This window comes from Erinaceus europaeus, chromosome 12 (genome assembly GCF_950295315.1).
Source record: "Erinaceus europaeus chromosome 12, mEriEur2.1, whole genome shotgun sequence".
Taxonomy (NCBI): Eukaryota; Metazoa; Chordata; class Mammalia; order Eulipotyphla; family Erinaceidae; genus Erinaceus; species Erinaceus europaeus.
Genome location: NC_080173.1, coordinates 48,430,039 through 48,573,911, shown reverse-complemented (window position 1 = coordinate 48,573,911; position 143,873 = coordinate 48,430,039). Strand labels below are relative to the sequence as shown.

Here is a 143,873-nt window from a genome sequence, read left to right as displayed (position 1 = left end):
TATATTTTCATCTCAATTCTTCTCTACCTGGTCCTTGCCTCCTAGTTTTGCTTGTTCCACAGCTGACCCTCTATGAAGAAGAAAAATTTCACCACCAGAAGACCAGACGTGCTGTGTTTCTTCCCCTGGACATCACATCCACTGACTGCTTCCCTTAGACTTGCTGGTGGCACTCTAGGACACTCTATATATTCCTCCCATGAATTTTCTGACAAATTAAAACAGGTTATAGACTCCACCACAAATAGTCTTGAGTCACTACAGAGCCCCTTATGGGACCCTTATTAGTCTTTTGTTAATGATTACCTTAAGACCCTTTATTTTTAATAAGATTACTGATTTTATAAAATGGCAGATTGACTCCTTGCCATCAAAACCTTTGCAAATACATTATCACAGACTTGATTTGGCTGATAGAGGTCTGGCTGAACCTGAGGATGACAGACCTCCTTTTCGGGTGGCATAAAACTCAGAACTATGTATTGAGGCATCCAACCTTGGCAGGGCAAGGACACCAGTAAGGGGTGCAAGGCAAAGCACTGCAGGGGGAGGACCCTATCGTCCACCTCTGAGTCCCCCGTGAAGCAAACCTGATTTGCATGGAGGTTGGTGTCAGCAACAAAAATTGTTTCCCTAGAAACTATGGCTCTCCCTCCCCTCCCCAAAAAGACACCGAGAGCCTTATAAGATGCGGGAAGATTGGTTTTGCACTCATCCCGAGGGAGGAATCGGGTCAATACTTCCCTCCCTCTAGTTATGCCCACCAAACCTGCTGTTAAGGTCTCTGCTCCTCACCCCCATTGCCTGCCTCAAGTTAAATTATAACGAAAGGATGAGATGCCAGGAACCATTTCTCTGCTTGATAGATGATAAGCTGTGAAACAATGGAAGCCCTCTAGACAAGTTTTATTTCCCCCCTGGGCAGGCCATTTCCCCTCAGGTAAACCATTTATCAGTAATCAAGTGAGACAACACATAGTTGTGGTAACAAACATGGTTTCGGCCATTGTTTGTTGCAAGGAGCATTCCACTTTGAAGTTTGCTCCCCCTCCTCCCCTCCAGCATTCCCCCTCCTTCCCCAAAGCCTTATAATGCCTGTGAACACAATAAAATTTTGCAGCTTGATCAGAAACTTGTCTTGCTGTCGTTCTTTCGTGTCTCTTGGCCCTGTCATTCCAGGTCTTTTAGGTTCCTAGCCCCTGTTCACCTCCCTGCTGGTCGGGGCACTACTCACCCTAGAAATGTACTGCATTCTGACTGTGGAATCAACTACTTTATTATTTTTAACCTTTCTCTAAATAAAGTTCTAACATCTTCTGGCATGCTTGTTAATTCTTCCTTGGAGCAATGCAAAGAACTCAAGCGAGCTGGAACAATTACATGCTAGGAAGTGTTTAAATTTTGAAAACAGAATGTACATTTCCTGTTCTCCTAAATGATCTTTAAAATATCATCTATTTGGGATGGGTGGTGGCGCAGTCAGTAGAACACACACATTACTATGAGCATAGGTCTAATTTCAAATCCCCAGTTTCTACTGGCAGAGGGAAAATGTCAGGAACAGTGAACCAGTGCAGCTGCTATCTTTGTTGCTCTCTCCCTCTTTATCTTGCCCTTCCTTCTCAATTTCTCTCTGTCTCTCTCCAATGAAAGTAAATAAAATATTAGGGAGTTGGGCGATAGTGTAGTGGGTTAAGTGCATATGGCGCAAAGCCATGGACTGGAGGAAGGATCCCGGTTCAAGCCCCCGGATCCTCACCTGTGCCGGTCCCTGTTCAGGCGCCAGATGCCTGGCTAGAGCTTCATGGGTGGAAGAGAGATGACCAGGGACTCATGGCTGAGCTCAGACACAGTTCAATCTTTATTGATGAGCAGGGACGCAGTGTAATCAACCTAATCTCCATTCATTAGAAAATCCTGTCCTTTATATCTCCTGAGGCAGAAGTGTCAGAAAGAGGAAGTATGTAGGATAGGGGGTGGAGAGAAGGAAAAAGCGAGTGAACCAGTGAGGATTAAGTGGTGGAAAACAGGGTGTGACTAGGAGAGGGGTTGGAGTGAAAAGAGAGTGAGAACCAGTGGGATTAAACCAGTGCCCTGAAGGCAGGACGGATCTCAGGTAAAACAATGATTATGTAAATAGACCACAGCACTAAGCAATGCAAGCCAACCTAACATGATGATCAAAACAGAAGATCTTAGAAGCAGAATTAGAATCATACCAACACACCTGCAGGGGAGTTGCTTCACAGGTGGTGAAGCAGGTCTGCAGGTGTCTTTCTCTCCCCTCTCTGTCTTCCTCTCCTCTCTCCAATTCTCTCTGTCCTATCTAACAATGGCAACATCAATAATAACTACAACAACAAGGTCAACAAAAGGGAAAATAAATAAATAAAAATATTTTTTTAAATAAATAAATAAAATATTTTGGAAAAAAAAGTCAAATTAAAAAATCATCTAGGGGCCAGGCAGTGGTAGACCCAGCTAAGCACACACATGACAGTGCACAAGGACCTTGGTACCTTGGTTCAAGCCCTGGTCTCCACTTGCAGAGGGAAAGCTTCACAAATGGTAAAGCAGGGCTACAGATGTCTCTCTGTCTCTTTCCCTTTCTATCACACCACCCCTTCTCAGTTTTTCTCTGTCTCACTCAAATAAATAAATACATATAAGAATAAAATTATCTAGTCATAACAGACAAAGATGAGGCTATGGAAAACTGAGGGGGAAAGGGTAGAAGGAGGTTCAGGCAAACACAAAGGAATGCATATCCCTTCTTCAGTACCCAGAACATCCGTCTTTTTAGAGCAAGCACTATACTCCCCCAGTTCCAGATTTTCAGTCTGAAAAATGACAAGAGTCTTTGTGTCTGGTACTTGTCACAAGTCAGGATTATTATGTGATACATACAAATGCAAAATACTAGAAAGATGGAGATCACTAATTGAGAAGAGAATATATCCTAGTTGGAAAATACAGAAAAGCTCTAACTGATGAGGGAACTGGTAGAATTTGTTTCTGAAACTAACTAACTAAATAAATAAATACCTCTTCTTCCTGGCATAGGTATTCACCAGCTATAGGCCTGGGATGACTTAATCAGGTTGTGTTTTGAGATCTTGTAACTTTGAGTTGTTTTATTTCTTTGGGTAGTTCAGAGAGAAAGAAGAACTTAACACCAGATCCATAGTTTATTCCCAGTCCTCTGCTTTCCTGAGGCTAAACTAAACAAATCTGGTAAGTGAAAATTCTTTTTATTTTTCTTTATTGGGGGGACTAATGGCTTACAGTTGACAGTAAAGTACAGTAGTTTGCATATGTGTAACGTTTCTAAGTTTTTCACCCCAAGTCACCTTCTTCCATAATCTTCCATGGCCTAAACACTCCCCTTGCCTCCAGGGTCTTTTACTTTAGTGCAACACACCAAACCCAGTCTAAGTTCTGCACTGTGTTTTCCCTTCTATACTTATTTTTCAACTTCTGTCTGTGAGTGAAATCACCCCATATTCATCCTTCTCTTTCTGGCTTATCTTACCTAACATGATTCCTTCAAGCTCCATTCAAGATGAAGTGAAGAAGGTGAATTAACCATTTTCAATAGCTGAATAATATTCCATTTTTTATATATACACTTGGATATCTTCCAGGGTTTGGCTATTAAAATTGTGCTTATGAACATAGTTAAATGCAAATCTTTTTGGATAGGCTGTTTGGTTCCTTAGGATATATCCCCAGAAGAGGAATTGCAGGATGATAAGGTAGGTCCACTTCTATCCTTCTGAGAGTTTTCTAGACTATTCTCCACAGGGGTTGGACCAATTTACATTCCCACCAGCAGTTTAGGAGGATTCCTTTGTCCCTACAACCTCTGTAGTATTTGTTGTTGCTACTTTTGCAGATATATGACATTCTCACAGGAACAAAATTGTATCTTACTATTGTGATTCTTTTTTGGTTTTTTTTTGTCACCTTTTTGTAATGGACAATTTGACAGTGTTTTACAAAATCATAAGATTTCAGGGGTATAACTTCATGCCCAAATACATATCTCCACATCCACCACCAATGCTCTATGTCTCCCATTCTCCCTCACTCTGATAACTACATAGTTCTCACAAAAGCAGAGACAGTTTGGTTAATTTTTTTATTTGCTAACTGTAATTATCTGTATTCCATATATGAATAAAATCATCTAATAGGGGTCATTCACTTCATTACTGGTTTTACTTAATATAATCACCCCAGTCCCATAGCATTCTTATTTATGAACTGGTAGGGCAACTTATTAGAGCCATTTCACTCTGAGAAAGCTTCTGCTTGTAGCTGAATTTTTCTCTTTATAATATTTATTAGAAATTAGAGTACAGGTCCTGTAAAAGGATGACAGAGGACCTAATAGGGGTTGTATTGTTATGTGGAAAACTGAGAAATGTTATTCATGTATAAACTATTGTGTTTACTGTCAACTGTAAAACATTAATCTCCCAGTAAAGAATTTTTAAAAAAAGAAAGGAAAAGAAGTGTGTTCCTGCAGTTGTATATAGATTAAAGACTGCTCCATGTCCCTTTTTATTCTCAATTACATGATATGTAATAAACATCACACCCTATTTATCTGATCTATATAGAGGTGTTCAAATGTGTGACAAGGAATATAAAGTAATGCTGTGGGTTACTTACCATGTGCCAGGCACTTCACATGTATGAAGTTATGCAATTTTTCCAACATCCACATTGATTATATTAATGTTCCATTTTATAGAGGAAGAATTCTGAGAGCCAAAAAGGTTAAGTTACAAGGATTCTGAAGTCCTTGCTTTAAATAAATTGTATGACTTTTAGAATTCTTGCAATAAAGAGAACCCTCTTCAAATTTAGCTTGGCTTCACAAATAGAAACTAAGTACCAACTGATACTACCATTGCTCTCAGTACTAGGAGCCAGAAGAAATAAACTGTGTTCTCTTCATTGGAGGCAGAATAATAAGTGATCTCAGTACAATGCCTATGGAGAGGAAAGAGGGCACAGTGCTAGCAGCACATCTTAGAGACATCTGAACTATCAATAGCTTCTGCATGTTTTCTTGCCTGTATATTTATATGGCAGAAAAATTACAGCAGAACTAACAGAGTTGGGGCCAGGTGGTGGCACACCTGGTTGAGTCCATGTGTTACAATGCAAAAGGACCCGGGTTCAAGCCCCTGGTCCCCACCTGGAGGGGGAAAGCTTCATGAGTGGTGAAACAGCGCTGCAGGTGTCTCCCTGTCTTTCTTCCTCTCTACCTTGCCCCTTCCTTCTCAATTCCTGGCTGTCTCTATTCAATAAATAAAACAATTAAAGAAAATTTTAAAAAATGAAAAAAAGAACTAAAGAGAAAGGTGAGCTGAATTTGGAAATGACACAAAAGTTAAGTATTGGTGAAGGTGGGGAAAACGATAGTCCAGATATATGAAAGAATGCAAGTGAAAACAAAGGTACATAAGACTTTATGCATGTGCCAGTTACTATGAGAAGCTCAGTGTACTAATAATGAAAGTAAGTGGGGAATTTACAGACATGCACTTGGAGATAGAGGCAAAGGACCTTCTATGAATACATTTCCTACCATCTCAGCAGTCTAAGGACCAGCCTGATGACCTCTAGTGCCTTCTAAGACTCCTGTTTTCTAATCCCTATTCTCTTCTCTCTTACCTCCACTTTTTCTTCATTTCACTCTTTTTATTTTATTAGTGATTTAATAATGATTAACAAGGTTGTAAGATAATGGGTACAATTCCACACAGTTCCCACTACTAGAGTGTTACATCCCCTCCATTGGAAGTTTCCCTATTTTTTTATCCCTCTCTGGGAGTACAGAACAAAATTCTTTTTTTTTTTTTTTTTGCCTCCAGAGTTATTGTTGTGGCTTGATGCAGGTACTATGAGTCCACTGTTCCTGGTGACCATTTCTTTCCATTTTGTTGCATAGGACAGAGAGAAAAATAGAGAGGTTGGGGAGAGATAAAGATAGCCACTTGCAGACCTGTTTCACTTATCATGAAGTGTTCCCCCTGCAGGTGGGGAGTCAGGGACTCAAACCCAGATTCTTGTGCTGTTTCTTGTGCTCAGTACTATGTGTGCTTACCTGGTTGCACCACCACCTGGCCCCTGGACCAAAATTCGTTATAGGATGCAGAAGGTGGAAGGTCTGGCTTCTGTAATTATTTCTCTATTGAACATGACATTGGCAGATCAGTCCATACCCCAGACTGTTTCTTTCCCATGTCAGGTAGGGCTGTTGAGAGGTAAGGTTCCAGGACATATTGGTGAGGTCCTGTACCAGGGGAGGTCAGGATGGTGTCATGTTAGTGTCTGAAACCTAGTGGTTGAAAGGCCTTAAAATATAAAGCAAATTATTCAACAAAAAGGAACTCAAAAGTAGGAATATTCATTGCCGTACCTCCCTTCATATTTTCTTTAGTTTCTTATCTCTTTATACTTCCTAGCTTCTTTTTGTTGTTGTCTTTGCCATTTTATATCACCTGTGACAAAGTTGTATTTTCTTTTATGTAGAGATCATTCCTCTCCAAAAGAAACTTGTTTGACTATAGTCTAGTAGATGCTGTTTCAGTATTACTGCTACAACTCCCTTCTTTCTTAACTTTGGTGTCTGTGGTCTGGGAGGTGGCACAGTGGATAAAGTACTGGATTCTCAACCAGGAGGTCCTGAGTTCAATCCCTGGCAGCACATGTACCAGAGTGATATCTGGTTCTTTTTCTCTCTCCGCCTGTCTTTCTCAAGAATAAATAAGTAAATTCTTAAAAAAAAAGAACTTTGGTGTCTTAATTATTACTTGCTATGGGAAAGATTAATATTTTCAGAAAGAAATACAGACTTCTACATATTATCTGGCACCCATCGTGCCTGGGAGGTTTTCACGTCTAAGCCAGATAGGATTTCAAATATAAAAAAAAATTTTTTCTAAGATGGTAGTTCCAAAATCCTAGTGCTTGGGAATTACCAAGAAGTGATCATGAAAAATGAACAACTCAGAGAGAGAAGAGGAAAAAGGGAAGGGCATTTGGAAATAGGAATTGGTGTGGGTGTGACTTAGAAAGACAAGGCAGGATCATAGAAAAAAGATGGATGTGTGTGTGTGTGTGTGTGTGTGTGTGTGTGTGTGTGTGTGTAGTTATAAAAATAATAGTCAACCCACATTTGCAACCTAGGGAAAACTAATGTAGGTTTAAGTAGAGGGAATGAAGATACAGAACTCTGGTGATGGAATGGTGAAGAATTATACCCCTGTTATCTTATAATTTTGTAAATCTATATCAAATCACTACTAAAATTTTAAAAAAATGGAAATAGTCCTAGGTCTCCAACTCAAGAATTGAGGAGGTTTGAACTGTCACATAAGTTTACAGTAGATACACCTGGAGATTTTAAAGCAGGGAACTAAGAGCTTCACTCTGAAAAACACTCTTATAGGAAACGTGGTAAGAAGATAAAGGCTTTGTTGGTCAGCTTTCTGCCAGTGGCCATGCTATCCTCTGGGTTTGACATATTCTACTCCCACTTCTACTGTTCTTTACTTACACTGTGTTGCTTAACAATAAATTAGATTGTAAACTAAGTGACCACAGCTCTGGTCTTTCCATCACTCATGCAGTATTTAACGATCTGAGGTCTTATGAAAGAGCTGCTTAAAGAATGAAACAATGAATAACATTTCTGAAATAAAGGTTAGCTTAGGTCAATTTTTGCTTCCTTTGAGAAGATTCTAAATCCTGTTCATCTGTGTTTCATAACAAATATACACCAATGAATGAATCAGGTAACAAAGAAGGTCCCAGAGATAATTATTTATTGAAAACAAGAGAGCAACACATTATAAAATATGCTAGGGATGTTTTTAGCAGTTGTTGGATTTTGGAATGAATTGGTAAAGTCTGCTCTGAGAATTTTCAGAATGATTGGTGACTTCTGGTGAGGTAGGTACCTAGGAATCTGGCTGAGAATAGACAATACCTGAAAATAGACATCTGTTTGTGGGTTAGACTGTATCCAGAAGGTAGAATGCAAAAATGACATTGTCATCTTTTGAAAAGGATTATTTTTTCATCCTGACTGACATGCAGACTAGGTACTGGAGCTCCAGGAAGTTGCCCTGTGGGTCTGGGGGCTCTCAGCAGCTGCAGCAGGGGGTGGTCCTGCAGGTGGTCCTGCAAGGGGCAGGCTGGCAGCAGGGGGGGCGGCAGCAGGGGGCCTGCACAGAGATGGGCTGGCAGCAGGTGGAGGCCCAGCAGCAGGGCCTGCAGACCACAGCAGTGCAGGAGGTGGGGCAGCAGCTGATGGGGCGACAGCAGCCCTGCTGCAGGCAGCAGGGGTCACAGCAGATGGGGCGGTGGCAGGGCTCACAGATGGGGCGCGTGCAGTGGGGCACGCAGGTCACTGGCCTGCACACTGTGGTCTGGCAGGACACTGGGCGGCAGCAGCAGGGGTCTCGGCAGCAGCAGGGCTGGCAGCAGGAGGAGCCACAGGAGGAGCCGGTCATGGTGGTGTCTGGGGCTGGACTGGGTTGTGTTGTTCAGAGGAGTTTGGGTGTTTTCAGGAGTGAATGGCTCTTCTCCTTTGGGGGCCCTTTATATACCCTGCCCAGATGCTCCCAGAGTCATATGATCATTTCTTTGTTAATCATGGGGCCCATTAAGTATGAATTTTACCTTGACTAATAGACTTTTTAGTGAGAGCTTTGCATCACACATATCCATGCACATACTCCAGATAGTCCTTCTTTCTTGATTTGTTTAATTTTGTCATATTATACATAGGATTTGATTATAATGGGCTCACTTTTGAAATATTACTAGCTCACAACAGGGAAAGAATGTGTTTCCTAACTGGAATGGTATCTAATCATTCTGCCCTTTGGCCTTGAACTTAGCATTTTAATTCTGGTCTTCAAAGACTCTCATAATTACCACCCATGTTGCTTTGTTGACTCTTGTGCACGTGACAGCAATAAGTTAATAGCAGAGCTCTGGTACAGACCCACAATCATCTACTTCCAGATGTTTCCATCTACCAGTCAGGGAAAGGGAACTTTGTGGTTTTCCAAGTGAGGAGAGCTCACATGGAAGGCGGAGTCTCTGCTACCCTAGTTAGTCATCCTTCCCCCAAAGGCTCTGGGTGCCTTGTCTAGATTCTTGGTGACCCCTCATTCACTGGAAGTACCTTTCTCTGTCTTTTATGTCAAACACATTCTTTGACTGTGAAGTTCTCAGCAAGAACCCTTTCTATTTTCTGTATTTATAATGTATTAGGGGTTAATACTGTACATAAAAAGTCTAAGAAGAGACTTCAGAGGACTCGTAAGTCTAGCCTCTTTTTTTTTTCTCCAGTAGTGGAATGTGGGTTCACTACAAAAAGTGTTCACAGATAAGGTCTGGGGTTCAGTGTTCCTCATACCTCATCAATCATTTTCTGTGCATTTTATGATCATCAGAGTCAATAGACTAGATCCTTCAGAGCAGAGAAAGAATGTATCAGTTTTTTAAAGTCATTGCTATTAGTGATTTCACAGTGGCATACTACTAAAATGTTAGAAGTAAATTTTCACACTTAAACTATGTACATCTGCAGCCAAAGTTTGCGTAGATTCAGACCCCTCTCTATGGTAACCACCACAGTTTTCACAAATTCTAAAATTGTCTCTAATCATAAAGTCAGAAATATTATTTAAAGTGATACTAAAAGAGATTTAGGGACACATTTGTCCCCAGAACAGATAATCCAGAATGGCCTTGAGAATTTTGTATGGGGCAGGCCTGTGTACCAACACAAAGGTTTCTGTCTGAGGGTCAATTAAGGTCAGCTTTCTGGGGACCTGCTTGTCCCCCTGTGTCAGTCTCAAAGAATAGTCTGCTTCCCCTTAGTAGCACATTGTGGTACCATGAGATTATTTTTTATCTAATTCCTTTTGTTACTATTTATTTGTACTTTTACCCTATACATCGTCTTCTATGATGAGTTGCAAAAATGGATACATGCTCTTACCTTGGACTTGAAAACCAAGTAAGAATCTGTCAATCAACCCTAAATACTATGAACACTGAATGAAGAATGAGGGTGTCACCTTGAAAAACACCCCCTCAAATAATTTTGTGGCATTGTTTATCTTAATTCCTTGAACTTTAAAGATAAGGATTTTTGTTGCTGCTTTTAAAGGGAAATTAATTCATTTTGGCTTTGAGAATGACATGGGCTGTCAAATTCATTTTCTTTGTTTCCTCATGCCATGGTCCTCTCTTTGCCCTTTTAATAATATTAGTTGGTTTTCAGTGCATAAACTAATTCTCTCAGATAATGTGGTTAAAATTACATGAATATTTTCAGGGCAAAGTCATATTATAGTGGGTATAGAAGTAATATTTTACAATTTATTTATTAATATATTTTTTTAATTTATGAATAGCATTTAGTAGATATTTACACCAAAAGTGTTTTTGTGTTAATGTCTTTTATTCTATATTTATAAATAATTTTATTTTCTATCCTAATTAGACTCTGTCTGGAAACAAGTTTCATCTAAGAGCACTTAATATTATTTCCCTATGGGTATATCATGTACGTCTTTGGTTAGTGCTGAATGTCAGCTGTTATTTTAATTTTCCTATTGTGTAAGAATATTCAGATACTATGTACTGAGTACTAGATTTGTCCCTAGGACTGTAATATGCATTTGACCTTTCCCATTAGCTCCATCATCATATTAACATGTGTGTCGACCAGGTGCACCACCACCTAGTCACTACTATAGTAGTAATTAATGGGATTAAGCATTATCGTTTCCACTTTATAGAGGGGGGGACTTCAAGATTTTAGAGGTTAATACATTCTCTTAAGATCACACAGAATCTTAAATAACAAAATATGGATTCAGTTCAAGTATGTCCAACCCTTAAAATCTTTGAACAAATAAACCTACAAAATCAAAAGGAATTCTCCTTTAATTTAATATAAATAGCTTAATTTTTATACTATTCACAGGAGTTTGATTTTTATCTCAGACCTATTTATTAACCTGTGCTTTTCATTTTTTATAATAAAGAGGGAAAGAGGGAGGGAAGGAAAGAGACCGCATCACCAAAGCTTCCTTCATTTAGATTGGGGCCAGGCTTGAACCTGGATCATGAGCATAACAAAGCAGCACACTAGCCAAGTGAGCTATTTCACTGGCCCACTCTACCTTTCAGAAAGTGTATTTTTACTTTTCTTTCTTTCTTTCTTTCATTCTTCCTTCCTTTCTTTTTTTTTTTCCTCCAGGGTACTATGAATTCACTTCTTCTGAAGGCCATTTTTTTTTTCTTTTCTGTTTTATTGGATAGGATAGAGAGAAATTGAGAGAGAAGGGGAATATAGAGACGGGGAGAGAAAGATAGACACCTGCATACCTGCTTCACCACTTGTGAAATGACCCCTCTGCAGGAGGGGAGTCAGGGTTTGGAACTGGAATCCTTGTGCTGGCCATTGCACTTCATACTTCGTGCGCTTAACTATCCAACCTCCCCGAAAGTTTATTTAAATAAAAATAACTCCTTTGGTAGTGGGAATGGTGTTAATATACACTTCTATTAAATTATATTTTCATAAATCACTATTTAATTAATATGAGAGGGGAAAAACTGATTGACTGTCACAAATTTTTTGATGCACAGACCATAGCTATGAGTATACGTTCCTTCAATCTAAGTACAAAAGACTTCAAATTGGTAATCAGATTTAATTTGAGCCCATTTAACAATGGTCTCAAATTGCTAATACATTTCTAATAATGACTTGTTCTTTGAAATATTAATCTCCTAAAAGTTTAGACCAGGAAGAACAGAAGTAACTGGTGGCGTTACTTTATAAGATACAGCTATATGTGAATAGTATTAAAGGACATAAATTATGGTGAAGTCTTGTATGATACAGCAAATATTAACAATGGGATTTTCAAAGTTAACCCAATTGCCAAATAATTTGATTATAGCAATAGCTATCTATTGTTTTCTTAAACCTTAAGAGAGCAGGAACCTTCCTCATTCTCTATAAAGCCCATATTTCTTCCAGTCCTGGAACCTCTGGGGTGTGGCTCACTTTCCTGCATGCTTCTCTCAAGTTCACACCAACTGATACTGCATCTGCTGATCCCAACCTAATCAGTACAACCATTACCATTTTGCATGTCTCACTTTGGAATGTGTCCAGAGACATCAGGTGTGGAATGTCAACACTTCAGCTTCATTATTCTGGTGAGGTCTTTCCTAGCTCATAGGATTTCTTAGTTCCATTGCAGGTGGTGTACTTCTTAACAAAGCCTCAAAACCTATATACAGATCAGGGCGCACGAGATAGGGCACATGTACATGTGTCTATAAGTTAGGTAAAATATATACCTTGGGGGTCGGGCAGTGGCTCAGTGGGTTAAGTGCATGTGGCACAAAGCGCAAGGCCCGGCGTAAGGATCCCGGTTCAAGCCCCTGGCTCCCCACCTGCAGGGGAGTCGCTTCACAGGCGGTGAAGAAGGTCTGCGGGTGTCTATCTTTCTCTCCCCCTCTCTGTCTTCCCCTCCTCTCTCCATTTCTCTCTGTCCTATCCAACAGCTAACAACATCAACAATGGCAATAATAATAACCACAACAAGGCTACAACAACAAGGGCAACAAAAAGGGGGAAAAATGGCCTCCAGGAGGGGTGGATTCATGGTGCAGGCATCGAGCCCAGCAATAACCCTGGAGGGGAATATATATATATATACCTTAACACAAAAGTGCACAATAGTTTTCAGTGAGTCAATAAATGCAGCAAGCAAGTAGAAAGACCTAAAAAGACACCATAAAGCACCTAATCAAATAGTTTCTACTTAGACCTAGATAATCTCTTCACCTATTTCCTATTACACTTCTCTCAGTCACATCAAAGCTAACCTTGTGAGTCAAAATAAGGACTACAAACACTGAACAAGGGCAAGAGAATAGCATACTTTAATGATGACTCTTTAGTCACTACCAAACCACCCCATCACCTGGGGCCCTAGTCAGAGAGTCCTGGGATTCCCACACAGACATGATGGGCCTAGACCTCTAACAGATCCCTCTTGCCATTGTCACTGGTGATCTCCATCAGGAACAACATAACGGACCCCTTTGTGGGTCCCTATAGGACTTTGACTTCAATATGGATCAACAATGGTAGGGACGGTTCCATTCTCCGAAAGGGGGGTAGGCAACATACTGTACCTACCCCCCCAAGAAAGATGGGTCCTGAAACTAATGTAGCTGGAATGTTCCTAGAAGTGACCACAGAATGCGAGCTCAGATCTATAGGGATGCAGAGGCTACATAGGCTCCTGTGCTGAATATGGGCCCCAGATCAAATCATTGGTGTTTACAGTTGATAATATTTTTATGCTTTTCTCATATTTGGCAGCTACTCTCTTTCCTGATACAGATTATTAGTCCTTTTTACAACTATGACACCATGTCCCCAGACAATAACTTGGGTCCACCTGCATATCAGATGTCAGGCTCAGGCAAAAATTAGTAAAGTCATGGGCCCTTTGGAATATACCTAAAATAGACATACTAGCTTTTTCCAAAACGGATACCCCAAATCTTCATCTGCAATATTCCAGTCTTTATGTTCATGATTAGTCAACAACTTGCTCTTCTTTCTATTTTAACTCTTTTTCAGCAACCAAGTTCCAGATGCTACCATGATGCCAACTGGACTTCCCTGGGCAGACGACTCTACCAATGTGTCCTGGAGCCCCACTTCCCCAGAGCTCTGCCCCACTAGGGAAAGAGAGAGAGAGGCTGGGAGTATGGATCAACTTGTCAATGCCCATGTTCAGTGGGGAAACAATTACAGAATCCAGACCTTCTTTCTGCACTCCATAATGACCCTGGGCCCATACTCTCAGAGGAGATAAAGAATAGGGAAGCTATCAGGGGAGGGGAGGGGATATGGAGATCTGGTGGTGTGAATTGTGTGGAATTGTACCTCTCTTATCCTATGGTCTTGTCAGTGTTTCATTTTATAAATAAAAATTAAAAAATAAATAAAATGAAAACAACTGCAGCGTAAACACTTGAACATTAGATTTTTTTCCCTTTTAGAAAACTATCTGCTTATCTTTAAATTATTGTTGATGTATTGAGCTAGGTTTTTATTGCCAGTAATTGTTGCAACTCTGACAACCACAAACAACTCTCCTAACATACAATAGCAGGGTTTTTTTTTTTTTTTTTTTTTTTTTGAGTGTGTGTGTGTCTTTAGGTAAGACGGGATTTGAGCTACTTAAAACTAGTCATGTCTTTAGGCTGTGGATGGGTTTTTGGAAATTCCTTCTGGATGACAGTTGTCAGATTAAGCAAATAGAAATATACTTAATCAGAAACTGAACCTACTTTGTAGTAAATCCTGAAGTAGTTTGAGTGACTTTACCATATACTTTTTTTCCATCATTGACATGTACTCTGAAATTTGATTTTACATTTTTCTACAAAATAGGGTCAGCAGAGGGGCTGAGAAATAGCAATAGCTCAACATATTATAATGCACCATTTGTATGAAATCTAGAGGCCTCAGCTTTAGGCCCCAGTTTCACTCTCAACCATAGCTGATCAAGGGTCTGATCGATCTTGTTCTCTCATAAAAATAAAAAAATAAAGGAGAGAATATGCTGAAGAATGATTTAATTTAATTAAGAATAAAGGTTAAAGTTAAATCCACTCTAATGTGAGGTGATTAGGTCACACATTTGTGAACATAGAAAACTGTATTTGAAATTGCACATATTTTCAAAGTGATTCCAACATGAACTATTCTTTCTTTATCTTCATGTGAAATATAATTGTCAAATTACTAAGTAAATTGATATGAAAATAATAGAGAATGATACCAGTGAGTTCTTTGTTTTTTCCTTTATTGAAGGGATTAATAGTTTATAGTCAACAGTAAAATAAAATAGTTGTTACATGTGTAACATTTCTCAGTTTTCCACATAACAACTAGTGAATTCTTATATGCATAAAAGTTTACCAGAAAACAGAGAAAAACAAAACATAAGAAATTGACTATAGCTGAAGGGACAACTGAGTGATCCTCAGCAGAAATGTCAACTCAGTACTACTCAGTGATTGTAAAAATACCTAGAGAAAGGTCATGTAGAGCACCTTGGTGATAAGGAAGAGAGATAAATTCAGAGGACTGAAACAATCTCTGAGCCTGTGGATGAGAAACTATAGTTGGTACAAGTATGAAAAGGAGGAGATAGCAAGAAAGAGAGTTCAGAGTGAACCAGAATGTGCTCCCAGACTCAATGGGATGGTGGTGAGTTCATTGGAATAAGAGGGCCAGTACATTGGATGATATTTACCAGAGTCCTAAGGAAGAATACAGAAAGGTTCTATATCTGTAAGGACTGAAGTAAAATGGCATGGTGGTCACAGGGCAGAGAGCTTAGCAGCAAGGGATGGCACAGCACATGGGACGGGGGCAGGTGGAAATGACACAGGTGGGGCGGTAGCAAGTGGAGTGGCAGGAGACCTGGCCACACACTGGGCGCAGGCAGCAGCAGGGCCGGCAGCAGGGCCGGCAGCAAGGCTGGCAGCAGCTGGAGCCACAGCAGCTGAAGCCACAGCCAGAGGGACGACAGCAGCTAGAGATGCAGCAGGAGGGGCGGCAGCAGGGCTGGCAGCAGCTGGAGCCACAGCCAGAGGGACGACAGCAGCTAGAGATGCAGCAAGAGGGGCGGCAGCAAGGCTGGCAGCAGGGCCGGCAGCAGGGCTGGCAGCAGCTGGAGCCACAGCAAGAGGGATGACAGCAGCTAGAGATGCAGCAGGAGGGGCGGCAGCAGGTGGGCTGGCAGCACACTGACTGACAGCAGTGAGGTCTGCAGCAGCTGGACACACAGCAGCTGGGGCGGCAACAGGTGGTTTTGCAGCAGGTGGTCTGGCAGCAGCTGGGCTGGCAGCAACCTTGCTCAGAGCAGACAGAGCCACAACAGGAGTTGACCATGGTGTCAGAGGGTAGGAGTGCTGGTTGGATTTCTAAGAGAGTGAGATTATGGAGAATGGGAGCCTTCTGTTCACATTCCCCTTTTATACTTTGCTGAAGGACTGCTATCATGATGTCATTATTACCTTGTTGTTGTTTATCCCATTGGAAAACCTAATGATTTAATTACATAATTGTGTGTTTCTAGTTAGAAACTCAAAAAATGAACAGAGTAACACATTTCCTTTTCCTTGTACAGTACTGTGTTTATAGGTGAAAAGATTTCTACCTTAGATGGTTTTGGGTTTTGCAATATTTTTTGAAAGCATTTGTCACATGACTGACATTTTGTTGTTGAATGTGATATCTCTTCCTGTCTATACATGGTTCACTGGATATCATGGTAAATAGCTCTTCTATTGTAAGAGATAAAGGGAATTTGTGCTGTTCAGGTGCAGTATTGGGGAGGAAATAGAAAGACTTGTTTGGGAGAGAGTGCCCCAGATGTAATACAGATCACTGCATACTTGCATGGACTTCTTGGGTGATTAGAGAGATGTCTCAAGCTGAAACACACAGTAGTAGCTCACATATTTTAAAATGCAGAAACATGATGTATCTTCCAAGATAGGCAAAAACAGTGGGGAGTTTTGATTAACGTTTTAGTTCTCAGACTTTCACAATGGCCATCTCATGACAGAAATATTTGTTAAATATAAATGTTAATCAAAATCATCAGGAGCCCATATCCAAGATGCTGTTGAGTGCTATGGGGACTTCACTTATGTAAATCTCCACCTTCTCCCTGTAGGTTTAGAAAACCTGAGTAGCAAGCTGACTGGTAACAATAAAACATTTTTAACTAAAAATTCAAATCAAAAGCTACAGTATGTGGTTAAGTTCTAGATATTCTTAGTAAAAGATGAAAAGATGCTACCATCCTTCATTTTACCAGTGTTCATTATGTACCAGGTATAGTTAATAATATATATATATATATAAGAATTTTTGAAAAAAGTTTTAATTTTATTTAATAGAGATAGAGAGAAATTGAGTGGGGAAAGGAACACACACACACACAGAGGGAGGGAGAGAGAGAGAGAGAGAGAAAGAGGGAGAGACAGAGAGACAGAGAGGCCTGAACACTGCTTCACCATTTGTCAAGCTTCCCCCCTGGAGGTAGGAACTTAAACCTGGCTCTTCTGTATGGTAATAGGTGAACTCAACAAGATACACCACCACATGGCCTCCTAGATATATTTATTTTAACTCTCATTTTTAAGATCCAACTGAAATGCTCCCCCTTCAAAGATAGCACTCCCATGAAGAAGTACTCCTTCATATGGAATTTCCCTGCGTTGTTCTCCTAATTAAGCACACTGCTATACCACAGTTATTTACTTCTGCTACTTCCTCAGTATCATGTAGGCACCTTGAAGTTATAAGCTATGGTATTTATTTCTACTACCATGGTACTCAGCACGGAACTGGGGCAGAGGACACTAGTGTTAAACATTTGGTGAATGGAAGATGTTTTGAAGATATAAGGTCCTATAATCATCATTTTAACTGATAGAGAAGAGGGAGAAACAGTCCAAACAAATAAATCATAGTTATATTTGAGGAGAACCTAAAATTTTTATGTATCAGTGACAAACATGTGACCTAATAAAATATGTGTGAAAATTAAGATTCAAATTGTGAAATGAGAATTAAATAGCTTATATATAACCATGGATACTGTGTTTAATGCACAGTTGACAGAGAAAAATAGGGAAAAGATAAGCACCAAACAGTAATTATGGTTCTCTTTATCCTTGTGGCTGCACAATTTTGCTCTTGTTCCTAGAAATACCCACCATTATCAATTGGGTGTCAATCAGCCAAAATATGTTTGCTGAATATTTGTCTTTGCCTAAAATGCACTGAAGAATAAATTTTAACACAAAGATTCAGAGTGCAAATATTTTAATTAGGAAGCCCAGGATGTGTAAATGAGGAAGTAGAAGAATGAAAGGAAAAGAAAGAAAAATCCAGAAAGTTTGTGTCAGTCTTGGAGTTGCCATGTGGGTGGCTGTGGCAGTAGCATGAGGTCACAGAAAGTTCACTACCATGACTGCATGCCTAGAAAGTTCCAGAGACTCAACTGATGCATTTTAATTTTTTTCTTATTTTATCATTTTATAAAGGGGGTTAATGGTTTACAGTATAGTTGCTGACACATGGTACACTTTCTAATCTCTGCATGATAGTTGTCTGAAAAAAACTCTTACCCCCAACTTATATCATTTTCTACCACTATGCACCAAGAACTCAAATATCCTACCCAGGACCTACCTTACCCTCCTTCTCCAGAGACATTTGTTTTCTTAGAGTGGTATCAGATCAAAGGAACACTTACACAGATTGATAGATTTCATTTTTCCTCCAACTTTAGTAGCACTTTTTCAGTCTCAGTGTAGTTCAACTGGCTTTACTGATCAACCATATATGGGGGGGAGGAAGAATGGTATATGACTTTGTACAAGAATAAAAAAATCTAATCTAGGAATGCCTATTAACTTTATCACTCCTGTTTTATTATTGTTTCACCTGCCTGATAGGAAAGACAACTCTTTCCAAAGGAGAATGAAACATCCGTAGAAACTTGGCCCATCATAATAAAATAGAGTCACCATACATTATGTGAAGGAAGGAGTCATTGTATATGAGTCTAAGTAGAACAGAAATAGACTTTGCTAAACTATTCCCTAATAATTTTTATTGGAGAATAAAGTGAAAAGTGTAACTATAAAAGATAATACACTGGGAGGAAAATGTATTTTTTATCAGAACACAGGAGGTATGCCTATGAATTTGTTTGTCTTGAATTGAACTTCAGATAGTCCTGAGCAACCTGCCAGGCTGCCTACTGAAACAACCAGACAGCCACCCCATTAAACTCAACCTGTTACCATTGCAACAGAGAACTGCAAAACTAGGTACTATGGGAACTCAGGGAAGTCTCATCAGACTAACATTTACCCCAGCTGTGAGAGTATATATGTCTCTGGCTTTCTGCATATACTCCTACTGTTTGAAGTGACTGGCTGATTTTTGTTTTTATTTATTTATTTTTTTTGTTTGTTTGGTGGGCTTTTTGTTTGCTTTGTATTGTTTTCCTTCTCCTCCTACTCTTCCCTCGTCTTCTCCTTGTAGTTGTTCCAGTTGTCTATTTCTTTCTTCAATTCAAACACAAGGGACTGTACCTCTCATCTTCCAAAGGTAGTGGTGTCACACTAGCTCCAGCCAAACAACCAGGTGTCTGGCTTCAGCAGTTCAGGAAGCAACAGACCAGAGACCACCCCATGCCATACCTGAATAGCAATACCCAGGACAGAAATTTCAAAAGACATCAAATGCAATGGTCAAATAAAAAAGAATCACTGCAGCAATGAATCAGGAAAGAAGCATTAAAAAAAAATCCAAACAAACCAGAAGCAAATAAGAATGAGGAAAACATATGAATATTAACTAATGTGATAATCATTGAAATGAAGAAGGCTTTTAAAGGAAATATTATTAGAAATGAGGAAACAACAAATGAGACTCAAATGATCTATCTCAAGATAATTAGAGAGATGAAAGCTTAAATAGATGAGTTAAGAGCCCAACTAGATAATACAGTAGTTGAATATAGTAACACAATAGCTGAGGGAGATGAGGTAACTGAGAGCAGAATAACTGAGGTAAAAAACAGAATTTGCAGGATTGAGGATGAATTAGAGAAAACTAAGAAAAAAGTAAGAAAACAATAAAAGAGATTAAGAGACACTGAAAACAGCAACAAAGACATATGGGATGACCTCAACAGAAATTGTACATACATTACTAGCTTGCCAGAGGAGGGAAGAGAGAAAAGGGAAGAAAGCATACTAGAGGTGATAATAGAACAAAAGAATTAACCCAGATATACAGACAACAAGACACACTGTAGTTAAAATGTCAAGGGGTAAGGATAAAGAAAGGGTTCTGAAGGCTGCAAGAGTAAAACAGAGTCACATACAGAATAACACATTTCTCTGTGTAAACTCTAAAAGCAAAAAGAGAATGGAAAGATATTTATCAAGCACTCAATGAAAAAGGCTTTCAGCCAAGAATACTTTATCCTGATAAATTGTCATTTAGATTACATGGAAGCTAAAAATCTTCTCAGACAAGCAACAGTTGAAACAATCAACTATCAATAATTAATTTCTGTCTGTCTCTCTGCAATAAATATAATAAAAATAGACAATTAAGGGAGTCCAGCGGTAGCGCAGCAGGTTAAGCACAGGTGGTGCAAAGCACAAGGACCGGTAAGGATCCCAGTTTGAGCCCCTGGCTCACCTGCAGGGGTGTTGCTTCACAAGTGGTGAAGCAGGTCCACAAGTGTCTGTATTTCTCTCTGTCTTCTCCTCCTCTCTCCATTTCTCTCTGTCCTATCCAACAATGATGACATCAATAACAACAACAATAATAACTACAAGAATAAAAAACAAGGGCAACAAAAGGGAATAAATAAATAAATTATTATAAAAAAAGAAATAAAATCTGTCATTATAATCCCAATAAAGACAAAATTATAGACAAAAAATAGATAATTAAACAAAGAGATAAATAGACTAAATCTTCCGGACATTTTCAGAGTTTTCAACCCAAGAAACAATAATATACCTTCTTTTTAAATGCACATAGGACATATTTTGCCTATACACAATTTATTTTTAATAAATAATTAAAATAATTATTTTTAATAAGATAACAGAGGTACAATAACACACAGTTCCCACCACCAGTGTTCCACGTCCCATCCCCTCCATTGGAAACGTCTCTATTCTTTATCCCTGTGGGAGTATGGACCAAAATTCTGTATGAGGTGAAGAAGGTGAAAGGTCTGACTTCTGTAATTGCCTTTCTGCTGGACATAAACATTGGAAGGTTGATCCATATCCCCAGCTTGTTTCTATCTTTCCCTAGTGGGATATGGCTTTGGAGAGGTGAGACTTTGGAGCACATTGGTGGGGTCATCAGCCCAGAGAAGTCAGGATGGAATCATATTAGCATCTGCAACTTGGTGGCTGAAAGGCAGTAAGATATAAAGCAGGACAAATCACTTAATATATAGGAACTGAAAGGTAGGAATAGAGCAAATGAAATTAGGGGTCTTTGGGTGGGAAGAAGCTAGGAAGTCTATTCTAGTATGTTCCAAGGGGCCCGTGACTTTAGTAATTTTTACCTGAGCTTGAGAGCTAACATGCAGGTGGACTAAAAGTATTGTCTGGAAGATGGTGTCAGAGTTGAGAATAAGGCTAGAAAGTGGGATTAAGGCAGAAAATAGCTCCCAAACATGAAGAAACTATATAAATTCCATGAACTTTTAACCCCATGAATCTTACCTAGGGTCCATATCTATTCATATTTAGCACAGGAGAATGTGTAACTCCTGAGACCCTGTCAGTCTGAGCTCACAGTCCATGGTCACAGCTAGGAATGTTCAGGGCCAATCTTCCTTGAGTGACAGAGTAAGCTGACGCAACCTCCCTTCAGAGAGTGGGGCAGTACCTACTATTACTGCTCTATAATGAGGGCAAGTTCCTGAAGAGGCCCACAAGAAGGCTTATGATGATGATCCTGATGGAAGTAACCAGTGATAGTGGAGAGAAGAATGTATTAGAGGTGTAGACCCATTGTATGTATATGGGAATCCAAAGATTCTCTGATTAGAGCCTAAGATGATTGGGTGCCCTGGTATTGACCAAAAAGGCCATAATTAAACTGTGCTGGTCTCTTGCCCTTTTCCAGCTTCTGTAGTCATATAGGACATTCTTAAGGATATCAACCATATATTAGGCCACAAAGACAGTGTCAACAAATTCGTTAGCATTAAAATCATCCCAAGCGTCTTCTCAGACCACAGTGGAATTAAACTAAAACTTAACAACAAACAGAAAATCAGCAAGAGTCCCAAAATATGGAAACTCAACAGCACACTACTTAACAACTACTGATTAAAAGAGGAAATTAATTGGTCCAACCTCTGTGGAGAACAGTCTGTAGAACTCTCAGAAGGCTAGAAATGGACCTACCCTATGATCCTGCAGTTCCTCTCCTGGGGATATATCCTAAGGAACCCAACACGCCCATCCAAAAAGATCTGTGTACACATATGTTCTTAGCAGTATAATTTGTAATAGCCAAAACCTGGAAGCAACCCAGGTGTCCAACAACAGATGAGTGACTGAGCAAGTTGTGGAATATATACACAATGGAATACTACTCAGCTATAAAAAATGGTGACTTCACTGTTTTCAGCTGATCTTGGATGGACCTTGAAAAATTCATGTTAAGTGATATAAGTCAGAAACAGAGGATGAATATAGGATGATCTTACTCTCAGGCAGAATTTGAAAAACAAGATCAGAAAAGAAAACACAAGTAGAACCTGAACTGGAATTGGTGTAATGCACCAAAGTGAAAGACTCTGGGGTGGGTGGGTTGGGAGAATACAGATCCAAGAAGGATGACAGAGGACCTAGTGGGGGTTGTATTTTTATATGGAAAACTGGGAAATGTTATGCATGACAAACTACTGTATTTACTGTCGAATATAAAACATTAATTCCCCAATAAAGAAATTTTTTAAAAAAGGAAAATTAAGTGACAGTCATGAAGAAAGGTACTGTCTCATTCATAAGTTCTTAGCCTTATGCAGATTGCTTTAGGATAAATTAATACATACTGGACCCATTTCCTTCCAAAAAAAAAAGAAAAAGAGGAAATTAAGGAAGAAATTAAAATGTACCTAGAATCAAATGACAATGCAGACATGAACTATCAAATTATTTGGAACACAGCTAAAGCAGTACTAAGAGGGATGTTCATAGCCATACAGGGACATATTAATAAACAAGCAAACAACAACAAAAAAAGTCAAATAAACAATTTGACTACACACCTTAAGGACTTAGAGAAAGAAGAACAAAAGAATTCTAAAGCAACAGAAGGACTGAAATAACTAAAATTAGGACAGAAATAAATAACATAAAAAATAAGAGAATCATACAAAAGCTATAAATAAAATTAAAAAAAAAACTAAATAACATGGACCTAAATGTTGGTTCTTCACAAAGCAAAATTAGCAAACTCTTGTCCAGACTCACTAAAAAAAAAAAAGGAAGAAGATTGAAATAATAGGATTGTTAATGAAAGAGGAGATATCAGAGCACACAACACAGAAATACAATGTATCTTGCCACCAAACTAAAGAATCTGGAAGTAATGTAAGTTTCTAGAAACATATAACCTTCCAAAATTGAACCAAGAAGAACTAGAAAATATGATCAGGACAACCACAGCCAAAGAAATTGAAACAATTATAAATAAGCTTCCCAATAATAAAAGTTCAGGACCAGATAGCTATACACATGAATTATACAAAACCTTCAAGGAGGAGTAAATACCTATACTTTTAAGCTTTTCCAAAATATTGAAGACATAGGAATACTTCCTTCCACTTTCTGTGAAGCTAACATCACCCTGATACAAAAACAGACAGGGACACAATTAAATAGAGAAAACTATAGGCCAATATATCTGCTTAACATAGATTTTAAAATATTGGACAAGATTCTTGCCATCCAGATGGAGGAGTGTACTTAAAAGATTAGACATCATGACAAAGTGGTATTTATCTCAGGCATACAAGGTTGATTCAGTACACATAAATCAATAATAAATGTGACCCACCACATCAATAAAAGAAAAACTAATAAATTCATAGAAAACTGGAGTATACACAATAGAATACTACTCAGCTATTAAAAATGGTGAATTCACCTTCTTCATGTTATCTTAGATAGAGTTTGAAAGAATCCTATTAAGTAAGGTAAGCCAGAAAGAGGGTAAGTAATGGATGATCTCACTCAGACAGAAGCTGAGAAAAAAGAACAGAAGGGAAAACAGAAAGTAGAAGTTGGTTTGGGCTTGGGGTGTTGCACCAAAGTAAAGGGCTCACATGGGTGAGGGGGTATTCAGGTCTTGTTTCACCATGGTGGGTGAGGACCTAAGCTAGGGGTTAGAGCTTCTTGTGGAAAATTGAGGAATTTTATACATGTACCAACAACTGTTTTTACTATTGTGTGTAAATTAATTCTCCCCCCATAAAATTATTTAAAAAATATCATAAATTGTGTCTAGCTATTTCAAAACTTTCCTACTATTGTACTCATGGATGTCTTGTGCCTTCTGTTGCACTAATTACCCTAAATACTTGAAAATAAGTAGTTGACTTGCCTAACACAAAAGAAAAAGAAAAGAAAAATAATTTCTATAGAAAATTAGGCTGTAACAATGTTATCTGTCTTTTTAAAATTCTTTTTATTTTTTTTAAATTTATTGGGGGATTAATGTTTTACATTTGACAGTAAATACAATAGTTGGTACATGCATGACATTTCTATATAACAATACAACCCCCATTAGGCCCTCTGTCATCCTTTTTGGACCTGTGTTCTCCCCACCATCTACCCCAGAGTCTTTTACTTTGGTGAAATGCACCAATTCCAGTTCAGGTTCTACTTGTGTTTTCTCTTCTGATCTTGTTTTTCAACTTCTGCCTGAGAGTGAGATCATCCCATACTCATCCTTCTGTTTCTGACTTATTTCACTTAACATGATTTCTTCAAGGTCCATCCAAGATTGGTTGAAAACAGTGAAATCACCATTTTTTTTTTTTTATAGCTGAGCAGTATTCCATTGTGTATATATACCACAACTTGCTCAGTCACTCATCTCTTGTTGGACACCTGGGTTGCTTCCAGGTTTTGGCTATTACACATTGTGCTGCCAAGAACATATGTGTACACAGATCTTTTTGGATGGGCGTGTTGGGTTCCTTAGGATATATCCCCAGGAGAGGAACTGCAGGATCATAGGGTAGGTCCATTTCTAGCCTTCTGAGAGTTCTCCAGACTGCTTTCTACAGAGGTTGCACCAATTTACATTCCCAAAAGCAGTGTAGGAGGGTTCCTTTGACCCCACAACCTCTCCAGCATTTGTTGCTGCTACTTTTTCTTTTTAAAATTTCTTTATTGGGGAATTATTGGCTTTTATTAGAGTTTGACTAAATTGTGTTACCTCTCTAATACTTATAAATGAAATATAATTACCCAGTACTTAAATATAAAACCTTTAGGTATAGCATTAATTTTTTAAAACTGTCAGCAGAAGCTTATTTGGTAAGAGTAAATAACATTAGAGAATAAATCTTTGCAAAGGAATATCAGTAAGACATCATAGGACATGTGTATGTGCAGGGCTGAAACTCGTGACTTCACAAGTATTGGACAATCTGGAAACATAAAAAAATGGAATCTCTGAATACAACAGAATGATTGTTAAATATTTAATTTATTAAAATATTATGATTGAGGTCATTTGGAAAAGAGCGAGTTTGGACTTGAGTTACAATGTGGACACTATTAAATCAGATGGGATTTTTCTTTTATAACTTGAGAAAGCCCCTCTCTTAATATCAATTCTTTTGAGTATGCTCCATTGTGGAGAGGAGGCAAGGACAAAGTTGTGTTCTCAAAAATGGAGATTCAGCAGCATGGGATGGCACAACACATGGGACGGGGGCAGGTGGAAATGACACAGGTGGGGCGGTAGCAAGTGGAGTGGCAGGAGACCTGGCCACACACTGGGCGCAGGCAGCAGCAGGGCCGGCAGCAGGGCCGGCAGCAAGGCTGGCAGCAGCTGGAGCCACAGCAGCTGGAGCCACAGCCAGAGGGACGACAGCAGCTAGAGATGCAGCAGGAGGGGCGGCAGCAGGGCTGGCAGCAGCTGGAGCCACAGCCAGAGGGACGACAGCAGCTAGAGATGCAACAAGAGGGGCGGCAGCAAGGCTGGCAGCAGGGCTGGCAGCAGGGCTGGCAGCAGCTGGAGCCACAGCAAGAGGGATGACAGCAGCTAGAGATGCAGCAGGAGGGGCGGCAGCAAGGCTGGCAGCACACTGACTGACAGCACTGGGGTCTGCAGCAGCTGGACACACAGCAGCTGGGGCGGCAGCAGGTGGTTCTGCAGCAGGTGGTTTGGCAGCAGCTGGGCTGGCAGCAGCTGGGCTGGCAGCAGCTGGGCTGGCAGCAACCCTGCTCAGAGCAGACAGAGCCACAACAGGAGTTGACCATGGTGTCAGAGGGTGGAGATTCTGGATGAGTTTCTAGAAAATAAGAGTTCAGTGTATGCTATGTCCTTGTGCTCTGTTGCTTTTATACTCTCCTAAGAACCAACTATGGTCATGTGTAGGACCTTTGTTGTTTATCCAATGGAATATCAGTTATTTTTTTTTTTGTAAATTAGGTAATCTTATTGCTATTTATAGAATAGCCACCATTTCCTCTTCCTATTGTATTATGAGCTCTCCAATATGTTTAGAGCCTTGTGAATCAGTTCCCAGTCATTAGGAAATTGATTTCTCCAAAAATATTCAAGGAAGTTATGAAGACTAATTCCATATTATTTCTAATGCTGTTCAGTTTGTACAAATATGCTTTTTCCCTTAGCAACTTAGAATAATCTCTTATACCTTAGTGTTCAGTCAATAAAGTAACTTATATTTATCTTTGTCAGCTATCACATTCAAAATGAATACTGCCCCCTTTTGATTTAGGATATGTCCCCTAGCTTAGGTTATCACATTTGTCACTTTGATTTATATTTGATTTATATTTCTTTTAATGGTCTTTTTCTATACCATATTTAGAGATGCACTGACAAGGGAAAATGAAGAGAGGGAAAGTGAATGAGACTATATCAGTTTAAAATATTTTACATTGACAAAACAAGAAGTGACAAATGTTGGTGAGGTTTTGGAGTAAAGCAACTTTGGTATACTGTTTGTGGGAATGCAAACTAGTACAATCCTTATAGAAATAGTGTGGCTAATCCTCAACAAATAAAGATGGAAATACCTTATGATCTATCACCCATAGGTGTATATCAAAAGTATAGGAAAACATTAACATGAAGAAATACATGCACCTTTGTGTTCATAGTTTCACTATTCTTGAAATCAAAGCATGGAAGCAATGAAAATATCCATCAGTAGATGATTGGATAAAGAAGTTATGCAAAAAGCTTATGGGATATATACTCCATGGAATACTATTGTACAATAAAAAAAGATATTGATTGTGTCCTTTGATACAAAATGAGTGAAACTAGAGATGATTATGCTTAGTCAGATAAGTGAAGAAGTAAGAGATATATGGAATCTAGAAAACTGCAACACATGAACTTGCAAAAAAAAATAAAACTAAAACAAACAAAAATCAACATGGATACGAGGGTGATCTGGCTATGACATCTGTCATCCCACTGATCAACAGGGTTGATTTGATGATTTGGTTGGCTAGGCGGGTATCCTCTCCTCCCTCAATGCTCCATGTGCGTCACTCTGGAAGCTGTGCACGCATGCTCGGTTGAAGAGGACGCCTTTCCTGAATAGAGACAGACTGCAGTCTTCAGTCCAGTAGCTGCGCTCCCCTGCTAGAACCTCCAAACAAGCTCTCAAAGTCCATTTGGAGGAGAACGTAGCATATTCAAGCTTCCAAAACTCCAGACACATCCAAATGAGGAGCTGCATGTAGCAGTCTGCCTAAAAAAAAAAAAAAATCAACCTTGAAGTAAGCAAACTGCCTCTAATACTTTGTGAGAAATGTGGTTATCATTGGGAGAGTAGAAGGCACAGAACCTTGGTGGTGGTTGTAGTGTGAAACTGTACTCTGTAATCTTACAATCTTGTAAGCCACTTTAATCACAAATTAAAAATATGGCATATGGGGTGGGAGGCAGCACACCCAGTTGAGTGCATATGCTACCATGTGCAAGGACCTGGGTTCAAGCCCATAGGCCCCATTTGCAGGGGGGAAGTTTTATGAGAAGTGAAGCAATACAACCAGTAAACAAAGTATATGAACCTTTGAACCTTATGTCATTATCGTGCATGGAACAGTGAACATCGTAAATGTTTTATTAATTGCTGAAGAAAGAAATGAATTAAATTTCTATTTTGGTACTACTTCAATTTCTAGCAAACACCTCATATTTATTTTTTTGTAATTATGCAAAATAAGTATAAAAATAAACTATGAAAAATGAGACATATGGAAGACAAGTCTGCATATTCTTATTCCCTCCACATATTTCTTCAATTTTGTGATTTAAGGTTTTCCTTCAGATTGGTATTTAAAATAAACATTTTTATGTTCTATTCCTTTTGATAAATGGTTTTAATTATGCACAACTTCTTTTTAAGTGTCAATTTATCTCAGCAATTACATACTAATATTTCAAATTCTTGTCATTCCATTTCAACCACAAGCTACACCCTTTAGTTTTTATATTTATTTTGTTTCTAGACCTTCACATACTAAGCATCTTAAAGAGTTCTATGTTTGTTTGTTTGTTTTAAGGATTTATTGTTTGAAGGACATCTTTATGAGTATGCTATCTTGTTACTCCATATTGATGTTTTCTTCATATATTTTCTGTTTGAGCCTAGTGTGTTAAACTATTATATTAATGTCTTATAACTTTTTTGTTTTTGCTTCATTAACTATAGTTCCTGTTTCTGAAGTTTTAACCATGTAATTAGATTAATACTAAAAAGTATTTATTATAGTAGACAAAGAGGTTACGCTGTTTTACAGTTATTACAACAAATCAATGAATAGTGGCATAATATATAGTAAATGTTTATTTAAAACATAAATTAATTACATGTGACAATATGCATGTTAAAATACAATGCATATATCTGTTTCTTTACCTAATCTTTCACTATTTTTTATTCTATCTCTATGCTTTTTTGATATTTAAGATGGTTTGTATTTATACAATAGTTGCCTTTAGGTCAATCATTGTATATTATACCTAATGGACAATAATATTTTGACTCTAGTATCACTCTTACTATCACAAAAATTTAAATTGTCTACTTATTTCTTCATCTCCTTTTCAGTATCAGATATGAACTCTCACTTATTACCTATAGGGAATTACCACTTTTCTTCATGTTATTATTCTCCCTCCTTTACACTATGTTTTGGATCATTGTGCTATATCTGTGAATTGTTAGTATATAGCCATCACAAATCATATTGATCCTTTTACATTCACTACTCACTGTTATTCTTATAGGTTTATTGATTATGTATGTTTATATATGATTACTACCTTATCAAGCATGCTATATTGCTGTATATGACATGAATATATACAAGTATGTATATTTATATCTCTATATGATCATTTATTTATTTATTTATTTATTCATTTATAATATTAGCCTCTGCTCATTCTCATGTAGTGGTCCCTTCAAGAGTTTTAGTGATTTTTGTTGTTTGAAGTTCATTCACTACTAAATTCCTCAGTTAGGCTCATGTAAGGGGACACTAACTGAGATCTTTGATTTTCATAGAAAATTATTTGTGGTCTTTATGCCTAGAGTTTAATTTTTCTGGGTGTAAAATCCTTGGCTGATGTATTTTCCTGCAGTGTCTTAAAAATGCTGCACTATCTTTATCTGACATAAAGTGTTGCCATCAAAATGTGTAAACACAATCTTAGTCCATTTTAACTTGAATTTTCCCCTAGATATTTAAATGATTTTTCTTTTACTATAAAATTCAGTAGCACAGTAACATAATTATTCCTCAGTTTTGACTACATTGGGGTAATTTGTCAGACCTACAGTTATACCTTCACTTGAAATACAGTTCTAAGCATTAGTATGTGTGTGTCATAGTCTTACTTTTCAATCATTAATATTCAATACCTATTTTCTTTCTCATGTTTTTCCCCTGAAAATATCTATAATTTCCACCTGCCCCCCAAGATTTCCCTGAAATTATATAACTTTTGAATTTCAAAACAAAATTTAAAAATTAGATTTGAAGCATTTTCTAAAAATTCTCCTGAAATCTTGATTTTATTGAAACTTCATATTCATTGAAAGAGAAATGGCATTTTAATAACATTGAGATTTCCAAGCTAGGGTGAGTGAAGCATAAGTCATCACTTACTTTTATCTTTGATTTTCTTTGTAATTTTTTTCTTTCTTAGTAAAATTTCTGCTGCTATCCAGGCAAAAGATATGTTTCATATCTTTGCTATTTTCTCTCATAATCTTATATTTTGATATTTTTGATATAGAATAACCCACTTTTAGAATAGTTTTATGTTTGATAAATAAAGAAAGAAATTGAAAGGAAGGGAAGAGATAGAGGATGTGGGAAAGGGCCCACTGTCTGGGAAGTCCAAGCTATTATTTCCATGAGTGTCTGAGAGAGTTAACCCGGAGCTCTCTCCTCCTCAGGAGAGGTGGTAGGCAGGTCCTCGCCTGACCTCATGACCTTATGGTAGATGGGCTTTTGCAGACTGGGAACCTTCCAGCACATGCTTCCTCATTCCCTTTGAACAAAGGCCATGAATTAGTGTGTATGTAATAGACCTCTTTGTGGGCCCCTTTAGGACCTTGCCCTCAACTTGGATCAACAACGATAGTGAACAGTGATAGTGAATGTTCCATCCTCCGAAGGGAGGATGGACAACATATTCTATGCTACACGTGAGGAAGATGGGTCAATATTGGGGCAGCTTGGAATGCTTCTACCCATGACCACAGAAAGTGAGCTCAGATCTAGAGGGATGCAGAAGTCACATAGGCTCCTAAGCTGCATATAGGCACCAGATCACATCAAATCAGTGGGATTTACAGTAAAAAATATTTATATCCCTTTCTCATATTTGGGAGCTACTCTCTTCCCTGATCCAGCTTTCTGGTCCTTTTTACAGCCATGACATCATCTCCCCAGACAATAACGTGGAACCACCTGCATATCAGATTTCAGGCTCAGAGGAAAAGAAGAAGAAAAAAAAACTAGTATAGCCACAGGCCCTTTGGAATATAACTAAAATATGCCTACAAGCTATCTACAAAATGGTGGGCCCCCCAACTCTTCATCTGCCCTATTCCAGCCTTTAGGTCCATGATTGGTCAACAATTTGTTTGTCTTTCTTTGTTAGCTCTCCTTTCAACCACTAGGTTCCAGATGCTAGGATGATGCAACCAGACTTCCCTGGACAGACAACCCCACCAATATGTCCTGGAGCTCCTGTTCCCCAGAGCCCTTCCCCACTAGGGAAAGAGAGACAGGCTGGGAGTATAGATTGACCTGTCAATGCTCATGTTCAGCAAGGAAGCAATTACAGAAGCCAGACTTTCCACCTTCTGCATCCCACAATGACCTTGGATCCATACTCCCCGAAGGTTAAAGAATAGGAAAGCTATCAGGGGAGGGGATGAGATACAGAGTTCTGGTGGTGGGAATTGTGTAGAGTTGTACCCCTCTTATCCTATAGTTTAGTCAATGTTTCCTTTTAACAAATAAAAATAAAAAACTAAATAAAAAAAGAATCATTTTGTATGGCCAACTGAAACCCACTGCAAATATCCTGGTCTTGGTTAACTGCCCCTTTCCCCCATGCCCTGAGTTGCTCGTTGATTCACCTTTAGAGAGAAGCCTACCTTTAGAGAGAAGCCTACCTTTGAATGGTGAACTCATGACCAGACCTTTTATGGTAACTTCCCAGTAATGAACAAACACCTGATAGGTCAAAACTTAACCCTGCACTGTGTGTGTGGCTTAATGATGACCTTAACATTTTCCTAACCCTTGGGTATATCTGCTTGCTTATACCCCCAATAAACGAGTTGTCTCTCTGAAGCTTCTCCCAGAGGAGGAAGTTGTGATTTATTCCTCTCCACTCACTCTCCCTCATCACTAGGGTCTCCAGGACCCCCAGGGGCTGCCCTCTTCTCTGCTGCCAGTGGCCAGGGAGGCTGAGAGCCTAGGACCACCCACAAGAGGAGGAGCAATAGATAGAGAGATAGAGCTGCAGTTCTGTTTCACCACTCATGAAGCTTCCTCCCTTAGATGGGGACTGAAGGCTTGAACCCGGATTCATTATGCATGTGTGCAGCACTCAACCTGATACACTACCATGTGACACAAATAAAATGTCTCTTAACCTTAATTATTTAATTTGTTGTCATTACTATATAAAGCATATAAAAATAATGCATACAAACATTTGTGGACAACTGTTTAGAAAAATAGTTAAGGGTAAACACATCAAACTGATTTTATTAAGAAATTTCACAGGAATATCTACTCTATCTTCTCCATTACTGCAGATAGTTCTCTGTGTGTTGGTCTCCATTATTACCTCAGTCCCTTTAACAGTACCCTCTATATAATATGTTCAATAAATATTTTTTCATTATGTAATGTCCTTGCCTATCTTTTATCACTTTATTTAATTTAAAATCTATCGTGTCTGAGATGAGAATGGCTGTTCCTGCCCTTTTTTGTGGTCCGTTAGCCTGTATGATAGTTTTCCATCCTTTCACTTTAAGTCTGTGTTTATCTTGTTGTGACAGATGGGATTCTTGCAAGCAGCATATGGTTGGGTTATGTTTTCTGATCCATCCCCCCACCCTGTGCCTTTTGATGGGTGAGTTTAAGCCATTGACATTTATTGATATTATGGATTTAATGTATTGTAGTGCCATTGTTCTAAAAAAAATTGTTTGCTCTGATATATTGCAAGTATTATAGTGATGTTCTTGTTTATAAGAGGTCTTTTAGTACCTCTTTCAGGGCCGGCTATCAAGGGAGGGGGTGGGATATGGAGATTGGGTGGTGGGAATTGTGTGGAATTGTACCCCTCCTACCCTATGGTTTTGTTAATTAATACTTTCTTAAATAAAAAAAAAAGTAGCCTTACTTTTCAGTGAAAATACCATATTCCCGTTAATGTACAGAAATAGCAGAGAGGACCTCCCCAAGGTCATACAGTCTACAGCCTGCCACAACACCTAACAAATGCAAAGTCTAAACTGCAGATGATTAATCCATCTAGTTCACCTATTTGTTCAATTACTGAATGTGGCTGAACATTTTTCTTTTAAAAGAAACAAAGATGAGACATGGATAAAGTCTCTTTGTAAACTGGGGTAGAATCAAGAAGGAACTGATTTGCTGCGTCTCAGCACGTGGAGGTCTGAGTATGCATTTTCCGACTGTGGACTGTGCTGAAGTGCACACTGGACAGACTTGGTAGCTAATGAGATGCATGAAGCACATGTTGTGTGATTCCACTTTTGGATATTTTATACATGTGGAGTCTGTCTGTCAAGCTTCAGTTTGACCTTTTTGTTGTAGTCTTTCTTTTTCTGGAACAGATTCATAGTGTTACTTGATTTTTGAATGATATAAGTGAATAACAGAACCTGACTTTCACTGAGAAGTGACAAGACCATGTTTTTGTCCTGTATGGGATAAGTCAAATGCACTATAAACCAATGAAAAAGCTTAAGGGAAAGACAATTAAAACGATTTTTAATGCAGAAAAGGTAACTTTATTTTGGTGTAGAACTATATCAGGTTAAAGGAAATTCTTGAAAAAGGAAGGTAAGAGAATGACCTCATCAGTTATCACACTGAAGGGCAAAATCTATTTCTTTGTCTGCTTCAGATAATATCCATCTTCTTTAGACTATGACTTAGTGCATCATTGTAATCATGGAACTTAATTCAGTTGATTGACATTAACCCTATTTCATGTATCCTAATGGTCAGTAAAAAAAAAAAAAGGATGATCTATTTCTGTGAAGACAGAGGTAAAATGGCATGGTGGTCACAGGGCAGGGAGCTCAGTAGCAAGAGCAAGGGATGGCACAGCACATGGGACGGGGGCAGGTGGAAATGACACAGGTGGGGCGGTAGCAAGTGGAGTGGCAGGAGACCTGGCCACACACTGGGCGCAGGCAGCAGCAGGGCCGGCAGCAGGGCCGGCAGCAAGGCTGGCAGCAGCTGGAGCCACAGCAGCTGGAGCCACAGCCAGAGGGACGACAGCAGCTAGAGATGCAGCAGGAGGGGCGGCAGCAGGGCTGGCAGCAGCTGGAGCCACAGCCAGAGGGACGACAGCAGCTAGAGATGCAGCAGGAGGGGCGGCAGCAAGGCTGGCAGCACACTGACTGACAGCACTGGGGTCTGCAGCAGCTGGACACACAGCAGCTGGGGCGGCAGCAGGTGGTTCTGTAGCAGGTGGTTTGGCAGCAGCTGGGCTGGCAGCAGCCCTGCTCAGAACAGACAGAGCCACAACAGGAGTTGACCATGATGTTAAGATTGGAGGTTCTGATACTTGTAAGTGAGTGGGTCAAAAGAGTTTGAAAGTCCTTCTGCTACACCTTCCCTTTTATACTCTGTTGGAGTTGTTTTGCTCATATTCTAGATAATTTCCCACTTCATTTCCATAGTCATTAAATTAGGTCATCATATTTTTTTGGTTAAATATTTTAAGATGTAGAAAATTGAGATTTTCTTGTTTTGGTGTGTTAAGATTTGTCCCATCTGGTCTTTCTATTTCCTTGTTTTTCAAAATAACCCATCACATGGATCCACTCACTTGTTTTTAACCTGCCTGTGTATTGCTCAGCATATTGTTTGGAAAAATTGCTGTTATGATGCCAAATGTTCTTTTGATGTACAATAAGAAGCATAGTTACATTAGGGAATAGGAAGAAGAAAGTTTGTCTTTATGAGTTATCTATGAGCCATGAGGAAGACAGGCCCTATTTGTGAGTTATGAATACTCAGTCATTAGATGGTGGATTTTCTGGCTGTACCAAAGTATATGCTAAGTGTTGATCCCTGTGCTCAGTTTTTAAATTTATTCCTTTTTGTTGCCCTTGTTGTTTTATTGTTGTATTTATTGTTGTTGTTGATGATGTTGTCATTGTTGGCTAGGACAGAGAGAAATGGAGAGAGCAGGGGAAGACAGAGAGGGGGAGAGAAAGATAGACACCTGCAGACTTGCTTCACCGCCTATAAAGCGACTCCCCTGCAGATGGGGAGCCGGGGGCTTGAACCGGGATTCTTACGCTGGTCCTTGAGCTTTGCGCCACGTAAGCTTAGCCCACTGCGCTACTGCCTGGCCCGATCCCTGTGCTCAATTTAAAACTGTTACCAATAATTCATTTTTTAAAAAATCCTACATGGCATTTGGAACCACCCTGAAAGGATTCTCATTGGTCCACAATGAAAATAAAATAAAATAAGAAAGGTCTACACTGGCTCACTTAATGATGCCCTTCTTGGTCACCTGGTGCCCTAGTCAGGTAACTCTTGGATTCCCCCCATAGATTCAGTGGTCCTCCACCTCTAATAGATACCTCTCTCCACCATCACTGGTCACTTCCATCAGGAAGTCATCATAAGCCTTCTTGTGGGTTTCCTCAGGACCCAGCCTTCACTATGAACTACTAGTGGTAAGGAATACCCCTCTCGAAAGGGAAACTGGATCATTCTACTCTGCCACTCAGGGAAGACTGGTCCTGAAATGAATGAAGCCTAGAGTGTTCCCAGCTGTGATCATAGACTGTGAACACATACTGACAGGGACTCAGAGATTGTACAAGTTCCTGTGCCAAGTATAATAGATACATGCCCTAGGTCAGATCAATATTGTAAATAGTTAATTGTATTTATATATTTTCTTTAAGTTTGGGAGCTATTCTCTGCCCTGACCCAGCTTTCTAGTCCTATTCTCATCACTGAAACCATCTTCCCAGACAATACTTTTATTCCACCTGTAAATTAGCTATCAAGATCTAGCAAAAATTACCAGTCATGGGCCCCTAGGAACACACCTAAAACAGCCTTCTTAGCTTTTGTTCATGCCAAGTCCCTATTCTCATGTGCTCTATTCCTACTTTATGATTCCTGTTGACTAAACATTTTGTTCTGCTTTATATCTGACTGCCCTTCAGCCTCCAAGTTACAGATGCTATGATGATTTCATCCTATACTCCCTGGGCATATGACCTCACCAATGTGTCCTGAAACCTTACCTTTCCAGAAACCCACCTCATGAGGAAAAGATAGAACCAGACTGGGGGTATGGCTTGACTTGCCAATGCCCATGTCCAGTGGAGAAGCAATTACAGAAGCTAGACATTCCACTTTCTACGTCCCCCCCATCAAGAATTTTGGTCCATACTCATAGAGGGGTAAATGTTAGGGGGCTCTGAACTTCAATTTCATCAGTACCCAGAGAGACAATAGGTTAAAGGGGGTGGCACTCATAAATAGTAGATGTGACTTAGAAAAGCATAACCATAGAAAAAAGAAAAAAATATATAAATATAGATAGATAGTTATAGAAATAATACTCAACTCATATCTGTGATTTTGGGAGAATTAATGCAGTTTCCAATGAGAGGAATGGGGACACAGAACTCAGGTGATGGGAAAGGTATGGTATTATATCCCTGTTATCTTATAATTGTTAAAATAATTATTAAATAACTAATAAAACTCTATTAAATAAATAAAATGCCTGCAGGGAATAATAGAATGAATCATGCAGATGTGAAACCCCGGAAACAAAACTTAAAAGTCTAAAATCTGACATAGCAAATTACAATGTCATTTTTTTAAAGCAATATATCTTTTTCTCTGCTAATTTAAAATATCACCTTTTGCTGGTGGAAATGCAAACTGGTATAGTCCCTTTGGAGGAATTCCTTAAACAAATAATGGAATTACCTTATGATCCAGAAACACCACTCTTAGGCATTTGTCTAAAGGACACTCAAACACTAATTTGAAGGACTATGTGCACCCCTATGTTCAGAGATGCATCATTTACAATAGCCATAAAGTGGAAGCAGCCTAAATGTACATCAGTAGATGACTGGCTAAAGAAGTTATGGGATATATTCCATCAAATACTACTCTGCAAAAAAAGAAAGAAAGAAAGAAAGAAAGAAAGAGAGGAAGAGAGAAAGAAAGAAAGAAATGATGTTGTGTCCCTTGGAACAAAATGGATAGAACTTGAGGTCATTATGCTTAGCAAAATAAGTAAAGAGGTGAAGGACAACTACCAGATGGTCTCACTCTATAGGTGGAATCTAGACTTGGAAAAAAAAAAAAAAGAAGCAAGCAAACTATTTCCAACTATGGTGGTTATCTCTGGGAGTTGGGAGGGTGTAGTATGGAATTATACACTGTAACCTCACATCCCTGTAACCTACTATTAACCACAAATAAAATGATAAATAATAAAATATCACTTTTCCAAATACTGAATTCACATAACTTGGGTATTTGCATCTACTTGTGAGCTTGCCTTTCAAATCCATTGGTAATTTTTATGCATTGGGAACACAACCACCATTATATAGTATTAATTTACTCTTCATGGTTTTCAAGTTCAAGTCCATTCCAATAGCTAATGGGAAAATTTGGGGAACCCAGATATCTGTACTATAATACAGTGAGTGTATACTGGGTCCCTGCCAGGAAAAGGCACACTGCCCTTGGTAGGACAATGATGGTGGCACAGGCAGAAGGACTGGAACAGTTCATAATGGCAAGTCTTGTTGGGCTTGTTGCACTTGTTGTGAAACTCTTATGTACATGGCAGATGAAGCACTAGTCTGCATTTTATACTGTTCTCTTTGGCTTCTGTCTTTATTGTTATGTGATGCCCAGGGTCAAGCTTACCACAAGTATATAAGGCGTGTGCTCTAACACTGAGCCATCTCCCCCCTACAGCAACATAAATAAATTATAATTGAACATAGTTCAAGTGAAAATAGAATCCATGGAGTTGGAGTATTATACCAAAGTAAAAGACACTGGGGTGGGGTAGGGGATTTCAGGTCCTGAAACATGATGGCAAAGGAGGACCTATTGGGGGGTGAATTGTTATGTGGAAAACTGGGAAATGTTATATATGTACAAACTATTATATTTTACTGTTGACTATAAACCATTAATCCCCCAAAATAAATTTTTAAAAATTAAAAATAGATAAAAATGGAATCCAGAGAAGTTTAGATAAATTCATGGTCAGCACATTGGAGTTATTAAAAGATCCACTGATACAGATACCAAAACTTAATTGTAAATGAAAAAAGACAGTGAAAAATATAGTACAAACTAACTTAGTTGTTGTATAATAAAGAACATGTGCTGAGATATTATTTTAGCCCCATATAGTTTTTCAATAGCAAAACAATAAACATGATAGTTGTAGAGATCTTACCTAATATGCCCCTACACTGTGGTAAATTTCAAAACGCAGAATGTGTTACACCTATTTCACAGAAAAGAAAGGTGAGGCTTGAGGGGAATGTGTCATACAATCAGTAATGTGTGAAGTCTCAATTCCACACAACTGACTGCTCCTGAAATACTTTCCTGAATTTCAAACAAGATCATCCTTATTATGAAATAATTGAAAACAAACATACAACAATATGTACACACACATTAAATAATTATGAACCAAGAAATCAATGTCAAGAAAGACAGTTGTTTATTAAGGGCATATGAAAATAATGTTACATGGATTCATTAAAAGTATACCCTAAATATACTTAGGATGAATATTTTCCTGGTAAAAAAAATAGATGCATTTGATCTGTGTTAAAATTATTTTGACAGATGTGTTCTCATATATCAATCTTTAGAAGAAATGAATGCCATTTGAGAAACCTAAATCAGAAGATTTGGTAGCTGGAGTTCATTATCATGCCAGTCTTCAACTCCAGCACATTTTATGTGACTTGTGAAGATATCACAGTGTGGTAAAGACAGCAGGCAAAGATTCAGCAGCAAGGGATGGCACAGCACATGGGACGGGGGCAGGTGGAAATGACACAGGTGGGGCGGTAGCAAGTGGAGTGGCAGGAGACCTGGCCACACACTGGGCGCAGGCAGCAGCAGGGCCGGCAGCAGGGCCGGCAGCAAGGCTGGCAGCAGCTGGAGCCACAGCAACTGGAGCCACAGCCAGAGGGACGACAGCAGCTAGAGATGCAGCAGGAGGGGTGGCAGCAGGGCTGGCAGCAGCTGGAGCCACAGCCAGAGGGACGACAGCAGCTAGAGATGCAGCAGGAGGGGCGGCAGCAAGGCTGGCAGCACACTGACTGACAGCACTGGGGTCTGCAGCAGCTGGACACACAGCAGCTGGGGCGGCAGCAGGTGGTTCTGCAGCAGGTGGTTTGGCAGCAGGTTGCCTGGCAGCAGCTGGGCTGGCAGCAGCCCTGCTCAGAGCAGACAGAGCCACAACAGGAGCTGACCATAGTGTCAGAATAGAGATTCTGGATGGGTTTTCAGGTAAGTGAGGTTTTGGTGATTGTAAGTTTCTTCTCATGCCCTCACTTCTTAAATACTGCCCAACATGGAACACTGTCACGTGTCTGTTTTGTTTTTGTTTACTTAATATTGTTAATTATCAGATTACATAATAATGTATAACATTTAATGACAAGCTTGTTGGAAACAAAATTTTCTTTTCCAATTGTGATACCTCTAATCTGTTTTTCCTTCTGATTCACACCTGCTATCATCTTCTAAGCCACACTCCTATAATTTCTCTTCACAAAGGGCTTTTGTACATACTTGTCCTTTGAGTGTTACTTTCTCTTCCTTTATCCTACCAGGATGACATTTGGACTCATCTGTCTCTGGTAGTACATTTCTTTCAAAGACTGATGGGAAAGGAATTCCATCTTTTTTATAAAAATAATTAAAAAAATAATTTTGTTAGTGATTTAATAATGATTGACAAAGTGGTGGGATAAGAGGGGTACAATTCCTACCACCAGAGTTCCATATCCCCTCCCATCTATAGGAAGTTTCCTTATTCTTTTATGCCTCTGAGAGTATGGACCAAAGATCTTTATGGGATGCAGAACGTGGGAGGTCTGGCTTCTGTAATTGCTTCTCTGCTGGACATGGACACTGACAGGTCAATACATACCCCAGCCTGTTTCTATAATTTCCTAGTTTGGTAGGGCTCTTAGGAGGTGAGGTTCAGGGGAACATTGGTGAGGTCATCTGCCCAGGGAAGTCAGGTTGGAGTCACGGTAGCATCTGCAACTTGGTGGCTGAAAAGCATTAAGATATAAAGCATAACAATTTGTTTAATAATCAGGAATATAAAGGTAAAAGTATTAAAAGTGAAAGTTGGGGGTCTTTATGTTAGAAGGAACTAGAAAGTCTATTTTAGGTATATTCCAAGGGGCCCATGACTTTACTAATGTTGACTGAGCCCAACAGCTAGCATGCAGGTAGGCAAGGAGTATTGTCTGAATCCCATCTTCTTAATTTGGGTAATGGGTGGGAACACAGTAAGAGACATTAGTATTGTGGGTCTTTTTTAAATAATGAGAAAGGAGACCACTCTGGACTTGGTTTCCTTGAATGTTTCTAATCTTGTTTATAAATCTCTATCCTAAAATCTAGCATGCAGTTAATCTGCATGGTTCTTGTTAACTGCTGCATCCCTTTTCCTTTTGAGTGTTTACATTGCTGTTAATGTGTTTGTGTTGTGTTTATACATATCTGCAAGAGAAAGATTTTATTCTTCATCTAACTCTTAACTGAAAATATTTCTTGTGGTCTGTGAGTTGGCACAGTGGATAAAACATTGGACTCCTAAGCATAGGGTCCTGAGTTTGATCCCTGGCAGCACATGTGCCAGAGTGATGTCTGGTTCCTTCTCTCTCTCCTCCTATTTTTCTCATTAGTAAATAAATAAAGTTTTTAAAAATATATTTTCTCAATGATGCAAGAAGAATTTGAGGAGTAAGATGTGCCTGTATGGGGTGCAGAAACCCCATAATGACCCTGGGTCCATGCTCTCAGTGGGTTAAAGAATAAAAAAGCTATCAAGGGAGGGTATGGGATACAGAGTTCTGGTGGTGGGAATTGAGGGGAGTTGGGCCCTTTTTATCTTACGGTTTTGTCAATATTTCCATTTTATAAATAAACTTTTTAAAAAATGCTCTCCAAAAATAAATAAATGAATGAATAAAATCATCCATGCAAGGATCTGGGTTCAAGCACTTTGTGGTGAAGCAGATCCAGGTGTCTATCTTTCTCTCTCCCTCTCTATCTCCCCTCTTCTTTCAATTTCTCTGTGTCCTATCCAATACCATGGAGAAAAACTGTCCACCAAGAGGTGCTGGCACCCAGCCAGCACCTGATAACCCTGGAGGAAAAAAAAAAAGAGGAAATAATTCTGCTTCTGTCAGTCTCCACCTAACACTGCATTTACTCTGCAGTTAGAATTACCCACTGTAGATTCTTCAAGAAGTTAATACGTGTGACAGGAGCCTTCACTTACTGATGCTAAGATTTGTTTTTGAAAAAAGTTTAAAGTAGCCAGTACCACAAAAAAAGGAATATCATTTCCTGGGATATTTGAAAATGAAGACCAATATGGTAAAACACATGTCCCTACAACTGTATGTGACCATATTTTGTGCCTATCAATGCTGAAATGTATTTGGTATTTTAGATTTTAAGTAAAACGTATCCCTATCAAAAAAGAAAAAAGATGTGTCTCTAGTATCAGTTCACCTCTCTGGCAGAAAAATAAAGCACAAGTTTTTAATATCTTAACATTTGAAACATATAGTCTTATAAACCAAATAAGAAAAATTAAAATAAATAAGACATAAATCATCTTATAACCCATCATTTACCTCAGTTAAAAAGGAATCAGTAATGTGAATATCATTTTGTAGTTGGCATGAAGTTTGAATAGAAAATGGGCCAATGTTGTGTTACATATAACTACAAAGTTCTATTAATAAGGATAAGGGGTACTGAGGACGTAGCACAGTGGTTATGCAAAAGACTTTTCATGACTAAGGCTCCAAGGTCCTAGGTTCAGTCCCCAACATTACCACAAGCAAGAGCTAAGAAGTACCCTGAGAAGAAAAAAAAAGGGGGGAGGCTCTTTGATGAGTAGGAGTGATGGCACCATGGATAAGGAGTTGGACTCTCAAGCAGAGTTCCTAAATTTGGTCTCTAGCATCACATGTGCCAGAGTGATGCTCTGACTTTCTATTCTTTTTTTTTAACCCTTTTTCAAAATATTTTATAATTTACAATAATTACTTGTTCTTTGAAATGTTGATTCTTCTAAAAGCTTAGACCAGGGAGAACAGAAGCAACTAGTAGCATTACTTTATAAGACATAGCTATATGTAAATAATGTTCAAGGACATAAATTATGGTAATGTTGTTTATGATACAACAAATCCTAACAATGGGATTTTAAATGTTAACCCAACTGCCAAATAATTTGATTTTAGAAATATCTACTGCCTTCTTAAACATTAAGAGAGCAGGAACCTTCCTCATTCTCTGTAAAGCCTATATTTCCCCCAGCCCTGGAACCTCTAGGGTGGGGCTCACTTTTCTGCATGCCTTTTACAATTCATGCTAACTGATACTGCATCTGCTGGTCCCAACCTAATCAAAACAACCTCAGCATGCTTCACTTCAGACTGTGTCTAGAGACATCAGGTGTGGAATGTCAACCCTTCAGCCTCATCACTCAGGTGAGACGTTTCCTTTCTCATCGGATTCCTTAATTCCATTTTGGCTGGTTCACTTCCTAACAAAGTCCCAAGACCTAGATATAGACCAGGGCCCATGAGATAGGGCATACGTACACATGTATCTGTAATTTAGGGCAAAATATATACTGAAAGCAAAAGTGCACAATAGTACTCAGTGAGGCAATATATGAAGCAAGCAAGTAGAAAGACCTAAAAGACACCATAAAGCACCTAATGAAATAGTTTCTACTTAGATCTAGATACCCTCCTCACTTACTTCCTATTATACTTTCCTAATTCATTCCAAAGCTAACCTTATCAAAGTAAGGACTACAAAAGCTGAATAAGGGCAAGAGACTGACCTACTTTAATGATGACTCTTTAGTCACTATCAGGCCACCCCATCATCAGTTGGGCAGTCCAAAGATTCCCACACAGACATGATGTCTAGACCTCAAATAAATCCCTCTTTCCATTGTTACTGGTCATCTCCATCATGAACAGCATAATGGGCTCCTTTGGGAGCCCCTATAAGATCTTGCCTTCAATGTGGATCAGCAATGGAAGAGAATATTCCATCCTCCTAAGGGATATTGGATAACATACTCTACCCATCACCTGAGGAAGATGGGTCCTGAAACTGGTGAAGCTTGGAACGTTCTTATTCATCACCACAGAATGTGAACTCAGACCTACAGGGATGCAGAGGTTACATAGGCGCCTATGCTAAATATGGGCCTCAGATCAAATAGATGGCGTTTATAGTCAGCAATATTTATACACCTTTTCCATACTTGGGAGCTACTCTCTTCCATGATCCAGCTTTCTAGCCCTTTTTCCAGCCAGGACATTATCTCCTCAGACAATAACTTGAGTCCACCTGCATATCAGATGTCAGGTTCAGAGAAAAACTAATAAGTGATGGGCCCTTTGGAATATAACTAAAATAGATCTACTAGTTATTTCCAAAATGGAGACCCCAAATCTTCATCTGCAATATTCCATCTTTTATGTTCATGATTAGTAAACAATGTGTTTGGCTTTATATGTTAACTCTTTTTTCAGCCAACAGGTTACAGATGATACCATGATGTCAACTGGACTTCCCTGGGCAGATGACCCTACCAATGTGTCCTGGTGCTCCATTTCCCCAGAGCTCTGTCCCACTAGGAATGAGAGAGACAGGCTGTGAGTATGGATTGACCTACCAATGCCCATGTTCAGCGGGGAAGAAATTAGAGAAGCCAGACCTTAATGTCTCTGGGTCCATATCCCCAGAAGGATGAAGAATAAGAAAGCTATCTGGGGAAAGGATGGGATATGGAGTTCTGGTGGTGGGAATAGTGTGGAATTGTACCCCTCTTATCCTATGGTTTTGTCAGTGTTTCCATTTTATAAATAAAAATTTAAAAAAATTATTGAATATATAGAAAAGTTAAAATAAGTCTATTCTATATAGCCAACATTTGACTTTCAAATTAAGTATGATACTATATTTGTTTATCACAATCTATTAATCATCCCTGAATCTATTTCAGTGCATTTTGAAGGTGTGAAAAGTCAATAGCCTACACAGTTCCATATATAAATTAGCAATTATAGTTGAATATTTATTTGTGATATTTTTGTTAAATAAATTTATATAAAGTGAAATATGCAAATCTTCTATCTACAATCCAATGAGTTCTAAGAAATATATAACACATGCAACACAGACCCATGAACAAAACATTTCAACACTCTGGAGAATTATTTTATGCCAGTTTTCCCAGTTAATTCTGAGTAATAATCATCTTTAGAGGCAATGATTGTTATGAAATTACTTTTCAACTGTAGGGGTTTTTTTTTGCCTATTCTAGAACTTCACATAAATTCTGTATAAAAGACCTTTAAAATAAGCATAAAATTTCTAAGATTCATCTAAAGATCATTCTATTTACTAAGAAGCAAAGTAAGGCACTAGTGACAGAAAGGTCCAAAACCAGCACCCACAGAGTGGGGGTTGATTACCATGTGGTTCAAGAGGTGACTGGTGGCCACAGGGGCCACAGATCATCACAATCACAGATGATCATAGTTAGAAGGAAGCCATCCAGTCCTTCAATGAGGGAACTAAATCTGAGTGATGTACCCTCTATAGGTGACAATTCTGTTGTGTCTTGATGTTCACCAGCATCTTTGGGATGGTGCTAGTAGTGAAACATAATCCTAAAGGATAGAGAGAAAGGAAAAAGGACATGGATGCATGGAAGTAAGAGTCTGAGACATCTGCCAGGATCATGAGCAGGTCTCTTTCCACAGCAACCAGGCACATGGAGAGGATAAGCCCAAATTGGAGGGACTGGGGTTCTGAGTTCTCTGCTGATGGCAGGAGAAGAAATTTGACAGCTGATTCCTGGAAGTGGAGACGAAGGTGACTATGTGTCCTTCTTGGGGATCTTTAACATGCATGCCAGTGCATGGGAATTGAAGGTGTCCTCTAAGCTGATGACAACCCCATGAAGGCCACAGATTTCAAGCATAATGGCTAAGAACAACTGATAAAATCCAGTGAAATAATCTGGCTTTGCTCCAGATAAGCACATCTTTCAGGACATTTTATTTTTTTCTATATTTTCTCTCTCCTTTCCAGTGGAATTTTTTTAAAAAAATATTTATTATTAATGATCAACAAGATTGTGGGATAAGAGGAGTACAATTCCATATATTTCCCACCACCAGGGTTCCGTATTCAATTCCTTCCATTGGAAGTTTCCCTATTCTTTATCCGTTTGGGAGAATGGACCAAAGATCTTTATGAGGTGCAGAAGGTGGGAGGTCTGGATTCTATAATTGCTTCTCCGCTGAACATGGGCATTGACAAGAAATAGAGCATGGTGTCCTTCAGAAGAACATATAATCACCCAATAATTTTATATATCAATTCCTGATTTGTTTGGCTTTATACCTTAGTGCTTTTCAGCCATCAAGTTGCAAATGCTACCATGACACCAACTTGACTGTCCTGGGCAGACAACCTCACTATTATGTCCTGGAACCCCACTTCCAATCCTCTTCTCCTGGAGGCTTCTCTGCCTCACTTCTAGCCCATCCAGAGTTTTTTTTTTTTTAATTTTATCAAATTTTCCTTGAAGAGAGAGTCACCAGTGCTAAAAGAAACCATTTTTCTATAGTAGAATGAGGAATGCTGAGAAATTGAAGTGTAACTGTGAAAACATTGGTTGCATATATTCTGTCTGTAAATAAAAACAACAGAAAACTGACAGCTAAGATAGCAATTCAAGGAGAAAATAATGAGACAAAATACCTATATATTGTATACTTGGAAATTAATATTTATTTATTTGTAGTAATATCATCTTGAGAGAAAATTTAGCAATGAACACTTATCAGCTGGAGTGGTATTTGTTGATACAAATTTTAAAAACCAAATGTTGAGTTAATTTGAGAAGGATATAGTAATATGGGGGAGGGAAGAATAATATACTTAAGAGGCCAAATCCAGGTTAATATCATAAGGAACTGAGGTTTTACAATTGCAGTCCCATTTACATTCTCACGGTTGAACTGTATCAGGAAAGTCGGTTGACTTACAAAAAAAAAAAAAAAAACAGATGAATGCGCTCAGCAGCAAGAAGCACTGGAGTAGGCTGGGCGGCAGCAGCTGGACACACAGCAACTGGGGCGGCAGCAGGTGGTCCTGCAGCAGGTGGTCTGGCAGCAGACAGGGCGGCAGCAGCTAGAGATGCAGCAGGTAGGTCTGCAGCAACTAGAGCCACAGCAGGAAGGACGACAGCAGCTAGAGATGCAGCAAGTGGGCCTGCAGCAGCTAGAGGGGCAGCAGGTGGGCCTGCAGCAGCTGGAGCCACAGCTGGAGGGGCGGCAGCAGCTAGATGGGCAGCAGGTGGGGCGGCAGCAGCTGGACACACAGCAGCTGGGCCTGCAGCAACTGGAGATGCAGCAGGAGGGGCGGCAGCAGGAGGGGCGGCAGCAACTAGAGGGGCAGCAGGTGGGGCGGCAGCAGCTGGACACAGAGCAGCTGGGCCTGCAGCAACTGGAGATGCAGCAGGAGGGGCGACAGCAGGTGGGCTGGCAGCACACAGACTGGCAGCACTGGGGCCTGCAGCAGCTGGACACACAGCAGCTGGGGCGGCAGCAGCAGCTCTCTCCACAGCTCTGCTCAGAGCACACAGATCCACAACAGGAGTTGACCATGGTGGAGGTTGATGGAGGTTCTGGGGAGATTTCTAGAAGGTGGTCTGGAAGGTTTGGAGTCTCCTTGGTCCAGGCCCCTTTTTATACACTGTGGAGGGGCTGCTGTCATCAGATGCAGCTCTCTTTCCTTGTCCTTGTTTCTCCTGCTAAGTAGGAGATTATCAAATTAGACAAGTTTGTTTTCCTGTTTAAATTTTTCAAGATGGATGGAAATCACGATCTTTTTCCCTGAAAAGTTAGGAGTCATCCCTCAGTTCCTCCTAGATCATCACCTCTTCTGTGATAGTCCTGCTTTTGCTTCCTCAAGAAAAGCTGTCACATGATGTTTTGCATGTAGATGCTGTATGCATTATCCTCATTTTGTGTAAAACATATTTTATACCCTTGAGGGCTGAATTTAGGTCAACATAATTTAATGACCTGGCAGGGCTTGACTACATCTTTGTGATGCCTCATTCATGCTTGGTCACTGGGCAAAGAAGGCTTGGATGTGAACAAGGATCACTGGCATGAGGAAAAGAACACCCTTAAGGATGTTTCCCTCCCTGCTATCAGTTTTTCCCCTATGCATTCTAATAAAAAACAACTGTTTGAAACAGGAATATTAAGTTGTAGAATTTTAACTTTTAAAAAAAATTTTTGAGGTAGACCTAAAATATCAACGTTTAACTATATTAAAATGTATACATTTGATGAGTTTAGGCATGTATACACCCTTGACACCATCTTGAATCAGGAACTAAGCATGACCAACATATCCAAATGCTTTCTTGAGTCACTTTGCTTTTCTGCTTTTATATTAATTTGAGGCCAAAACACTAAGCATGAGAGATACCCTCATAAAATGGTTTTGGTGCACCATACTGTACTATTAATTGAATATACCACATTGTATAAGATCTTTAGGATTTATCTATCTTTTATACTTGTAATATTGTACTTAGGTGAACAAATACCCATTTTCTCCTCCTCCTTAGAAACCACCATTGTAGACACTGTCTAGGTGATTTCAACTATTTTAGATGTCCCTTACAGATAGAACCAAATAGTATGTCCTCTAGTGGCCAGTTAAAACCTCCTAGGCTTAAGACATTTGCAAGTACAAAAACTAGAAGTCAGAACCTAATGATTCTGAATGAGAACATCAAAAGATGGGGGCTGAATGGTGGTGCACCGAATAGCATACACATGTTATAGTGCACAACAATGTAAGTTTAAGCCCCAATCCCCACCTGCAGGGTGGGAAGTTTCACAAATGGTGAAACAGTGCTGCAAGTCTTTCTCTCTAATCTCCCTCTCTCTCTCTCTCTCTCTGTCTCTCTCTCCCCTCTCCCTACTTCCTCTAACTTTCTGTCTTCATCCTAAAAGAAATAAATAAAATAAAATAATGTTGATCATAAAAGAATACCAAAAGATAAGTCTCCAAATATGGCAACTGAACAGAAGAAGAAAGCAAGCTCCATTCTGATGCCAGGTGGCTAGCAATACATTCCTTCCCACTGTGTTCCCAGAAAACTCAATTTCAATCAAAAGATACATAACCTCACTTGAAGCAAGCAATTGGCTGTCTCTTTGCTGACTTGCCTTCTGTCTCACCTCTGAGGCAGATTACTCTTTTTTAAATTTATTTTTATTAACTGTCTCTTCTCATGTTGGCTATTTCTTAACTTGTTTATTCCAATAAAATTTATTTTATTTTTAAATTTATTTATTTTAGGTAGAGACAGAGAGAAATTGAGAGGAAAGAGGAATATAGAGAAGGAGAAAGACACCTGCAGCACTGTTTCCCTGCTTGAGAAGCTTCTCCCCTGCAAGTAAAGACAAAGGATGTGAAGCTGGGTCCTTGAACACTAAGATGTGTGTGTTCAACCAGGTATAACACCACACAGTCCTCCAGTAAACTTTCTATAGCCTTCATGGTGTATTGCCTATTCTCTCCTGGATGCTCTATACTTCAACAACCATAAGACAATAAATACATCTTCAGTGAAATGTCACATCTTTATTTTTCCTTTTATTATATTAGTAATTTAAAAAATTACAAAATGAGTACAATTCCACACCATTCCCATCACCAGAGTTCTGTGTTCCCATTTCCCCCACTAGAAACTTCACTGGTTCTCCCAAGGTCACAGATATAGGCTGACTATTATTTCTATAAATATAAATATTATACCTATATACATTTGACTATTTTTCTATGCTCTATGGTTCTGTCTTCTCTTTCTTTTTAGGTCACAGCTATACCTATTACTAATTATGAATGTCTTTCCTTTTTTCCTCTTCTCTGTCTCTCTCTGGATCATGATAGAACTGTGGTTCAGAGCTCTCTAGTCATCTTTACCTAACATTTCTCCCTTCTGGGAGTATGGACCAAAATTTTTTGGGGTGCGCAGAAGGTAGTAGATCTAGATTCTGGAATTATTTCCCTGCTGGACATGGGCATTGGCAGGTTGATCCATACCCCAGGCTATTTCTGTCTTTCTCTAGTGAGGCTTTGAAGAGGTGAGGTTCCAGGACATATTGCTGAAGTCTTCCACTTAAGGAGTTCAGGTTGGAATCATAGTAACATCTGAAGTCTCAGTGTCTGAAAGGCAGTATGTTATGAGGAAGGACAAAATATTAAGTAGACAGGAACCAGAGAGATAGAACAGATCAGGTGAGAATAAGGATTAGGGAAGTAAGAAGCTGGGAAGTCTACTTTAGGCATACTTCTAGGAGGTCCATGATTTTAGTAATTTTTGCTTGAACTTGATAGTCAACATGAAGCTGGGGATATGTAGTCAGAGTTGAGAATAGAATTAGAGCTGGATTAGGGTTAAATAGTAGCTCTCAACCCTGAAGAAAATATATAAATACAATTAACTATTTACTACATCAATCTGATCCAGGGTCCATATATATTCATATTTAGCACAGGAACCTGTATAACCTCTGAGTCTGTCATCCTGAGCTACCATACCCTAATCACAGCTGGGAACATTCTAGCCTGTACTCATTGCTGCTTTGAGTGGCAGAGTATGGTGACCCAGCCTTCCTTTGGAAAGTGAGGCAATATCTACCATTGCTACTTTTATAGTAGGGCAATGTGTTGACGCACTATGCCGGTGACCATGGACAGAAGCCCCGACACATGCTGACATCAGCCTTGGCAACAGTATGCAATGGTCTGCACAGGCGCATGGGTGACTGTGGGTGGATCCAGACTGTGTTGGTGTGCATAGCATTATGGGTAAGCTGAATAGACTTAAAAGGACAGCCAGCCAGAACTCTAGCTCTCTCTGGCTGTGGCTTCTCCTGTTCAGAAGTGCCGGGATAGCCTGAGGGTACTTCTTCCCGAGCTAGTGCTCTCTGGGTTGGAGAGAACTCAACCGGAGCCGATCTAGGCTGCTGCGTGGGAGAGGGATCAGGAACTCCCGCCGCACCAACCTTCCAGGAGATACACTCTGGAACTCTCGGAGCCAGAAAGCAATTTACAAGTGTCTTTAATCAGAAGAGCAGCTGTTTTTATACTCTCCAAGTAGGGTGGAAACAGGATGTGATATAGAGAGGGTGGAGAGAAAAGTGACTGGTGAAAATCAGAGTGTGACAAGGAGGGGGCGGAACATGCGAGAATCCTATCACTGAACCACCAATGCCCTGGAGGGAGTGCTTTATGTAAATGTAAAAGTGATTTATGTAAATAGACCAAAGCTTTGGATCAGTAAATCCCTATATAGGCATATGGTTAAGCAGAAGCCAGGGGGAGGTGGCATACTACCCAACACAGAAGCACCTCGGCTACTTCCCCTGGGAACTGAACATGTGTGACCCTGCTAGCCAGTACACTTTAGACCCCTCTACAGCCATAAGCAACCTTTACCAGAGCTTATAATTGTTTATCTTATGGGATAAATCTTTGATAACCATATTCAGACCTTACAGACCTAGCTTAAGCTTAACTCTTGATAATAAGTGCTTATTTTGCCTTTTACCTGTTTCACCCTAATAAACCTTGTATTGTTTAAACCAGTTCCAGCTCCCACTGTGAATCTTTCTACATGCTGCAAGCAGCAGCCACCAGCACCCCCAACCACCAGAACATCTTTTAAAGTTATTTAACAACAGGGCAAGGTCCTGAAGAGGCCCTTGGAAAGACTTAAGAGAAACGTCAGACCATTTGACCAACATCTCCCTGTTTCATCCCTGAGCCCCTAGCAATCAGCACTATACTATCTGCTTTTAGGATTCTTTTTTTTTTAATTTACAAAATGAAAATATTAACATACCATAGGATAAAAGGGGTACAATTCCACACAGTTCACACCACCAGAACTCCATATCCCACTTCCTTCATTGAAGCTTTCCTATTATTTATCCCTTTGGTACTATGGACCCAGGATCATTATGGGATGCAGAAGGTGGAAGGTATGGCTTCTGTAATTGTTTCCCCACTGAACATGGGCATTGAAAGGTTGATCCATACTCCCAGCTTATCTCTCTTACCCTAGTGGGGCAGGGCTCTGTCAAAGCAGAGCTCCAGGACATGATGGTGGGGTCATCTGCCCAAAGGAAGTCAGGCTGGCATCATGGTATCATCTGGAACCTGGTGGCTAACAAAGAATTAAGATAAAAAGCAAAACAAATTGTTAACTAATCACAAACCAAAAAGCAAGAATATTTCAGATGTGATTTGGGGTCTCCATTTTGGAAAAAACTAGTATATCTATTTTAGGTATATTCCAGGGGGCCATGACTTTACTAGTTTCTGTCTGAGCCTGAAAGCTGACATGCAGGTGGACCTGGGTTATTGTCTGGGGAGATGGTGTTAGTTGGCAAAAGGGCTAGAAAGCTGGATTAGGGAAGAAAGTAGCTCCAAAATATGGGGAAAGTATATAAATATTATTAACCGTAAAATCTCTCGCCCATATTTAGCACAGGAGCCTGTGTAACCTCTGCATCTGTGTAAGTGCTTTTAGGATTCTGATCATTCTCTACAGTAAGATAATGTAGTGCTTGTGTTTCTGTATCTGGCTTATTTGACTTAAAAATATCTCCCAGAATTGCTACAAATGATAGGATTTCCTCCTTTTGTTCTTAAATATTTATTTATTTATTTCCTTTTTTGTTGCTCTTGTTTTTATTGTTGTTGTGGTTACTATTGCTATTGATATCATCATTGTTGGATAGGACAAACAGAAAAGGAGAGAGGAGGGGAAGTCAGAGAGGGAGAGAGAAAGATAGACACCTGAAGGTGGGGAGCCAGGGGATTGAACCGGGATCCTCAGGCTGGTCATGGCTTTGTGCCATGTGCGCTTAACCCACTGCGCTACTGCCTTAATACCAGACTTCCTCCCTTTTAAGGATTAAAGCCTTTCACTTTATATACACTACATTTTCTTTTCCATTTATTATCAATGGACATGTAAGTTGTTTCAGTAAAAATGCTTAATGTGGATACTTGTTCAACATATATATATACATATACATATGTGTGTATATATATATATATATGTGTGTGTGTGTGTGTGTGTGTGTGTGTGTGTGTGTGTGTGTGTGTGTGTGTACAGGTATTTCTTGAGAACTTGGTTTCAATTCCTTTGAATATATACCCAGAAATGGAATTGCTGGATTCAGTGATAATTCTTTTTTTTCCATTTTTTTTAAAGAAAGGAGACATTAACAAAACCATAGAAAAGAGGGGTACAATTCTTCACAATTCCCATAACCCAATCTCCATATCCCATCCCCTCCCCTGATAGCCTTCCCATTCTCTATCTCTCTGGGAGTATGGATCCAGGGTCATTGTGGTTTGCAGAGGGTGGAAGGTCTGGCTTCTGTAATTGCTTCCCCGCTGAACATGGGCGTTGGCTGGTCGATCCATACTCCTAGTCTGCCTCTCTCTTTCCCTAACAGGGTGGGGCTCTGAGGAAGCGGAGCTCCAGTACACATTGATGGGGTCGTCTGTCCAGGGAAGTCTGGTCAGCAACTTGCTGGCATCCGGAACCTGGTGGCTGAAAAGAGAGTTAACATACAAAGCCATTGTTATTGGGGAGTGGAACACCTGGAATGGAATTAGAGAACACTATGAAAGGAAAGGTCTCACCCGAGTGATGAAGTGTGAGTTATTTATGAGCAATGAGGAAAGGGAAACCTGTATGTATGAACCTGAAAACCACTAAGTCACTGGTAATGGCTCCCTTGGCTATTTCAGACTTTGTGTCATATTACATATCCTAAAACATATCAGGAAATATATCTGAATGGTTATTTTTACTACCATTGTTCAGTGGTTCTCTAGTAATCATTTGCTGTCTTACATTTTTGTGTTGTATCTGTCTAATCTAGGTTCTATAAGACATAGCCTCATTTTTATCCTTTTATCTTTTTTTAAATTTTTATTTATAAAAAGGAAACACTGATAACACCATAGGATAAGAGGGATACAATTCCACACAGTTCCCACCACCAGAACTCAATATCCCATTCCCTCCCCTGATAGCTTCCCTTTATTATTCATTATTCCTCTGGGAGTATGGACCCAGGGTCATTATGGGGTGCAGAAGGTGGAAGGTCTGGCTTCTGTAATTTCTTCCCCGCTGAACATGGGCGTTGGCAGGTCGATCCATACTCCAAGTCTGCCTCTCTCTCTTTCCCTAGTGAGGCAGGGCTCTGGGGAAGTGGGGCTCCAGGGGTCGTCTGCCCAGGGAAGTCCGGTTGGCATCATGTTAGCATCTGGAACCTGGTGGCTGAAAAAAGAGTTAACATATAAAGCCAAACAAATTGTATCTCTTTTTAATTGAGAATACTTGTCTATTAAATGTGCCTTTCCAGCTTCCCCAACACCATTTATTGAGCAACTTAAATTTCTCTATCCTATACTTTTACTTCCCTTGGAATAAATCAGTTGTCCGTATGTGTGTGTTTTATTTCTGGCTTTAGGTCTTGCTCCATGACTTGTATATCTGTATAACAATACCATGCTATTTTGCTCACCATCACTTTGTAGTATGGATTGAAATTAGAGAGCAAAATCTTCCTTTTTAAAAACTGATATTTGTCTATAAGAAGATATAATGCTTTAAGTCTACATTTCACTTTTTTTATGCCTCCAGGGTTACCTATGAGGATTGAGGTCTGCACTATGAATCCACTGTGTCTGCTTTCTCTCCTATTATTTTCATTTTGTTGGATATGACAGAGAGGAATTGAGAGAGGAAGGGGAGATAGGGAGAGAGAAAGACACCTGAAAGAGAAAGACACTTCACTGCTTGTGAAGCAATCCCACTGCAGGTGAGGAGCTGGGGGATCAAATTGTGATCCTTGTGTGGGTCCTTGCACTTCATACTATGTGAGCCACTGCCTCACTCCCTATATTTCATTTATTATGAGATTATCACCTCATCACATGCTGTTCACCAAGGTACCAATATCCTTTTTCCACTGACAATTTGAGCTCCTTCCTCCCCAGACCACTTACATTGGTCACTTCAGTTCTGTGTGAAGATCTGAGAGGCAGTTATAATCCAGACCTCACACCTACTGCATGCATCCTATAGTGATTCTGGGTCCATATTCCCAGAGAAATAAAGAATAGGAAAGCTTACCATGGAGGGGATATGATATGGAGCTCTAGTGGTGGGAATTGTATGGAATTATACACCTCTTATCTTACAATCTTGTCAATCATTATTAAATCAATAAAAAAAGAATTAATTTTTATTTGACTGCTTCTTTGCTTTGCTTCTTGATATTCCATATATCGGTGGTATCATATGGTGTTTGTCCTCCTGGCTTATTTCAATTGTCATGACCTCCTCCATATCCAATTACTTTATAAAAAAAGGAATATATATATATATATATGAATTATATTCCATATACACAGTAACTCACATTGGTTTGGTTTGGATTTACACTTCTCTAATCTTAAGCAACAGTAAGCATTTTTAATGTGCCTGTTGGTTATCTTCATGTCCTCTTTGATGAAGTCTCTGTTCAGCTATGCTTCCTCTTTCAATTCATTTTTATTGAGAAAATGTTTTGTAAAACTGGTGTTTTAAATAAGGTTATGATTTTACTGCTGTTACTTCTTTTCAATAATGTTTGACTACTCTTTAAATTTTTGTATTTCCACTTTGTTCATTTTGGTGTGTGTTCTTCCCATTTTCTCATTCTTCTCCTTTGGGCACACCTATAGAGCATATATTGCTCTTTTTTAAAGTTTCCCAGCCTCCACCTGGGGTTGCAGACTCTGGTAGACTTAAGGATTGATTTTCCCATCTCCGTGCTTACTCTTCCCTTGAGTAATGTATTTCTTATGACTAACAGCATTACAAAACACTGTGACTTTTAAATGGCTAGTACACTGTTTATCATAGACTTTGGTAAACCCAGCTGTTATGTGGATAATCTCTTTGTGGTACAACATGAAGAAATCAGACTCTAACTCCAATGGCCTAGAGGGACCTGAATCCTATCAAAACCTACAGAAATGAACCTGACAATAGATTTGTTCTCAGTTTGTGTGCTCCATCTAATACAATTAGGTCCTCTCCTTCATAATTATGAAGAGGTATGTATACATATTTATCTAGAGTAACACTAAAAAAAGTTACCTCTCATAAACAGAAGTTGAGAGAGAAAGGGAAACTCAAAGCAAGATCTGACTGAGTTTGGAGTAGGGCACCAAAGTAAAAAATTCTCTGGGTAGAGGGTAAGAGTAGATGTTCTTCTTCTCTGGGGATGGGGGGGGTGGCACAGTCTTTTGGTGATGGAAATGGTGTTTATGTACACTCCTATTAACTTGTAGTCTCATAAATCACTATTTAATTAATATAAGAGGGGAAATGATTGAATGTCTCATATCCTAACAATGGGATTTTCAAAGTTAAACCATTTGCCAAATAATTTGATTTTAGAAATAACTATCTACTGCCTTCTTAAACATTAAGAGAGCAGGAACCTTCCTCATTCTCTGTAAAGCCTATATTTCCCCCAGTCCTGGAACCTCTAGGGTGGGGCTCACTTTCTTGCATGCCTTTCTCAATTCATGCTAACTGATACTGCATCTGCTGATCCCAACCTAATCAAAACAACCTCAGCATGCTTCACTTCAGACTGTGTCTAGAGACATCAGGTGTGGAATGTCAACCCTTCAGCCTCATCACTCAGGTGAGACGTTTCCTTTCTCATCGGATTCCTTAATTCCATTTTGGCTGGTTCACTTCCTAACAAAGTCCCAAGACCTAGATATAGACCAGGGCCCATGAGATAGGGCATACGTACACATGTATCTGTAATTTAGGGCAAAATATATACTGAAAGCAAAAGTGCACAATAGTACTCAGTGAGGCAATATATGAAGCAAGCAAGTAGAAAGACCTAAAAGACACCATAAAGTACCTAATGAAATAGTTTCTACTTAGATCTAGATACCTCCTCACCTACTTCCTATTACACTTTCCTCATTCATTCCAAAGCTAACCTTATCAAAGTAAGGACCACAAAAGCAAGAGACTGACCTACTTTAATGATGACTCTTTAGTCACTATCAGGCCACTCCATCATCAGTTGGGCAGTCCAAAGATTCCCACACAAACATGATGTCTAGACCTCGAATAAATCCCTCTCTCTGTTGTCACTGGTCATCTCCATCATGAACAGCATAATGGGCTCCTTTGGGAGCCCCCATAAGATCTTGCCCTCAATGTGGATCAGCAATGGAAGAGAATATTCCATCCTCTGAAAGGAGATTGGATAACATACTCTACCTATCACCTGAGGAAGATGGGCCGTGAAACTGGTGCAGTTTGGAACATTCCTACTCATGACTACAGAATGCAAGCTCATACCTACAGGAATGCAGAGGTTACATAGGCACCTATGCTGAATATAGGCCCCAGATCAAACTGGGTTTACAGTCAACAATATTTATACACCTTTCCATATTTGGGAGCTACTCTCTTCCCTAATTCAGCTTTCTAGCCCTTTTTCCAGCCATGAAATTATCTCCTCATACAATAACTTGAGTTTACCTTTTTATCAGTTGTCAGGCTCAGGGAAAAAAAAACTAGTATAGTCATGGGCCCTTTGGAATATAACTAAAATAGACCTACTATCTACAAAACAGACCCCCCCCCATCTTCATCTGCAATAGTCCAGCCTTTAGGTTTATGATTAATCAACAATTTGTTTGGATCTACATGTTAACCCTTTTTTCAGCCAACAGGTTCCAGATGCTACCATGATGCCAAATGGGCTTCCCTGGACAGAAGACCCCACCAACGTATCTAGGGAACCCCGATTCCCCAGAACCCTTCTCCACTAGAGAAAGAGATAGGCTAGGAGTATGGATTGACGTGCTATTGCCTATGTTTAGCAGGGAAGCAATTACAGAAACCAAGCCTTCCACCTTCTGCATCCCACAATGACTTTGGGTCCATATTTCCAGAGGGTTGAAGAATAGGAAAGCTATCCTATGGTTTTTGTCAGTGTTTCCTTTTTATAAATAAAAATTAAAACAAAAAGAAAAGTGACCTCTAGACAATGTAGTAAAGTCTAATTAGAATTAGATGAAAACTGCCTGTCACCTTATGATTTTAGATTCTAATGTTGCAGGCAAACTAAGGAGCTTTAGGAGAAATATATCTAGCATGTATATTACACATTGGAACCCTGGTATTTCTATTTCTCATTTAAATTGCAAATGCCACAAGTACAGCAGTAACCAAAGATTGAAAACTCTGATAAGGCTTTATAGTCATTTCATTAGTCATATAGACAAGAAATGCTATTCACTACCACTACTCCAATAAATCTCTCTAGTTGTGCACAAGCATTTGGAGTGAATATCAGATAAACATGAGGACCTAAATTGTGCCAGTGAGAGAAAATATGATATCTCATCTTAATCCCTTTGGTCACCAATGCTGTATTCCCAAATCAGAGTGAGTAATGGTGGCTAGAGATTCACAGGACTCTCTCACATTGTTCTCCAGACAATTGTAATCCAATTAAAACAGCTACCACATCTGAAGTTCCCTGCGCTCTCTGTCTCCTCACACACTCATGATGTCCAGAGCCAGTGAATTAAGCATGAGTTATGAGTTCAACCTCCTTGTCTCTAATAGATGCAGTGTGCTAGCATTCACACCCCTTTTGGGGGGTCTGTGAGATAAAAATCCATCTGAAATCACATTTTGGCTTAGTTTCCACTAATTTATCTTGCTTCATCCAGTTATTTTTTGTTCCTGGTATCTCCTAAGGAAACGTCCTTAAAAGAAGCACATGCACGAAGATCTGTTCAGATTGTGCTTTTGGTGAATCCAGTGGCAAGAACACAGATTGAGGGGGCAGCCCATTAGTCATTCTCCCATAGGGTGAGAAAATCTAACTAGGAGACTGTTCTGTCCTTCATATATAATGATAGGGAGAAATTAATCATTGACTACCACTAACCTAAAGTTATTTGTGAAAAACTTGAAGAAGAAAAGGCAAAATGTTAAAAACCTTTAGCGCTTACATTGGTAATATCTTCAAGTGTTGAGCAAGAGACATGACAACTATTCGCACTGGATGAAAAATGTCTTGAGACTAAGGATGTGACTGGAAACACCAGTGTCTTTGATAGCATGCCTTTGGTTGTAGACCTAAAAACTGAGTTTCAGAGGAGGTAGCTAACTAGGAGATGATAGTAAGATAGGTTGCAGTAATGGTGAGCAAGGTGACAGTCAATATAGATTGATTTCATGAAGAGATCACTGTTGGCAGCTGGGTTTCTATGCCATGAAGAACTCTCTAGAGACTGGTACAATATGCCCCCATCTCTAATGGAAAGAGCTGGAGCATTTATTTTCCACATCCTATCCTCTGCTCCAGTACTGCTCTTCAAAGTATCAACGGTTTTTATTTTTAAATGTTATTTATGTATTTATTGAGGAGAAAATGATAGAAAGATGGAGAGAGAACCAGAACATGCACTGCCAGAGACTGAATTTAAACCCTCAGAGTTTAGGATCCAATGTTTCAGTTACTTTGCATCCCCAGGCCACTTAAAAAAAATAATAAAACTGGCAGTCAGTCAGTAGCACAGCAGGTAAAGCGCAGGTGGTACAAAGCTCAAGGACTGGCATAAGGATCCTTGTTCGAGCCCCTGGCTCTCTACCTGCAGGGGAGTCACTTCACAGGCGGTGAAGCAGGATGGCAGGTGTCGATCTTTCTCTCCTCCTCTCTGTCTTCCCCTCCTCTCTCCATTTCTCTGTCCTATCCAATAACAATGACATCAACAACAACAATAATAATAGCTACAACAATAAAATAAAACTGTTTTAACTTATTTATGAGGAGTCAACAGTTTACTTCTGGCTGGAAAAGAGCTCAATAATTCACTAGGAGAATCTCTCACAAAGAAAATTACTGGTGTTTTATAAGACGCAATTTTCTAATATTGAAATGAAGAATGTTGAGGAGTGTAGGCAGAAGCCAGACATCACTTGCCAAATCAATTTTCTGCAAAGAAGGAAAACAGATAATTGACAATAAAGGGTGGCATTTACCATGAAAGCAATGAGACAAGAAGCTCTTTTATTTTTTTGCCTGAAAATTAAGATTTATTTAAGTTTAAGAACAATTTCATATGAGAAATATTTAGAGGGGACAAATATATAAAATTGAATGATGTCATGGTTGAATACTTCAGTGAAAATTCAACATTGGCATCATTAGGGAGAGATACAGTAATATGGAGAGGGCTATAGTATAATATATTTAGAGACAAACCAGCTTAAGACCATTAAGGAGTGATGTTTTACAATGCGCATTTACCAGATAACCACTGGACTATATCAGAAAACACTGGTTAACGAAAAACAGATGGTGCACACGTGGTCATTCAGCAGCAAGAAGCACTGGAGCAGGCTGGGCGGCAGCAGGTGGTCTTGCAGCAGGTGGTCTGGCAGCAGACAGGGCGGCAGCAGCTAGAGATGCAGCAGGTAGGTCTGAAGCAACTAGAGCCACAGCAGGAAGGACGGCAGCAGCTGGAGCCACAGCAAGAGGGGCAGCAGCAGCTAGAGATGCAGCAAGTGGGCCTGCAGCAGCTAGAGGGGCAGCAGGTGGGGTGGCAACAGCTAGAGCTACAGCAGGAGGGCCTGCAGCAGCTGGAGCCACAGCTGGAGGGGCGGCAGCAGCTAGATGGGCAGCAGGTGGGGCGGCAGCAGCTGGACACACAGCAGCTGGGCCTGCAGCAACTGGAGATGCAGCAGGAGGGGCGGCAGCAGGAGGGGCGGCAGCAGCTAGAGGGGCAGCAGGTGGGGCGGCAGCAGCTGGACACACAGCAGCTGGGCCTGCAGCAACTGGAGATGCAGCAGGAGGGGCGACAGCAGGTGGGCTGGCAGCACACAGACTGGCAGCACTGGGGCCTGCAGCAGCTGGACACACAGCAGCTGGGGCGGCAGCAGCAGCTCTCTCCACAGCTCTGCTCAGAGCACACAGATCCACAACAGGAGTTGACCATGGTGGAGGCTGATGGAGGTTCTGGGGAGATTTCTAGAAGGTGGTCTGGAAGGTTTGGAGTCTCCTTGGTCCAGGCCCCTTTTTATACACTGTGGAGGGGCTGCTGTCATTAATTGTAGCTCTCTTTCCTTGTCCTTGTTTCTCCTGCTAAGTAGGAAATTATCTAATTAGGCAAGTTTGTTTTCCTTGTCAAACTTTACAAGATGGATGGAAATCATGATCTTATTTCCTGAAAAGTTAGGAGTCATCCCTCAGTTCCTCCTAGATCATCACCTCTTCTGTGATAGTCTTGCTTTGCTTCCTCAAGAAAAACTGTCACATGATATTCTACCTATGGATAGATGTTATATGCATTTATCTCATTTCATATGTGATGTCTTATCTACCCCTGGTGGATAACAATTCTTTTGTTGAGGATAAGATTGTATCTTAGTGATGATGCATTCACTGTGGGTCAGGCTAACAAAAAACGTTTGCATGTGAGTCAGGTGATCCCTGCCATGAGGAAATGAACCCTTCTAGGGATAGCCCTTCCTCATTGTTATTCATGACCTACTCCCTAAGCTTTTAAAATTTTTTTATTTATAAAAAGAAAACACTGACAAAAAACATGGGATAAGAGCGGAACAACCCCACACAATTCCCACCACCAGAATTCCATGTCCCATCCCATCCTCTCCCCTGATAGATTTCCTGTTCCTTATCCCTCTGGGAGTATGGACCCAGGGTCATTATGGGGTGTAGAAGTGGAAGGTCTGTCTGGCTTCAGTAACTACTTCCCCGCTGAACATGGGTATTGACAGGTGGATCCATACTCCCAGCCTGTCTCTGGGCAGGGTTCTGGGGAAGTGGGGCTCCAGGCCACATTGGTGAGGTCATCTGCCCAGGGAAATTCGGTTGGCATCATGTTAGCATCTGCAACCTGCTGGCGGAAAAAAGAGTTAGCATAGAGAGCCAAACAAATGGTTGATAAATCATCAACCTAAAGGCTGGAATAGTTCATATGAAGAGTTGTTGGGTCTCTGTTTTTTAGATAGTTAGTATTCCTATTTAAGTATATTTCCTACATTTTAAAATTTTGTCAAGATTTTCTTTTATTAAAGGAGAGAAAGATTAGAGCATAGCTATTCTCCAGCATTTGAGATGCCCAACCTGGGGCCCACAGTAGGCAAACCTATGTTCTACAGGTGACTTGTCTCACTGGCCACTACTTCTACACTTTATATTTTTGAAACAAATAACTGTTTCAAGTAGCAATAATAATATTTTATTGTTTTTAAAGTTTCTTTTTTATCTGTTTTAATAATGCCATTCTAGACTTCTGTGTACACTCAGAGTACAGATGGAAATAAAAAAGATGTAAGAAATTTATAGTGGAATTTTATAATGATAACATAAGAACCACTGTAGAACAGATGAAATACCTTGGAAATTTAGAGGAATGAAAAGAGAAACTGAAGCAAAATCATGACTTTACAGCATAGGTAGGAGGATGAGGGCTGTGTGTGAGGCAAGACTAGCCCTTCGTTAGAAAGTGAACTACCTGAGATGAAATTAGAGTGTGCTATAAAAGGAAAGGTCTCACCCGAGTAATGAAGCTGAAGGGTTGTCATTCCACACGTGAAGTCTCTGGACACAGTCTGAGGTGAAGCATGTTGAGGTGGCAATCGTTGCGTTGGTTAGGTTGTGATCGGCGGATGCAATATTATTTGGTTTGGATTGGGAGATGCATACAGGAAAGTGGGCCCTATCCAAGGGTTCCAGGATGGGGGGAAGTAGGGGCTTTATAGTGGAGATGTGATGTTCCTGCTGTCTTAGGTTTCAAAAGACAATTGATAGTTAATGTTATCATCACATTATTTATTAATTGGGTTAACTTTGAAAAGTCCTTTTGTTATGGTTTGCTAACCTAAGCTATACACCAGCTTCTGTGAGAGAGAGCTTATGTTCACACGTATCCATAAACGACTGCAAAATATATACCTGAAAGCAGAAGTACACTAGAGTTTGCAGTGAGTACCTCCCTAACACTTCCTCTCCACTATTCCAAGCTTGGGATCCATGATTGCTCAACAAATTGTTTGGCTTCGTATGTTAACTCTCTTTTCAATCACCAGGTTCCAGATGCCACCAGGATGCGGGCCAGGCTTCCCTGGATTGAAGACCCCACCAATGTGTCCTGGAGCTCAGCTTCCCCAGAGACACACCTTACTAGGGAAAGAGAGAGGCAGACTGGGAGTATGGACCAACCAGTCAACGCCCATGTTCAGCAGGGAAGCAATTACAGAAGCCAGACCTTCTACCTTCTGCAACCCTCAATGACCCTGGGTCCATACTCCCAGAGGGCTAGAGAATGGGAAAGCTATCATGGGAGGGAGTGGGTTATGGAGATTGGGTGGTGGGAACTGTGTGGAGTTGTACCCCTCCTACCTTATGTTTTTGTTCATTAATCCTTTTTTAAATAAAAAATTAAAAAAAAAAAAAGACTAGCCCTTCATGGCTACACTGGGCTACTTTTGAATAATTGTAGCTGGTGATTAGAGGATCACATTTAGGTTCATTTTGGGAATCATGTTTATTGAGAACTTGGCCCGATAAATAACTGTGGAGTTTATCAGCAGTGTTCAAGAACCAGAAGAAGAGGGGATGAAGTAGTCTCAACGATTTCTTTCATCTCTGAGCCACTCATAAATCTTGAAGAGACTCTGCTTTCTCCATTTAATAGTCTGGGCACCTTTGTCAAAGATTAGATGTCCATAGGTGTAGGGGCTTACTTCTGGGCTCTCAATTCTATTCCACTGGTCAGTGTGTCTATTCATGTTCCAGTACCAAGCAGTTTTGATGACAGTGGCCCTATAATACAATTTGAGATCTGGGAGTGTGATGCTTCCAGTTCTGTTCTTTCTTCTCAAGATTTTTTTTGGCAATTCTAGGTCTTATCTGGTTCCAGATAAACATTTGTTTTCAGTATCTCTTAATCTTTTTTTTTGAGATCTCTTGCTTCCTTTTTAGTTGTCTCTAATTCATCCTTGATCTGGCTAATTCTGTTGTCAGCCTCATTTATTCTATTCTCTCTCCCCTCTACTGTTTTCTGGAGTTCATCTATTTTGTTACCCTGTTCTGATACTGTTTTAGCTTGTTCAGCTAGTTGTTTTCTTAGCTCAGCTATTTCAGCTTTCAGCTCTCTAATAACCTTGATATAATTAGTGTTTTCTTCCAGGGTCTCATTCATCGTTTCTGCATTTCTGATGACAATTCTTTCAAACTCTTTACTCACTCCTGTGATTATTTTCTTCACTAGTGTTTGGATGTTGACTCATTATTTTGTGCTTCAACCTTTAGGGGGCTTTTAGCTGGACTCTTGTCCTGGTTCATTTCTCCAATATTTCTTCTTGTTGGTTTAACCATTTTATATATTATGTTATGAGGTCCCTCTCTCAGTAGTTTTCTAATTACTGACCGCTCTTGCCTGGATTGACTTGTGTCTAAGTAAGGTAATCAAAGGGTTCACAGTTGTGGAAATTGACAGTTTTTTTCAATATTATTTTAATCTTTGAGTTGGAGGTGGCTTAAAAGACTCTTTTGTTCTTTTTCTTCCCTATAGGCTATGGGAGCTTAAGGGATTTTAAACTATAAGTAGGCTTCTTAGCTTAATCACTGACTCCTAAGAGATAAAGCAGGGTGTGACAGAGATAATCCAGTGGTTATGCAAAGAGACTCTCACAGCCCCACTGCTAGGTCACTGAGGTATAGATCTTCTCTTGAGTTTCCTGGTTAGTTCTCTGTCCCCTGGTGTCAGCACAGGGCCTCCCCACAGCTGCTCCAGATTCTGAGGGCAGTAGAGACTCAGAGTTGCACTTGGTGAGTCTCAGGGGAGTCCTCTCCTGTTGTTTTATCTGGGCTGGCTTCACAGACGGGTAACAGAGACAACCAGAGACACACAGCTGGGCTGAGAACGCAGTTTAATTTTTATTCACGAACGGGCAAATCACCACATCATGTGCTTTTCTCCATCATCCTCTCTCCGCTGCTGCTGCTGGGACTCTGCCCATCCTTAGCATAGGGCGCGAAACTAGCAAGGGGCAAACCAATTCTTCTCAGAGGTTCGGGGGAAGGGAACATACCAACACTCTCCTCCCTTCAGCTGTCTTATTGTTGATGAAACAGAATGGAGGTGGTGGCTCAACTGATAAACTGCTGGACTGTTACCAGCCACTTAATCTCTCCCTAAGCTCCTCTCTGTCCATGAGCCACACGTGTTTGCACTCACCGGTGACTTGGTGGGTTCCTAACATTGTTCTAGTCCTGTCTTGTTTCAGTCCCTGGTGGTCTCATTTGGTATTCCTAGCTGACCTGGGAAAGGAGAGGAGAGAAACACAGCTGCTGCTGCTCCATAGCCCCGCCTCCGGATATCTCTGAGCCACGCATAAATCTTAACATACACACTTTTTGCTTTTAGCTTGTTTTACTCTGGCCTTGACCCTAACTTCCAGGCTTGGACCAGCAGAACTGTAGCAGTTTGGGCTCCCAACTGGTCCTCTGCTTAGAGATTTGGCTGGTGTTTGAACCCACATTGTGTATAATGCTGATGAAACCAGGTAAAACATGATTGGAGTGGTCTAGAATTCCACCCCCTTTTTTTTTGTCACAGGCGGATGAAAGAATATATATATATATTTCCATAATCATTATGTAGGTAAACTCAGTTGAGAGAGTTTATGGTGTATAAAATCATCTCTAAAATTTCCATAAGACATTGTGTTTTGTGACAACTATTTTTCTTTCTCTTTATTATCTTTATCTCATAGAGACAGCCAGAATCAAGAGAAAAAGGGAGAGAAAGAGAGAGACAGAGAGATGCCTGTACCACTTCATCATTTGTGAAGCTTTTCCTTGCAGGTGGGGACAGGAGGCTTGAACCCAGATCCTTGCACATTGTAACATGTGTGCTCTACCAGTCCCCTAGCTATGTTTTTCTGACAAAATTTTCTTGCTTCCCCCCCACTCTCTAAGTATTTATTGTGTACACAAAAATGTCTGTCATGTTTGTTGGAAACAATTTTTTCTTTTATAGATAGAAAATTCTGTAAACTTCTATTGCCTTCCCGATTTACATCTGCTGCATATTGACAAAGGCTGCCTTGACAGTATTTGACCTTTGTAAGGCTAGTTATTTCACCATTACTTACTCTTCCCTCCTGTACCTTCTACCAAAATGGAACTAGGAAGTCTCATGCCTATCGATCTGTTCCAAAGACTTATGGGGAAAAAATTCCACCTGCATAGTTGTGGATGAGAATGCAGGAAGAGGCTCTGTATCATGGAGGAAAGTACCATTCAGAGTAAAACCACTCAGGCAATTTATCTACATATTTTTTGTGACTAAAATACCCCATATGTTTCATAAGTGGCTGTATTACTATCTTACATATTTATGCCTATCTATACTGAGGACCTCTTAGATTCTTCAAGGTAGTGCCTATTATTTCATTTAAAATTAAAAAAAATGTTTTCTCAGTGAAGCAAAAACATATTGAATAATCAGAACTTATATCCAAAGGAGGGAAAAGACAGAGAACAGATTTTTTAAAAATCAATTGGAAATGTAATTGAAATATGGGAATTCAGGTTTTTTTCATTACTATTTATGTTTATGCTTATTCAGTAGTGTTTCAATTTGTGCTTGATGAAAGTCAGCCAAAGGCTATTAAAAGCTGTTAAAAGTTTTTGCAACTCCACCCAAAGTTTCTGATTGCAGGGTGGATCTTGTGGTTTTGCATTTTTAACAAGCAAGCTGAAGAGACAGATGCTGCAGGTCTAAAGACCATACTTAGAAGATCTACTGCTTTAGTCACTCCAGTCAAGCTTTGAATATATTTCTTATCTAGTTCCAGGTTATTGGAGTGAATAATCTGAGTGGTACAACTCCAGTCACTGGGGTTACAAATATGACGTAGAGTGTGCTCTCAGAGTATTTACAGTTAATGGGCAGACCACACACACACACACACACACACACACACTTGTTCCCTCATACACACACACACACACACACACACACACACACACACCATTTTATTTCATCTTTTATTTTCAAACTCTTGATATGAAAAACACACACATACATAAACATATAAAATATGCATGTACAGCACAATAAACGCTTATTAAATAAATGTCTATTAATCAAAGCCTAAGTCATGGAATAGAATATCATTTTTTATCAAGAAGATCTTCAATAGTCATTTCTATCTACATAGCATATGTTTGTTTATACACAATATAGACTTATATATACCAAAACACTACATTGATGCTATGTATGTTAAGTCAATAACAAGATCACTTCAAATTTTCATCTAAGATTTATTTTTATATTCTCATATACTCTTTACATATTTTATTTATTTAACTTCTCTTATAGTTTATAAGAGAGAATTTGTGAAGTGAGGGGGAGGTAGAGAGGGAGAGACAAATAAAAACATCTACAGCACTGTTTCACTGTTCGTGAGTCTTGTTCCCTATAAGTGGAGACCAGGGGGTTGAACCTGGGTCCTTGCACATGGTAACATTTGTACTCAACCCTCAAGACTTATTTTTAATTTTTTTTATATTTATTTATTTATTTTCCCTTTTGTTGCCCTTATTGTTTGTTATTGTTGTTGTACTTATTGTTGTTGTTGATGTCATCATTGTTAGATAATATAGAGAGAAATGGAGAGAGGAGGGTAAGACAGAGAGGGGGAGAGAAAGACAGACACCTGCAGACCTGCTTCACCGCCTGTGAAGCGACTGCAGGTGGGGAGCCGAGGGCTTGAACCGGGATCCTTACTCCAGTCCTGTGCTTCACGCCACACGTGCTTAACCGCTATACCATTCGACTCCCTCAAGACTTATTTTTTAAAGTTACTTTATTATATTTTATTTTTGTGAAAGACAGAAGTCACTTGGTTCTGGCATATGCTGTAAAAAGGATCAAATGTGGAGCCTTGAGCATATCAGTGCTGTGTTCCCTAAATCTCTTTCAATCACTTCTTTCCCTTCAGTGCTTTTCTTTTTTCTGTGTAAGCCTGAGTTCATGACCTTTAATATCTTTATTCTCACTAGAGAATCTCTTGCAAGACAGGTATATAAGCAGTAAATCAAATAAAAAAATAAATTACAAAGTACCTCAGGACCTTTGATTCTTCTTTCTTTAAAAAAAAATTATTGCTAATGTTGTTTTAGAAAACAGATGTTTCCCCATAGGTACAACTTCTTTGATTTTTGTTTGACTGAAAAAAATCTAGATTACTCCTTCACTCCTGAAGAATAATTGCAAGAGGTACAGAATTTGTTGCTCTTCCTCTCTTGACACTTTAGTCTGTCCTGTTCTTCTTGTTTACATGGCTTCTGTGGAGAAATTGGCTTTGATCTTCTTCCTTACCTTTATAAAGAGTGCATTTTGGGGGGCTGGGTAGTGGCACATGCTGTTAAACACACATATTACCAAGCTCAAGGATTAGTGTTTAAGCCCCTGCTCCTCACCTTCAGGTGGCCACTTCACGAGTAGGGAAGCAGATATACAGATGTATGTTTTTCCTCTTTCTCTGTCTGACTCCCCTTCCTTCTCAATTTCTCTCTGTCCTATCAAGTATAAGAAAGGAAAAAATGGCCCCCAGGAGTGGTGGAGTTGTAGTGCAGGCACAGAGCCCCAGCAATAACCCTGGTGACAAAAAAAAAAAAAAAAAAAAAGAGTTCACTTTTTTCCTTCTGATTCCTCGGAAACTTTGATTTTTTTTTCTTTCTTTTAAAAAATTATTGCTAATGTTCTTTTATGAATCAGATGTTGTCCCATAGGTACAATTTCATATACCCCCCAAATATGTGTAGGCACACCTCACATAATGCCTAAGGATTGCCCACACAGTGGACACGTTGCTTCCAAATCCATTTTAACATGTACCCCTCCTGATTAGTGTTCTTAGATCTGCTGACATAGGTCAAGGGTTTATTAATGCTTCACTCTACGTCTTCCCATACTCTACTTCTTAAATCCCACATAGGAGTGAGATCATCTTGCATTTGTTTTTCTCCTTTGGGCTTATTTTCACTTAGTATAATCTCCTCCAGTTCTATCCATGTTCAAGCAACAGAGAAGATCTCATATTTTCTTGTAGCTGATTAATATTCCATTGTGAATACATACCACATTTTTTATTTCTTTCGTTTATTACTATTATTATTATTATTATTATTTTTTACCAGAGCACTGTTCAGTTCTGGTTGATGGTGTTGCTGGGGATTGAACCTGGGACTTTTGGTGCCTCAGGCATGAAAGGCTTTTTGCAAAATCATTATGCAATTTCTCCATTCCACCTTTCTGTGTTCTTTAGGCAGACACCCAGGAGAAAAATTATGGGATCATGTAGTAGATATATTTTTTTAAATATTTTGAGGAATATCCATGCTATTTTCCAGTGTTTGAGGCAATTTACCTTTTACTCCATACCCTTACCAGCACTTGAAGTTGATAATCTTGATCACATCTCTCTTTCCATCTTCATAAAGTACCACTATTCTTATTTTTAAAGAAATCTTTCCACTGATTTTGCCACATATGTATGCATACCTAGACATATTTTCATTTTATATTTTTTTAAAATTTATATAAATAGACCTTTATTATATGTATATGTATATCTATATCTATATATCTTTATCTATATCTATATGATGTATATGTATAGTTGATGACTCCTATTATATAGAGTTGTGGTAGGCAGTCTCTAAGTTGATTTTCATTTCCAGCCTTGGTTTTAAAGGTTTACGTAACTTTTTTTCCCTGAGTAATTTGCAGGTGAAACATTAAGCAATGAAGTAACAAAAGACTGTATCTTCAGCTCTCTCACTGGGTTTGTGGGTAAGATTTTTGAGGCTTAGAAGTGAGCACAACCTTCATTCATCAACCAGTGATGAATGAATGGATTGAGTTGATGAGACCAACTCAGTTTCTCTCCACCATGACTTTAAGTAATTGAGTCATGTCAACACTAACAAAAGGGAGTTGGGAAAGTATTCTTCCCCAGATGAAACTTCAGATGTGTGTGTGTGTGTGTGTGTGTGTGTGTGTGTGTTGTACTGTGTTTAAGAGCTCAAGAATCTCAATGGTAAGTCATCATAATTACCAAATTTCCCGGTACAATATTCATTGATCTCAATGAAGGAGAGAGGCTAGTTCTCTGGAAGAAAATCAAAGCAAATATATAGTATATACATTTATCTATATATCTATAGTTAGTTCTATAGGCTTTTCTGAAAGGAATCTATAGATTTTTACATTTGAAAACTGTAATATATTTCAATTCTGTGAATACTGGATTTGTGATGACACTGACACTGAATAGAAAAAGTACAGTATACCCAATAAAATACTTAAAAGTTAATGTAAAAATAGATAAAAGTACAGTGTGTTCTTCCATTGGAGCTCATTAATCCAGAAACCAAGGACTAAAAGAGGAATTTCTCTGCCATCATCACTTCCAGATATCTGCTAGGGAATCTGCATGCCTCTCTCATGCTTTCTATAATGGTGGACTCTGTATTTGATAGAACTCTCTGATCTAATTACTTCCAGGTAACATAGTAAAGGTTCATTGGGATTAAATTGAGAAGTGGCTGTCATCTTATCTCTGTGTTTTAATGTCATGTGACCAAAAGGAAAAGGAAGCAACAATAAAATAAATATATTTAGTATATAGATGATGAACTAGAGGCATTTTTAATATTTTGAGTTCTCATTTAAATTGCAAATGTTCACATACAACAACCATAGCCTGGTAAGGACACAGTAGCCAAAGGTTAAGGACACTCACAGATTGGAGATATGCTCCACCTGACAGTGAGAAACTGATGAGATACTGCTATGAGAAAAGAAGAAGAAGAAGGAGAAGGAGGAGGAGGAGGAGAAGGAGGAGAAGGAGGAGGAGGAGGAGGAGGAGGAGGAGAAGGAGAAGGAGAAGGAGAAGGAGAAGGAGAAGGAGAAGAAGAAGAAGAAGAAGAAGAAGAAGAAGAAGAAGAAGAAGAAGAAGAAGAAGAAGAAGAAGAGGATTCACAGATGAGGATCCCTGCTTGAGGCAAGTCATCCAGACAAACAAAGGTACTATCTATGATCCCAACTCATACAGTTTTCTTTAGCAATTATGACCACACTGTTGGACTGAGTTTCAGATAAATATAAGAACCTGGGCAGTGACTGTGGAAGATTATATGATATTTCATTTAAACCACTCTTGCCATAATTGTCTTCATTTCCAAGCTAGAATGAGTGTGGCTGTCTAGTGACTCATAGTCTCATGCATTTTTCTCCAGGAAATTGTTCTCAAATTGTTCTAAATAAATTACCATACCTGGGGTTTCCTACCCTTCTGCTACTTCATCTGCCAGGAATATTCATAGCCAGTGAGGTGTATGAATACAAAGACCCACCTTCCTTGTCTCTTGAAGAAAAGTGGTTTGGGGTACCATCCATGTTGGGTTTATGAGTTCAGAATTCAGCTGAAACCACCTTTTGGTAAAAGGTGAAAGATTTGTGTGATCTGAAGAGAAGCCAGAGTATAAAACCACATTTTGGTTTAGCTTCTACTAACTAACTCTGTTTCAGTTTCTGACTGATTGATTGCCCTTGAGATTACCACCTTATAAGCCAACTGTGCAAAACTATTTAACCTGTCTCCTTTTATTAGATTCAACAAAAGACAAACTGATGGAGGTGACACCCCTTTTAGCACAGCCTTCTCTGGGGTGAGAATTGCTATTATGCTAATGTTACCTAGTGCCAAGGTTCAGCTGCTTGTTATTAAAAAGCCAACATTTAAGAAACAAGGATAAGTGAGAAGAAAACAGGTTTATTTAGATGCTAGTCACCTGAGAAGATGGGAGACTTGTGTCTTTAAAAAGCTATCTTGCTGGAGTCCAGGGTTTACATAAGAACTAAAAGTTTGGCCTAGGGATATTAAGTTGGTGGAGGCAAAGGGGCCATCTGTCTCTCTGATTGGTTGGTGTATTTAGTGATGCTTGTTGACTTGCTTTACTGAACTTGGTTGAGAGCACAAGTCCCCAGTCCCTAACTGCAGGGAGGGAAGCTTCACAAGTTGTGAAGCAGGGCTGCAGGTGTCACTCTGTCTCATTATCTCCCCTTCTTTCCCCATTTCTATCTCTATTCAATAAATGATAAGTCAATAAAAATTAAAATAAAATTTAAGGTAAAATTTGTTGCACAAGAGTTCCATCTGGAGGACTATGTGCAGGACATCAGAGACCTTGGAGAATTCACACAGAGTCCCCACACCACTGTAAATAATCATATTTCATTTTTATTTATAAAAATATTTTTTCCATACTGTACATATTGTCTGAATAAATTACAGTTATTATGAAGCAAGTTTCCTGAATTTAATTAACATTTTAAAAATATTTTTTAAATTTTATTATCAAGTTCATAGTTTATAGTACAGTCTTTAACACATAGGCACAACCTTCCATCTCCCCTTGATAGGTGTCTAGGAGACACAACAGGACCCCACTGTCCCTTCATCCTGTCCCCCTCCCTCCTTCCCCAGAGTTCTTTCTTGATGCAATATGCCACACCAGTCCAAATTTCACTTGATAGAACAAAGAGAAATTGAGAGGGAGAGAAGAGATATAGAGGAAAAGAGAAAGTCTATTGAAATATTAGAATGCAGTGCTCTGAGAGACAGAGGCAAAAACCTGAAATAATGTGCTGTATCTACTTTTTCTGTAGAGGAGAAAAGCTGACAATTGGCAACACAGGGAGGCTGATAATTTAAGTGCGAAATAAGGAGACACACGTCTATAATCCTAGAAAATTATAATTTATTTGTTAGGAATATTTCCAAATGAGAAAACATGGCAGAGAAACTATATCATGTGGGGTGACTTTTTTTTTTCAAACCAAATTCAACTTTTCTTTCCTTTGCAAGAGAAATTCTGAGTGGTTGCAGTATTTTTGGGGAGGGTGAATGATGATAGGAAGTGCACTATATAGAGAACGAGCTCATTGGAAACTAATGGGAATAGATGTTACATTTGCCCTAAATATGTCTGCTCACAACTGTGCTACATCAGAAAGTAAGTTGATGAAAAATAGATGGGTGCTGCTCAGCAGCAAGAAGCACTGGAGCAGGCTGGGCGGCAGCAGGTGGTCCTGCAGCAGGTGGTCTGGCAGCAGACAGGGCGGCAGCAGCTAGAGATGCAGCAGGTAGGTCTGAAGCAACTAGAGCCACAGCAGGAAGGACGGCAGCAGCTGGAGCCACAGCAAGAGGGGCGGCAGCAGCTAGAGATGCAGCAAGTGGGCCTGCAGCAGCTAGAGGGGCAGCAGGTGGGATGGCAGCAGCTAGAGCCACAGCAGGAGGGCCTGCAGCAGCTGGAGCCACAGCTGGAGGGGCGGCAGCAGCTAGATGGGCAGCAGGTGGGGCGGCAGCAGCTGGACACACAGCAGCTGGGCCTGCAGCAACTGGAGATGCAGCAGGAGGGGCGGCAGCAGGAGGGGCGGCAGCAGCTAGAGGGGCAGCAGGTGGGGCGGCAGCAGCTGGACACACAGCAGTTAGGCCTGCAGCAACTGGAGATGCAGCAGGAGGGGCGACAGCAGGTGGGCTGGCAGCACACAGACTGGCAGCACTGGGGCCTGCAGCAGCTGGACACACAGCAGCTGGGGCGGCAGCAGCAGCTCTCTCCACAGCTCTGCTCAGAGCACACAGATCCACAACAGGAGTTGACCATGGTGGAGGTTGATGGAGGTTCTGGGGAGATTTCTAGAAGGTGGTCTGGAAGGTTTGGAGTCTCCTTGGTCCAGGCCCCTTTTTATACACTGTGGAGGGGCTGCTGTCATCAGATGCAGCTCTCTTTCCTTGTCCTTGTTTCTCCTGCTAAGTAGGCGATTATCTAATTAGACAAGTTTATTTTCCTGGTTAAACTTTTCAAGACGGATGGAAATCACGATATTTTTCCTTAAAAGATAGGAGTCATCCCTCAGTTCCTCCTAGATCATCACCTCTTCTGTGATAGTCTTGCTTTGCTTCCTCAAGAAAAACTGTCACATGATGCTTTTCCTGCAGATGTTGTATACATTAGTTTCATTTTGCATAATGATCATGTCTACTTTTAGTGAAAATAATTCTTACAGCCTAATTCTTCTTGTCAGAACTTAGTTGAATTTCAGTGTCATATTTCATTCTCTATGAGTCAGGTAGGTGAAAGTTTGCATGTGAACAGGTGATCACTAGCATAAGAAAGAAGTCTATTGTGTTATAGCCTTCTTTACACTGAATCATGATCTATTTTGTGCCCCCCCCCCCTTTTTGGTAGTATGAAAGAAAGGGCACTTGTCCTGAAATTTGCCTTCATAACAAGTTTTAAAGTGTGCCAAACTTTGTTGCTAATGCCTACACAGTGCTGTAAAAAAGATCTCTAGAATTTATGAACCATATGTACTGCTTCATACCCACTGAACAATCACTACTCATTTCTTCCTTTCTGGGAACCACCCTTTAAACTTGGTTTCTATGAATTTGACCATTTAAATGTCTCCTATAAATAAAATCATGTATTATTTATTCTTCAGTGGCTGACTTTCAGTTAGGTCAGTATCTTCCAGGTTTTATTATATTGCTGAAAACAGCAGAATTTTCTATTTTAAAGATTGAATAGTATCCCATTGCACATATGCACATTTTCTCTATCCATTTGTCTTTCAATAGACATTTGTTTGTTTTTTTTCTTCTTATCCAGTGTAGTATGGGTAATTTGACTATCACCTCATAATTGCACATATGTTTTGAAGGTACTTGTTACAGTTATTTTGGATATATGTGCAGAAGTGAAGTGCTGGATTGTATAGAATTCTATGTTTAATTCTTGAGAACCCCTCATTTTCCCCCATAGCTGCACCTTAATTCATTCCAAAGGTTCTAATTTCTCCACATCATCAACAGCTGCTATCTTCTTCCTTTTAATAAGAGCCATCCTCAAAGGAAGCAAGTGATATTATCTCCAGAAAAGTCTTTCAGAAGTAAAGTTTAAGATTTCTTGGAGTGAAAACAGAGAGAGGAAGAAAGTCTACAATACTTCATGAGAATGACTTTCCTTGTGACTATTGCTTGCTGTCCTTTTAGTGTTTTTTTAAATTTTTTATTCATAAAAAGGAAACACTGACTAAACTATAGGATAAGAGGGGTACAACTCCACACAATTCCCACCACCAGAACTCTGCATCCCATCCCCTCCCCTGATAGCTTTCCTATTCTTTAACCCTCTGGGAGTATGAACCCAAGGTCATTGTGGGGTACAGATGGTTGAAGGTCTGACTTCTGTAATTGCTTTCTTGCTGAACATGAGTATTGACAGGTCGATCCATATTCCCATCCTGTCTCTCTCTTTCCCTAGTGGGGAAGGGCTCTGGGGAAGTGGAGCTCTAGGTGGAGTTGTCTGTCCAGGAAAGTCTGGTCAGCATCATGCTAGCATCTGGAACCCGAGTAATGAGGGTGAAGAGTTGACATTCCATGCCTGACATCTCAGGACACAGTCTGAAGTGAAGCATGCTCAAGTGGTACTCTTTGTGTTGGTTAGGTTAGGGTCGGCAGATGCAATATCATTTGGTATGAATTAGAAAAGCATGTAGGAAAGTGAGCCCCACCCTTGAGGTTACAGGACTGGGAGAAATACAGGCTCTATAGAGGAAGCAGGAGATTCCTGCTGTCTTAGGGTTTAAAAAGACAATAGATAGTTATTGCTATAATCACATTATTTGGCAATTAGGTTAACTTTGAAATACCCCTTTGTTAGGGGATATTTGTATGGTTTGTATGATTTGCTGTATCACACCCAACATGACCATAATTTATTCCCTTTGACATTATTTGTATATAGGTGTGCCACTGGTTGCTTCTGTTCTCCCTGGCCTAGGCTTTTAAGAGAGTCAACATATCAAAGACACAGCCTATGTATTAAAAAGACTCTGTGCTTTAAAAAATTTGAGACATTCAATCAGTTTTCCCCTCTCATATTAATTAGTGATTTATATGACTACAAATTAATACATTGTACATAAACACCATTCCCACCACCAAAGTACTGTGTCCCATCCAATCCCCCCACTCAGCCCCAAGAGCCAAATATCCACCCTCACCCTCAACTCAGGATATCATTATTATTATTATTATTATCTTTATTTATTGGATAGAGACAGCCAGAAATTGAGAGGATGAGAGACTCTAGAGAGGGAAAGAGACAGAGAGACACCTGCAGACCTGCTACACCACTTGCAAAGCTTTCCCCCTGCAGGTGGGAACTGAGGGCTCGAACCTGGGTCCTTGTGTGTGTAGCATGTGCGCTCAAGCAGGTGTGCCACCACCTGGCCCCTCCACCCAGGGTTTTTACTTTGGTACCCTACTCCAAATGTTCTTTTAGTTTTGACAAGAGGGCATTGCCTCATCTCTATTTCCAAGATTTACTAGAAAGTCAGATTTTTAAAATTTGGTGGGGCAACATGGACTGCAGAAAATCACAAAACTGGATTGAGAAGAGGTTACTGGGGATAAATCACATGATGGTGAAGAGGGACTTTGGTTTGATGTGGGAATGGTATGTATACTTCTCTCACGGAGAAGGTAACAGATTGTACCCATGTGTTAATAACTGCCCTCTAAACCACGATTTCCCAAATCAAATGATAAAAACACTCCTTCTTTCTTTCTTTCTTTCTTTCTTTCTTTCTTTCTTTCTTTCTTTCTTTCTTTCTTTCTTTCTAAAAAGGAAACATTGACTAAACCATAGGATAATAGGAATACAACTCCACACAATTTCCACCACCAGAAAAACACACTTTCATTTCAACCAAGACACTGATGCTGAGTTCTGACTAATAATAATGTCAGGAATTAAATTTAGAGCCTCTCAGTGTCAAGCACAACAGTCTGTTTGAGTGAACCACTATACTATTTCCCCAACTCCTCCAACCCAAGTCTGGATTGTATAAAAGACTGAACAGTGTCCACTGTCTTCTGCTCTTGTTTACATACTATTATTTTATTGTTGCTGATTTCCTAGGTCCTTAAGATGCTCTGTCAGATTCAGATCATTCTAGTTACTGATCAGATTTTGCTCTTCATGTGTTTTTTTTTCCCACGAAGTGACAGAAAATGTATATTCAAACAGGAACAACTTCTACTTTTATATCTGGAATGAATAAAACCTTAAAGGGCGCCTGACAACAGCTAACAAATAACTAGTCAAGTAGTGTTTAAGTAAATGAGTGATGCTTCGAGTTCAGTGATTGGCTGTTTATATACATGATTTCTCTTTTTGAATATTTTACTCATGTATTGGCTAGAGATAGAGAGCATCTGAGATGGCAGTGGGAGATAGAAAGGGAAAGAATAAGAGAGACAACTGCAGCACATCTTCACTTGTGAAACTTTCCCCCACTCAGATGGGGACCAGTGACTTGAACCTGGGTCTTTATGCATAATAACCTGCATGCTCAACTAAGTGTGCCACAACCCACCTCCGATACATGATTTCTTTTGTGGGTCCAGGAGAGCTCAGGGAAGGAGGAGGACATTGTATTTTTCCAAATATGTATCATATTCAACTTTAGAACTTTTTAAAAATCTTGTCATGAAATTTGAGGAGCTCAAAATGTTGAAAATGATATTTCAAAAATTTCAGACATATGTGTTTGAAAGATTAAATCTAGCAAGAAAAAATATTAGGAACTTTACCAGAAATGAGAAGGTAATTACTAACATAACTGAGGTTTTGGGTTTGTGGAGCAGTGACCATATGCAAAGCTTTGAGATGAACCTAGTTGAACAACACAAATACTCTGAGGTTGCATTCACACTCAGCATTTCTTCTGCAAGTATAATATCACTAAAGTGAGTCCATCTCATCTGATAACTAGCAGGAAAAGACTGGAAATTGATAGTCTAGAAAGTAGCACTGCATAGTCAAAGATAAAGCATTTTTTAAATTTTATTAGTAACTTAATATTGATTTACAATATTAAGATAATAGGTGTATAATTTAGTACCATTCACACCACAAGATTTCTGTATCCCCATTCCCTCCATTGGAAGCTACTGTAGTTCTCCCAAAGTCACAGATATGGGCTGACTATTATTTCTATATCTGTATGTATGTATGTTTGTATATGTATATATATATACAATATTTTTTGCCTTCAAGGTTAATGCTGGCGCTTGGTGCCCACACTACAAATCCACTGCTCCTGGAGGCCATTTTCCCCATTTTTTGTTGCCCTTGTTGTTATTATTGTTGTTGTTATATATATAGCTGTTGTTACTGTTGTTGTTGGATAGGACAGAGAGAAATTGAGAGAGAAGACAGACAGGGGGAGAGAAAGATAGACATCTGTAGACATGCTTAATTGCTTGTGAAGCAACCCCCTGCTGGTGGGGAGCTGGAGGTTCAAACCCAGCTGCTCCTTGCACTTCTTTTTTTTTAATTTGCTTTTTTTTTTTATTTTTTATTTAAGAAAGGATTAGTGAACAAAAGCATAAGGTAGGAGGGGTACAACTCCACACAATTCCCAACACCCAATCCCCATAACCCACCCCCTCCCATGGTAGCTTTCCCATTCTCTATCCCTCTGGGAGCATGGACCCAGGGTCGTTGAGGGTTGCAGAAGGTAGAAGGTCTGGCTTCTGTAATTGCTTCCCCGCTGAACATGGGCGTTGACTGGTCGGTCCATACCCCCAGTCTGCCTCTCTCTTTCCCTAGCAGGGTGTGACTCTGGGGAAGCTGAGCTCCAGGACACATTGGTGGGGTCTTCAATCCAGGGAAGCCTGGCCAGCATCCTGGTGGCATCTGGAACCTGGTGGTTGAAAAGAGAGTTAACATATGAAGCCAAACAATTTGTTGAGCAATCATGGATCCCAAGCTTGGAATAGTGGAGAGGAAGTGTTAGGGAGGTACTCACTGCAAACTCTAGTGTAGTCCTGCTTTCAGGTATATATTTTGCAGTAGTTTATGGATACGTGTGCACATAAGCTCTCGCTCACAGAAACTGGTGTATAACTAGGTTATGGGACTTTGTTAGAAAGTGAACTACCTGAGATGAAATTAGAGTGTACTATTAAAGGAAAGGTCTCACCCGAGTAATGAAGCTGAAGAGTTGTCATTCCACACGTGAAGTCTCTGAATACATTCTGAGGTGAAGCATGTTGAGGTAGCAATCGTTGCTTTGGTTAGGTTGTGATCGGCAGATGCAATGTTATTTGGTTTGGATTGGGAGATGCATACGGGAAAGTGGGCCCTATCCAAGGGTTCCAGGACTGGGGGAAGTAGGGGCTCTATAGTGAAGATGTGAGGTTCCTGCTGTCTTAGGGTTCAAAAAGACAATCAATAGTTAATATTATCATCACATTATTTGTTAATTGGGTTAACTTTGAAAAGTCCCTTTGTTATGGTTTGTTGGACAGTACCCAGTATCTTGTATATAGCTGTGCTATTGGAAGCTTCTAATCTACTTGGTCTAGGCTTTTGAGAGAGTCCGCATATTAAATACATAGCCTATATATTAAAAAGATTCAGTTTGTCTTTTGAGAAACTTTGAGACATACAATTGATTTCCCCCTCTCATATTAATTAACTACTGATTTATATGTCTACATTTTGCTAGGAGTGTACATAAACACCATTCCCACCACCAACGGACTGTGACCCATCCCTCCCGCCCACTCCCACTTCTTTTTTTTTAATTTGCTTTTTCCCCCTTTTGTTGCCCTTGTTGTTTTATTGTTGTAGTTACTATTATTGTCATTGTTGTTGTTGATGTCATCATTGTTGGATAGGACAGAGAGAAATGAAGAAAGGAGGGGAAGACAGAGAAGGGGAGAGAAAGACACTTACAGACCTGCTTCACCACCTGTGAAGCAACTCCCCTGCAGGTGGGGAGGCGGAGGCTCGAACCAGAATCCTTAAGCCGGTCCTTGCACTTCTATCATGTGCTCTTATCCCGTTGCATTACCACACAACCCCCCCCCCATATATCCATTTTTCCCCTGTGGCCCTGTATTCTCTTCCTTTCTAAATCATACCTACACCTATTATTACTTCCAAATGTCCTTCCTTTTTCTTCTGCTCTCCTAAAGGAGTTGGTGTTGGAGTTCAAAGCCCTTTGGTCATCTTCCCCTATCACTTATCCCCTGCTGGGAATATGGATCAAAATTATTTTGGGGGTCCAGAAAGTGGGAGTTCTGGATTCTGTAATTGCTTCTTTACTGGACATGGGTATCAGCAGGTTGATCCATACCCCCAGCCTGTTTCTATCTTTCCCTAGTGGAGAGATGAGGTTCCAGCATTCATTGGTGAGGTCATCTGCCCAAGGAAGTCAGGATAGAATCATGATAGTGTCTGCAACTTGGTGGCTGAAAGATAGTAAGATAGAAAGTGAACAGGAACCAAAAAGTAGGAATAGATCAGGTGAGAATAGCATTTTAGGGTGGAAAGAAGCTTGGAAGTCTATTTTAATTATGTTCTTAGTGGCATATGACTTTCACAGTTTTTGCTTGACTTTGATAGCTAACATGGAGTTTGACAAAAATATTGTTTGAGAAAATGGTGCCAGAGTTGAGAAAAGGGCTAGAGATGAAGCAGGTGGGGCAGCAGCAGGTGGGCCTATGGCAACTAGAGATATAACAGGTAGGCCTGCAGCAGCTGGATCCACAGTAGCTCTGTGAGTCACTGCCAGATTTGGGTTGTTGTTGCCTTGATACCCTTTGACTGTAACCTAAACACTTTAGCACAAACTCGCCCTTTCAAGCCTGTCTCTAATCACTCACATTGCTCTATATCTGGGCAGAATTTGTCAGATTCTGCCTAGTTTCTATCTTCTACCTAGCATATGTTCACATGTATCCATAAATTAGTGCAAAATAATATACCTGAAAGCAAAAGTACTCAGTAGCCTGCAGTGAGTCAGTATATGCAGCAAGCAAGTAGAAAGACCTAAAACGATACCATAAAGTTCCTAATGAAATAGTGTCTGCTTAGACTTAGATACCCTCCTCACTTACTTCCTATTACATTTCCCTCACTCCCAAGATAGGTTTAAGTAAGGACTACAAAAGCTGAATAAGGGCATGAGACTGGCATACTTTAATGATGAATCTTTAGTCACACTCAGGCCACCCCATCAGCTGGGCCCCATTCAGGGATTCCTGATGTTCCCAAATAGACATGACAGGCCTAGACCTCGAATAGATCCCTCTCTCCATTGTTACCGGTCATCTTTATCAGGAGCAACACAATAGACCCCTCTATGGGCTCCCACAGGACTTTGCTCTCAACTTGGATCAACAACAGTAGAGAATGTTCCATTCTCTGAAGGAAGGCTGGACAACATACTCTACCTTCCACTTGAGGAAGATGGGTCCTGAAATTGGGACAGCTTGGAAGGTTCCTACTCATAACCACACAATGTGAGCTCAGATATAGAGGGATGCAGAGGTCACATAGGCTTCTAAACTGAATATGGGCCCCAGATCACATCAAATGGATGGGGTTTACAGTCAACAGTATTTATACACCTTTCCCATATTAGGGAGCTACTCTTTTCCCTGATCCAGCTTTCTGGTCCTTTTATAGCCATGACATCATCTCCCCAGACAATAACTTGGATCCACCTGCATATCACGCTCAGAAAAAAAAAAAAAACTAGTATACTCATGGGCTCTTTGGAATATAACTAAAATATGCCTAGTAACTATCTACAAAATGGAGACCCCCCCCCAACTCTTCATATGAACTATTCTAGCCTTTAGGTTCATGATTAGTCCACAATTTGTTTGGCTTTATATGTTAACTATTTTTTCAGCCACCAAGTACCAAATGCTAACATGATGCCAACCAGACTTCCCTGGGCAGACGACCCCACCAATGTGTCCTGGAGTCCTGCTTCCCCAGAATCCAGCCCCTCTAGGGAAAGAGAGAGGCAGGCTGGGAGTATGGATAGACCTGCCAGTGCCCATGTTCAGTGGGTAAGCAATTACAGAAGCCAGACCTTCCACCTTCTGCACCCTATAATGACCCTGGTTCCATACTCCCAGAGGGATAAAAAAAAAAAAAATAGCATAGCTATCAGGGAAGGGGATGGGATACGGAGTTCTGGTGGTGGGAATTGTGTGGAGTTGTACCCCTCTTGCCCTATATTTTTTATCATTTTTAAAAAGAGGAAAATCTAGTTATATGTCATTTTATACTGCCTACTCTTATTATTCCAAGCACTTATTTGGTGTCACCTCATTGGTTTCCCAACTAACTCAACCCATCACACCTAACAGAACTGCAACTACATTAGTCTTCTTTCAATTCCCAGAATCTAGTGACATCTTTGGCACACTATAGATACATGATCAAAGTTTTGGATGTTTGAAAAAATATTTAAGAAGTGTGAGAAACATTTTAATTTATAACAAGACAACAAGCTATAAAAATGTCTGCAAAAAAAGCAGTACACTGAAATTCCACTATTAAAAACAAACAAACCAACCCCAGGAAGGTATACTGGATTAATTTGGATGCTAGAACTTAAAAAACTAGTACTTTTTATTATCTTTCTAATATATGTCAAACAAAATTAAGAATCACACTTTTAAAAATATTTCTAGGTAATAGGTTCAAGGTTTAAGTGTCAAATGATATACTTCATCTGTAATTAGCACTATGTAGGGCCACATTGAATTAAATATATCTCCTATAATTATATTTACTGTATCAATTTGCCTTGTAAACAATCATTTCATAAAAGATGCCAATTCTCATATGGGTGTGGGTCAGGAAAAATTAGTCTATACAAGTCCCAAAAGGGATGTGACCAAATTAATGAGATTTTATTGTTGAATACACTGCAAGAGATTCAAAGGGTGTAGGAGACATTCAGCACTTTATCCTAATCCTTTGCTGATGGCTCAGGCAATATGCCAGTCAAATAATGGATTATTGCCCCAATACATAACACTCATAAAAACAAATTTACTTCCTGAGAGTGAAAGTGAGTCACTGATCCCACAGTCTTCCATGTTCAGGTTGTACATAGGATCATATAGGAATTGGCCTGAAAGAGTCTCAAGTGACTCATAACTGTGACCACAATAATACATTCATGTTTTTAGGTAAGCTTTATGTTGTCAAAGATTTTCTTGACTGATCTTTGTTGTATTTGATTAGAATTATAAAACTAGAATCCTATCATACTATAGATTTTTACTCGTTCATCTGGTCAGCAGAAGTGGCTGCTCCTACATGTTCTCTAAGAGTTAAAGTTCTAGTTTACCTCTTCATTTAATTGTCTTGTTTCTTTACAAACTCTCTGCTTAGATAATCTGTCTATTGGAAAGAATGGGAGTATTGAAGTCTTCTATGATTATGTTGCTATTGAGGTATTTTCGTAGCTTTTTTAGTAAATGTTTGATGACTTCATTGGGTACATAAATGTGGATGACTGTTACGTTCTCTTGGTGGACTGATCCTTGGTGGACTGAGAATTTTGGTCTCTACTTCAGAGGGGTAAATGTTAGGAGAAGATGATCACCATTACACTATACATGTTATTAACATTTGTACGTCTATTTGTTTGGGGGGGGTCAGAAATTTCTGAAAGTTTTGTGAAGAAAACATTCAATAGTCTATGATAATATGCTATATAGAAGGAAAACTGCTGAAAAATATAGGAAGTACAATTCTATTAAAACTCCCAGTAAAAAAATAATTTTAGGGGGTTTGGCATTAGTGCAGCTGGTTAAGTGCACATGTCGCAAAGTGCAAGGACCAGCGTAAGGATCCAGGTTGGAGCCCCCAACTCCCCACCTGCAGCAAGGTAGCCTCACAAGTGGTGAAGCAGATCAGCAGGTGTCTTTCTCTACCCCTCTCTGTCTTCCCCTCCTCTCTTGATTCCTCTCTGTCCTATCCAACAACAATAACAACAACAAGAGCAACATGGCCTCCAGAAATAGTGGATTCATAGTACAGGCACTGATCCCCAATGATAACCCTGAAGGGAAAAGAGAGACAGAGAGAGACAGACAGAGAGAGAGAGAGAGAGAGAGAGAGAGAGAGAAAAGAAGGAAAAAGGAATTTTAAAGGCGTAGAGGGAACACATGCATGACTTCATGTTGAGTGAACCCTCACCCCCAGGTATGGTTAAATGTGTATGTAAACCCTGCAGCTGGAGCATGAATGATTGAATATCACTAGTTAGACTCTACCCAGGTCTAAGCTGTGAATCTCATAGGTTCAGGATACAGACAGATCTGACCCTGGCTGGTGGAATTCAATGGGAATGAAGTGATCCCTGCTGGAATGAAAGAATGAGGGCTTGTGGACTGAAGGCCCATTGCAGTGAATGACTCTTGAGCAATTAGAGGAGGAATGGCCCTGGATGAGGGCTAGTAATTAATGAGTTGGGGAAGTGAATACCAAGCAAAACATTTTTGGAATATTTTGTTTATTTTTAAATTTAATTAAATTTATTTATTTATTTATTGCCACCAGGGTTATTGCTGGGGCTTGGTTCCAGCATTAGGAACCCACCTTTTTTATTTAATTTTATTTTTTGAAATGACAGAAAGAAATTGAGAGAGAAAGGACATATATTAGAGAGAAAGATAGATAGCTGCAGACTTGCTTCACCATTCTTGAAGCATCCTCCCTGCAGGTGGGGAGGACATGGGTGGGTGATTTGAATTCAGATCCTTATACATGCTAACATGCTACCTACCGCCTGGCCTCCTGAATATTTTCCTTTGTACTCAGTGATTTTCATTGACCCTATCACTCTATTTAGAAAGTCTGCTTCTCAGGGCGGTGAGATGAGGGGTGTCCAGGAGAGTCTAGGGAGGGTTCTTCAAAGTGTGTCATAAGAATCAATGTTTTCTTTCTTTTTCTTTTTTAAAGATTATTTATTTATTTTCCCTTTTGTTGCCCTTTTTGTTGTTGTTGTTCTTGGAGTTATTGATATCGTAGTTGTTGGATAAGACAGAGAGAAATGAAGAGAGGAGGGGAAGACAGAGAGGGGGAGAGAAAGATAAGACACCTGCAGACCTGCTTCACCACCTGTAAAGCGATTCCCCTACAGATGGGGAGGCTGGGCTCAAACCAGAATCCTTAGCTGGTCCTTGTGCTTCGCGCCACATGCGCTTAACCCGCTGCTCTACCACCCGACTCCAACTCCTCCGACTCCTCCGACTCCTCCGACTCCGACTCCGACTCCTTTTCCTTCTTTTTTTTAATAGTAGGAAAGGCCAATGGCTTTGTAACTTGGGAGCAGGTCGAAGACCATTCATTAGTCTGGGGAGATAGCATAATGGTTATGCAAAAGGCTTTCATGCCAGAGGCTGGGGGCTAGAGAACCCCAGGCTCAATCCCTGATACCATCATAAACTAGAGCTGAGCAATGCTCTAGATAACGATGATGATGATAATGATGTTGTAAATAGTCTACAGGCATACCATCCTGGACAAGCCCAATTTCATCTGAAGTAAAAAGAAATTTTTAAAAAGACCATTCACTTTGTGGCTGGATGAAGATGACTATTCCCTGAGGCACATGGAGTCTCAGTATATGAGGAGAAGTACCACCATTATCCACAACTCAGGGGATGTCTGCTGATAGATAGTGCCCTTGAGGGTTGGTGAACTCATTAATACAACTATTACTCTTTCATCCAAACCTCACTGATCAATCACACTAAGTTAGGTCTGTTTGCTACTAGTGTTATGGAAATATTCGCAGAACTGCTCAGAGTGTTACAGCTCCAGGGTGCAGCACATCCAAAGGACGAAAATGAGGACGACACTGAGACCAAGAACACGTGGAGGGTAGGGAGATACTTTATTACCTTCATGGGCTATAGGCCGATTCCTACCAAACCTACACAGGCTTGTCACTCAGCACAGTTTTTTATTTTATTTTTTTAAAAAAAGGATTAATTAACAAAACCATAGGGTAGGAGGGGTACAATTACATACAATACCCACCACCCAGTCTCCATATCCCACCCCCTCCCCTGATAGCTTTCCCATTCTCTATCCCTCTGGGAGCATGGACCCAGGGTCATTGTGGGTTGTAGAAGGTGGAAGGTCTGGCTTCTGTAATTGCTTCTCCGCTGAACATGGGCGTTGACTGGTCGGTCCATACTCCTAGTCTGCCTCTCTCTTTCCCTAGTAGGGTGGGTCTCTGGGGAAGCGGAGCTCCAGGGAACATTGGTGGGGTCTTCAGTCTAGGGAAGCCTGGCCGGCATCCTGATGACATCTGGAACCTGGTGACTGAAAAGAGAGTTAACATACGAAGCCAAACAAACTGTTGAGCAATCATGGACCCAAAGCTTGGAATAGTGGAGAGGAAGTATTAGGGGGGTACTCACTGCAAACTCTAGTGTACTTCTGCTTTCAGGTATATATTTTGCAGTAGTTTACGGATACGTGTTAACATATGCTCTCTCTCACAGAAACTGGTGTATATCTAGGTTTTGGGACTTTGTTAGAAAGTGAACCACCTGAGATAGAATTAGAGTATACTATGAAAGGAAAGGTCTCACCCGAGTAATAAAGCTGAAGGGTTGTCATTCCACATGTGAAGTCTCTGGACACAGTCTGAAGTGAAGCATGTTGAGGTGGCAATCGTTGTGGTTAGGTTGTGATCAGCAGATGCAATATTATTTGATATGGATTGGGAGAGGCATACGGGAAAGTGGGCCCTATCCAATGGTTCCAGGACTGGGGGAAGTAGAGGCTCTATAGTGGAGATGTGAGGTTCCTGCTGTCTTAGGGTTCAAAAAGACAATGGATAGCTAATGTTATCATCACATAAATTGGTAATTGGGTTAACTTTGAAAAGTCCTTTTGTTAGGGTTTTCTGTACAGTACCCTGTATCTTGTATATAGCTGTGCTATTGGTTGCTTCTGATCTACTTGGTCTAGGCTTTTGAGAGAGTCTGCATATCAATTACACAGCCTATATATTGAAAAGATTCAGTTTGTGTTTTGAAAAACTTCGAGACATACAATTAATTTTCCCCCTCGTATTAATTAACTAGTGATTTATATGACTACATTTTACTAGCAGTGTACATAAGCACCATTCCCACCACCAAAAGACTGTGACCCATCCCTCCCACCCACTCCCACCCCCCACTGGCCCAGGAAGCTGCATGTCTACTCCTCACCACAGGGTTTTTACTTTGGTGCCCTACTTACAATTTGGTCAGGTCCTGCTTTTAGTTTCCCTTTCAGATCTTCTTACTCAACTTCTGTTGATGAGTGGGATCATCCCATACTCATCTTTATCTTTCTGACTTAGCTCACTTAACATAATTCCTTCTAGCTCTGTCCAAGATGGGTCAGAGAAGGTGGGTTCATTGTTCTTGATAGCTGCATAGTATTCCATTGTGTATATATACCACAGCTTTCTCAGCCACTCATCTGTTGTTGGGCACCTGGGTTGCTTCCAGGTTTTAGCTATTATGAATTGTGCTGCTATGAACATAGGAGTACACACCTCTTTTTGGTTGGGTGTTATGGAGTCCTTGGGGTATAACCCCAGGAGAGGAATTACTGGATCATATGGAAGGTCCATGTCTAGCCTTCTGAGAGTTTTCCAGACTGCTCTCCACAGAGGCTGGACCAATTTACATTCCTGTCAGCAATGTAAAAGGGTTCCTCTGTCCCTACAACCTCTCCAGCATTTGTTGCTGCTGTCCTTTTTGATGTATGCCATTCTTACAGGAGTGAGGTGGCATCTTAGTGTTGTCTTAATTTGCATTTCTCTGACAATCAGTGACCTAGACCAGTTTTTCATATGTTTGTTAGCCTTTTGGATCTCCTCTGTAGTGAATGTTTTGTTCATATCCTCTGCAGAGTTTTTATCAGTTTCAAACTGAGCACGTCACAAGCTGATTGGTTAGAAACAATGTTCATCAAGGTGCTGACAATAAAGGTGAGAGTAGGTTGGCTACCAACAGAGCCCACCACTGGGATGCTGGAGTGTAGAAGTGGGTATCCACCAGGAGCCTATAGATTTCTCATTTCATTAGTAAAGCAAAGTTTCGCTGCCCCACCCCCATCTTTTGCATAGAAAAGTTCCACTATGAAGGTAAGCAGAGATAATGAGGATGGGAGAGTGCCTGCTCACTCACAGAGGAAGGCTGTGACTTTGGTCTCTCACTTTCCTTTCTTTCTTTCCTTCTTTCCTTTCTTTCTTTCTTTCTTTCTTTCTTTCTTTCTTTCTTTCTTTCTATCTTTCTATCTTTCTCCTTTTTTTTTCACCAGAACACTAATCAGCTTGGATTTATGGTGGGGGGGGGGGCAGTAAACATGGGGTGTTGGCAAGGGATTCCTCCAAGAAGTAATGCCAGGTTTTATGGAATAAAAGTTTTGCAGCACTGTCTGGGAAGACAAGCATAATTTGAAATTGAGCCTGGGGAACTCTAGACCTGAGGGCATTTACAGGCCTCTCCAAGGAAGCTAATTTAAGATTAGGTGGGTAGCAAACAGATGAGGACATGACATCTAAGAGCCTATCAGGGGGGAAGGGCAAGCAGAGAAAGCCCTCAGTCCCTGAGCCTGGAGGTCAGAAAGGTCATGTACTACAACTAAATAGTTAAATATTTCTTGTCCTTTCTTCTTTTAGGTGGTAACATATTTATATTGCTTTCAGGTGTCAGGGGTTAGTGCCCCTAGAGGCAGGAAGAACTTTTCATTTATTTGTTTGTATGTTTTTTTGTTTGTTTGGGTTTTTTTGTTTGTTTGTTTATTGTAAATGTCCATTTCCAAGCCTGCAGGTTGTGTGTGTGCATGGGGTGGGGGTGGGGGTTGAGGGAAGAGCTGTTGCTGGGCAAGTTCCTGTGAAGTGCTTCTGTGTAGCACCTGTTGTTTTCTAGGTGCCTAGGTGGGGTGGAAGCTCCATTCAGTTCCCAGACCTGAGTCTTGCTCATCTCAAGTCCAACACCTTCCATTGTTTTCCTCTGTGGAAGTTTGAATGTTAGTTTCCAGGTCTGGGGAGGGGTGGGGGTGGCAGGGCTGAGGAGAAGCAAGCTCTGCTCAGTTAGAGGAATGGGACTACTGGATCCTAAGGTAGGCCTATTCTTAGTAATTTGAGGAAATTCTAGAATGTTTTCCATGGGTCCTGTATTAGTTTACATCCCCACCAAAAGTGTTTAAGGCTTCCTTTGATCATACACCCTTATCAGGTAATTTGAATCTACAGGGAGAAATGAGGAGATTCTGAAAGGTTAAATAAGAACTAAAATATACCTACTAGCTACCTATAAAATGGAGACCCTCCTCCAACTCTTCATCTGCACTACTCCAGCCTTGAGGACCAAGGGTTTGAACCTGAGTCCTTGAGCACTGTAATGTGTGCACTCAACCAAGTGCACCACCCTCTGGTCCCTCTCAGTGGCTTTTTATGGCACCTGTGCTCTTAGCTAACATTCTTCTTTCATTCTTAGTGGTATTATATGAATTTAATTGTTTTATGGTATATGTTTTCAGTTGGAGCATCAGTTCTGGCTTATTGTTGTACAGGGATTGAATCTGAGATTTCAGTGCCTCAGGTATTATGCCATCTTCCCTACCACCCATGCTCCTTAATTGTGAGAATTTCTAAAATTGATATGATTTTCCCCTCTAGGAACATCTATATACTTTCAAAATTTTATAGGGAAAGAACTAGACATCACTCTGGCACATGTGCTGCCAGGGATCAAACTTGGGACCTCATGCTTGAGAGTCCAAAGCTTTACCACTGCACCACCTCCTGGACCATGATAATGACTCTTTTAATGTAACATCATTAACATGAAAGAGTTTGGGGAGAGGCCAGCAAGGTTGAGGCCCTGATGCACTTGCTCAAAAGCAACTGATGTTTTGACTCACTGCACTCACATCATCAGAAGAATGTAAAACCTCTCTTGTTCCCCTGTCTTCCTAAATTACACAGGTTGTAACCTGAACCTTTCTCCCACATTTACTAACAACTTACTCTGTTTATAACAAACATTCCTTTTCTATTACCCTTTTGAAGGCAGATGCTTCCCTGAATACTGATCAGTATTATCTAGCATGCTCTACCCACCTTGAATTTATCTTTGAAATGAAATCGTGAGCTCCATCCTTTATGAAACAAATAGACCTCACACATCTTGAAATGATCCTCACCATCAAACAGTGTAATGAGCATGTTAGGAGATTCATCTCTTTATTGACTATTGCTTGCTAAGTAAGATGGACTTTTAAAAAATATATATACAAAGGAGATGGGATCAGCAAGATAATTCATTTGGGAGGGTGTCCGCTTTGGAATGTCTGTGATCCAGGTTTGAGTCCCTGGTACACCACATAAGCACTAGGGAACGTTTCAGTGGTATGGCATCTCTCCCTCTCACTTTCTCTCTCTTTCTATTTGAAGAATTCAGCCTAGAGGGGGGATGTTCCAAACAGAAAACAATATATAATTATAGAAAGAGAAATAGATGGTTGTTTATACAATATAAAGTCTGAGTGATAGCTGGCTAATTAGTTACTTTTCTTAGCCACAAAAGTCCAAACTGTTCTGTATCACAAGAAAAATGAATTTAGGGGAAAAAAGCTTTCAAATATAAATATAGAAGATTACAAGAAATTTTGTATCAAGATGCATTTATTGAAAACTGGTGATCATACAATTATGAAGATCAAAGAAAGCATAACAGTCAGAGATTCAGGAGCTAGTCCAACTTTATCATCCATCTGGACCCTGAATTCAAGAAGATATCTGGGCGACACAAGTGGTAGTGTAGCTAGGCTGTCTTTTGCTAGTAGTTTAGTGGTGTCACAGGATAATAAAGTTGGTGGTCATCTAAAGACCTGGAAAAGTTAAAAATGAGTGGCATGTTCACAATGATGTGATAGCAGCTGTTTCATGGTTGATAGTCAGATATGAGGCTTAACAAGATGGTTCATCGCAGGAGGGGCGGCTGCAAGTTGTACCAAAACAGGTGGTCTGGAGGCAGATGGGGCGACAGCAACTGGAGGACACACCACAGGTGGGGTGGCAGGTGGTCTGGCAGCTAATGGGACGGCAGCAGCTGGAGGACCCACCACAACCAGAGGACACACCACAGGTGGGGCGGCAGGTGGTCTGGCAGCTAATGGGATGGCAGCAGCTGGAGGACCCACCACAACCAGAGGACACACCACAGGTGGGGCGGCAGGTGGTCTGGCAGCTAATGGGATGGCAGCAGCTGGAGGACCCACCACAACCAGAGGACACACCACAGGTGGGGCGGCAGGTGGTCTGGCAGATAATTGGATGGCAGCAGCTGGAGGACCCACCACAACCAGAGGACACACCACAGGTGGGGCGGCAGGTGGTCTGACAGCTAATGGGATGGCAGCAGCTGGAGGACCTACCACAGCCAGAGAACACACCACAAGTGGGGCGGCAGGTGGTTTGGCAGCAGACAGGGCGGCAGCAACTGGAGGACCCACCACAACCAGAGGACACACCACAGGTGGGGCGGCAGGTGATCTGGCAGATAATGGGACGGCAACAGCTGGAGGACCCGCCACAGCCAGAGGTCACGCCACAGCCAGAGGATATACCACAGCTGGGACGACAACAGGTGGTTTGACAGCACGTAGTCTGGCAGCAGGTTGGGCGACAGTTCTCTTCACAGAGTCCTTGACCACAATGGTCAGAACAGACAGAGCCAGAACGGGAGTTGACCATGGTGTCAGAGGGTTAAGATTCTAGGTGAGGTTCCAGGAGAATGATCTTCCCAAATGTGGAAGTCTCCTTGTTCCATGGTCACTTTTATACTCAACTGAGGTGCTGTTACCATGTAAAGGACTATTTCCTTATTATTGTTTGTCTCCAATAGTTAGGCAATTATCAAATAAGTTAATTATGGGGGAATCCATATAAAAAGTTGTATTACAAGTTATTTTCCTATTTTTGTATTAGGATTCATCCAGTTCAGCCTTGCTTCCTGAATCACCTCTTGTCTCTTTCTTGTGTGTATCATCTAATTTAAAAAAAATTTAAGCTACCTCATCATATTAGTAGCTATGCGATACATCATTTCAAGCTTGCCATTGTGAGTCATCCTTAAAGCTTTGTGTCATACAACATTCCCTCACAGTCCCCCAAATGAGACAGATCACTCTTCTGAGAAAAATAAACTGTGAAAATAGTAGAACATTTGGAAAAATTTCCTTGAAATATTTGAAGTGAGATGACTTTTCTAAGATGGAACCATTGCAGGGTGCTTCCACGTGGTGTCAGATACTCAAAACTTGGTCCTTGTCCAAGGTAAAATATGTTTTACTGGGTGACCTATCTCCCAGCTCCTAGTTTAATTTTTAATTGAATAATTTATCCATTCATCTAACCATCTACTAATATGTTGTGCCAGGTTCTGTGTGATACATTGGAAATACAACAATGAATACATTGGAACAAAAGATAAGATATAACTTTAAATTTTAATAAATTGATGGCTTTTATAAAAACAAACTTTCCCAGAAACAGGTGGTGGGACAATTTTTTAAATGGTAATTTCACTTCATCTTAATATGGTAATGAGTGTGTACTTTGACTGACTTCACATCCAGGAACATATTCAGTCAGTAGATATATGCTTCTGCTCCAAGATAAAAAAAAAAAAACAATAGGCCATTCTTTGCAGAACAGTTTTAGGAACAAAGACCTAGATTGATTTATACTGTAGTTATGAAGAAAGCTGTCCCTGATGTCAGAAACACACTCCCTTGTTTACAAGTATTAGGTCATGATTCCCTCATGAAACACACTCTTTGAAATATGTTTACAAGTTTTTATAACTTGACAATTAGTCTAATAAAATCAACAGAATGAGGTCACTTTTGAGGCAAAGCAGATCCTCTCTGTCCCAAGCAGGCATCCTCTTTATTTCTTCTAAGACTAAATTATTCATATTGGAGGGAAGAATAAAAGGAAGATTGTAAGAATATGCTCACTTGTACAGTTTTTCTGTTATTGATGTTGAATTTCATTGAATTTGAATAAGGAAACAAGATTTGTGCTCTTAAGATTTTTTTTTGTGAATGACAATTCTGAGTTTTTATGAAAAGTATGCAAATAGTAGGCATAAGACTACATATAAATATCAGTTGAATCTAAAATAATAATAATAATTCTTCTCAAACTCTCTCTACCCTTATCTATCTTTCTTCTATAAATATCTATTTTTTAAAACTGAACTATGCCTCTTCTATGACTGTAGATTTAATATTTCCCTATATGAGAATGGGTTTTTTGCACTTAATTTGAATGTACACAAAAACACTTGTGACAACAGAAGGATTAGTAGGGAGACATTACTGATAGATCAATAAGAAGTCACTAACAAGTCCAAGGTAGTTATATACTCTATGAACTTAGGGTTCTGGCCATAGTAAGGACAGTTCTGTGGCCATTTGTTTAGAGGTTGGTGGTCTGTGTAGAAGATACCTTTTCATTTAAAATAACTGTAATGATTGGGGGCGTTAACTGATAATTAATTACATTTAAAAGAATGTAAATTCTCTATTTTCATTTTTTCTTTCACTTTGCCTTGTCTTATGTATTTGTGTGTGGCACACATTCTCCTGAAGATTAAATCACACAGGGCAATTATGGAATTAAGAATCTGTCTACATTAAGTAGTACGGACATCTGACCTTCTGGCTGAATGCTAAAGCAATATGCATAAAACTTAAAGGTTTTATGTGTACTTAGTTCAAATCATTGCTTTTTAAACAGTTACTCGGTGAAGTGACCGGTGAAATGAATACATGTAGTGATGATCTAAAAAGGCCAGGTATAAAAAAGAAAAAGATAGCAAGGCTGACATTCTGGAATGAAGATGGTAGATTCAGATCTGGTGGTGAGGGATAGTGTTTGACAAGGAGAAGGTTCACAGCAGACCTTGTGGCAACAGATGGTCTCCGAGCAGATGTGGCAGGAGCAGGTCTCAATACAGAGGCCACAGTCCTGATCAAAACCAGTAGAACCAACCACAAGACTAACCTTCCATGGTGTCAGAGGGTAGAGATTCTGGATGGGTTTCCTAGAGAGTGAGATTCGCCAGTAGAAATCTTCTCTCTCCACTCCCAAAAGCAGTCATTGTTCCACATGTCCAGGTTAATTTTCATGTTGTTGTTACTTATTTTATTCAGAGAGAAATGAACAGATATTCTGATTATGAAATGCAGTGCTATTCTAGGTGTTTAAAGTGGGTACTTGTGCTATTTTTACTTAATCATGTCTTTATCCTTAAAAACATCATTTGTTTTCCTTGATGTTTCAGAATCATTTCATTAATTTCTTCTTATACCTTTCAGTGTGTAGTTTTCACTCTGACTATTCTTCCAGTCATTCTCCCTCCAACCATTTAACTTCCTGTTTTGGTATGAGACATGGAGTCATAGCTCCTTCTATTTGGACAATACTTAAAATAGATGCAAATGTGGGTATACATCTATACCCACAAAATCAGGCCTCAATGTATCATAGCAAAATAGCTGGTGGCAAAATCATCATTACTCAGTTCTGCATATAGAAAAGTTAAGAAATGTAGCAAGGTAAAGCCAGGATGATGGATCAACAAATGAGATGCCTGATGTGCCGTGCTTGCAGCCTACATTTGTATTTAACACCAAGTGGAAGTGCTGCGACACCAGAGGAGTATCCAGTGTTGTAATGTCTCTCTCTCCGTGTGTGTGTTTCAACCTGACAGAAAAAGTTGGCTGAGAAGTAGTGAAATTACACATGGAAGAGGCACGAGCTCCATATATATGGAATGTAACTGGGTTTAGATCACATGACTTAAGGTGGGAGTAGCACACAGGATATATATGTAAGAGTTCCCAGGTTTGATTCCTGGCACTACCAGCTGAGCAGTGCTTTGGTTGAAAACAAAATAATAAAAAAATTGAATTAAATTATAGGGGTTCAACTTTAATTTGTTCAAAATTAATCGTTCTGCCACTTTTGCAAACCAACTTCCCCAAATCTCCAGTCCTATTGTTATTGCTGTTAGGCCAAGCTGTCAAGAGAGTAAACCTTCATTTCTCCTTTAATTACTAATTATGTGTCCCCACTCTGTGCCAGACTGATCTCGGTATAAAGACACAGAAACAAACAAACAAAATGCCCTCCTCCATCCTTTTTCTGCTTTACTGCATTCTGTCTCAGTGAACATTTGCTGATGATGTTATTATTTGTCAGCCTGTGAATAAGGAGTTGATTTTGCCTTGCTGTCAACAGTCAGATGCTCTGCAACATGAATCATCCCCCCAGATAAATAAAAGTAGACTGTATCTGGAGTTCAGATTATTGTCAATGAAATAAATGGCATCTTTCTTTCCAAAATCACCAAACACTTACTATATTCTGATTTGCTCTTTTTGATTCAATAATGGATTAATTTCCCCCTTTTTCCTGCATTTATTACCATTTTAATGGTAATAGATTTATTGCTATTTGTATTTTTTAAATTCAAAACAAAATATTTTAGTTATCAAACTAAAGTGTCTTGAAACCTTTCTCTTGTTTTATTTTTATATTCATTATTGGATGAAGACAGAGAAATGCCTGAAGACCTGCTTCACCACTTGTAGAACTTTCCCCAGGCAGGTCCTTGAGCCGAGGTCCTTGAGCACTGTAATGAGCACTGTCATGTGTGTGTGCGCTGAACCACGTGCACCACCACCTGACCCAAATTGAACCCTTTCTCTGGACTTCTAAATACAAATATTGTATCCTGAGAGAGTAGATCTGTTATCATGTTTTTTAATATATTTGCTCCTTGACCTATAAAATACTATATTAATTATTGTCAGTCAGTTCCCTGTTGCATGAGTATTAAATCAGATTTTTTTTACTCTTAGTAGCAATGTGTCTTTGAATTTTGTATGACACAGATGAAAATCATGCTAGACTATGGTTATAATTCAAAATGTATCAACTATAACTTGAATCATCATCTTTATTTCATCAACCTGTCAATCACACATATCTCTTATCCAGATTGGATTGAACTAACAGGGGACCAGTTGATTCACTCTGAGTTAAAAACGATGACTCAGATAATGATGCTGTTGTAAATGATGTCCAATTAAAGTTACAGTGGCCGTCAGGCAGCAGTACCCTCCACACACACTTCCCCCATCTTTTATACCTGATGCAGAACTGTCTCCTCCACCCCTGAGCTGGGCTTCAGAGCTCACAATCTCCAGGTTGCCTAAACAAGGGAAGGAGGAAGAGCGTCTGAGGGTCTCTGCTGGAGGATTAGCAAGCACTGCAAAGAGTTGTCCTAAAGAATACAAAACCACTGGCCACAGGTGTTCATAGATAACAAATTATAAAAAGAATTTTTGTACTAAATAGTTGTATTCATGTTCTTTTGAAGAGAAGACCTAACCATTTCTCACAATGCTATTGGCATGGATTGCCTCTTCCATTTCTGAAAATAATTTCTTATCAATTTAAAGAACAATTCTTGTGCAAGGACCCAAGTTCAAGCCCCAGCTCCCCTTCTGCACGGGGAAGCTTCATGAGTGGGGAAGTGTGGGACTATGTGTAAGCTTAAGGTTTGCAAGTGTCTTACCTTTCTCTCTCCTTCTCTATTTTCCCTCCCCTGTCAATTTCTCTCTGTTCTTCCAAATAAAATAAAAGGAGGGGGTGGAAATGCTACCTATGACTATGGATTTACAGTGCCTCTCTCTCTTTCTATGTATCTATATCCTGTTCTTGAGATAATTTTGTACTAGTTAATATAATGCCTACCTATCCTTATCCATGAATTAAATAATGTTAAGTATATGATTCTTTAAATCATTAATTTCCAATGGTAAAAGTTGTTACAAACAAATACATTGATTGCATCTTTCTTTGTTTTTTTAAATTTCTTCATTGGGGGATTAATGATTTGTAGTCAACAGTAAAACACAATAGTTTGTACATGTATAGTATTTCCACATAACAATACAACCCTCACTAGCTCCTTAACTGCTCCCTTCCCCTTTGCCCTGAGGTGCTCATGACTCACGTATTAGAGAGGAGCCTGCCTATTCATGGTGTTTAATCTTGACCTGTTTATTACTGGGAAGTTACCGTACAGATCTGTTTGTTTGCCTGTTGTTTTTGTGTCTTATGGGTTTTCCTCTGTAGGTGACTCTTTGTTTTTCTCTTGCAGCCTTCAAAATCCTTTCTTTATTCTGACTCCTGTTCATTCTAAATATGATGTGTCATAGTGTTTTTAAGTCTGGGTTAATTCTGTTTGGGACCCTCTGAGATTCTTGAACCTTTATGCTTTTTTATGTTGTGTAGACTAGGAAAATTCTCAGCTATTATGTCCTATAGAATGGTTTCTTCCCCTCCCTTTTTTTCTTCCTCTGGTAAGCCTATAATGCATATATTACTTCTTTTGAGGTCATCCCATATGTCTCTGTTGTTGTTTTCAGTGTCTCTTTATCTCTTTTTGAGATCTCTTACTTCTTTCTTAGTTTTCTCTAATTCATCCTCAATCTTGCTAATTCTGTTTTCTGCTTAATTTATTCTTTTTTAAAAAATTTATTTATAAAAAGGAAACATAGACAAAACCATAGGATAAAAGAGCTACAACTCCACACATTTCCCACCACCAGAACTCCATATCCCATCCCATGCCCTGATAGCTTTCCTATTCTTTATCCCTCTAGGAGTGTGGACCCAGGGTCATTATGGGATGCAGAAGGTGGAAGGTCTGGCTTCTGCTTCTCTGCTGGACATGGACATCGACAGGTTGACCCATACTCCCAGCCTGTCTCTCTCTTTCCCTAGTAGGGCGGGGCACTGGGGAAGAGGATCTCCAGTACACATTGGTGTGGTTGTCTGTTCAGGGAAGTATGGTTGGCATCATGCTAGCATCTGGAACCTGGTGGCTGAAAAGAGAGTTAAGATATAAAGCCAAACAAGTTGTTGACTAATCATGAACTTAAAGGCTAGAATAATGCAGATGAAGAGATGAGGATTCTCCATTTTGTAGATAGCTAGTAGGCCTATTTTAGTTATATTCCAAAGGGCCAGTTCAGCTTCTCTGACATCTGTCAGAGCTAAGCCAGGCAGAAGTCCTTGGCCCTGTGAGTTTCAAAGAAAATATCCTCTTTGTATTCTATGGCTTCTGAGGCAATTATTCAATGTGTCTCCCAATTCACCTGGAGAACAATGTGGAAAGGCTCCCACTATATAAGTCCACTTCCAGACAACTAGGAGTGTATGTCTTCTCCTGAGTTGCTCCATCAATTCTCTGCTCCCTGATGTCAGCACAGGGTCTCCCCACTGCTGCTCTAGTCTTCAAGGGACAGTAGCATTGGAGACTCATAGTTGCATTTGATGTGTCTTAGGGGATCTTCCCCTCCCTGCAGCAGTTTTTTGTTGAGAAAACTCAGACTGGAGGTGGTGCCTCAACTGGTAAACTACCAGACTTTTACCAGTCACTCCCAAGTAGATATGGGCTTTAGCCCCAGGAATCTCTCTTTTGGCCCCTCTCTGTCCACGAGCCACTTGTGTTTGCTCTCACGTGTGACTTACTGAGTTCCCAAAGTAGTCCTAGTCTTACCTTGTTGAGTTCTCAGGTGATCTTATTTGCTATTCCTGGTTGATCATGGAGAGGAGAGAAACACAGATGCTGCTACTCTGTAGCCCCAACTCTAATGTTAATTTCTAACTGAACTGAGATATAGAGATCCAGTTATGTGTCTAGATCCTATATGTAATTTCTGTACATGTTGATAGTTTATCAACTTAATTTATTGGAAATTTAGCAAATAAAGTCATAATGTCTATGGGTGGTATTCATTTATGTATTTCACAGCAGCCTTTTAACTTATATTTTTCTTTTAATACTCCATTGGTGGTCCTACTGTACAATGTTGAATAAAGTGGTACAGTGAATATCTTTTGAGTATTCTCTATAAAGAAGAGAATAGTCAATATTTCTCAATTAACTAGGAAAACTTCTTTCTTTTTGTAGATAGTCTGCACCAGAAAAGTCAGTCTTAAGAAAAAATTAAATTTGCCTTTTGCTATAACCTGGATGGAAGTTAAGGGCATTGTGCAGAGTGACACAATCCACAAAGGAAACAAATATCACATGGTTTGGATCTTATATGGGAATTAAGAGACAAAGCTAGTGCTTGAAGACAGGGTCATATATGTATAAACCCTTGGCATGTGTTGAATATCTGAAATCATTTAGGGTAGAGGGGCAAGTGTTTTAGGAGGGTGGGGGATTTGATACTTCAATGACTGGTAAAGTGTGCTAAAACATTTGGAAAATATTAAAACTATACAACTTAGGGGGTCGGGCGGTGGCACAGTGGGTTAAGCGCTGTGGCGCAAAGTGCAAGGACCAGCATAAAGATTCCAGTTCAAGCCCCCGGCACCCCACCTGCAGGGGAGTCGCTTCACAGGTGGTGAAGCAGGTCTGTAGGTGTCTATCTTTCTCTCCCCCTCTCTGTCTTCCCCTCCTCTCTCCATTTCTCTCTGTCCTATCTAACAATGAACAACATCAACAATGGCAATAATAATAACCACAACGAGGCTACAACAACAAGGGCAACAAAAGGGGGAAAAAATGGCCTCCAGGAGCGGTGGATTCATGGTGCAGGCACCGAGCCCAGCAATAACCTTGGAGGGAAAAAAAAAAAAAACTATACAACTTAGGAACAACAGTTTTGTAAACATTTTCCCAAATGCTAACAGCCCCATTAGACCTTGATAAGTCTCTGTATATTGATGTTTCTTCCCTAATATTGCTCAGTATAGATTCAGGAAATAAAAAAGGCAATAATTACTATAACACATTCATAGAGGTAAAAATCATTTCTATGAGATTATTCTTAAAATGTTAGTGATTATCTTTTAGCATAAGAAAAATATGAGGATTTGCTATCCTAAGTTACTCAGAGGGATAAACTAGAGATGTTGACATCAGAGACAAATTCATTCTTTAAAAAATTTTTATATCTATTTTCATCTGACAGGATAAAGAGAAATTGGGAAGGAAGAAGATATATAGAGGAGAGACAAAAGGAACTGCAAATTTACTCCATGCTTTGAGAAGCATCCCCCCTCACTCAGGTGAGGAACAGGACATTGAGCCTGGGTACTTGCGCTTGGTGATATGTGCAATTAACTGGGTGTGCCACTGCACAACCCCAAAGACAAAGACATTATTAATTTCATAATAAGATACACAAATCTGGGTGCTCATGCTCTATTAACTAGACAACATGGTTGATTCTTTGTGTTTTTTTGTTCATGTTTTCTGAGGCAGAAGATGAAAAAATATTCATAGCATATTGACTTAAAGCATTAGTTGGAAATGGTTTTGAAAATGGCAAGTGGATAGATACCAAGAAGTTAGCACAAGCTGGGCTTAGGTAAGGAGAACAATAGGTGGTCCTACATAGGTGGTCTGAGAGCAGGGTGGAAAGCAGCTCAGTTGGAACTAGCAGGACACACAGCCTTGGGATAGGCACCCAAAAAGGCAGCCAAAGGTAAGGTGGGAGCAGGTTCTATAACACTGCACAGGTGTACTCCAAATATACTGGCAAAAATGTTTGCAGCAGTAATTGGGGAACATCAAGGCTAGCAGCAGGGCTGGCAGCAGCTACTCACACAGATAGGTATACAGCAGGTGGTTTGACAGCAAGTTGATGGGCAGCAAGTCTGAGGGCAGGGCTGACAGTAATAGGAAAGGCAACAGCAAGGCTGGCAACAGCTGGTTGCACAGGATGGTTTGCAGCAGGTGGTTCTACGGCAAGTAGTTTGACAGCAAGTTAGGAGGCAGCAAGGCTAAGAACAGGGTTAGCAACAGCATGAGGGGCAGTAGCAAGGCTGACAACAAGGTTGGCAACAGCTGGTCACACAGGTTGGTTTGCAGCAAGAGGTTCTGCAGCAGGTGGTCTGACAACAAGTTGGGGGGAGCAAGTCTGGCAACAGGGATGGCTGCAGCAGGAAGGGCGACAGCAAGGCTGGCAGCAGCTGGTCACACAGCTTGGTTTGGACAGGTGGTCCTGCAACAGGTGGTCTGACAGCAAGTTGGGAGACTGCAAGGCTGGCAGCAGAAGGAAGGGCGACAGCAAGACTGACAAAAACTGGACCCACAACAGCTGGGCTGGCAGCAAGGGGAGCAGCAAGATTGGCACATGGTGTCAGAGGTGGTGGTGGGTGGATGGTGTGTGGACTCTGTTCACAGGTGAGTTTCCCAGATGTTGATGACTTCTGCTCTTCCAGGGCTTTAAAACACAAGACCCCCAAGTGTAGACCAATAAGCAGGAGTTTCCTTATTGTGGATTGGACTGTTTTCCATAGTCACTCAGAATTGTAAATAAGGAAGTTGTTCTCTAAATGTAATGAATCTTCAGAAACAAGTGATTGATGTGTTTTTAAATTGAAACTAAATCATAGAAATTTTTTTTTCAAACTTACAGAAGTCACAGCATCAGCACTGCTCCTGCTTTGATCAATGTGTGGTCATGTGATGCATGGTTCCTGGTGGCCTCATGAGATCAGAATATGTTTCTCCTCAACTTTGTTTCTTTTGAATAAGAAGTAATCTATGGGATAGTGATTCTGTGTACACAGAGTGAACTGAACTTATGCTGTTTGACTGTTGACATAAGTCCAAATCAAGTGCTGTAGGTGCCTCTTACTGTAGCTGCCTAAACTATTAGTCCCAAGTGTATCCAAGTCGCATGGAGGAGAATATTGGCCTTAAACCCATCCAATGACAAATAGAACTAAAAACAATGGGCAGAAGCATAAGTAGTGTTCTATAAATATATATGTTATATATATTTATATATACATATATATACATACATACATACATACATATCAGAGCTGTCTCCCAGCTTGCTCTCAGGCCACCTATATAGGACCACCTATTGTTCTTACCTATGCCCATTTGTGCCAGGCCACTTGCTGTCAGACCACTTGCTGCAAACCAACCTGTGTGACCAGCTGTTGGCAACCCTGCTGCCAGCCTTGCTGCCACTCCTCTTGCTGCTGCCACATTCAGTCTGGATTTTTGTTTGTTTGTTTGTTTGTTTTATCCAATATGCAGTACTCTCTGATGCATAGCGATGTAGAAGCATGTATGAGAGAAACACGCTCTGACTCATTTAGTTTCACCTCACCCAATTTCAAACATATACTATCAGTGTTTGAGAGATTGCACCTGATGCTGAACTATTTGAGGTGGTGCTCGAGTACATAGCCCTACAGTCCATACGAACAATCATTGTAATTTCAGTTGTAATTCAGAGGTGTAAAATTTCCCTGGACAACCGAGCATGCGTTGTATGATTTTCACTGTCTCGATCAACTTTTTAACGAATGTATTTGGAAAAATCCCCGATCGAGTGAAGTCTCGAAAGTCGAAGCATGAAATGGCAAGGGATGACTGTGTTTGAAAGAGTAGGACAGCCTGGTTGCTTGCATTTTAAATATTTACTCTACATTCAGGGCTCTCAGTCTCTGATTACTGGCCATTTTACATATTTATTTGTTTGCATAATTGTTACACAAAAAGGCTTTCAAGCCTGAGGCCCCAAAGGTGCAAGGTTTAATCTCTAGCACCATTATAATCCACAGCTTAACAGTGCTCCAGTGCTGTAAATTGATAAATATTTTTATTTGTAAAAAAAAAAAAAAAGCTATTTCAAATAGTTACATCTATTCCACTATTTTCCTTTTTTCAATTTATTTTTTATTTAAGAAAGGATAAATTAACAAAATCATAGTATAGGAGGGGTACAACTCCACACAATTCCCACCACCCAATATCTATATGCCATCCCCTCCCCTGATAGCTTTCCCATTCTCTATCCCTTTGGGTCATGGACCCAGGGTCATTGTGGGTTGCAGAAGGTGGAAGGTCTGACTTCTGTAACTGCTTCTCCAATGAACATGGACGTTGACTGGCCGATCCATACTCCCAGTCTGCCTCTCTCTTTCCCTAGATAGGGTGGGTCCCTGGAGAAGCAGAGCTCCAGGATACATTGGTGGGGTCTTTAGTCTAGGGGCGTCTGGCCGGCTTCCTGATGGCATATGGAACCTGGTGGTGTTCCAGTAGATGTTGTCAGAGCTCAAGCCACTAGCAGCTTCTCAGTCCGTCATCTTCCGGAATCCACCCACTATTTTCTTAATGTAGAAATTAACTCCACTCGCTCCCAATTTTGCCTCATCTCCACAAACAGCTAATCACGCTATTGCCTGGTAACCTTTTAGGTTGCTGTTTATTGTTGTTGTCGTATTGCTGTCATTGTTTTTAGATAGGACAGAGAGAAATGAAGAGAGGAGAGGAAGAAAGAGAAGGGTGAAACAGACACCTGTGACTTGCTTCACAGCCTGTGAAGCGACTCCCCTACAGGTAGGGAGCCGGAGTCTAGAAGTGGGATCCTTATGCTGGTCCTTGCACTTTGCGCCTACTGCACTTAACCCGACTCCTCTAATAATTTATTTTTATGCAACTATATATTCCATAGTTTAAATTTGTAACTGAATCAGAGTATAGAAAGCCAGACATTATGTATGTAGATGCCATATGCAAACTCCTTATATTCTATCACTTAATCCACATATCTTACTTGACAATTTACAAGCACAACCATGTTCTGTGTGTGTCTGTGTGTGTGTCTCTCTGTCTGTCTGTGTGTGTCTGTGTGTGTGTGTATGTGTGTGTGTGTGTTCATGCGTGTCTGTGTATGATGCTATGTTTATTTTATGGGAGCCTCTTTTTTCAGTTTTTTTATATTCTGCTGCTGGCTACCACTGTATAATGTTAACTAGAGTGATGCAGTGGCTATCTTTGTGTATTCTCTATAAAGAACAGAATACTTGGCTATTCACAGTTAATAGGAAACTTTCTGTTTTTCTGTAGGTAATTGTTTTCAGAAAACTCAACTTTAAGAAAGATGTAGTCCTGCCTGTTGTAAAACCTGGATGGAAGTGAAGAAGATACCCTTCAGGTCAGTGAATAAGCTGAGTGCCTGTATATAGGGTGAAATATATTTAAACCTTTGGCATGTGTTGAAGATCTCAGGTTGCTATGGGTGGAGGGGAGAAGAGTCTAATGGAGGAGATGATACTCCAGTAGCTGGTAAATTGTACTAACACATATTTGGGAGAAGTGTTAAACTGTTCACAGATTTGTAAACATTACCCAGACTAGCCCCATTTGACCTTGATATGTCCCCTTATATTTACGTTTCTCCCATCCCCTGATATTAATCAGTATGTACTTGAGAAGCAACCACACTCATCAGTTAAAAAAAAACAAAAACTTCACAAGCATCCTATACTGAAACTATGTCAGCAGTATTTCAAGGAGAACATTATATCCAAGTTGCTTCGTTTATTATCTGCAATGAATAGAGCAACATTGTCTACAGCAAATTTATGAATTACAAAAAAAACCCACATTTCTATGAGAATATTATATTAGTCTGAAAAATATAAAGGTTGTCTTTTATGTCTGAAATTCTATGAAGATTTACTATTCTGAGTTTATTAGAGAGATAAGTGCATATCGTAACGTAGGAACAAACACAGTTATTTTTTTAATTTTGAATTAGTAATTTAATAATAATTGACAAGACTGTAAGATAACAGGGCTATGATTCCATAGAGGTCCCACCACAAGAGTTCCATGACCATCCCCTCCACTGGACACACTTCCCTATTCTTTGTCCCTCTGGGAGTATGGATCAAAATTCTTTATGGGTGTAGAAGGTAGAAAGTTTGGCTTTCTACCAAAAGTCTTTAATTTCTGTAATTGCTTCTCTGTTGGACATGGCCATTGACAGGTGGATCCATACCCCCAACTTGCTTTTATCTTTCCCTAGTGGAGTAGAACTCTGAAGAGGTGAGACTTCAGGACACATTGGTGAGGTCTTCAGCACAGCACAGTCAGGGTGGAATCACAGTAACATCTGCAACTTCATGACTGCAAGGCAGTAAGATATAAAGCAGGACAAATTGTTTAATAAACAGGAACCCAAAGGTATGAATAGAGAAGATGGAATCCTGGGTTGTCAAGAGCAAAGAAGCTAGGAATTCTATTCTTGTATGTTCCAAATGGCCCAGGACTTTAGTAATTTCTGCCTGAGCCTGCTGATAGCTAACATGCAGGTGGACTAAAAGTATTATTGGGAAGAGAGTGTCAGAGTTGAGTATACAACCAGAAAGCTGGATTAGGACAGAGAGTACCTCTCAAACATCGAGCTGTGAATGCCCATGTTCACTGGGGAAGCAATTACCTAAGCCAGACCGTCCACTTTTTGCATCCCATAATGACCCTGGGTCCATACTCCCAGAGGGATAAAGAGTAGGAAAGCTATCAGGGGAGGAGAGGGGATAGAGAGATCTGGTGATGGGAATTGTGTGGAGCTGTACCCCTCTATGTCCTATGGTTTTCGTCAGTGTTTCCTCTTTATAAATAAAATTTTTTTAAAGCAAAGTATAAATTACCATTAACTGTTTGCCCTCTCAATCTGACCTAGGGCGCATGTATATTCATATTTAGCACAGAAGGCTTTGTGACCTCTGAGTCTCTGTCAGTCTGAGCTCACAGTCCATGGACATATCTTAATTCCATGTCAAGGGCATGAAGCTGGGTCCTCATGCATAGTTAGCCAGACAATACGTTTATGTTTGTGTGCTTTTCATCCACATTTAATAGGGCAGAGGGTGACAAGAAATTTTCAGCATTGCTTGGAAATGAACGTGTACTAGTAAAGTCAGGTAAATGATAAAGCATTTTTAATTCCATGACAGAGTTCATGAAGCTGAGTCTTCATATTTCATTACCAGACACAGACAAGGTTGATGTTTTCTGATTTTGGTTTTATTTGTTCACAGATATTCCAAAAGCATGGGGACTCAAAACATTCATAGTCTCTTGAATTTTTTTTAGCTGTGTTTGTACTAGTTCAATGATAAACGATGATTTTTGAAAATGACAAGTGGCTAAGAATTAAGCAGTTGACAAAAGCTGGGCATAGGTAAGGAGAGTAACAGCTGGTGGGTCCTACATAGGTGGTCTGAGGGCAGGCTGCAAGGCAGCTCAGTTGGTACTAGCTGGACACAGCTCTGGGATAGACACCCAAACAGGAAGCCACAGGTGAGGTGGGTGCAGGTTCTGTAGCACTGCATAGGATGTACTTCAAACATGCTGTCAGCAGGGCTGTCAGCAGCAGGAAGGGCAACAGCAGGGCTGGCAGCAGCTGCTCACACAGGTTGGTTTGCAGCAGGTGGTTCTACAGCAGGTAGTTTGACAGCAAGTTGGGGGACAGCAAGGCTGGCAGCAGCAGTACGGCTGGCAACAGCAGGACGGCTGGCAGCAGGGTTGGCAGCAGCTGGTCACACAGGTTGGTTTGCAGCAGGTGGTCCTACAGCAGGTAGTTTGACAGCAAGTTGGAGGACAGCAAGGCTGGCAGCAGCTGGTCACACAGGTTGGTTTGCAACAGGTGGTCCTGCAGCAGGTGGTCTGACAGCAAGTTGGGGGACAGCAAGTCTGGCAGCAGGGCTGGATGCAGCAGGAAGGGCGACAGCAAGGCTGGCAGCAGCTGGTCACACAGGTTGGTTTGCAGCAGGTGGTCCTGCAGCAGGTGGTCTGACAGCAAGTTGGGCAACAGCAAGGCTGGCAGCAGCTGGACCCACAACAGCTGGGCTGGCAGCAAGGGGAGCAGCAAGATTGGCACATGGTGTCAGAGGTGGTGGTGGGTGGATGGTGTGTGGACTCTGTTCACAGGTGAGTTTCCCAGATGTTGATGACTTCTGCTCTTCCAGGGCTTTTATACATAAGACCCCCAAGTGTTGACCAATAAGCAGGAGTTTCCTTATTGTGGATTGGACTGTTTTCCATAGTCACTCAGAATTGTAAATAAGGAAGTTGTTCTCTAAATGTAATGAATCTTCAGAAACAAGTGATTGATGTGTTTTTAAATTGAAACTAAATCATAGAAACTTTTTTTTTCAAACATACAGAAGTCACAGCATCAGCACTGCTCCTGCTTTGATCAATGTGTGGTCATGTGATGCATGGTTCCTGGTGGCCTCATGAGATCAGAATATGTTTCTCCTCAACTTTGTTTCTTTCGAATAAGAAGTAATCTATGGGATAGTGATTCTGTGTACACAGAGTGAACTGAACTTATGCTGTTTGACTGTTGACATAAGTCCAAATCAAGTGCTGCAGGTGCCTCTTACTGTAGCTGCCTAAACTATTAGTCCCAAGTGTATCCAAGTCACATGGAGGAGAATATTGGCCTTAAACCCATCCAATGACAAAAAGAACTAAAAACAATGGGCAGAAGCATAAGTAGTGTTCTGTAAATATATATAAGTTTTATACATATACATATACATACATACATATATATACATAGATAGATAGATAGATAGATAGATAGATAGATAGATATCTGAGCTGCCTCCCAGCTTGCTCACAGGCCACCTATATAGGACCACCTATTGTTCTTACCTATGCCCATTTGTGCCAGGCCACTTGCTGTCAGACCACTTGCTGCAAACCAACCTGTGTGGCCAGCTGTTGGCAACCCTGTTGCCAGCCTTGCTGCCACTCCTCTTGCTGCTGCCACATAATTTTCAGTCTGGATTTTTGTTTGTTTGTTTGTTTGTTTTATCCAATATGCAGTACTTTCTGATGCATAGCGATGTAGAAGCATGTATGAGAGAAACACGCTATGACTCATTTAGTTTCACCTCACCCAATTTCAAACATATACTATCAGTGTTCAAGAGATTGCACCTGATGCTGAACTATTTGAGGTGGTGCTCGAGTACATAGCCCTACAGTCCATACGTACAAACATTGTAATTTCAGTTGTAATTCAGAGGTGTAAAATTTCCCTAGACAACCAAGCATGCGTTGTATGATTTTCACTGTCTCGATCAACTTTTTAATGAATGTATTTGGAAAAATCCCCGATCGAGTGAAGTCTCGAAAGTCGAAGCATGAAATGGCAAGGGATGACTGTGTTTGAAAGAGTAGGACAGCCTGGTTGCTTGCATTTTAAATATTTACTCTACATTCAGGGCTCTCAGTCTCTGATTACTGGCCATTTTACATATTTATTTGTTTGCATAATTGTTACACAAAAAGGCTTTCAAGCCTGAGGCCCCAAAGGTGCAAGGTTTAATCTCTAGCACCTTTACAAACCATAGCTTAACAGTGCTCCAGTGCTGTAAATAGATAAAAAATATTTTTATTTGTTATGAAAAAAGCTATTTCAAATGGTTACATCTATTCCACTATTTTCCTTTTTTCAATTTATTTTTTATTTAAGAAAGGATAAATTAACAAAACCATAGGATAGGAGGGGTACTACTCCACACAATTCCCACCTCCCAATCTCCATATGCCATCTCCTCCACTGATAGCTTTCCCATTCTCTATCCTTCTGGGTCATGGACCCAGGGTCATTGTGGGTTGCAGAAGGTGGAAGGTCTGGCTTCTGTAACTGCTTCCCCACTGAACATGGACATTGACTGGCCTATCCATACTCCCAGTCTGCCTCTCTCTTTCCCTAGATAGGGTGGGTCCCTGGGGAAGCAGAGCTCCAGGATACATTGGTGGGGTCTTTTGTCTAGGGGCGTCTGGCCGGCATCCTGATGGCATATGGAACCTGGCGGTGTTCCAGTAGATGTTGTCAGAGCTCAAGCCACTAGCAGCTTCTCAGTCCGTCATCTTCCGGAATCCACCCACTATTTTCTTAATGTAGAAATTAACACCACTCGCTCAAATTTTGCCTCATCTCCACAAATAACTAATCACGCTATTGCCTGGTAACCTTTTAGGTCAGCTTTGACATTTCTCTTTGGCCTTTTTCTCTTTTTCTTGTTGGTTTCTCTTCTACCACAGCACAGCTGAGCTTTGGCTTGTGTTGGTGGAAGGGTAGAGTCTGGAAGCCATGAGCCACAGGCATGAAAGTCTTTTTCATGACTATTATTCTCTCTCCCCTGCTGTATTCTTCTTCTCTTGCTCCTGCTCCTGTTCCTCCTCTTCCTCTCCTCCCTCCTTCTCTTCTCTTCTTTTTTTTTTTTTCAGATAGAGACAGAGAGAACAGAAAATATAAGAGGCATAGCGCCAAAGCTTCCTTCAGTGTTGTGGAGACCAGTCTGGAATCTGGGTTATGTACATGACACAGCAGCACACTATCCAGGATATTTCCCTGACTGCTTTGTATTTTTGTAAAATATGAAATTGGTTTTATCTAGATAATGAATATAAGATTCTTTACTATGATTATTATTTCTCTTACACATGTCATGTAATCTTTCACCGAAAGAATTTTATGCACATTACTTTTAGTGTTCCTTTGATCACTTATAGATTGTTTATAGCTTAAAGTTATTTTTGAATGTTTATTAATTTATTTCAATTTTTTATGTTGAGTCTAGAAGGAGAGAGAAACAAAAACAACTGAAGCCCTGCTCTATGATTTGTAAAGCTTCCCCCTGTAGAAGGAGACCAGGGGCTTAAATCTGGGTCCATGGGCTTAATAATGTCTATGCTCAACCAGCCGTACTGCTGTCTCCCCCTAAAATTATTCAAGCTTGTATTGTTATGAAGAGGTTTGTACAGATCATTTGGTAATATATATATAATCATTTCTTTAGAGAAACATTAGGAAAAGACTTTTTCATCGGTTGATCAAGATTTTTTTCTGTTCTTTGGAGATCTGTCAACCTTAGCTTATTCCCCCCCCCCCCAATGTTGGTATGCTTCTACTTCTGCTTCTGGGATCTAGTTCTGCTTCTGTTACAGTGCTTGACATTGTGGTCTATTTACATGGTCTTTTCTGTTACGTTGCTTTGGTCTCACTCCCCTGCCTCCAGGAGATTTGGTTTAGCCCTTGCTAGTTTTGTGCTTCTCCCTTCTCCCTGCCCCCTACCCTAAGGACTTCCTGAGTTCCTGACTTGCCACCAGGGCAGAAAGATGGAGGAGCACATTGTGTGGTGACTAGGTTGTTTGCCTGCTCGTGAAGAAAGATTGAACTGTGTTCTCAGCTCAGCCACGAGTTTCTGGTCATCTGTTTCCCACCCGTGAAGCCAGCCCGGAGAAAACAACACCCCAAATTATTATTTTTTATTTTTTACATTCATTTTTTAATTTTCCCTTTTGTTGTCCTTGCTGTTTATTGTTGTTGTCGTTATTGCTGTCGTTTTTAGATAGGACAGAGAGAAATGAAGAGAGGAGAGGAAGAAAGAGGGGGGTGAAACAGACACCTGTGACTTGCTTCACGGCCTGTGAAGCGACTCCCCTGCAGGTAGGGAGCCGGGGTCTAGAAGTGGGATCCTTATGCTGCTCCTTGCACTTTGCGCCAACTGCACTTAACCCGACTCCCCAAATAATTTATTTTTATGCAACTATATATTCCATAGTTTAAATTTCTAACTGAATCAGAGTATAGAAAGCCAGACATTATGTATGTAGATGCCATATGCAAACTCCTTATATTCTATCACTTTATCCATATATCTTAATTGACAATTTACAAGCACAACCATGGTCTGTATGTATGTGTGTGTGTGTGTGTGTGTCTGTCTGTCTGTGTGTGTCTGTGTGTGTGTGTATGTGTGTGTGTATGCATGCGTGTTTGTGTTGATGCTATGTTTATTTTATGGGAGCCTCTTTTTTCAGCTTTTTTATATTCTGCTGCTGGCTACCACTGTATAATGTTAACTAGAGTGATGCAGTGGCTATCTTTGTGTATTCTCTATAAAGAACAGAATACTTGGCTATTCACAGTTAATAGGAAACTTTCTGTTTTTCTGTAGGTAGTTGTTTTCAGAAAACTCAACTTTAAGAAAGATGTAGTCCTGCCTGTTGTAAAACCTGGATGGAAGTGAAGAAGATACCCTTCAGGTCAATGAATAAGCTGAGTGCTTGTATATAGGGTGAAATATATTTAAACCTTTGGCATGTGTTGGAGATCTCAGGTTGCTATGAGTGGAGGGGAGACGAGTCTAATGGAGGAGATGATACTCCGGTAGCTGGTAAATTGTACTAACACATATTTGGGAGAAGTGTTAAACTGTTCACAGATTTGTAAACATTACCCAGACTAGCCCCATTTGACCTTGATATGTCCCCTTATATTTACGTTTCTCCCATCCCCTGATATTAATCAGTATGTACTTGAGAAGCAACCACACTCATCAGTTAAAAAAAAACAAAAACTTCACAAGCATCCTATACTGAAACTATGTCAGCAGTATTTCAAGGAGAACATTATATCCAAGTTGCTTCGTTTATTATCTGCAATGAATAGAGCAACATTGTCTACAGCAAATTTATGAATTACAAAAAACCCCACATTTCTATGAGAATATTATATTAGTCTGAAAAATATAAAGGTTGTCTTTTATGTCTGAAATTCTATGAAGATTTACTATTCTGAGTTTATTAGAGAGATAAGTGCATATCGTAACGTAGGAACAAACACAGTTATTTTTTTAATTTTGAATTAGTAATTTAATAATAATTGACAAGACTGTAAGATAACAGGGCTATGATTCCATAGAGGTCCCACCACAAGAGTTCCATGACCATCCCCTCCACTGGACACACTTCCCTATTCTTTGTCCCTCTGGGAGTATGGATCAAAATTCTTTATGGGTGTAGAAGGTAGAAAGTTTGGCTTTCTACCAAAAGTCTTTAATTTCTGTAATTGCTTCTCTGTTGGACATGGCCATTGACAGGTGGATCCATACCCCCAACTTGCTTTTATCTTTCCCTAGTGGAGTAGGACTCTGAAGAGGTGAGACTTCAGGACACATTGGTGAGGTCTTCAGCACAGCACAGTCAGGGTGGAATCACAGTAACATCTGCAACTTCATGACTGCAAGGCAGTAAGATATAAAGCAGGACAAATTGTTTAATAAACAGGAACCCAAAGGTATGAATAGAGAAGATGGAATCCTGGGTTGTCAAGAGCAAAGAAGCTAGGAATTCTATTCTTGTATGTTCCAAATGGCCCAGGACTTTAGTAATTTCTGCCTGAGCCTGCTGATAGCTAACATGCAGGTGGACTAAAAGTATTATTGGGAAGAGAGTGTCAGAGTTGAGTATACAACCAGAAAGCTGGATTAGGACAGAGAGTACCTCTCAAACATCGAGCTGTGAATGCCCATGTTCACTGGGGAAGCAATTACCTAAGCCAGACCGTCCACTTTTTGCATCCCATAATGACCCTGGGTCCATACTCCCAGAGGGATAAAGAGTAGGAAAGCTATCAGGGGAGGAGAGGGGATAGAGAGATCTGGTGATGGGAATTGTGTGGAGCTGTACCCCTCTATGTCCTATGGTTTTCGTCAGTGTTTCCTCTTTATAAATAAAATTTTTTTAAAGCAAAGTATAAATTACCATTAACTGTTTGCCCTCTCAATCTGACCTAGGGCGCATGTATATTCATATTTAGCACAGAAGGCTTTGTGACCTCTGAGTCTCTGTCAGTCTGAGCTCATAGTCCATGGACATATCTTAATTCCATGTCAAGGGCATGAAGCTGGGTCCTCATGCATTGTTAGCCAGACAATACGTTTGTTTGTGTGCTTTTCATCCACATTTAATAAGGCAGAGGGTGACAAGAAATTTTCAGCATTGCTTGGAAATGAACGTGTACTAGTAAAGTCAGGTAAATGATAAAGCATTTTTAATTCCATGACAGAGTTCATGAAGCTGAGTCTTCATATTTCATTACCAGACACAGACAAGGTTGATGTTTTCTGATTTTGGTTTTATTTGTTCACATATATTCCGAAAGCATGGGGACACAAAACATTCATAGTCTCTTGAATTTTTTTTAGCTGTGTTTGTACTAGTTCAATGATAAAGGTTGATTTTGAAAATGACAAGTGGCTGAGAATCAAGCAGTTGACAAAAGCTGGGCATAGGTAAGGAGAGTAACAGCTGGTGGGTCCTACATAGGTGGTCTGAGGGCAGGCTGCAAGGCAGCTCAGTTGGTACTAGCTGGACACACAGCTCTGGGATAGACACCCAAACAGGAAGCCACAGGTGAGGTGGGTGCAGGTTCTGTAGCACTGCATAGGATGTACTTCAAACATGCTGTCAGCAGGGCTGTCAGCAGCAGGAAGGGCAACAGCAGGGCTGGCAGCAGCTGCTCACACAGGTTGGTTTGCAGCAGGTGGTTCTACAGCAGGTAGTTTGACAGCAAGTTGGGGGACAGCAAGGCTGGCAGCAGCAGGACGGCTGGCAGCAGCAGGACGGCTGGCAGCAGGGCTGGCAGCAGCTGCTCACACAGGTTGGTTTGCAGCAGGTGGTCCTACAGCAAGTAGTTTGACAGCAAGTTGGAGGACAGCAAGGCTGGCAGCAGCTGGTCACACAGGTTGGTTTGCAACAGGTGGTCCTGCAGCAGGTGGTCTGACAGCAAGTTGGGGGACAGCAAGTCTGGCAGCAGGGCTGGCTGCAGCAGGAAGGGCGACAGCAAGGCTGGCAGCAGCTGGTCACACAGGTTGGTTTGCAGCAGGTAGTCCTGCAGCAGGTGGTCTGACAGCAAGTTGGGCAACAGCAAGGCTGGCAGCAGCTGGACCCACAACAGCTGGGCTGGCAGCAAGGGGAGCAGCAAGATTGGCACATGGTGTCAGAGGTGGTGGTGGGTGGATGGTGTGTGGACTCTTTCACAGGTGAGTTTCCCAGATGTTGATGACTTCTGCCCTTCCAGGGCTTTTATACACAAGACCCCCAAGTGTAGACCAATAAGCAGGAGTTTCCTTATTGTGGATTGGACTGTTTTCCATAGTCACTCAGAATTGTAAATAAGGAAGTTGTTCTCTAAATGTAATGAATATTCAGAAATAAGTGATTGATGTGTTTTTAAATTAAACTAAATCATAGAAACTTTTTTTTTCAAACATACAGAAGTCACAGCATCAGCACTGCTCCTGCTTTGATCAATGTGTGGTCATGTGATGCATGGTTCCTGGTGGCCTCATGAGATCAGAATATGTTTCTCCTCAACTTTGTTTCTTTCGAATAAGAAGTAATCTATGGGATAGTGATTCTGTGTACACAGAGTGAACTGAACTTATGCTGTTTGACTGTTGACATAAGTCCAAATCAAGTGCTGCAGGTGCCTCTTACTGGAGCTGCCTAAACTATTAGTTCCAAGTGTATCCAAGTCGCATGGAGGAGAATATTGGCTTTAAAACCATCCAATGACAAATAGAACTAAAAACTATGGGCAGAAGCATAAGTAGTGTTCTGTAAATATATATAAATTTTATACATATACATACATATATATATATATATACACCTACATACATACATACATACATACATACATACATACATACATACATATCTGAGCTGCCTCGCAGCATGCTCTCAGGCCACCTATATAGGACTACCTATTGTTCTTACCTATGCCCATTTGTGCCAGGCCACTTGCTGTCAGACCACTTGCTGCAAACTAACCTGTGTGACCAGCTGTTGGCAACCCTGCTGCCAGCCTTGCTGCCACTCCTCTTGCTGCTGCCACATCATTTTCATTCTGGATTTTTGTTTGTTTGTTTGTTTGTTTGTTTTATCCAATATGCAGTACTCTCTGATGCATAGTGATGGAGAAGCATGTATGAGAGAAACACGCTCTGACTCGTTTAGTTTCACCTCACCCAATTTCAAACATATACTATCAGTGTTCGAGAGATTGCACCTGATGCTGAACTATTTGAGGTGGTGCTCGAGTACATAGCCCTACAGTCCATACGAACAATCATTGTAATTTCAGTTGTAATTCAGAGGTGTAAAATTTCCCTGGACAACCGAGCATGCGTTGTATGATTTTCACTGTCTCGATCAACTTTTTAATGAATGTATTTGGAAAAATCCCCGATCGAGTGAAGTCTCAAAAGTCGAAGCATGAAATGACAAGGGATGACTGTGTTTGAAAGAGTAGGACAGCCTGGTTGCTTGCATTTTAAATATTTACTCTACATTCAGGGCTCTCAGTCTCTGATTACTGGCCATTTTACATATTTATTTGTTTGCATAATTGTTACACAAAAAGGCTTTCAAGCCTGAGGCCCCAAAGGTGCATGGTTTAATCTCTAGCACCATTATAATCCACAGCTTAACAGTACTCCAGTGCTGTAAATAGATAAATATTTTTATTTGTAAAAAAAAAAAAAGCTATTTCAAATAGTTACATCTATTCCACTATTTTCCTTTTTTCAATTTATTTTTTATTTAAGAAAGGATAAATTAACAAAACCATAGGATAGGAGGGGTACTACTCCACACAATTCCCACCTCCCAATCTCCATATGCCATCTCCTCCACTGATAGCTTTCCCATTCTCTATCCTTCTGGGTCATGGACCCAGGGTCATTGTTGGTTGCAGAAGGCTGAAGGTCTGGCTTCTGTAACTGGTTCCCCACTGAACATGGACATTGACTGGCTGATCCATACTCCCAGTCTGCCTCTCTCTTTCCCTAGATAGGGTGGGTCCCTGGGGAAGCAGAGCTCCAGGATACATTGGTGGGGTCTTTTGTCTAGGGGCGTCTGGCCGGCATCCTGATGGCATATGGAACCTGGTGGTTTTCCAGTAGATGTTGTCAGTGCTCAAGCCACTAGCAGCTTCTCAGTCCGTCATCTTGCGGAATCCACCCACTATTTTCTTAATGTAGAAATTAACTCCACTCGCTCCAAATTTGCCTCATCTCCACAAACAGCTAATCATGCTATTGCCTGGTAACCTTTTAGGTCAGCTTTGACTTTTCTCTTTGGCCTTTTTCTTTTTTTCTTGTTGGTTTCTTTTCTACCACAGCACAGCTGAGCTTTGGCTTGTGTTGGTGGAAGGGTAGAATCTGGAAGCCATGAGCCACAGGCATGAAAGTCTTTTTCATGACTATTATTCTCTCTCCCCTGCTGTATTCTTCTTCTCTTGCTCCTGCTCCTGTTCCTCCTCTTCCTCTCCTCCCTCCTTCTCTTCTCTTCTTTTTTTTTTTCTTTCAGATAGAGACAGAGAGAACATAAAATAAAAGAGGCATAGTGCCAAAGCTTCCTTCAGTGTTGTGGAGACCAGTCTGGAATCTGGGTTATGTACATGACACAGCAGCACACTATCCAGGATCTTTCCTTGACTGCTTTGTATTTTTGTAAAATATGAAATTGGTTTCATTTAGATAATGAATATAAGATTCTTTACTATGATTATTATTTCTCTTGCACATGTCATGTAATCTTTCACCGAGAGAATTTTATGCACATTACTTTTAGTGTTCCTTTGATCACTTATAGATTGTTTATAGCTTAAAGTTATTTTTGAATGTTTATTAATTTATTTCAATTTTTTATGTTGAGTCTAGAAGGAGAGAGAAACAAAAACACCTGAAGCCCTGCTCTATGATTTGTAAAGCTTCCCCCTGTAGAAGGAGACCAGGGGCTTAAATCTGGGTCCATGGGCTTAATAATGTCTATGCTCAACCAGCCGTACTGCTGTCTGCCCCTAAAATTATTCATGCTTGTATTGTTATGAAGAGGTTTGTACAGATCATTTGGTAATATATATAATCATTTCTTTAGATAAACATTAGGAAAAGACTTTTTCATCAGTTGATCAAGATTTTTTTCTGTTCTTTGGAGATCTGTCAACCTTAGCTTATTCCCCCCCACCCCCAATGTTGGTATGCTTCTAGTTCTGCTTCTGGGATCTAGTTCTGCTTCTGTTACAGTGCTTGACATTGTGGTCTATTTACATGGTCTTTTCTGTTACTTTGCTTTGGTCTCATTCCTCCGCCTCCAGGAGATTTGGTTTAGCCCTTGCTAGTTTTGTGCTTCTCCCTTCTCCCTGCCCCCTACCCTAAGGACTTCCTGAGTTGCTGACTCTGCCACCATGGCAGAAAGATGGAGGAGCACATTGTGTGGTGACTAGGTTGTTTGCCTGCTCGTGAAGAAAGATTGAACTGTGTTCTCAGCTCAGCCACGAGTTTCTGGTCATCTGTTTCCCGCCCGTGAAGTCAGCCCGGAGAAAACAACACCCCAAATTATTATTTTTTATTTTTTTACATTCATTTTTTAATTTTCCCTTTTGTTGTCCTTGCTGTTTATTGTTGTTGTCATTATTGCTGTCATTGTTTTTAGATAGGACAGAGAGAAATGAAGAGAGGAGAGGAAGAAAGAGGGGGGTGAAACAGACACCTGTGACTTGCTTCACAGCCTGTGAAGCGACTCCCCTGCAGGTAGCGAGCCGGGGTCTAGAAGTGGGATCCTTATGCTGCTCCTTGCACTTTGCGCCAACTGCACTTAACCCGACTCCCCAAATAATTTATTTTTATACAACTATATATTCCATAGTTTAAATTTCTAACTGAATCAGAGTATAGAAAGCCAGACATTATGTATGTAGATGCCATATGCAAACTCCTTATATTCTATCACTTTATCCATATATCTTAATTGACAATTTACAAGCACAACCATGGTCTGTGTGTATGTGTGTGTGTGTGTGTGCATGCGTGTCTGTGTATGATGCTATGTTTTTTTTTTTTATGGGAGCCTCTTTTTTCAGCTTTTTTATATTCTGCTGGTGGCTACCACTATATAATGTTAACTAGAGTGATGCAGTGGCTATCTTTGTGTATTCTCTATAAAGAACAGAATACTTGGCTATTCACAGTTAATAGGAAACTTTCTGTTTTTCTGTAGGTAGTTGTTTTCAGAAAACTCAACTTTAAGAAAGATGTAGTCCTGCCTGTTGTAAAACCTGTATGGAAGTGAAGAAGATACCCTTCAGGTCAGTGAATAAGCTGAGTGCCTGTATATAGGGTGAAATATATTTAAACCTTTGGCCTGTGTTGAAGATCTCAGGTTGCTATCGGTGGAGGGGAGAAGAGTCTAATGGAGGAGATGATACTCCGGCAGCAGGTAAATTGTACTAACACATATTTGGGAGAAGTGTTAAACTGTTCACAGATTTGTAAACATTACCCAGACTAGCCCCATTTGACCTTGATATGTCCCCTTATATTTACGTTTCTCCCATCCCCTGATATTAATCAGTATGTACTTGAGAAGCAACCACACTCATCAGTTAAAAAAAAAACAAAAACTTCACAAGCATCCTATACTGAAACTATGTCAGCAGTATTTCAAGGAGAACATTATATCCAAGTTGCTTCGTTTATTATCTGCAATGAATAGAGCAACATTGTCTACAGCAAATTTATGAATTACAAAAAAAACCCACATTTCTATGAGAATATTATATTAGTCTGAAAAATATAACGGTTGTCTTTAATGTCTGAAATTCTATGAAGATTTACTATTCTGAGTTTATTAGAGAGATAAGTGCATATCGTAACGTATGGAACAAACACAGTTATTTTTTTAATTTTGAATTAGTAATTTAATAATAATTGACAAGACTGTAAGATAACAGGGCTATGATTCCATACAGGTCCCACCACAAGAGTTCCATGACCATCTCCTCCACTGGACACACTTCCCTATTCTTTGTCCCTCTGGGAGTATGGATCAAAATTCTTTATGGGTGTAGAAGGTAGAAAGTTTGGCTTTCTACCAAAAGTCTTTAATTTCTGTAATTGCTTCTCTGTTGGACATGGCCATTGGCAGGTGGATCCATACCCCCAACTTGCTTTTATCTTTCCCTAGTGGAGTAGGACTCTGAAGAGGTGAGACTTCAGGACACATTGGTGAGGTCTTCAGCACAGCACAGTCAGGGTGGAATCACAGTAACATCTGCAACTTCATGACTACAAGGCAGTAAGATATAAAGCAGGACAAATTGTTTAATAAACAGGAACCCAAAGGTATGAATAGAGAAGATGGAATCCTGGGTTGTCAAGAGCAAAGAAGCTAGGAATTCTATTCTTGTATGTTCCAAATGGCCCAGGACTTTAGTAATTTCTGCCTGAGCCTGCTGATAGCTAACATGCAGGTGGACTAAAAGTATTATTGGGAAGAGAGTGTCAGAGTTGAGTATACAACCAGAAAGCTGGATTAGGACAGAGAGTACCTCTCAAACATCGAGCTGTGAATGCCCATGTTCACTGGGGAAGCAATTACCTAAGCCAGACCGTCCACTTTTTGCATCCCATAATGACCCTGGGTCCATACTCCCAGAGGGATAAAGAGTAGGAAAGCTATCAGGGGAGGGGAGGGGATAGAGAGATCTGGTGATGGGAATTGTGTGGAGCTGTACCCCTCTATGTACTATGGTTTTCGTCAGTGTTTCCTCTTTATAAATAAAATTTTTTTAAAGCAAAGTATAAATTACCATTAACTGTTTGCCCTCTCAATCTGACCTAGGGCGCATGTATATTCATATTTAGCACAGAAGGCTTTGTGACCTCTGAGTCTCTGTCAGTCTGAGCTCATAGTCCATGGACATATCTTAATTCCATGTCAAGGGCATGAAGCTGGGTCCTCATGCATAGTTAGCCAGACAATACATTTATGTTTGTGTGCTTTTCATCCACATTTAATAAGGCAGAGGGTGACAAGAAATTTTCAGCATTGCTTGGAAATGAACGTGTACTAGTAAAGTCAGGTAAATGATAAAGCATTTTTAATTCCATGACAGAGTTCATGAAGCTGAGTCTTCATATTTCATTACCAGACACAGACAAGGTTGATGTTTTCTGATTTTGGTTTTATTTGTTCACAGATATTCCAAAAGCATAGGGACACAAAACATTCATAGTCTCCTGAATTTTTTTTTAGCTGTGTTTGTACTAGTTCAATGATAAAGGTTGATTTTGAAAATGACAAGTGGCTGAGAATCAAGCAGTTGACAAAAGCTGGGCATAGGTAAGGAGAGTAACAGCTGGTGGGTCCTACATAGGTGGTCTGAGGGCAGGCTGCAAGGCAGCTCAGTTGGTACTAGCTGGACACACAGCTCTGGGATAGACACCCAAACAGGAAGCCACAGGTGAGGTGGGTGCAGGTTCTGTAGCACTGCATAGGATGTACTTCAAACATGCTGTCAGCAGGGCTGTCAGCAGCAGGAAGGGCAACAGCAGGGCTGGCAGCAGCTGCTCACACAGGTTGGTTTGCAGCAGGTGGTTCTACAGCAGGTAGTTTGACAGCAAGTTGGGGGACAGCAAGGCTGGCAGCAGCAGGATGGCTGGCAACAGCAGGACGGCTGGCAGCAGGGCTGGCAGCAGCTGGTCACACAGGTTGGTTTGCAGCAGGTGGTCCTACAGCAAGTAGTTTGACAGCAAGTTGGAGGACAGCAAGGCTGGCAGCAGCTGGTCACACAGGTTGGTTTGCAACAGGTGGTCCTGCAGCAGGTGGTCTGACAGCAAGTTGGGGGACAGCAAGTCTGGCAGCAGGGCTGGCTGCAGCAGGAAGGGCGACAGCAAGGCTGGCAGCAGCTGGTCACACAGGTCGGTTTGCAGCAGGTGGTCCTGCAGCAGGTGGTCTGACAGCAAGTTGGGCGACAGCAAGGCTGGCAGCAGCTGGACCCACAACAGCTGGGCTGGCAGCAAGGGGAGCAGCAAGATTGGCACATGGTGTCAGAGGTGGTGGTGGGTGGATGGTGTGTGGACTCTGTTCACAGGTGAGTTTCCCAGATGTTGATGACTTCTGCTCTTCCAGGGCTTTTATACACAAGACCCCCAAGTGTTGACCAATAAGCAGGAGTTTCCTTATTGTGGATTGGACTGTTTTCCATAGTCACTCAGAATTGTAAATAAGGAAGTTGTTCTCTAAATGTAATGAATCTTCAGAAACAAGTGATTGATGTGTTTTTAAATTGAAACTAAATCATAGAAACTTTTTTTTTCAAACACAGAAGTCACAGCATCAGCACTGCTCCTGCTTTGATCAATGTGTGGTCATGTGATGCATGGTTCCTGGTGGTCTCATGAGATCAGAATATGTTTCTCCTCAACTTTGTTTCTTTGGAATAAAAAGTAATCTATGAGATAGTGATTCTGTGTACACAGAGTGAACTGAACTTATGCTGTTTGACTGTTGACATAAGTCCAAATCAAGTGCTGCAGGTGCCTCTTACTGTAGCTGCCTAAACTATTAGTCCCAAGTGTATCCAAGTCGCATGGAGGAGAATATTGGCCTTAAACCCATCCAATGACAAATAGAACTAAAAACAATGGGCAGAAGCATAAGTAGTGTTCCGTAAATATATATAAGTTTTATACATATACATATACATACATACATACATACATACATACATACATATCTGAGCTGCCTCCCAGCATGCTCTCAAGCCACCTATATAGGACCACCTATTGTTCTTACCTATGCCCATTTGTGCCAGGCCACTTGCTGTCAGACCACTTGCTGCAAACCAACCTGTGTGACCAGCTGTTGGCAACCCTGCTGCCAGCCTTGCTGCTACTCCTCTTGCTGCTGCCACATAATTTTCAGTCTGGATTTTTGTTTGTTTGTTTGTTTGTTTTATCCAATATGCAGTACTCTCTGATGCATAGTGATGGAGAAGCATGTATGAGAGAAACACGCTCTGACTCGTTTAGTTTCACCTCACCCAATTCCAAACATATACTATCAGTGTTCGAGAGATTGCACCTGATGCTGAACTATTTGAGGTGGTACTCGAGTACATAGCCCTACAGTCCATACGTACAATCATTGTAATTTCAGTTGTAATTCAGAGGTGTAAAATTTCCCTGGACAACCGAGCATGCGTTGTATGATTTTCACTGTCTCGATCAACTTTTTAATGAATGTATTTGGAAAAATCCCCGATCGAGTGAAGTCTCGAAAGTCGAAGCATGAAATGGCAAGGGATGACTGTGTTTGAAAGAGTAGGACAGCCTGGTTGCTTGCATTTTAAATATTTACTCTACATTCAGGGCTCTCAGTCTCTGATTACTGGCCATTTTACATATTTATTTGTTTGCATAATTGTTACACAAAAAGGCTTTCAAGCCTGAGGCCCCAAAGGTACAAGGTTTAATCTCTAGCACCTTTACAAACCATAGCTTAACAGTGCTCCAGTGCTGTAAATAGATAAAAAATATTTTTATTTGTTATGAAAAAAGCTATTTCAAATGGTTACATCTATTCCACTCTTTTCTTAATGTAGAAATTAACTTCACTCGCTCCCAATTTTGCCTCATCTCCACAAACTGCTAATCACGCTATTGCCTGGTAGTCTTTTAGGTCAGTTTTGACTTTTCTCTTTGGCCTTTTTCTTTTTTTCTTGTTGGTTTTTTTCTACCACAGCACAGCTGAGTTTGGGCTTGTGTTGGTGGAAGGGTAGAGTCTGGAAGCCATGAGCCACAGGCATGAAAGTCTTTTTCATGACTATTATTCTCTCTCCCCTGCTGGATTCTTCTTCTCCTGCTCCTCCTCCTGCTGCTGTTCCTCTTCCTCCTCCTTGTCCTCCTCCTAGTCCTCCTGTTTCTCCTCCTCCTCCTCCTCCTCCTCCTCTTCCTCCTCTTTCTCCTCTCCTCCCTCCTTCTCTCCCTTTTTTTTTTTTCAGATAGAGACAGAGAGAACAGAAAATAAAGGAGGCATAGCACCAAAGTTCCCTTCAGTGTTGTGGAGACCAGTCTGGAATCTGGGTTATGTACATGACACAGCAGCACACAATCCAAGGATCTTTCCCTGACTGCTTTGTATTTTTGTAAAATATGAAACTGATTTTATTTAGATAATGAATATAAGAGTCTTTACTATGATTATTATTATTCTTATAAATGCCATTTAATATTTTCCAAGAGAATTTTATGCATATTATTTTTTTTATTTGTATTTATTGAAGCAAGGAGACATTAACAAAATCATAGGATGGGGGTTACAACTCCACACAATTTTTGCCACCCAATCTCCATATGTCATCCCCTCCCCAATAGCTTTCCCATTCTCTATCCCTCTGGGAGCATGGACCATGCATATTATTTTTATTGTTCCTTTGATCACATATAGATTGTTTATAGCGTAAAGTTATTTTTAAATGTTTATTAATTTATTTCAATTTTTTATGTTGAGACTAGAAGGAGAGAGAGAAAAAACACCTGAAGTCCTGCTCTATGACTTGTAAAGCTTCCCCCTGTAGAAGGAGACTAGGGGCTTAAATCTGGGTCCAAGGGCTTAATAATGTCTGTGCTCAACCAGCTGTACTGCTGTCTGCCTCTAAAATTATTTAAGATTGTATTGTTATGATGAGGTTTGTACAGATCATTTGGTAATATATATAATCATTTGTTTAGATAAACATTAGGAAAAGACTTTTTCATCGGTTGATCAAGATTTTATTCTGTTCCTTGGAGATCTGTCAACCTTAGCCTATCCCCCCCAATTTTTTTTTATTACATTAATGTATTTATTTTCCCTTTTATTGTCCTTGCTGTTTATTGTTGTTGTTGTTACTGCCGTCATTGTTGTTAGATAGGACAGAGAGAAATGGAGAGAGGAGGGGAAGAAAGAGGAGGGTGAGAGCGACACGTGCGACTTGCTTCACAGCTTGTGAAGTGACTCCCCTGCAGGTGGAGAGCCAGGGTCTAGAAGTGGGATCCTTATGCTGGTCCTTGCACTTTGCGCCAACTGCACTTAACCCGACTCCCCAAATAATTTATTTTTATGCAACTATATATTCTATAGTTTAAATTTCTAACTGAACCAGAGTATAGAAAGCCAGTCATTATGTATGTAGATGCCATATGCAAACTCCATATATTCTATCACTTTATCTATATATCGTAACGGACAATTTACAAGCATATCCATGGTGTGTGTGTGTGTGTGTGTGTGTGTGTGTGTGTGTGTGTGGCTATATTTATTTTATGGGAACCTCTTTTTTTCAGTTTTTTTATATTCTGCTGGTGGCTACCATTGTATAATGTTAACTAGAGTGACACAGTGGATGTCTTTGTGTATTCTATAAAGAACAGAATACTTGGCTATTCACAGTTAATTGGAAACTTTCTGTTTTTCTGTAGGTAGTTTTTATCAGAAAACTCAACTTTAAGAAAGATATACTCTTGCCTGTTGTAAAACCTGGATGGAAGTGAAGAAGACCATCCAAAGTATAATACCCATCCGGTCAGTGAATAAGCTGAGTGCTTGCATATAGGGTGAAATATATTTAAACCTTGGGCATGTGTTGAAGATCTCAGGTTGCTATGGGTGGAGAGGAGAAGAGTCTAATAGAGGAGATGATACTTTGGTAGCAGGTAAGTTGCGCTAACACATATTTGGGTGAAGTGTTAAACTGTTCACAGATTTGTAAACATTACCCAAACTACTGTAACCCCATTTGATGTGTACTAGTAAAGTCAGGTAAATGATAAAGCATTTTTAATTCCATGACAGAGTTCATGAAGCTGAGTCTTCATATTTCATTACCAGACACAGACAAGGTTGATGTTTTCTGATTTTGGTTTTATTTGTTCACATATATTCCGAAAGCATGGGGACACAAAACATTCATAGTCTCTTGAATTTTTTTTAGCTGTGTTTGTACTAGTTCAATGATAAAGGTTGATTTTTGAAAATGACAAGTGGCTAAGAATCAAGCAGTTGACAAAAGCTGGGCATAGGTAAGGAGAGTAACAGCTGGTGGGTCCTACATAGGTGGTCTGAGGGCAGGCTGCAAGGCAGCTCAGTTGGTACTAGCTGGACACACAGCTCTGGGATAGACATCCAAACAGGAAGCCACAGGTGAGGTGGGTGCAGGTTCTGTAGCACTGCATAGGATGTACTTCAAACATGCTGTCAGCAGGGCTGTCAGCAGCAGGAAGGGCAACAGCAGGGCTGGCAGCAGCTGCTCACACAGGTTGGTTTGCAGCAGGTGGTTCTACAGCAGGTAGTTTGACAGCAAGTTGGGGGACAGCAAGGTTGGCAGCAGCAGTACGGCTGGCAACAGCAGGACGGCTGGCAGCAGGGCTGGCAGCAGCTGGTCACACAGGTTGGTTTGCAGTAGGTGGTCCTACAGCAGGTAGTTTGACAGCAAGTTGGAGGACAGCAAGGCTGGCAGCAGCTGGTCACACAGGTTGGTTTGCAGCAGGTGGTCCTGCAGCAGGTGGTCTCACAGCAAGTTGGGGGACAGCAAGTCTGGCAGCAGGGCTGGCTGCAGCAGGAAGGGCGACAGCAAGGCTGGCAGCAGCTGGTCACACAGGTTGGTTTGCAGCAGGTGGTCCTGCAGCAGGTGGTCTGACAGCAAGTTGGGCGACAGCAAGGCTGGCAGCAGCTGGACCCACAACAGCTGGGCTGGCAGCAAGGGGAGCAGCAAGATTGGCACATGGTGTCAGAGGTGGTGGTGGGTGGATGGTGTGTGGACTCTGTTCACAGGTGAGTTTCCCAGATGTTGATGACTTCTGCTCTTCCAGGGTTTTTATACACAAGACCCCCAAGTGTAGACCAATAAGCAGGAGTTTCCTTATTGTGGATTGGACTGTTTTCCATAGTCACTCAGAATTGTAAATAAGGAAGTTGTTCTTTAAATGTAATGAATCTTTGAAAAATATGTGTTTAATGTACTTTTTAAATTAAAACCAAATCATAGAAACTCAGCTTAAGGAAGGCAGTCACATCATCAGTACTGCTCCTGTCTGATCAGTGTGTAGTCATGTGATGCATGGTTCCTAGTGTCCTCCTGAGTTAAGAATATATTTCTCCTCAGCTCTGTTTCTTCAGTTGAATAATGCTGGACATGTCTCTTAGGGGAAGCATGGATTGTATGCTTATTGTGGGAAGTGAAGTTATTCAAATTGTTACTGTTGAAAAAAATCAGTGTCAAGATACTGCAGACATCTCTTTCTACATGGCAGCTTCTCCTTCCATGAGCCCCAGTTTTTTCAGTGTCATGTGGGAGAGGATGTTTACATAAACTCCTCCAATGACAGATAGAACTAAAGCCAGTGTTTAAAAATAGAAGCCCATACACTGCGAATAAGAAAGGACAAGTATACTCTTCATTCTGTGTTTGCCCAGGATGACGTTTTTCCTTGGAATGGAATAATTCTAGAAAAACCACAAAGAGTTGGTTACTTCTATTTGTGTGTGTGTGTGTGTGTTTTCTTTTCTTTCTTTCTTTCTTTCTTTCCTTTTTTTTTTTTTTGCCTCCAGGGTTATTGCCTATTGCCGGGGGCCCCATGCCTGTACCACAAATCCACTGCTCTTGGAGGCCATTTTTTCTCTTTTGTTACCCTGGTTGTTTTACCATTGTCATGGTTATTATTGTTGTTGTTATTGATGTTATTGTTGTTGGATAGGACAGAGAGAAATGGAGAGAGGAGGGAAAGACAGAGGGGGAGAGAGAAAGATAGACACCTGCAGACCTGCTTCACTGCCTGTGAAGTGACTCTCCTGCAGGTGGGGAGCCTGAGGCTCCAACCAGGATCCTTACACTGGTCCTTGCACCTTGCGCCACATGCACTTAACCCACTGCGCTACCACCCAACCCCGTGTGTTTACTTCTTATTCATGGACCTCTTGTCACTGACTACTCATCATTCTTTTCCTTTTAGTCATTCTCTCAACTTTTCTTATTGATCCCTTTTTATTTCCCATCCTTGTTTGTTTCTATTTATTTATGTATCTATATCTCTTTTAGTAAGGGGGTTTTTGATTAATCAAAATGACAGTTGATGTTTCTTATCTTTGGATTATATGACATTTAAATGTTTAGATATAGTATCCTTCAGATTACTGATTTCCAACTGTAAATGTTCTTACAAAATGAATACATCTATTCCACTATTTCTTAAAAACAAAAATTAACTCCACTACTTCAAATCCTGCCTCCACCTTCATCTTTACGAATAAGTAGTCTTTCTATTGACTGGTAACCTTATAAGTCAACTTTGATGTTCTCTTTGACCTCTGTACTTTGAATGCTTTTATTTATTTTATGATTGTAAGATTCATTACTGTAATTAGTTGCCCTTTACTCATTATCATTGTTGTATAATCTACCACTGAATGCATACTATGCACTTAATTTATTGGTTGCTTTTTTGATGAACTATAAACTATAAACTTAAATTTATTAAATTTTGAATTAATTAGAACTTTTTATGTTTTATTATGGAAATAATGGCCTACAAAACAGTTGTTGTGGCCTGAGTACAATTTCTCATCCTTCCGTGTTAGGTACCTAGACAGAAATCCCATCAACAATTTGGTCCTCCTCCATCCTTTTGCACTGGGCCCCCATTGCCTTCTCAGCCCCTGCTCCCTCCATGCTCTTGGTCTTGATGTAGCAGACCATGTACAACCCATACTTCACCTTATGATTTGCCTTTTCCTCCATGTTTCTTCTTCTGTTCTATCTATAATTGAGGTCATCTAATCTTCATCCTCCTCCTTCTGACTTATCTCAATAAGGAACATGAACATTTTTGTGCAGGTCATTTGCTGATATTTATGAGCATTTCTTTGGATATTCAGTAGGAGTGAATTTTCTCACAGAATTGTTTTATCAAATGTTTGTTCTTTGCTTTGAAGATGTTTCCAACCTTATACCTCAATGATTTATTTATTTATTTATTTTTCCTCCAAGGTTATCGCTGGGGCTTGTTGCCTGCACTATGAATTCGCTACTCCTGGAGGCCATTTGTTTTTACATTTTTGTTGAGCTTGTTGTTGTTATTGTTGTTATTGCTCTTGTTGGATAAGACAGAGAGAAATGGAGAGAGGAGGAGAAGACAGAGAGGGACAGAGAAAGATAGAAACCTGCAGACCTGCCTCACAGCTTGTGAAGCAATCCCCCTGCAGGTGGGGAGCTGGGGGCTCGAACAGGGATCTTTGGGGTGGTTCATGCACTTCGCACCATGTACATTTAACCCATAGCACTGCCGCTGGCACACTTATTTTTATGCTTCTGTATGTATTACATTTTCAGTTTTAATTTTTTAACTGAATATAATATAGAAAGCAATTTTCTATGCTGGTAGATCTTATTACAAAACTGTTTTTTAATATATTTTATTGGAAATTTAACAAATGTATTATCTGTGAGTGGTGTTCATGGTATATGTTCACCACAGCCCTCTTTTTTTTTTTTTTAGCCCTTTCATCATATACTTTTTCTTTTCATATTTCACTGTACTGTACAATGTTACATAGAGTTGTGTAGTGGATATCTTCTATAAAGAATATATTTTTATATTTTATCTTTTATTTTTATTTTATATTTTTTATATTTTATATTTTATCTTCTATAAAGAAGATATATTTTCTATAAAGAAGAGAAAAATTCAAGGGAGTCAGGCAGTAGCGTAGTGGGTTAAGCCCACGTGGCACAAAGCGCAAGGACCATTGTAAGGATCCTGGTTCCAGCCCCCGGCTCCCCACCTGCAGGGGGTTCACTTCAGAAGCGGTGAAGCATGTGTGCAGGTGTCTTTATCTCCCCTTCTCTGTCTTCCTTCCTCTCTCGATTTCTCTCTGTCCTATTCAAAAGAGAGACGGAGAGAGAAAGAAGAGAACAAGTCCGTATTTCATAGATAAATGGCAAACCAGTCTTTTTGTAGATAGTTGGAATTAGGAAGTTTTTCTATAGATGAAGGAAAGTAGGCACAGTGAAACAAGTAAAAAAGATGATGAATAACAATTGATTTCAATCATATGTGGGATTTATGAGGCAAAGCAAGGGTGTAACACACAGACCTTTGGCTTTTATCTGAGGATCGTGAAAGGTGGAAGTGAGAAGAGTCTATGAGAGGTATGGAGATGGTATTCAGTTCACAATTTTCTCTAATGCAGCTGAGAAACAGTAAAATTGTAAACATTTCTCCCAAACTTTTGTGGCCCCATTGACCTTGATAAGTCTCCTGATATAAACGTTTCTTCCATACCCTGCTATTGCTCAGTGTGAACTTGAGAAACAATTCTTTTTTCCATAACAACACAAAGCATCACATTCATCCCTTTCAGCCACACCTGTGAGTAGAATTTCATGGAGGACCTTGTAACAAAATTGCCTGGTTTATTATCTACTTTGAACAGAGGTGTGCAGACATAGTTTCTGATGTTAACAGTTGGTCATTTCTTTTTAATATTTATTTATTTACTCCCTTTTGTTGCCCTTGTTGTTTTATTGTTGTAGTTATTATTGTTGTTGTTATTGATGTTGTCGTTGTTGGATAGGACATAGAGAAATGGAGAGAGGAGGGGGAGATAGAAAGGGGGCGAGAAAGACAGATACCTACAGACCTGCTTCACCACTTGTGAAGCGACTCCCCTGCAGGTAGGGATCCAGGGGCTAGAACCGGGATCCTTGAGCTGGTCCTTGCACTTTGCGCCACCTGTGCTTAACCTGCTGCATTACCACCTGACTCCCCAGTTGGTAATTTCTATAGTAACACTATGTTATTCTTAAAATTATACTTTAAGGTTTTTTGGGTTTTTTTTTTTTTTTGCCTCCAAAGTTATTGCTGGGGCTTGGCGGTGATGCTATGAGTTCCCTACTCCCAACAGCTATTTTTGTCTCTTTTAAATTTCTTTCTATTTTATTTGATAGGACAGAAACTGAGAAGGGAGAGAGAAATAGAAGAGAGAGAAAGATACACCTGTAGACCTGCTTCACCTCTTGTAAAGCATGCCCTCAGCATCCAAGGTAGAGAAAATGTTCACAAACATGGGTTGCTTTCTGTGAGACAGGTGGCATATAAAAGGCCTATTACAGTATCCACAGAGATAGGAATAAATTTCAACTTAGCAAACAGCAATGTGTGAAACATCCATATTTCAGAATAAACGTTAAAAATTCCACTGAGAAAAACACCCATAAAGGGGATAGTAGTCATGTCAATCTAGGCATAAAGGAACAATGGCTCATGCTATACCAGAGAAATACCCAATCATTTAACTAGAGCTTAGCACTTTGGTAAAAGAAGGACTGGTCAGTAGGCATTATCATCCTAGCAGGATCATTAATGGTCTTTGTAAATAGGGCATAGGGATTATACTGTGTAGCTCAGGTGCCAGAGGGCAACTGACAAATTTTAATTTGTCCTGCATCGTCAGTACCAATACTTTTAGAATGTGCTTGAACACTAGAGAGGTTAACTAGAGCACAGTAGCAAAACATCCGTAAAAGCTATGGGACACCAAATACTGGTGGATACAGTTTCTATTCTTTCACTTTTGGTTAAAAGACACGGGTGTGTATAATAGCATACCACAATCAACAGTGGCTTTAGGATAAATTTGAGTCAATACATACATATATACCTCATATTCAAATAAATCATTTCCCCATAGAGAGACTAGAAGGTTAAAGGCTTAAGTGACACGGTTAAGCAACCCATGCCTGTAGTAAGAGACTATCGTTCAGAGTCATCCAGTAGTCCTCATTGCTATGTGGGCTGGAGAGCTAGGGCCCCGCTCTTTGTTATCTGGCAGAGAATTATCTCTTGCGTAAGTTTTGGATAAACAGTGGATTTCCCAGTGAAAGCCTCTTTTATAGAGTGGGCATTTGGTTAATGGAGGTTTTGAATATCTGTCATCTCCAAATACCTTATAATCAAATCGTTTTCTATTCACTTTGCAATTCTTCTGTAAATGGCCTTCATTATTACACTTAAAACAAACCTTGTTTCATATGGGCTGTACTAATCCTGCCACATATATGGCCTAATTAAATGGAGCCATAACATGTACTTTATGAGTTTGAGTTTGTACCTCAGTACCTGATTTTATCATCTGAGCAATACTTAAATCTAGATCTTTAAGTGGCCCAAGAATTCCTTTACAATCTTGGTTTGCATTATCATAGACTAATCACTTAATTAAAATTCTGGCTCCTTCTTCATTGTCTGCTTATCTACTGATAGCTTCTTATAACCTGTCCAATTCTCTGTAGGGTCCTGTAGCTTCCTGAATAACAGAGTGGAAAGACTCTACGTGAGTGCTAGGCAACTTGTCACTTATTCTGATGGCAGATTGTATAGCAACGTGCCTGTCATTTTTTCTAATGTTCAGTGGAAGAAGTAACATCACTCTCACCCACTGACTGGGTAAGATATCTCTGGGAACCTGATATGGCCAAGCTTTATATTCCATCTCTGTTCCTTCTCCTGTAGGAGTGTGGAAAAACATCAAATATAAGGCCTCGCTCAATAGGAATTTTGCTGTTTTTATCACTGGTAGCAGGCAAATCTGGGTCTATAGTGGGCGAAGGCAAGGAAGAATGAGGAGGAGGAGTCAGGAAGGGCTTGAGTGGGTCATGGGGCACAGTAGGAAGAGGTGGCAGGGGTAAGAATGGATTAAACAGTGTGGAATCACAGGGGGTAGGTGGTTGAAGTGTGTGTGGAAGGGGGGATGGTGACCACACAGGAAGAGGTGGAGGTGCCAGAAGCTGTATGGAGGAAACAAGGGGAGATGGGCTATGGAAAGGATTTATATGGCTCAAAGGTTGTGTTGGTGAGGTGGTGTTAGGAATAATGAGACAGTGTAAGGTGTCCCTATAGAGGCAGGTTAGCTTAGCTGGTTTAGGCTCAGTAGAAAAATGTGAGAACGTTTGGGTTTCAGGCGTGACATAAAAAGTTTAAATCTGAGGAAAGAAGGAGGAAAGAGAAGTGCAATTGGAATTTGAAGGAGGGTTTAGAGAATAGTCCTGCAAAAAGCCTGTAATTGATTTAAAGTGGAAAGGCAGAGCTTATAGGTCTGAAGTTCTTTTGCTGTGACTATACCAATATTTTTCAATAAATAACCTCCAAATTGTGTCCATATATCAATTAATATAGCTGTATTCTTGTTAAGAGGTCCAGAGACCATCTTTATTATATTTAACAAATAATTCTCAGCTGGAACACTGAATTTTACATATCTTTAAAGTCTCTTTCAACTGTGTGAGATGAAAACTGTCCTCTTTAGAATGCAATATACCCATTGTGGCAGATTAGAAAGGATGAGGAGTAAAAGAAAGCTTAAAATTAATTGTCAGTCACTTACCAAGAATTAGTAATCAGCTTAAAGTCAAGTCAAGCGGGAAAGGGTAGGTAAAGGGCATGGGGGTTAAAAGAAAAAAATTAACACGTATGATAGATACAAGTCAAGGTAAAACTGCCTTGAGCAGACAAACAAACAAACAAAAAAAGGAATGAGTAACCAGTGAAACACGTTTGGGACCCACAATGGGAAAATCAAGTTGGACTCAACACGTGGGTGATATAGTGAAACCGCATAGAGCAAAAAGTGATTAGGATGAAATTAAAGTCAAACAACTGAAATAGGAGTGAGATCTTCATGCTCCATTAACCAGACAAAGACAAGGTTGTTGTTTTCTGTTTTTGTTTTTTATTTATTCACAGATTTTTTTTTTAAAGGCAGAGGGAAAAAGAATATTCACTATCACTTGACTTTCAGCTGTGGTTGGAAATGAATTTGTACTAGGAATGTGAGCTCAATGATAAAGGTTGATTTTGAAAATGACAGGTGCATGGGAATCAAAGAGTTGACAAAAGCTGGCTTAGGTAAGGAGAACAACAGGTGGTCCTACATAGGTGGACTGAGAGCAGGCTGGAAGGCAGCTCAGTTCATATTAGCTGGACACACAGCCTTGGGATAGGCACCCAAAGAGATAGCGACAGGTGAGGTGGGAACAGGTTTTGTGGCACTACACAAGTGTACTCCAAACATGGTGGCAAAAGGGTTTGCAGCAGAAACTGGAGCATCAAGGCTAGCAGCAGGGCTGGCAGCAAGGCTGGCAGCAGCTGCTCACACAGGTCGGTTTACAGCAGGTAGTTCTACAGCAGGTAGTTTGACAGCAAGCTGGTATGCAACATGTCTGGCAGCAGGGCTGGCAGCAGCTGGACCCACAAGCTGGTTTGCAGCAGGTGGTTCTACAGCAGGTAGTTTGACAGCAAGTTTGGGGGCAGCAAGGCTGGCAGCAGGGCTGGCAGCAGCAGGAAGGGCGACAGCAAGGCTGGCAGCAGCTGGTCACACAGGTTGGTTTGCAACAAGTGGTCCTGCAGCAGGTGGTCTGACAGCAAGTTGGAGGACAGCAAGGCTGGCAGCAGCAGGAAGGACGACAGCAAGGCTGGCAGCAGGGTTGGCAGCAGCTGGTCACACAGGTTGGTTTGCAGCAGGTGGTCCTGCAGCAGGTGGTCTGACAACAAGTTGGGCGACAGCAAGGCTGGCAGCAGGGTTGGCAGCAGCTGGTCACACAGGTTGGTTTGCAGCAGGTGGTCCTGCAGCAGGTGGTCTGACAGCAAGTTGGGCGACAGCAAGGCTGGCAGCAGCTGGACCCACAACAGCTGGGCTGGCAGCAAGGGGAGCAGCAAGATTGGCACATGGTGTCAGAGGTGGTTGTGGGTGGGATAGTGTGTGGACTTTGTTCAGAGGTGAGTTTCCCAGATGATAGTATTTCTGTTCAAGGGGTTTTATACACTGGACCTACCAAGTGTAGACCAATATACAGGAGTTTCCTCAATGTTGATTGCATTGTTTTCTGTCGTCACTCAGAAATTGTAAACAAGGAAGTTAATCTTCATATATAATCAGTTTAGAAAACAAGTGTTTAAGGTGTTTTTTAATTGAAAATAATTCATAGAAACTTTTTTTATACTAAAGAAAAGAATCACTGCATCAGCACTGCTCCTGCTTTGATCAGTGTGTGGTCATGTGATGCATGGTTCCTGGTGGCCTCATGAGATCAGAGCATGTTTTTCCTCAGTTTTGTTTCTTTAGTTGAGTATATTGGAAGCATGTCATGGTGAAAACTGAATTCATACTGAATTTTAGTGTGTATTGAAAAATCCAAATCAAGTTTCTATAGGCATTTATCTCTTAATCCCACTGTATCATTTAGAAGGGGGTGTTTGATATTTGACATATATTCTTCCAGTGACAAACAGAACTGAAGCCAGTGTGCACTAACAATAGTAATTCTCTGATTCTCTGAACTAAGAAATCACCAGTACATTCTCATCTGTGTTTGTTCAGGATAGAAGTTTTGCCCCCCCCCCCCCGGGAATGGAGTGATTCTGGAAAAACTAGGAGGATGTGGTGACTTTTGTTTACTTTCTTTAGTCCATATTCAGGGACTTTATGTCACTGATAGTTTATTGTTATTTTCCTCTTTGTCTTCTTGGTTGTGTTCTTTCTCATTCAGTCTCTTCCTTTCAGTGAGGGAATTTGTATTAACTGGAATGATGCCTGCTGTTTCTTATCTTTGGATTCTAATATGTTTAACTGTTTTGTTTATATCATTCCTTAAATTGTCCTTTTCCTGGTTTAATGGTTATTGCAAAATAAATCCTGACTTTCTTGGGTAGAGTACCTCACCACTGTGTCCCAGAACCTCACCTCTCCAGAGCCCTACCCCACTAGGGAAAGATAAAAACAGGCTGGAGGTATGAATTATCCTGACAATGTCCATGTCCAGTGGAGAAGCAGTTATAGAAACCAGACCTTCCACCTTCTTCACCCCGTAAAGAATTTTGGTTTATACTCTCAGAGGAATAAAAAATAGGGAAGCTTCAAATGAAGGGGACAGGACGCAGAACTCTGGTTGCGAGAACTCTATGGAATTGTACCCTGTTATCTTACATTCTTGTTAACCATTATTAAATCACTAGTTAAAAATATATTGTTAGACTTAATAAAAAATCAAAGTTAACTGCGCAGGTGATTGCACCTGCTAGAACACACATATCACCAACAGCAAGAAGCTGGTTTCCCACCTTGGGGGGAAGCTTCTTGAGCTGTGAAACAGTATTGCAATCATCTCTTTTCCTCTCTTCTTCTCTCTCCCTTTGTCTTTCTCTCTGTATTTTTCTGTCTATCAGAAAAAGGGAAAATTGACCTCCACTATTGATGGAACTGTGGTGCAGACACTGAGCACCAGCGATAAAGCTGGTGGCAAAAATGAAAAAAATTAAAACTAACCCCACTCACTCAAAATATTGTCTTCTTCCTCATCTCCACAAACAGCTAGTCACTTTATTGACTACTAACCTTGCAGGTTATTTTATTTAATTTTATTTTTATGCCTTTATGTTTTTTGAAAGGCATATAATGGTTTCTCTTTGCAGTAAGATTGTAATATTTGTTAGTATAATTATTTGTCTCTTACTCAGTGTCATTGCAATGTAATTTGCTAATGAATAAATACTGTGAACTTTGTTGGTTGCCCTTTTGAAATGATATAGGTTGTCTTCAGTTAAAACAATTAAATTTGTGCTGCTATGAATATTTTTGAACAGGTTATTTGATGATACTTATGAATGTGTCTTTGACTATGCATCTATGGGTAATTTTTTCATAGAATGGCTTGATCAAAGAGTTTATTCTGTTATTTGGACATCTTGGCCATGATAGATAAGTTAACTCTAAATTTTTATTTTGTTTTGTTTTGTTTTTTTCCTTTTTATTTTATCGTTGTTGTAGCTATTATTGTTGTTGTTATTGATGTTGTTGTTGGATACGACAGAGAGAAATCGAGAGAGGAGGGGAAGACAGAGAGGGGGAGAGAAAGATAGACACCTGCAGACCTGCTTCACCACCTGTGAAACGACTGCCCTACAGGTAGGAAGCCGGGAGTTCGAATCAGGATCGTTATGCCAGTCCTTGCACTTTGTGTCATATGCGCTTAACCTGCTGCACTAACGCCTGACCCCCAACTCTAAATTATTTTATTCTGTCATGTACTACATACTCTATTTTTTAATATTTAACAGTTTCTGGAACATAAAAAACAAATCACTATTTATGAAGATCTTGTAACCAAACTTCATTTAAGTTATTAATATATTTATTGGAAATTTTAAAATCTCAGTCATAGTATCTATATTACCTTTGTTTATTTAATTTTATCTTTTTGTCTTATACGTTTTATTTTCATAATCACCTGGTGGGTCCTACTGTACAATGTTGAATAGAAATGTTTATGTTCTGAATAAAGGGGCAAGTCAGGCAGGGGTTAGATGGCATAATGGTTATGCAAAGAGACCCTCATGCCTGAGGTTTCCAAGTCCCAGGGTCAATCCTCCACACCACCACAAACCATATCTAAGTAGTGCTCTGGTAAATAAATAAATAAATAAATAAATATAAAAGAGAGAGTCAGTACTTCACAATTAAATAGGAAGATTTCTCTCTTTTGGTAGAAAGTTTTTGCCTTAAAATTCCTTTTTATCCTCCTCCTCCTCCTCTTCCTCTTCTTCTTTTTGCCTCCAGGGTTGTTGCTGGGGCTCAGTACCTGCACCACAAATCTACTGCTCCTAGAGGCTTTTTTTTTCCATTTGTTGCCCGAGTTGTTTTTTCTTTTTTCTTTTTTTTTTTTTTTGTTAATTAGTACATTTCTTTATTTCTTTTTTTTTTATTATTTAAGAAAGGATTAATTAACAAAACCATAGGGTAGGAGGGGTACAACTCCACACAATTCCCACCGCCCAATCTCCATATCCCACCCCCTCCCCCGATAGCTTTCCCATTCTCTATCCCTCTGGGAGCATGGACCCAGGGTCATTGAGGGTTGCAGAAGGTAGAAGGTCTGGCTTCTGTAATTGCTTCCTCGCTGAACATGGGCGTTGACTGATCGGTCCATACTCCCAGTCTGCCTCTCTCTTTCCCTAGTAGGATGGGTCTCTGGGGAAGCTGAGCTCCAGGACACATTGGTGGTGTCTTCAATCCAGGGAAGTCTGGCCGGCATCCTGATGACACCTGGAACCTGGTGACTGAAAAGAGAGTTAACATACAAAGCCAAACAAATTGTTGAGCAATCATGGACCCAAAGCTTGGAAAAGTGGAGAGGAAGTATTAGGGAGGTACTCACTGCAAACTCTAGTATACTTCTGCTTTCTTACTTTGGTGCCATACTCCAAACTCAGTCAATTTCTGCTTTGCGTTTCTACTTCTTTTTTTTTTTTTTACATGCATAACATTCCCCAGATTCCCATTTAGCAATACAACCCCCACTATTTCATTCATCATTTTTCATGGACCTGTATTCTCCCCACCCACCCACCCACCCCAGAGTCTTTTACTTTGGTGTAATACTCCAATTCCATTTCAGGTTCGACTTGTGTTTTCTTTTCTAATCTTGTTTTTCAACTTCGGCCTGAGAGTGAGATCATCCCATATTCATCCTTCTGTTTCTGACTTATTTCACTCAACATGATTTTTTCAAGGTCCATCCAAGATCGGCTGAAAACGGTGAAGTCACCTTTTTTTACAGCTGAGTAGTATTCCATTGTGTATATATACCACAACTTGCTCAGCCACTCATCTGTTGTTGGACACCTGGGTTGATTCCAGGTTTTGGCTATTACAAATTGTGCTGCCAAGAACATATGTGTACACAGATCTTTTTGGATGGATGTGTTGGGTTCCTTAGGATATATCCCCAGGAGAGGAATTGCAGGGTCATAGGGTAGGTCCATTTCTAGCCTTCTGAGAGTTCTCCAGACTGTTCTCCACAGAGGTTGGACCAATTGACATTCCCACCAGCAGTGCAGGAGGGTTCCTTTGACCCCACATCCTCTCCAGCATTTGCTGCTGTTACCTTTTCTGATGTGTGACATTCTCACAGGAGTGAAGTGATATCTCATTGTTGTCTTGATTTGCATTTCTCTGACAATCAGAGACTTGGAGAATTTTTTCATGTGTTTCTCGGCCTTTTGGATCTCTTCTGTGGTGAATATTCTGTCCAATTCCTCCCCCCATTTTTGGATGGGGTTATTTGTTGTCTTGTTGTTGAGTCTGGTAAGCTCTTTATATATGTTGGTTATTAAACTCTTATCTGATGTATGGCATGTAAAGATCTTCTCCCATTCTGTGAGGGGTCTCTTGATTTGGGTAGTGGTTTCTTTTGCTGTGAAGAAGCTTTTGAATTTGATGTAGTCCCATAGGTTTATACTTGCCTTAGTCTTCCTTGTAATTGGATTCGTTTCATTGAAAATGTCTTTAAAATTTATGCGGAAAAAAGTTCTTCCAATATTTTCCTCTAAGTATCTGATAGTTTCTGGTCTAACATCCAAGTCCTTGATCCACTTGGAATTTACTTTTGTATTTGGTGAAATACAGTGATTCAGCTTCATTCTTCTGCATGTTTCAACCCATTGTTTCCAACACCATTTGTTGAAGAGACTCTGCTTTCCCCATGTAATAGTCTGGGCCCCTTTGTCAAAGATTAGATGTCCATAGGTGTGGGGCCTCATTTCTGGGCTCTCAATTCTATTCCACTGGTCAGTGTGTCTGTTCATGTTCCAGTACCAAGCAGTTTTGATGACAATGGCCCTATAATATAGTTTGAGATCTGGCAGTGTCATGCCTCCGGTTCTGTTCTTTTTTCTCAAGATTGTTTTGGCAATTCTAGGTCTTTTCTGGTTCCAGATAAACATTTGTAGCATTTGTTCTATTCTCCTAAAAAATGTGCTTGGGATCTTGATGGGGATAGCATTAAATTTGTAGATGGCTCTGGGTAATATATTCATTTTGATGATGTTAATTCTTCCAACCCATGAGCATGGAATATCTTTCCACTTCTTTGTGTCTTTTTCAATTTCTTTGAGTAGTGACTCATAATTTTCAGTATACAAGTCTTTCACTTCTTTGGTTAGGTTTATTCCTAGATATTTTATTGTTTTTGTTGCTATAGAAAAAGGAACTGATTTCTGGATTTCAATTTCTTCTAACTTAGTGTTTGCATAGAGGAATGCCACTGACTTTTGAATGTTAATTTTATAGCCTGACACATTACTGTATTGCCTGATGATTTCCAAAAGCTTCTTGCTAGATTCCTTAGGTTTTTCCATGTATACTATCATGTCATCTGCAAATAAGGAGAGTTTGACTTCTTCTCTTCCAATCTGTATCCCTTTAATTCCTTGCTCCTGCCTGATTGCTATGGCAAGAACTTCCAACACTATGTTGAATAGTAATGGTGATAGTGGGCAGCCCTGTCTAGTACCTGATCTGAGGGGAAATGCTTCCAGTTTTTCACCATTGAGTATGATGTTGGTTGTAGGTTTGCTATGTATAGACTCCACTATCTTCAGTAATTTTCCATCTATTCCTATTTTTTGTAGTGTTTTGATCATAAAGGGATGTTGTATTTTGTCAAAGGCTTTCTCTGCATCTATTGATATGACCATGTGGTTTTTGGTCTTGCTTTTGTTGATGTGGTGGATCACATTGATTGATTTACATATATTAAACCAACCTTGCATGCCTGGGATAAACCCCACTTGGTCATGATGAACAATCTTTTTGATATACTGCTGTATCCGGTTGGCTAGAATTTTGTTCAATATTTTCGCATCTATGTTCATCAGAGATATTGGTCTGTAGTTTTCTTTTTTGGTTGTGTCCGTTTCTGCTTTTGGTATCAGGGTGATGTTGGCTTCATAGAAGCTGGCAGGGAGTATTCCAGTGTCTTCAATCTTCTGGAAGACTTTTAAAAGTAGAGGTATTAGTTCTTCTTTGAAAGTTTTGTAGAATTCATTTGTAAAACCATCTGGTCCAGGACTTTTATTTTTGGGGAGATTTTTGATAACTGTTTCAATTTCATTAGCTGTGATGGGCCTGTTCATATTATCCACTTCCTCTTTACTTAGTTTTGGAAGTTGGTAGGTATCTAGGAAATCATTCATTTCTTCCAGGTTCTCTAACTTGGTGGCATATAGTTGTTCATAGAAGCCTCGCATGATATGTTGAATTTCTGCAGTGTCTGTTGTGATATCTCCTCTTTCATTTACTATCCGATTTATTTGGGTCTTCTCCCTTTTTTGTTTTGTGAGTCTGGCTAAAGGTTTGTCGATTTTGTTTACTCTTTCGAAGAACCAACATTTACTTTCATTGATCTTTTGTATGGTTTTCCTATTCTCAATGTTATTTATTTCTGCCCTAACTTTAGTAATTTCTGTCCTTCTGGTTGCTTTAGGGTTCCTTTGTTGTTCTTCTTCTAGGTCTTTAAGATGTGCAATCAGGCTGTTTATTTGTGCCTTTTCTTGTTTCCTAATGTGTGCTTGTATAGCTATGAACTTCCCTCTTAGGACTGCTTTAGCTGTGTCCCAAATATTTTGATAGCTTGTGTCTTCATTTTCATTGAACTCTCGAAACATTTTGATTTCTTCTTTGATTTCCTCTTTGACCCAGAAGTTGTTAAGAAGTGTACTGTTGAGCTTCCACATTTTGGCACTGTTACTAATCTTTTGTTGATTGTTAAGTGTTAGTTTAATTCCACTGTGGTCTGAGAAGATGCTTGGGATGATTTCAGTGCTCTTGAATAGGCTGATGTTGTCTTTGTGGCCTAACATATGGTCTATCCTTGAGAATGATCCATGTGGATTTGAGTAAAATGTGTATTCCAGTTTCTTGGGATGAATGACTCTGAAAATGTCCAATAGTTCTAGTTTATGTATCTCTTCATTTAGCTCCCTTATGTCTTTACTGATTTTCTTCCTGGATGATCTGTCAAGTTGAGAGAGTGGGGTGTTGAAGTCCCCTACTATGATTGTGTTACTGTTAATATATTGCTGTAGCTCTTTCAGTAGAAGTTTGATGTATTTAGATGGCTTCTCATTGGGTGCATAGATATTAATAATTGTTAAGTCCTCTTGATTGACTGATCCTCTGAGCATTAAGTAGTGTCCATTCCTATCTTTTTTAATCTTATCTATTTTAAAGTCTATCATGTCAGATATGAGAATAGCTGTTCCTGCCCTTTTTTGTGGGCCATTGGCTTGAATGATAGTTTTCCATCCTTTCACTTTAAGTCTGTGTTTGTCTTGTTGCGTTAGGTGAGTTTCCTGTAGACAACATATTGTTGGGTTGTGTTTTCTGATCCATCTTCCTACTCTGTGTCTTTTAATAGGTGAATTCAGGCCATTCACATTTATTGATATCAAAGATTGAAGATATTTTAACGCCATTCTTGTAGAGTTTTAGAGTGTTTTGATATATGTTCTATTTGTGGTGGTCTGGTTGTTTATAGGAAACCTTTCAGAACTTCTTTCAAGGCAGGCTTGGTGATGGTTGCTTCCTTCAACTGTTGCTTGTCTGAGAAGGTTTTGATGCTTCCATCTAGTCTGAATGACAATCTAGCAGGATATAGTATTCTTGGCTGAAAGCCTTTCTCATTGAGCACTCGATAGATATCTTGCCATTCTCTTCTGGCCTGTAGTGTTTGTATGGAGAAGTCTGCTGCTAATCTTATGGGTTTTCCTTTGTAGGTGACTCTTTGTTTTTCTCTTGCAGCCTTGAGGATCCTTTCTTTATCCTTATTCCTTTCCAATCTAAGTATGACATGTCTTGGTGTCTTTAGGTCTGGGTTAATTCTGTTTGGGACCCTCTGGGCTTCTTGAATCTTTATGTCTTTGGTGTTGTCTAGACTAGAGAAATTTTCAGCTATTATGGCCTGGAGAACGCTTTCTTCCTCCCCTTCTCTTTCTTCCTCTGGTAAGCCAATAATGCGTATATTGTTTCTTTTGAAGTCATCCCATAGGACTCTGTTGTTGTTTTCAGCATCTCTTAATCTCTTTTTGAGATCTCTTACTTCTTTTGTTGTCTCTAATTCATCCTCAATCTTGCTAATTCTGTCTTCAGCCTCATTGATTCTATTTTCTCTGCCCTCTACTGCTTTCTGGAGTTCATCTATTTTGTTGCCCTGCTCTGATACTGTTTTAGCTTGTTCAGCTAGTTGCCTTCTTAGCTCAGCAATTTCAGCTTTCAGCTCTCTAATAACCATGAGATTATTAGAATTTTCTTCCATATTCTCATTTGTTGTTCCTGCAGTTCTGATTACAATTTTTTCAAATTCTTTACTCACTCCTGTTATTATTTCCTTAGCTAATGTTTGGATGTTGAACTCGTTGTTTTGTGCTTCGCCCTCTGGAGGACTTTTAGCTGGACTCTTGTCCTGGTTCGAGTCTCCATTATTTTTTCTTGTTGTTTTAACCATTTTATATAAGTTAACAGTTTTTTCAATCCCTGAGTTGGAGTTCAGTGGTGTAAAAGCCTTTTTTTTTTTCCCCTGTAGGCTATGGTAGCCTGAGGGCTTTTAAACTATCAATAGGCTTCTTGGCTTAATCAATGACTCCTGACCAAGAGATAAAGCAGGGTGTGGCAGAGATAATCCAGTGGTTATGCAAAGAGACTTTCACAGCCCTTCAGCTATGCCACCGAGGTATAGGTCTTCTCCTGAGTTTCCCGGTTAGATCTCTGTGCCCTGGTGTCCCTCCCTGTTGCTGCTCCAGATTCTGAGGGTAGTAGCAATGGAGACTCAGAGTTGTACTTGGTGAGTCTCTGGGGAGTCCTTTCCTCCCTTCAGCTGTCCCCTTGTTGGTGGAGCAGACTGGAGGTGGTGTCTCCACTGACAAACTGTCGAACTGTTAGCAGTCACTTAATCTCTCCTTAGGCCCCTCTCTCCTCTCTATCATCAGCCACGCGTGTTTGTACTCACGGGTGATTTACTGGGTTCCTGTGGTCATTATAGTCCTGTCTTGTTTTCGGTCTGGGTGGTCTCCTTTGGTATTCCTAGTTGATCTGGGAGAGGAGAGGAGAGGAGAGGAGAGGAGAGGAGAGGAGAGGAGAGGAGAGGAGAGGAGAGAAAGCGATCTGCTGCTCGTAGCTCCGCCTCCGGAAGTCGAATCCCTCTTTTTTCTTTTTTTTAAAGATTTTATTTATTAATGAGAAATATAGGAGAGAGAGAGAGAGAGAGAGAGAGAGAGAGAGAGAGAGATAGAGAGGGAACCAGACATCACTCTATTGCATGTGCTGCCAGGGATTGAACTCAGGACCTCATGCTTGAGAGTCTAGTGCCTTAGCCACTGCGCCACCTCCCAGACCACAGAAAATTCCTTTTTAAGAGAAAATGAGAACTCACCTTTTTATAACATAAATGGAACTTGATGGGATCATGCTAAGTGGCTATGATGTAATGAAGCTTTAAAAGATGTTATGCTTTTGGGTGCATATGGACTTTAGGCTATGATAATAATATCATCAATCAACTAGAAAGTAATGTGTGGATGTAATATTGACTCATTTCATATTTAAACAGTGGAATTCTTTTTTTGAATTTCTTTATTGGGGGATTAACGGAACAGTGGAATTCTTGGTAATTTGAGCTTATCATCACTATGTATTCAGGCTTTGAAGCTTTGTTTCTCTGTGAATTTCTCTGTGTAAGAGATAATATAAAATGACAACTGTCATCTGGTCATTTTGGGTTCCTTTATATCAGAAGAACAGTAGACAGAAATAAGGGACCTACATATACATGGAGAAAGTTATCATGAAGCAGTAGAGTACAAGAAGAAATACATCTGGGACTCCAGGAATTCACTGGAGGTCTTCATAGTTGTTCATGCTCAGTGACAAGGACAGCAATCACAACTTCACTGGAGCTGGTGAAATAGTTCACTTGAGGAGTGTGCTGCTTTGCCTTGTGTGCAAGCCAGGTTTGAGTCCAGCATCTACCACACTGAAGGAAGCTTCAGCATTGCAACCCCCACCCCTTTCTCCCTGTCTCTATCTTAAGAGTTTGTTTGGAGGTTCTAGCAGAGGAATACTGGTCTGTCTCTATTCAGGGCAGGCCGTCCTCTTCAACTGAGCATGCATCTTCAGGAGGGATACACATGGAGAAGTGAGGGAGGAAAGGGTCACCTGCCTAGCCAGCCAGATCAGCCAAATCAGCCTAGCAATCAGTAGACTCACAGTCAGATCACCTTCACATCCCCTATTACTATCTTTTAAAAAAAGAAAAAAACAGCTGGGTGGTGGTGCACCTGGTTGAGCGTACATGTTATAGTGCTCAGGACCCAAGTTCGAGCCCCCAGTCCCCACTTGCAGTGGGAAAGCTTTGCAAGTGGTGAAGCAGTGCTGCAGCTGTCTCTCTGTCTCTCTCCCTCTCTATCACCTCTCTATCACCTCCTTCCCTCTTGACTTCTGGCTGTCCCCTACATCCATCAAGTAACATCAGTCAGCAAGACTGTTCTCAACAGTCTCCTGAGAGCATTTCAGATTTATAATTTCAGAAGCAACATGTGGGGGATTACTGGAGACATGGCTATGGCATAGCAGCAGTGGGTTTTGCTGTCCCTGATCATCTAGGAATAGCAAAGAGGATCACCTGAGAGCACAACAAGAAAGGACTAGGATTACTTCCTGAACCCTTCAAGCCATGGATGAGTGCAAATATGTGTGACTCCTGGACAGAAAAGGGCTAAAGGAGAGATTCCTGTGCTAAAAGCCCATACCTACTCAGGAGCGGTTGGTACCAGTCGGGCAGTTTGTCAGTTGACCCATCATCCCCAACTGAGTTTTACCAACAGAAAGACTGTTGAAAGAATATAACCTCAACCTCACCAATTTACAACTGTGAGTCTCCATTGCTATTGCCTGTCTGGGAATGAATAGCAGCAGGGAAGCCCTATACCAACATGGGGAGCAGAGATTTGGCCTGGTGACTCAGGAGAAAATCTATACTCCTAGTGGTCCAGATGTGTCGCTATATAGTAGGAGCCTTTTCACATTGTTCTCCTGATAAATTAGAAAAAAATGGTGAATAATTACCTCAGAATTCACCAAATACAACTGGAATTTATTGAGA

At 40.2% G+C, this 143,873-nt stretch overlaps 13 protein-coding genes and 1 pseudogene across 14 annotated transcripts; all 14 read right to left on the bottom strand.

Moving 5' to 3' along the window:
• Positions 1–14,934: 14,934 nt before the first annotated feature.
• Positions 14,935–16,102, bottom strand: LOC103120622 (keratin-associated protein 4-6-like). The gene has a single exon (XM_007531062.2). It carries the CDS (start codon positions 16,043–16,045, stop codon positions 15,488–15,490), a length of 558 nt encoding a protein of 185 aa, XP_007531124.2. The 5' UTR covers positions 16,046–16,102; the 3' UTR covers positions 14,935–15,487.
• Positions 16,103–25,434: 9,332 nt separating this feature from the next.
• Positions 25,435–26,306, bottom strand: LOC103120623 (keratin-associated protein 4-7-like). The gene has a single exon (XM_007531063.2). It carries the CDS (start codon positions 26,230–26,232, stop codon positions 25,648–25,650), a length of 585 nt encoding a protein of 194 aa, XP_007531125.1. The 5' UTR covers positions 26,233–26,306; the 3' UTR covers positions 25,435–25,647.
• Positions 26,307–33,493: 7,187 nt separating this feature from the next.
• LOC132541938 (keratin-associated protein 4-12-like) lies at positions 33,494–34,343 on the bottom strand. The gene has a single exon (XM_060203533.1). It carries the CDS (start codon positions 34,287–34,289, stop codon positions 33,825–33,827), a length of 465 nt encoding a protein of 154 aa, XP_060059516.1. The 5' UTR covers positions 34,290–34,343; the 3' UTR covers positions 33,494–33,824.
• A 4,137-nt stretch (positions 34,344–38,480) lies between these two features.
• On the bottom strand, positions 38,481–93,364 carry LOC103120624 (keratin-associated protein 4-7). Its single transcript, XM_060203532.1, has 2 exons — positions 93,356–93,364; positions 38,481–39,263 (listed from the first exon to the last, which is right to left on the bottom strand). The coding sequence occupies exon 2, from the start codon at positions 39,261–39,263 to the stop codon at positions 38,790–38,792; it is 474 nt and encodes a 157-aa protein (XP_060059515.1). The 5' UTR covers positions 93,356–93,364; the 3' UTR covers positions 38,481–38,789.
• LOC132541934 (keratin-associated protein 4-3-like) lies at positions 46,008–46,816 on the bottom strand. Of its 2 annotated transcripts, XM_060203528.1 has the most exons (2): positions 46,217–46,816; positions 46,008–46,186 (listed from the first exon to the last, which is right to left on the bottom strand). In XM_060203528.1, exons 1-2 carry the CDS (start codon positions 46,749–46,751, stop codon positions 46,161–46,163), a joined length of 561 nt encoding a protein of 186 aa, XP_060059511.1. In that variant the 5' UTR covers positions 46,752–46,816; the 3' UTR covers positions 46,008–46,160. The 2 variants fall into 2 exon arrangements, with proteins under 2 accessions (XP_060059511.1, XP_060059510.1); XM_060203527.1 differs by having other exon boundaries at positions 46,008–46,815.
• On the bottom strand, positions 59,314–60,299 carry LOC132541928 (keratin-associated protein 4-3-like). Its single transcript, XM_060203519.1, has one exon. The coding sequence runs from the start codon at positions 60,241–60,243 to the stop codon at positions 59,623–59,625; it is 621 nt and encodes a 206-aa protein (XP_060059502.1). The 5' UTR covers positions 60,244–60,299; the 3' UTR covers positions 59,314–59,622.
• LOC103120636 (keratin-associated protein 4-3-like) lies at positions 72,107–73,072 on the bottom strand. Its single transcript, XM_016191675.2, has one exon. The coding sequence runs from the start codon at positions 73,020–73,022 to the stop codon at positions 72,402–72,404; it is 621 nt and encodes a 206-aa protein (XP_016047161.2). The 5' UTR covers positions 73,023–73,072; the 3' UTR covers positions 72,107–72,401.
• On the bottom strand, positions 89,941–91,094 carry LOC132541932 (keratin-associated protein 4-1-like). Its single transcript, XM_060203525.1, has one exon. The coding sequence runs from the start codon at positions 91,027–91,029 to the stop codon at positions 90,244–90,246; it is 786 nt and encodes a 261-aa protein (XP_060059508.1). The 5' UTR covers positions 91,030–91,094; the 3' UTR covers positions 89,941–90,243.
• Positions 93,365–95,290: 1,926 nt separating the features above from the next.
• Positions 95,291–100,516, bottom strand: LOC132542118 (keratin-associated protein 9-1-like; annotated as a pseudogene).
• A 4,505-nt stretch (positions 100,517–105,021) lies between these two features.
• Positions 105,022–106,128, bottom strand: LOC132541937 (keratin-associated protein 9-1-like). The gene has a single exon (XM_060203531.1). The coding sequence runs from the start codon at positions 106,073–106,075 to the stop codon at positions 105,560–105,562; it is 516 nt and encodes a 171-aa protein (XP_060059514.1). The 5' UTR covers positions 106,076–106,128; the 3' UTR covers positions 105,022–105,559.
• Positions 106,129–112,119: 5,991 nt separating this feature from the next.
• LOC132541936 (keratin-associated protein 9-1-like) lies at positions 112,120–113,014 on the bottom strand. The gene has a single exon (XM_060203530.1). The coding sequence runs from the start codon at positions 112,994–112,996 to the stop codon at positions 112,481–112,483; it is 516 nt and encodes a 171-aa protein (XP_060059513.1). The 5' UTR covers positions 112,997–113,014; the 3' UTR covers positions 112,120–112,480.
• A 6,002-nt stretch (positions 113,015–119,016) lies between these two features.
• On the bottom strand, positions 119,017–119,947 carry LOC132541935 (keratin-associated protein 9-1-like). Its single transcript, XM_060203529.1, has one exon. It carries the CDS (start codon positions 119,892–119,894, stop codon positions 119,379–119,381), a length of 516 nt encoding a protein of 171 aa, XP_060059512.1. The 5' UTR covers positions 119,895–119,947; the 3' UTR covers positions 119,017–119,378.
• A 3,790-nt stretch (positions 119,948–123,737) lies between these two features.
• On the bottom strand, positions 123,738–124,615 carry LOC132542117 (keratin-associated protein 9-1-like). Its single transcript, XM_060204887.1, has one exon. The coding sequence runs from the start codon at positions 124,613–124,615 to the stop codon at positions 124,100–124,102; it is 516 nt and encodes a 171-aa protein (XP_060060870.1). The 3' UTR covers positions 123,738–124,099.
• Positions 124,616–131,996: 7,381 nt separating this feature from the next.
• Positions 131,997–132,668, bottom strand: LOC103124750 (keratin-associated protein 9-2). The gene has a single exon (XM_016193597.2). The coding sequence runs from the start codon at positions 132,609–132,611 to the stop codon at positions 131,997–131,999; it is 615 nt and encodes a 204-aa protein (XP_016049083.1). The 5' UTR covers positions 132,612–132,668.
• Positions 132,669–143,873: the final 11,205 nt, after the last annotated feature.

Coding starts and splice junctions, on each gene's coding strand:
- LOC103120622 (XM_007531062.2), bottom strand. CDS start 16,045: ATGGTCAACTCCTGTTGTGGCTCTGTCTGCTCTGAGCAAGGTTGCTGC.
- LOC103120623 (XM_007531063.2), bottom strand. CDS start 26,232: ATGGTCAACTCCTGTTGTGGCTCTGTCTGCTCTGAGCAGGGTTGCTGC.
- LOC132541935 (XM_060203529.1), bottom strand. CDS start 119,894: ATGTGCCAATCTTGCTGCTCCCCTTGCTGCCAGCCCAGCTGTTGTGGG.
- LOC132542117 (XM_060204887.1), bottom strand. CDS start 124,615: ATGTGCCAATCTTGCTGCTCCCCTTGCTGCCAGCCCAGCTGTTGTGGG.
- LOC132541938 (XM_060203533.1), bottom strand. CDS start 34,289: ATGGTCAACTCCTGTTGTGGCTCTGTCTGTTCTGAGCAGGGCTGCTGC.
- LOC103120624 (XM_060203532.1), bottom strand. CDS start 39,263: ATGGTCAGCTCCTGTTGTGGCTCTGTCTGCTCTGAGCAGGGCTGCTGC.
- LOC132541932 (XM_060203525.1), bottom strand. CDS start 91,029: ATGGTCAACTCCCGTTCTGGCTCTGTCTGTTCTGACCATTGTGGTCAA.
- LOC132541936 (XM_060203530.1), bottom strand. CDS start 112,996: ATGTGCCAATCTTGCTGCTCCCCTTGCTGCCAGCCCAGCTGTTGTGGG.
- LOC132541934 (XM_060203527.1), bottom strand. CDS start 46,751: ATGGTCAACTCCTGTTGTGGATCTGTGTGCTCTGAGCAGAGCTGTGGA.
- LOC132541937 (XM_060203531.1), bottom strand. CDS start 106,075: ATGTGCCAATCTTGCTGCTCCCCTTGCTGCCAGCCCAGCTGTTGTGGG.
- LOC103124750 (XM_016193597.2), bottom strand. CDS start 132,611: ATGTGCCAATCTTGCTGCTCCCCTTGCTGCCAGCCCAGCTGTTGTGGG.
- LOC132541928 (XM_060203519.1), bottom strand. CDS start 60,243: ATGGTCAACTCCTGTTGTGGATCTGTGTGCTCTGAGCAGAGCTGTGGA.
- LOC103120636 (XM_016191675.2), bottom strand. CDS start 73,022: ATGGTCAACTCCTGTTGTGGATCTGTGTGCTCTGAGCAGAGCTGTGGA.